The sequence below is a fragment of the Leptodactylus fuscus genome, chromosome 1, assembly GCF_031893055.1.
Source record: "Leptodactylus fuscus isolate aLepFus1 chromosome 1, aLepFus1.hap2, whole genome shotgun sequence".
Lineage (NCBI taxonomy): Eukaryota > Metazoa > Chordata > Amphibia > Anura > Leptodactylidae > Leptodactylus > Leptodactylus fuscus.
In genome coordinates, this window is record NC_134265.1 from 358,257,262 (window position 1) to 358,401,440 (window position 144,179).

General features: G+C 43.9%; 2 protein-coding genes across 2 annotated transcripts; both read right to left on the reverse strand.

Annotated features, from left to right (window-relative positions):
* Window positions 1-34,811: 34,811 nt before the first annotated feature.
* Window positions 34,812-87,985, reverse strand: LOC142185095 (vomeronasal type-2 receptor 26-like). Its single transcript, XM_075260384.1, has 6 exons — window positions 87,859-87,985; window positions 87,512-87,582; window positions 79,089-79,256; window positions 62,134-62,361; window positions 61,672-61,795; window positions 34,812-35,719 (listed from the first exon to the last, which is right to left on the reverse strand). The coding sequence occupies exons 1-6, from the start codon at window positions 87,983-87,985 to the stop codon at window positions 34,812-34,814; spliced, it is 1,626 nt and encodes a 541-aa protein (XP_075116485.1).
* Window positions 87,986-114,660: 26,675 nt separating this feature from the next.
* Window positions 114,661-116,083, reverse strand: LOC142185188 (vomeronasal type-2 receptor 26-like). Its single transcript, XM_075260503.1, has 2 exons — window positions 116,011-116,083; window positions 114,661-115,436 (listed from the first exon to the last, which is right to left on the reverse strand). The coding sequence occupies exons 1-2, from the start codon at window positions 116,081-116,083 to the stop codon at window positions 114,661-114,663; spliced, it is 849 nt and encodes a 282-aa protein (XP_075116604.1).
* Between the last annotated feature and the right edge of the window lie 28,096 nt (window positions 116,084-144,179).

Consider the following 144,179-nt stretch of genomic DNA (forward strand, 5'->3'; position numbering starts at 1 on the left):
CTGTCCCAGTTGCATTGCAGAGGTGTTGGCATCATTTGATGAGGTGTCATAGTGGACTTGGTGACCTTCCTGAGTCGAATGGTGGGATCCTCTAAAACAAAGCATTTTTCCCCATAGACTATAATGGGGTTTGATATTCGATCGAATAGTCGAATATTGAGCGGCTTCTCAAAATGAATAATGAATATCGAATATTTTACTGCTCACTCATCTCTAATAAGCACTCTTTTTACATGTATGTGGTACAATCTGGCCTCTTAGATTACCATATATACTCGAGTATAAGTACAGTTTTTGTGCTGAAAAAGTGCGCCTCGGCTTATACTCGAGTCAATATGGTAACTCTTGTAGCTAAGGAAAGCTATGGACCCAACCCACAGCTTGGCTCCACCCACAGCTTGCGCTCACCACACCTTCTTTTTGGAAAGCAGGGCGAAATTGGAATTGCTTAGTCACTGACTAGATACTGCAGAGTGTGAGAGCCATATACAGTCATGGGCAAAAATTTTGAGAATGATACAAATATTAATTTTTACAAAGTCTACTGCTTCAGTTTTTCTAATGGCAATTTGCACATACTCCAGAATGTTATAAAAAGTGATCAACTTAACAGCAATTACTTGCAAAGTCAATATTTGCCTAGAAAATGAACTTTATCCCCCAAAACACATTTCAACATCATTGCAGCCCTGCCTTAAAAGGACCAGCTAACATCGTTTCAGTGATTGCTCCATTAACACAGGTGTGAGTGTTGATGAGGACAGGACTGGAGATCAGTCTGTCATGATTAAGTAAGAATGACACCACTGGACACTTTAAAAGGAGGCTGGAGCTTGGCATCATTGTTTCTCTTCTGTTAACCATGGTTACAGTATCTCTAAAGAAACACGTGCAGTCATCATTGCACTGCACAAAAATCGCCTAACAGGGAAGAGTATCGCAGCTAGAAAGATTGCACCTCAGTCAACAATCTATCGTATCATCAAGAACTTCAAGGAGAGAGGTTCCATTGTTGGCAAAAAAAGGCTCCAGGGCGCCCAAGAAAGACCAGAAAGCACCAGGACCGTCTCTTAAAAGTGTTTCGGCTGTGGGATCGGGCTACCAGCAGTGCAGAGCTTGCTCAGGAATGGAAACAGGCATGAGTGCATCTGCACGCACTGTGAGGCGGAGACTCTTGGAGCAAGGCCTGGTCTCGAGGGCAGCAAAGAAGCCACTTCTCTCCAGAAAAAAACATCAGGGACAGACTGATATTCTGCAAAAGGTACAGGGAGTGGACTGCTGAGGACTGGGGTAAAGTTATTTTCTCTGATGAATCCCCTTTTCGATTGTTTGGGACATCTGGAAAACAGCTTATTCGGAGAAGACGAGGTGAGCGCTACCACCAGTCTTGTCTCATGCCAACTGTAAAGCACCCTGAAACCATTCATGTGTGGGGTTGTTTCTCAGCCAAGGGAATCGGCTCTCTCACAGTCTTGTCTAAAAACACAGCCATGAATAAAGAATGGTAACAGAATGTCCTCCAAGATCAACTTCTCCCAACCGTCCAAGAGCAGTTTGGCCATCAACAATGCCTTTTTCCAGCATGATGGAGGACCTTGCCATAAAGCAAAGGTGATAACTAAATGGCTCAGGGATCAAAACATAGAGATTTTGGGCCCATGGCCTGGAAACTCCCCAGATCTTAATCCCATTGAGAACTTGTGGTCAATCATCAAGAGGCGGGTGGACAAACAAAAACCTACAAATTCTGACAAAATGCAAGCATTGATTGTACAAGAATGGACTGCTATCAGTCAGGATTTGGTCCAGAAGTTGATTGAGAGCATGCCAGGGAGAATTGCAGAGGTCCTGAAGAAGAAGGGTCAACACTGCAAATATTGCAACGCTGCATTAACTCATTCTAACTGTCAATATAAGCTTTTGTTACTCATAATATGATTGAAATTATATTTCTGTATGTGATAAAAACATCTGACAAACACACATAACAACCAGAGGGCAGCAGATCATGTGAAAATAGAAGATTTGTGTCATTCTCAAAACTTTTGGCCATGACTGTAAGGGTTGCCTCTTTTGCTGACAGAGGGTGCACCTCATTTATGCCGAAAGACCCCTGTAAGTCTTTCGGCATCTGTGGGAGGCCGCTGGAGCAGCGCTGCTGCCAATTGGTGAGTGGTGAGTGAATGTGACATGTAAGACTATGGGAAAACGAATGGCAATCAGTGGGTACAAACTCGGGGTTTATCCATACACTGCACAGATACTCACATTTATACATTTAACATGCCACTGTCACGTCTAATTTTCCAAATAACAGACTGATGCCTTTTCATGTGAGTGTGTAGAGATATTCCTACATTTGTTCCTAAAAAGCAATTTTCTAAAGTTTCTGCTTGCAGATTTGGCATAAAAAACTTCCACACAGGAGATAACCAACTTCGCTGCTTATTCCAATTCCTTCCAGTCTTCGAGCATCACACACTAGCGCTGTCATATTTTTAGATGTGGATTAAAAGTGCCCCCTCCAGCACTGTGGCTGATGGTGTCCCACTCTAGAGGGAACTTAATTCTGGTGTCTCATCCTGGGAGGTCACTACTGCCGATGTCTCACTCTGGGTTGGAGATACTCCATCTTGCACTGAACTTGAACCTGTGTCCATCTTGTCAACTAGACCAATTGTGCGGTGATGTGTGCAGGGTAGGACACAAGGATGACAACTGCGGAGCTGGTTTAATGGACTTTACTAAAGACTTTAATATATTTGAACAATAAAACAGTAAATCAATAGTAAATCCTCCATCTTCAGCCACATGTCCTGGACCAGGGGAATATCCCTCAAATCTCATGCAATGTAATGCTGATACTGGCTCACAGGGTGTCTGTCGTCCCTCGTATACATACATGACCTTTTAATGAACCTGGCTCTGGTGCTGTTATCCATGGTGCTGTGTCCTTTTCTAATACCCCAGAAATACCTTGATCTTCTTGTCCCATCCTTGTTAACTTTCACTCATCCTAGTTCCAATCTCACTCCAATCTGTAACATGTCCTTTCTACCTGTTGTTGGAGTAAAAATGGACTGTGTATATCCTCAGGAATCAGATGGGACCATCCTCTGGCCTTATCTGCCTGGACCCCAGCATCTGCCTGACCATCAAACCTGCGAGACCGTTGCCCTCTCATGGGCCAGGTGTGAGCTCTCTGTCCTCGAAGTCTTCTAACAACCTAAAAAAAATCAAAATGTTTAAAAAATAATGGACATATGGTAAATGTTAACTGTTAAAGGAGATTTCAAGACTAAAAATATGGTTGCATCCATATCATACTCCAAATGTCATACTGTGCAGTTATGGGCACCTGTGAGAAGAGGATTGAGGACACCCAGTTGTCCAAGTATATGTTTGTATTATTGTATAGGACAAGATTTCCAAGAGGGAGTGCAAGAACTGTAGGATAGCCAGGATTGCCGAGCAGTGACTCCTCTTCTGATCCTCCATTATACAAAGGAGAATGTGCAGATCACCCTGAGTCTTGCATAATTCTTCTGGAGGTGGATTTCCTCATCCTTGGAAATTTGAATGTGCGAGGGGAACCCTCCTGGTCGGAGCCAATATTGACTATCCTACAATTCTTGCACTCTCTTTTTGACCATGTTCCTTTTGCTACTTTCCTTTACTTTTGGCAACTGCCTAAAGTTCTGGACTTGGTATCATCATCGTAGTTAGAGACGTTTCCACAACTACAGCTAAGTATCTCCTTAGAGTTAATAGCATCACTCTGTTCGAAACATTTTTGTTGTGTCCCTTCACGCACATACACATGAGGCCTCATAGTAACAGTGAATTATTATGTCTGCTCAACACGGTCTGACTTGAGACTGGTACATCAGAATCACCACACTATTTCGTACGACCTATGCTTGGCACAGATTATCGCATAAGGTTTTTAGATGGAGGGCATTGTTGAAGTGTTGCTTTACCGGCTTTCTCGTTTTTGTCTATTTCTACTATTTATATTTGGGGCAGCCCCCCCCTCCCCGCATGGGGCTCTGAGGCTTGACACATTGTTTGCTGTGCGGAGGGCCCCATGGCCACAGGTGGCGGTGGGACCCTAGCCAGTGCAGAAGTTTGCCCAGTTCCAATACTAGAGGCTATGGGGTTAAACTTTTTTTTTTTTAAATGTAGATTGTGAGCCCCACAGAGAGCTCACAATGTAAATTTTTCCCTATCAGTATGTCTTTTGGAATATGGGATGGAAATCCATGCAAACACAGGGAGAACATACAAACTCCTTGCAGATGGTTTTATGCCCTTGGTGGGATTTGAACACCAGGATTCCAGTGCTGCAAGGCTGCAGTGCTAACCACTGAGCCACCGTGTGGTCCCCCATGGGGTTAAACTTTGTACCATTCCATCCCTCCCCCCCACACACCTTTCTTACCCCCTTCGCCTACGCAGCAACTTACTTGAATATCAAGGGCAGTATGCAGGTAATAAGTTGAATACTGCAAATGTGCAATATGCATTAAACCAAAATTTGACTGGTGGAAAAGTCTGGGCACCTCAACAGAAAAGTGACATTAATATTTAGTAGCTCCTCCTTTTGCCTCTAGTCACTTCCTGTAGCTTTTTATCAGGTCCTGGATCCTGGATGAAGGGATTTTGGACCATTCCTCTTTACAAAACAATTCAAGTTCAGTTCAGTTTGATGGTGGCCGAGCATGGACAGCCCGCTTCAAATCATCCCACAGATGTTCAATGATATTCAGGTCTGGGGACTGTGATGGCCATTCCAGAACATTGTAATTGTTCCTCTGCATGAATGCCTGAGTCGATTTGGAGCGGTGTTTTGGATCATTGTCTTGCTGAAATATCCATCCCCGGCGTAACTTCAACTTCATCACTGATTCTTGAACATTATTCTCAAGAATCTGCTGATACTGAGTGGAATCCATGCGACCCTCAACTTTAACAAGATTCCCGGTGCCGGCATTGTCCACACAGCCCCAAAGCATGATGGAACCTCCACCAAATTTTACAGTGGGTAGCAAGTGTTTTTCTTGGAATGCTGTTTTTTTTGGACACCATGCATAATGCCTTTTTGTATGACCAAATAACTCAATCTTTGTTTCATCAGTCCACAGGACCTTCTTCCAAAATGAAGCTGGCTTGTCCAAATGTGCTTCTGCATACCTCAGGCGACTCTGTTTGTGGCGTGCTTGCAGAAACGGCTTCTTTCTCATCACTCTCCCATACAGCTTCTCCTTGTGCAAAGTGCGCTGTATTGATGACCGATGCACAGTGACACCATCTGCAGCAAGATGATGCTGCAGCTCTTTGGAGGTGGTCTGTGGATTGTCCTTGACTGTTCTCACCAATCTTCTTCTCTGCCTTTCTGATATTTTTCTTGGCCTGCCACTTCTGGGCTTAACAAGAACTGTCCCTGTGGTCTCCCATTTCCTTACTATGTTCCTCACAGTGGAAACTGAGGTTAAATCTCTGAGACAACTTTTTGTATCCTTCCCCTGAACAATCTTTATTTTCAGATTATTTGAGAGTTATTTTGAGTAGCCCATGATGCCACTCCTCAGAGGAGATTCAAATAGGAGAACAACTTGCAATTGGCCACCTTAAATAGCTTTTCTCATGATTGGATACACCTGGCTATGAAGTTCAAAGCTCACTGAGGTTACAAAACCAATTTTGTGCTTCATTAAGTCAGTAAAAAGTAGTTAGGAGTATTCAAATCAATAAAATGCTAAGGGTACCAAAATTTTTGCACCGGTCAAATCTTGATTTAATGCATATTGCACATTTTCTGTTAGTACAATAAACCTCATTTCAATCCTGAAATATTACTGTGTCCATCAGTTATTAGATAGATCAAACTGAAATGACTGCTGCAAACACCAAAATATTTAGAACTAAAAATTATTAAGATTAATAGGGGGGCCCAAACTTTTTCATAGGGCTGTATATATACATATATCTCCTTGGCAGCTGCTTCCATGTCACGTTTGTCCCTTTCCTGTTCTGCTGCACCATGTAGTTCTTAAGCACTCCTTTTATACACTGTATACAATAGCTGTCCTATGCAAACATGTGCAGGGCTTGGCTCAAATACATTTTATCCTCCCTATGCAAATTACCTAATTTTTCATCTCATTTATGTGCTATTATTTCACTTTCATTTTATTATTTTTTAACATTTATTTTCTTTTATTTTTAATCTCATTTACCTATTTATTTATCTTTAGCTATTTATTTTATATTATTTAATATCTTACTATATTTCATTTCCCTTTATCTTACTTTATCTTCCTCATCGTCTCTATATCTATTGCTAGATATATAAAATTACTACTGATCTCCACTGAAATTTCACACCAGAAATAAGTGTTATATACACTATGTGATCAAAAGTATCCAGACACCCGGCTGAAAATGACTTACAAGTTGGTGGCGTCCTCCATCGGTAATGCTGGAATTCAATATGGTGTTGGCCCACCCTTAGCCTTGATGACAGCTTCCACTCTCGCAGGCATAGGTTCAATCAGGTGCTGGAAGGTTTCTTGGGGAATGGCAGCCCATTCTTCACGGAGTGCTGCACTGAGGAGAGGTATCGATGTAGGTCGGTGAGGCCTGGCATGAAGTCGGCATTCCAAAACATCCCAAAGGTGTTCTATAGGATTCAAGTCAGGACTCTGTGCAGGCCAGTCCATTACAGAGATGTTATTGTCATGTAACCACTCCGCCACAGGCCGTGCAGTATGAACAGGTGCTCGATCGTGTTGAAAGATACAATCCCGAATTGCTCTTCAACAGTGGGAAGCAAGAAGCGTACACACGCTGGCAGATGACGTTCACCGGGCATTCACCATACCCACACCCTGCCATTGGATCGCCACATTGTGTACCGTGATTCGTCACTCCACACAACGTTTTTCCACTGTTCAATCGTCCAATGTTTATGCTCCTTACACCAAGTGAAGCGTCGTTTGGCATTGACCTGCATGATGTGTGGCACCCAATCACCTGACCATGTTCGAAGTCCATGAGTTCCGCGGAGCGCCCCATTCTGCTCTCTCACGATGTCTAATGTCTACTGAGGTTGCTGATATTGAGTACCTGGCAGTAGGTGGCAGCACAATGCACCTAATATGAAAAACGTATGTTTTTGGGGGTGTCTGGATACTTTTGATCACATAGTGTATGTTAGATTATGAACATTCAGGACTAGGATGTGTTTAAGAGCAAATATACTATCTGGATAGCCGGATTTGGTTTTTACCTCGTTTAATACACATGGTCTCAACTCACCCATTAAAATATCTCAGATCTTTACAATCCTTCGTAAACTTCGTACTCAGATAGCTTTCCTTCAAGAAACACATTTTAAGACAGGTAAAATACCACGCTTTCCCACAAAAAAAATTACCCCATAAGTTTTCATTCCACAAATCCACTAGCATTCTCTAAGGGTGTCTGCATTCTATTTCACCATTCAATACCCTTTCAATGTTTCTATAGCTCTGAAGACTCAGATGGAAGAATGCTGCTTCTTAAAGGCACTATTGCCTCCCACAAATACACCTTTGCAAACTTCTACTCACCCAATAAAGGTCAGGTGGCTTGGATAGTGGATGCCCTGAGGAAACTATAACTCTTGGCCGAAGGTTCAATTCTTTAAGCAAGGGATTTCTACCTTACACTATCCCACTCTAGATTCCTCTTCTGGCACATCATCCATGCCCCAAAAGGCTTTAGGTAGGCTCCTCCAAGATCTTAATGACCTCAAGCTAGTTGATCTATTGTGTTTGTATAATCCTTTAGTCAAAGACTATTCTTTCTATTCTAATCGAAGAAAGTCCTATCAGAGACTGGACTACATTTTCGTGTCTAAAGACCTAGTACCGTCCTCCCTGAGATCTAAGATATCTAAGCTATCTCTGTTTCAGACCAGGTTCTGGTTTGAGTTCTCCTAATTCTTCGTCAACTTCCTCCGAAAGACTGGAACTGGAGATTAAGTGAAGCTTTATTAGACCGATCAGAAGTTGTGGGGGCTGTTCGGCAGCATCTGGAGTCATGTTTTGCCATTAATGCTAATGCCAACACCTGCTGTACTATAACGAGGCCCATAAGTCAGTAATTAGGGGTATCTTCATATTTCTTGCCTCAAAGATTAAGAAGGAGTCACAGACTGTGCTTGACAAAGTTCTCTCCGACATAGTAGCGATTGAGTGTTTGAGAAAAGCGAGTCTCAGACTGGCACGGAGTGGCGAGCTGCGACACCTGCGGGAGAAACTGCGGGAGATAATAAATACCTGTACAGATAAACAGTTCCTTCATTATCAACATAGACTCTATGCACATGAGAACAAGGGGGGCAACCTCATGACCTCCATGATTAGGAAAAGAAAGGCCAAATGCTTTGTCTCTGTCATTAAAGATCAACAGGGAGTTACCCACAAGTCCACCCAAGATGTCACTGTGGCCTCTTTACATTTTTACTCAGTTATATAACTTGACTCCAAGAGATTCCTCCACCTCCTCTGCCAACCATGTAGGGAAAATTGAAAAGTTTTGGAATTCTCTCTCTCTCTCTCTCTCTCTCTCTCCTCACTCTCAGAGACGGGTGCCTCTGCTCTTAACTCCCCCTACTCTTTGGATGAGATTAAACGTGCCCTGAATAGCTTTCCGAAGGGAAAGAGCCCTGGCCCAGATGGTTTCCTACTACAGTATTACAAAGTATTCCAATCTGTACTACTGCCGCACTTCTCCCGGTCTGGAAAATCACTCCCCCGTCAAGCACAAGAAGCTCAAATCACACTTCTCCCTAAAGAAGGCAAGAACCCCCTTGCATGTGGTAGTTATAGCCCACATCACTTCTTAACATGGATCTCAAATTGTGGGCAACGATTTTGATCTCTAGAATAAAACATCTTATACCCTCATTACTACACCCGGACCAGACTGGGTTTGTTTTGGGAAGAGAGGGAAAGGACAATTCCCATCGATTGCGTCATGTCATTCATTACTCATGCTAGGAAAACCCGCTCTGATCTGGTGCTCTTAGGAGTAGATGCTGAAAAAGTGTTTGACATGGTGGATTGGTTGTTCATGAAAGCTACTTTGCAAAAAATTCAACATCCCACCTCAATTCATTGATGCGATTTTTAGCATTTACAATGACCCCCACTCTTTTTTGAGAATCCATGGCACTCTTTCACCTAGCTTTAATATTTGAAATGGCACCAGACAGGGACGTCCTCTCTCTTCTTCTCTTTTCATTCTCATGCTAGAGTCCCTGCCACAGGCATTCGGTCGCACCCGGACATAGCAGATGAGGCGTCACTTGTTGCATTCGGCTGCATTTGCCAATAATGTCCTTTTTCTGGTATCAAATCCGGAACAGGGACTCCCAGCGATAATGGATCTACTTCAAACATATGGAACTATGTCTGGTTATAAAGCTAATCTAGACAAGTCGGAGGTACTAAATGTTACTGTTTCGCCCTCGCTGGTGTTTCAGCTTACCACCTCTACTCCTTTTAAATGGACATCTACAACAATCAAATATTTGGGAATTCAACTGCCAGCTGACCCTTCTAGTCTCTACGCTGTAAACTTCCAACCATTGTAAATAGGGACAATGTTATGATCCTCTCAAGGAATGCATTTTTATGGTTCAGAAGGAGAAACCTTTTGCAGACTTATCCACTTCCTATGATTCAATACCAGCTCCATACGCTGCCTATTCTCCTTCCGCCACTCTTCTTCAAATCGGTAAGGAACATTTTATCTTCTTTTTTCTGGAGAGGCAAACGCCCAAGACTCTTCCTCAGTCTACTAATGAGGAAAAAGTTGGCTGAAGATATAGGTCTCCCTGATATTTTGGATTATTGAAAGGTGGTACAACTAAAACATTAGGTGGAACTCACCCCAATTAGTCTGTAAACATTGCTAGCTGATTTATCGTGGAGTACGTTTGGGTCGTCTTCCATAGCAGTTTTGTGACTTTATGGCTATGTGGGCCATCGTTCAAAATCTCTGAACCACATGCGTGAGAGAAGTGGCGAGACTTAAAAGTGAATCTAGCTCCTTCCCGCCCCCCCCCCCCCTTCCCTGACTGTTTAGGGAAATATGGGTAAGCTTGCTCTAACATATGGGACTGTTTACTCTCTAACAGGTTGGTGGAGGTGCTAGATAGGACCAGAGAAATAAATTCTACAGAACTTAATTAAATCATTTCTGACTCATCATCTTTCTTTTCTCCACAAACACTATCTGTCCGGAATTGTCAAAGAGTGGTCGAGGGCTAATAAGGTGCGTCCTGAACTTACTACTTTGAACAGACACTTTTGGCCCATCACCAAACTATTATCTAAAACTTGTTATGTCCTGGCTACCTTTGTCAATCCTCTACAGATACAAAAACCGGACTTTCTCTCTGCTTGGGAACACAAACTGGACTTAACTCTTTCGGATGAACAGGCTCAACAAATACTTAGACACTGCCATGGCTTTTCTCCTTGTGTGTGACTCCAGGAGACACATTATAAGGTGTTAACCAGATGCTAACACACCCCTCAATGGCTCCATAAAATGAACCTGACTGATACTGACTTGTGTTGGAGATGCAAAACTCAGAGTGGATCTCTCTCACATATCTGGTGGTCAAGCCCTGTGATTCACACATTTTGGGAAGATATCCAGGCGGTGATACGGCAACTGTTCTCCAAGACTTTTGAGATTACCCAGACAATGATTCTACTAGCACTTCCCTCCTTTCAGTACACTACTTCGAGGTCTAATGTTATTTCTCTCCTGCTTTCTGTGGCAAATTCCCTAATCCCACGGAAATGGTTGAATTCAGACCCCCGACAAAGCTTGAGTGGATAGAAAGTGTAAACCAAATTTCTCACTTTGAAGAACTATCAAGCTGGAAAAATAGATTCTACGCCAAGTTTGAGAAGATTTGGGCCCCATGGAAGAGTCTGAAGCTGTGACCCTACTTCCTCTTCCCTCTTTTGTTCTTTCTCCCTCACTGTTGTCTCCTTCATTCTGTCTCTATCTTTGCTGTTTTCCTTTAATTTCATTTTTTTTTCTTTGCTAGAGAGAACTAGAAAAGTGTCATCAAATGATAAAAACTTTACAAGCACTTGGCAGTCCCCTGGTCGCACTTGGCAGTCCCCTGGTCGCACTGGGCAGTCCCCTGGTCGCACTGGGCAGTCCCCTGGTCGCACTGGGCAGTCCCCTGGTCGCACTGGGCAGTCCCCTGGCCGCACTTGGCAGTCCCCTGGTTGCACTTGGCAGTCCCCTGGTTCTACTATTATGTGTATCATTTATTTGAAAAACCTTAATAAAAACATTAAAAAAAAGTCCAAAATGATTTCATATACAATACAAACATCAACAACACAAATATGTCAGGAGAGGTGATGGGTCCTCTGTAACACTGACCTGTGTATATCCATATACGCCAAGGATTTGTGCTGCTGGGACAGTGGTGGATGAGTGGTGGTCTCCAATAATACCAGCCAGCGGGCCACGTTCCTCACAGGAGTAGTTAGGTATCTCCTTATCTGGTCCAGACAGAAGATGTAAAATATATTTCACAGCAAATCGCGCATCTAAACATGAGTCATATATATGATATCCCAGTGTAATATTAGGTAAGACGTCCGGATTCTTGTTAATGTTATCAATAGCAAAAGCATAAACCATGGAATGTAGGACTCCCTGAAAGTATTGACTGAAAAGAGAAAAGGGATAGAATAAAATTCCTTGCTCTCATTCTCTGCATCTAGATATACTGGGATGGGAGTAGCAGTACTTGACTTCACTTGAGACACATCTCACGTTAGTGCTTGGATAACCCTCTTCATCTGCTGTGGAATAAACTGTATGGAGAGAAGTATATGGAGAGAAGTATTGATCTCAGCTCTAATTCAGGTGTATCATTGAGCCCAATGCCTCAGTTATATAAAATCCAGCCCCTAGTCATGCAGTTTTAGAAGTTGTCATAGCAAAGGGAAATCTTAATTGTTCTCCATAATCAAGACTTTTTGGACGTGTTACTTCCGACTGTGTGGTAACAGTTTGGAGAAGGAAATTTTCTGTTCCAGATGTTTTCTAGAAACTTGATACTAAATGTATTTTTGTTTTCAACAACCCTAATAATCGGCCACTGGTCACCCGAGTCAGGGGTCGGGGTTTCATAACCCAGCCATGGTTAAGCCCTGGAGAATTGTTGTGACAGACTGCACCAAATACTGTACATTGACCAAATAACCCCCGGCTGGAAGGAGCAATGATTTGTAGAAAGCTCTTACATGACTCCACCATTTACAAAGATTAAAATTAAAAGAATTGTGGGTTATCATCTATCTCTAAACATTGTCATCTAAAAGTGAGTCCGTACTCTGTCACTATCCATACCCTGTCACTACCCATACCCCGTCACTATCCATACCCTATCACTCCAGTCATTTCATTATCGTCATTATAGGGAATTTTCCTTCTACTAGATACACTTCATGATTATAAGTCAGTTGAAGGACCAGAGTTTTTTTCTAACCCATATATCAAGTAATCCTGACTTACCGTTCACAATATGTATTCTTGTAAAGATCCTCTAAAAACGGACAATCTTCAGCGCTTATAAATTCAGTCAACAATCCACCAATGATGAGGTCTCCATCCTGATAATATTTCTCAGTATTAGGATATCTCCCTCTAATCCTCAGATTACAAACTGGATGTGAGTCCTTAGATATGGTCAGAGTCAGCAACAAGACAGTGACATAAAACATGACATTACAGCAGTGACCTGGAGCTCCAGGACTGATCATTGTATCATATAGATGTGGGAAGGTGAAGAGCAGATAACAGAGGAGCACAGTGAGCGCAGCACACACCATCAGCTGCATTATGTACAGCACCAGCAAATCCTCTCCTTATATACAGTCTGATGGCATAGATGTTACATGGGGACAGATATAGCTTGTATCCTCGCACAGCACACTGAATCTACTCCCGAATGATTTTCACCTGATATAACTGAAGAATAAGATGTAGAAACATCCAGAAATAAGGATTATATATATACAGTGTTGGCTAAAAGTATTGGCCCCCCTGCAATTCTGTCAGATAATCCTCGGTGTCCCCCAGATAATGATTACAAGCACAAACTCTTTGGTAATATCTTCATTTATTTTGCTTGCAATGAAAAATCACATAAGAGAATGAAAAAAAAAAGTCAAATCATTGATCATTTTACACAAAAATGGGCCGGACAAAAGTATTGGCACCCTCAGCCTAATACTTGGTAGCACAACCTTTACACACAATAGCTGCGCACAACCGCTTCCGCTAACCAGCAATGAGTTTCTTACAAGGCTCTGCTGGAATCTTAGACCATTCTTCTTTGGCTCCTGCTCGCGGTCCCCCCTGAGATGTGAAGGGGGCCTTCTCCAAACTGCCACCAAGAGATCTCTCCCCCTCCCCCACAGGTGTTCTATGGGATTCAGGGCTGGACTCATTGCTGCCACTTTACAAGTCTCCAGTGTTTTCTCTCAAACCATTTTCTAGTGCTGACCTGAAGTGTGTTTTGGGTCATTGTCCTGCTGGAAGACCCATGACCTCTGAGGGAGACCCAGCTTTCTCACACTGGGCCCTACATTATGCTGCAAAATGTGTTGGTAGTCTTCAGACTTCATAATGCCCAGTTGCAGTATGTAGAGGTTTGAGTAGCCTTACGACGCCATACAGTGACCCAGTGGCAGAGTGGGGAGGAGGCAGTAGTGTGAGGAGGGCATACATTGACCAAGTGGCAGTGTGAAGAGATTTCAGCAGCGTGGGGGAGGCCACAGAGTTGCAAAGTGATATAATTTGGAGGTAGCAGCAGCCTTAGGAGGCCATACAGTAACCTGGTGGTAGAGAATGGTGAGGTTGCATGGATCATTTAATCTGCTACATCAGGCATTGGTGGGTGGAATTCCTGGCTGAGCCAAGCCTGAGTGTTACAATAGCAGATGAGCAGTCCCGAGCCAATAGTGAAAACAGTACTAGACACACTGATCAAGATGGCAAACATGGCACTGAGCGTCCAGCACTCCCCAGGCCACACCAACTCCAACACCACAGAGGTGTTCACCTGAGCCCCAGATGGTGGGGATGGACTTGGCGGCACTGCTTGGCAGAGAAGTATGGGTCAGGGAAAGCCGGACACACAGCGCACCACAAATCACAGCAGAACCAGAAACTAGGAACTCTTATAACACGTCTTCAGAGTTGAGATATAGGTCAAAGGAACCAGAAGGCAGCGGTGGGCAGTAGTCAATAGGTGTCAGCAGAGTACCAAAGCGTATTCATCCAAAACGGGCAGTGCAGTACAGAGGGAAATCCAGAGTGAAGATCAAACAGGCTGAGTTGGTAACAGGAGAGAAGAGCAGTACAATGTCAGGTTCAGGGAGCAAAGGTCTAAAGGCAAGCCGGGGTCATCAACAGGAGAAGGCATAGTACAAAAATCAGGAGGCAAGAGGCAGTGTCAGAAGGCAAAGCAATGGGGTCAGAGGCAAACTAGACAAAGGAGAAAGCTTACTATCAGGAAACAAGTTGTTAGGATTGTGCAGTAACTGCGGCCATGATCTGGGAGTCGCTGTCTGTTCCTCTGCACAGTCCAGGGTTGCAAGGGTTAATCTGCCTTGCAACAGCCGGGTGTGGTCGAGTCACATCTTGGAGGGCTTAACTGATGCAGTAATGCTAGGTCTCCCATGGTTACGCCGGCACTCACCAGTCATAGACTGGAGGCAAGGGGGGATTAATAAGTGGAGTCCTGAGTGCAAGGGAAGGTGTATGGAGGCTATACCAGCAGCTGTCCCTCCAGTGAGGCCTTCAAAGCAGGAGGTCTTGCCCTCTAGCCTGCAGAGGTCTTTACTATGGATGCTACTAGGACTCTGCCAGTACCTAGGTCTCAAAGTTACTCCACTGACCTGTTGCCAAGGGCAACGCCGCCTCAAGGCAGAAGCAGGAGGCGTAAATCTGCAAAAAAGTGTTTTGGTCCCCTGCCATCAGGTGCCAGGGAGGGGTTTTGCCCGCAAGGGAAAGCTAGGAAAAAACCTAACACTAAGCTGAATGTTGGCGCAGTTTCTGGGCAGAATAAAGGGACTAGACTTGTACACTCCCCTGACTTGCCAAGTCCTGTACTAAATGGCAAAGTTCCACGGCCTGTTTATTTTGCCATGAGTCAGGCCAAGGGCAGGAGCAGAGCAACATCTGATAGCAGACATAGGTCAGGGACGGAGCTGTCCCCAAAGGGATCGTGTCTGGCTCACTCCTCGCCATTCTCGTCTCCGATCTGGAGACGCATGTCGTCGTTGCGCCGTGGAGGGGGGGTAGTGTTAGGATTGTGCAGTAACTGCGGCCATGATCTGGGAGTCGCTGTCTGTTCCTCTGCACAGTCCAGGGTTGCAAGGGTTAATCTGCCTTGCAACAGCCGGGTGTGGTCGAGTCTTTGATGGACTGGTGTGTCGACCAATGGATGCTTGGATTGGGCAGCTGGTCTATCTGCTAGTGTCCGCCCCTTGCCTATATAAGGGGACTAGTCTGGATGCCCGGCGCTCTATGATCACATTCCAAAACCTCAAATAATGTGTGTGTATGTATGGGTTCCAGCCTGTAAACAAGAATTTCCCTAGCTAGTAAATTACCCCTGAGGTAGCAATGCCACTGTTAGTTAGGCAGCATGCTGCCTTGTATGTGTGTGGTAAAACTCTGTAGGGTCAGCTAGCGTTCCTTCTCAGACAGAGTGACTGGGAGTGGGCTTGGCAGTAGTTGCCTGGGTGGTTGGGTGGAACAAATACACACAGGGTTTACTTGGTCTCTGGCTTGTCCTAGAGTTCAGGCTAGCAGTTTGTTTATTTGTGCGGCTGCTCTGACTGCAGAGGACTCTGTGATTGGTAACAGAGCGAACCTGGTTGTTTAATTTAGCTGGCAGTGACATCAACTGTCAGTCACTGTTCACACCAGGTTTTTAGCAGTCAGTAGCCCAGAGGGCTCTGCAGGGTTTTTCAGTTGTTTAGTTTTTTTTTTATAAATCCTGCAGACCATAACACAAGTACACTGAAAAGATGGTGACAGTCTGGAATGAGAGTCCATTTAAATAGGGTCCAGCCTGCCACCTGGCCTAAAATAATGCAAATCTCTAGTCTGGCTCAGGAGGGGACCGGCAACTCCCGCACATCGCCTTGGAGGTTCCGGTCTGCCTCCCGAGACCCAGAATCAAGGAACAGGGAGAGCAGAGAGTAGAGGGCCGGCTTCCTCGGCACAGTGTTGTGAAGACTCCAGCCCTACTTATTAGTACTTTCGGCCAGAGTATTCCATTGTGCTGTATGCACATATCAGCACTTCCAGTCCTATGGAGGTGGTACAGAGCCTTCACAATAGTCTGCTGGTTATTCAGTTTTCTGAAGAAAACTCTCCCTGTGTTTTATCTCTCTCTTGACCCTGTGTTTCTGTGTTCTGACCTCGTCTTGCCTTCCAGACTACTTTTCTCTGACCTTCTCATCTCCTGTGGATGACCTCAGCTGGCTTCCTGACTACTCCTACTGGATCTCTATTTGGCTATTCCGTGACCTCTTGTGTATGAGCTGGATCTCCTGACTATGCATTGTTTCTCCCTCCTGTGCACCGACCCAGCTTTTTGACTCCATCAGGGCTTTTCTTGGAACCTACAAACCCTCCTGTGCTACAAACCCTCCTGTGTACCGACTTGGCCTGTACGACCTTCCTTCAGTGTTTCCACTATCTTATATTGACTGTCTTCTCATCTGCTGAGGTTAGTATTACTGTGTTTTCTTGGTCCTCTGCTACTTGGGATGTGCAGAAAGTGCAGAATTCTCTGGGCAGTTGTGGTTCTGGGTCCCAGAATTTACCACGTCCAACTCCACCGTCAGGAGCTCTGATGAAGACCTCTGGGTCCTGGTTCTGCTCTGGTTAGGAGAGTGTTTTGCCTCAGTGTTTCGGGATTCTGGTTGTATCAGGTTTCTAACACTGATTCATCTTCACAATGGTCAGTCTCTCCAAACTTTGGGTGGACAGGGAGTTCTCCTTCGGTAACTATGGCCCTGCCTCACTAAACATCCACTCTGATGACACATTACTGGCCAGGCAGGACAGCTTTTCCAGAGAAAATTCAACATTTGCAGCCACAAATCCAGTTTGGCTGCCCGGAAGTCCAGCGGATTTTCCACGACGGGTGGCAGGGGGTACGCTAAGTATGCCACGACCTGCTGGTTTAAGTTTTGCTCTGTGTGTAGCTACTGATGAGCAGCTTCTTCACTATGCAGGTCAAGATAGCAGCTCATCAGCAGCTTTAGGCTCAGGCTGCTGATGGTGCTGATACTGCTCCTGTCACCCCTCCCATAGTTGCCATTCTACGGCAAGTTGAGTGCTCAGGGCTTCTCCGGTCGGACATGCAAGAGGATGGACGATGACACAGATAGGCAGCGGCGAACTTGATACATAGTATGTCTCTATAGTAGTTCAGTTTGTCCTTCCTCTCAGTAAGTGTAAAAAAGGCCCCCATTTTTCCCTGGCAGCAAGGGACTAACATGTTGGAGAGCCAGTAGTCATCCCAATTGCAATCGGCTACATCGTCATCCAATAATTTCTGCAGGTCACTGATGTCCTCCTCAATGGTCTCTAAGCCAGGAGCCTGACCGATCACAAGACCAGCTGCCACACCACTATCCTCATCACAACTTCTCCGCCTAGTGGAGGAAACGGCGGGTGTCTCCTACAGACCTTGGCTGGGCACTAGCTGCTGACTGTCCAGTAGTAGCTCATCCTCACAGTATAGTGGATCTGAGCCCATAGCATAGAATAATTCTCTAGCTGAGGGAACATAAAAGGACAGAGGCAGGTTCAGGAAACCTGAGGGTACAAAGTCTGCTCCTGCGCCATGCCAACAAAAGGTTGTGTATAACAAACCCATCGACTCTTGGCTGTCTGATGTGACTTGGGATGAAGTGGATGAATCAATCAACCAGTCTACAACTGTTCAGTTGCTGGTCAAGACACGACTATGACTTGTGAGCTCAGACCTATGTAAGTGAGCCCTGCTGCCATGCTCCCTTACTCTGTTGCGAACTGTGCCTGTGACAAAAACATTTAGACTTATGGCCCTCCCCTGTGCATGGCCTGTCACTTCTCCGTCTGATATACTGAGAAATGGCCTATAATTTTATACTGGAAACAAAATGGCAAATAAGTCCCTAGTATGTCACCCCACTGAGAAACACCTTTAAACACCTTTAAGTGTTTTAAGAACCACAAACTGCAGAGATTAGTGGCTAAGAAAGATTGATTTTTGCCACTACTGTCTTGAGAAATGGCCTGTAATTTAATAGTGGGAACAAAAAAAAAAAAAAAAAAACGAATATGCCCCAAATATGTTTCTCCACTGATAAACACCTTTAAATAAGTGTTAGAACAGACGACTGCAGAGATAACTGGATAAGAATTCCGTTTTTATTGGCACAGTAGTACTGAAAAACGGCCTGTAATGTTATGCTTTGAGCAGAGAATAAGTCCCATGTAACAAACGCCTTGAAAAAGACATGAGAACAGATAAGTGCAGATATTAGTGGATGAGAATTCACAGTTTTTTTCTGTACTTCACTGTAAAAGGCTTGTTGTGTTCCATCTTAAACACAGAGGTATGAGTAATGAGCAGCAGTATAACGGCAGTGAGTTCTCCAATGTGTTTTCCTCCCTATACTTTCCCTACAGTTGGAATACTCTTTCCCTGAACTTGTATACATTTTCTAACAATTCCTGCTATGCGGCGCATACCCCGAAGGCGTGCCAGAGACTCCTCTGGCTATATTTAGTTTTTTAAGGGGTTAAGTTGTTTTCTTGATGCCTGTTTGACTGGCAGACTGTCTGGCCAGTCATTCCTATCTCTGAAGGGTGGAAGGTTCGTATCTCTGCTCCAATTTAGGTTTCCTCCCCCAAATTCATGTGCCTGCTATGGCATTCAGACTTGTTTGCAGCTTACAGGTTCTTTCTGTTATCTGTACTCCTGTTCCAGCCCTTAAGTTTTGTTTTACCTTACTCTTCCTTTTCCCTGCCTGTTTAGTTTCCCTGTTTATTTTTGTATTCTATTGTTCACCGATATACACTCACTGGCCACTTTATTAGGTACACCATGCTAGTAACGGGTTGGACCCCCTTTTGCCTTCAGAACTGCCTCAATTCTTCGTGGCATAGATTCAACAAGGTGCTGGAAGCATTCCTCAGAGATTTTGGTCCATATTGACATGATGGCATCACACAGTTGCCGCAGATTTGTCGGCTGCACATCCATGATGCGAATCTCCCGTTCCACCACATCCCAAAGATGCTCTATTGGATTGAGATCTGGTGACTGTGGAGGCCATTGGAGTACAGTGAACTCATTGTCATGTTCAAGAAACCAGTCTGAGATGATTCCAGCTTTATGACATGGCGCATTATCCTGCCTAAAGTAGCCATCAGATGTTGGGTACATTGTGGTCATAAAGGGATGGACATGGTCAGCAACAATACTCAGGTAGGCTTTGGCGTTGCAACGATGCTCAATTGGTACCAAGGGGCCCAAAGAGTGCCAAGAAAATATTCCCCACACCATGACACCACCACCACCAGCCTGAACCGTTGATACAAGGAAGGATGGATCCATGCTTTCATGTTGTTGACGCCAAATTCTGACCCTACCATCCGAATGTCGCAGCAGAAATCGAGACTCATCAGACCAGGCAACATTTTTCCAATCTTCAATTGTCCAATTTCGATGAGCTTGTGCAAATTGTAGCCTCAGTTTCCTGTTCTTAGCTGAAAGGAGTGGCACCCGGTGTGGTCTTCTGCTGCTGTAGCCCATCTGCCTCAAAGTTCGACGTACTGTGCGTTCAGAGATGCTCTTCTGGCTACCTTGGTTGTAACGGGTGGCTATTTGAGTCACTGTTGCCTTTCTATCAGCTCGAACCAGTCTGGCCATTCTCCTTTGACCTCTGGCATCAACATCGCATTTCCGCCCACAGAACTGCCGCTCACTGGATGTTTTTTCTTTTTCGGACCATTCTTTGTAAACCCTAGAGATGGTTGTGCATGAAAATCCCAGTAGATCAGCAGTTTCTGAAATACTCAGACCAGCCCTTCTGGCACCAACAACCATGCCACGTTCAAAGGCACTCAAATCACCTTTCTTCCCCATACTGATGCTCGGTTTGAACTGCAGGAGATTGTCTTGACCATGTCTACATGCCTAAATGCACTGAGTTGCCGCCATGTGATTGGCTGATTAGAAATTAAGTGTTAACGAGCAGTTGGACAGGTGTACCTAATAAAGTGGCCGGTGAGTGTATACCACTAGCCTTGCCTGACTGCTTAACTGCTATTGCTCTCTGTTATTTGTCAAAACTAGTAATGGTTGGTTTGCTTCTTTTTGCTCATCCCAGTCCGCTGTAAGGCTGAGTTCACACAGAGGTTTTTGGTCAGGATTTTGAGGCGGAGTCTGCCTCAAAATCCTGACCAAAAAAAACTGCTCCCATAGAAGTCAATAGGAGCCGGTCATTTCTTTTTTCCACAAGCAGTCTCTTCCAGCTCCCAGAAAAAAGAAGCAGCATGCTCATTATTCCGGCGGCCTCGGCCGTCTGCTTGAAGACACTCCCTCCTGACTAGGCACATTTATTTGGGCCTAATCCATAGTGGAGCGCTGCGGCTAGATGCCAGTTCACTGCACTAGCATCCAGTCGCAGCTACCAGTTTTTTGGTTCGGAATCTGTGGCGGCCCCCGCCTCACATTCCAGACCAAAAATTTCTGACTGAACTAAGCCTAATGGTAACTGTGGGGAATCTAAAATAGGTTCTGGTGTGGGGTGTCCTTGTAAGGACATTACTCAGAGGTTAGGCAGGTTCAGTCAGGGAGTGTGTTAGGGAAATTCTTCCAAGCCGTTTCTTCCCACGTTCCTGGATTTGAACCAAGCCATAACTAAACTTGGTCAGAGGTTGCAGGAGTGTCGGGGACTCTCCTTGGCTGTGGTTCTCTCGGAGCTCCAGGTCAGTACCTCACAGACTGTACCTAAAATGTCCGCTGGTTTTTATAGGGCTGTGACATTACCTGATTATCTGCATGCTTGGCATTGTGGGTGATCCCATGTTCCCAGAGTTCTCTGCCCCTTGTCCTGACATGTGCAGTGACCAGTTTATTAATAAATGTGATTTGATGCATCAAAGCATGAGGAAATCTGGATTCTTGTTGAATCAAAGATTTCCTGAAATTTGGATCGATTTCGACTTCTGCAGAATTGATTCGCTCATCTTTAGAATTAAACATGTCAATAAGACTACAGGATATAGAGCATTCCATAAATAGGTAAGTATCCACATAGTAAGTACCATCAAAAAGCAAACCCAACAGATGGAAGCACTCCAGGTAAACCGGCAGTTAACGAATGGCCAGCTCAATGTTTGACTTGACCAAAAGTGTGCCCCTACCTGCCCTATACAGCAAAGTGTCCTTCCAATTGAGAGAAAAGCATATGACCACTGCTTCCTCTCTGGAAATCCCATCTTTCACTGACACAGCTACATCACCAGAAAAATAACAAAAATATAGCTTGTACAACGTGAAGACCAAAACCCCCAAAATCACCAAATCATTAGAACACAACTGGCTGAGGCAGGAAGAAAATGTATAAACTTTGTGAGCGTATATCAGGGACACCCCAAATTTACAACTTACAAGGGAATAGACACCTGAAGTGATCCCAGATACCACCACCCCCCCCCCCCCCCCCCATTTTAGGAGCTACTGGGGACATAGCAGGGAATTTGGTGTCTCTAATGTTACATATTCCCTCTTCCCCATCCACTGTGCATTCACACCTGGGATACTAAGGCTCACTTCACCCCCTGATAAATTCTTTAATGGGTGCAATTTGCAAAATGAAAGGAGATTCCACTTTACTGGTACTTTAGTGGCTCTGCAAACATGACATGGTGTCCAGATACCAAACATTTAAATATACACTTTAAAAGTCATATAGAGCCCCTTCCCTTCTGCACATGGCTGTGTAACTAAACTGCAGTTTATGCCACATGTATGACACTGGTGTACCCAGGATAACGTACTTAAAAGGGTTGGCCACTTTATAGGTAAAAGTCTGCAATGTGTAGCACAAAGATAAATAAAAAAAACTTACTCATAGACATTCATTTGCATTTTTACTTCTGGCTCTGTATTTTTAAAGCCACGCCCCCCAGTAACATGGCTCTGCCGGCTCCATGACATGCCTCCCTTGACCACCGTGCGCGTGACATGGAGGGACATGTGACAGTCTGACCATGTCACATGACTTTGTGCGGGCCTGCACTGCTCTCCTGATTTGTGTTAACCCCCAGGGGGTTCCTTATATTCTGGGCTCTCGATCGGCCCCTGACGGTTTCGGGGGGTGCCAGTAATTCTAATAGGCAGCCCGGGTTCTAATCAGTTACCCTGGGTCTGCCTCATCTCTTCCCCTCCACTTACCTGGTTAATCTTGCCTGACACTGTGCTGCAACACCCGCGGTCGGAACTGGGTCCGATCGTGGGTGTTAACCCCTGAGATGCTTGTGGCTTCTCAGGAGGTTTCTTTATGTGCTGGGGTCCCGATCGCCCCCCCCCCCCGCGACGGTTTCGGGGGGTGCCAGTGTCCCTAATGGGCAACCTGGGGTCTGTTCAGTGACCCCAGTTCTGCCCTCCATGTGTTCCCTGCCAGGAATGGAGGCTGGCAGCCCATGTGTCTGCACGGACTGACAGCCTCCTATACACTGCAATACATGTGTATTGAAGCATATATGTATTGATGCAGTGATCAGAAGATCACTGCTTCAATCCCCCATGGGGACAGAAAAAAAAAAAAAAAACTTGTCAAAAATATGTTAAAAAAATAATAAATAAATAAAGTCCTCAAAATTCAATTTTCCCATATAAAATGTTTTATTATGAAAAATAAAGATTTTTTTTTAAAAAAAATACATATTTGGTATCACCACGTCCGTAAAAACTCGAACAATAAAAATAAAACATTATTTAACCTGCATGCTAAACGACATTAAAAAAACATAGAAAAAACACACAAAATAATGATTATTCACCACCTAATCAGGTCATAATTGTCAGATGAAAACCAAAATGCCCTTCAACAGCTCTTTCAACAGAAAAATAAAAATGTTATGCCTTTCAGAAGATGGCGATGCAAAAATAATAGATGGGGGAAATGGCGCCTGTGAAGGGGGTGCCGCGGGATGAGAGGTTGGGGGCCAGAGGCACGAGACACAGAAGGGGGGCCGGGGGCGCCAACGGAAGCAGGGTCATAGGCGGGTGGATGCGTGGGTGACAGGGGGGAAGGCAAGAGCAGGCGGTAGATAGAGAGGCCGTGGACCAGCGAGGGCCAAGGGAGGTGAGGGCACACGGCGGATTGTAACCAACATGACTTGGCTAAATAGAAGCGGCTCAGCGCCTACGCCAACCCACAGACGAATTTGCGGGCAGATGCATATATATATATATATATATATATATATATATATATATATATATATAATTCTGTATACATTACACAGTATATGTTTGAATGTATACCTATAGCTTCAGATGGGTGATAAATAGAGATGAGCAAACACAGTTCGGATCAGCCGATCCGAACAGCACGCTCCCATAGAAATGAATGGAAGCACCTGTGACGCTGACTTTGCCGGCGGCTGACCGCTTAACCCCCCGCGTGCCGGCCGCTTCCATTCATTCCTATGGGAGCGTGCTGTGAGCATGCTGTTCGGAAAGTCTGTTCCGAACAGTGTTCGCTCATCTCTAGTAATAAACATTATCTAGTGTTTAGATTGGAGGAATCTTACCATTTTCAGTGTTTATGTCACTGTCTGTGGAGGAGCTGAAGTGAATAAAGCTGTGTGATCACGTCCTATGTGTGGAAAGATGCAGAGCTGTCATGTGACCTCAGCTCCACCAATGGAATGCAGGCAGGAGTTTCACTTTCAGTTTGTTGATTGTCCCGCCCACACAAGCTGTCTGAGCTTACACTGTAAAATCTCATTTTAATGGGGAACAGGTAAGATAAAAATTATTTTTATAGCACATTTGTCCTATAACCATCTTTCTGAGTTGTCTGGGGCACTTTGATTTTTTCAGCTTAAGGGCGGCCAACCTCTTTAATGTCATATGTGGTATAAACTGCTGTTTGGGCATAGCCGGGCACAGAAGGGAATTTGCTAATTCACTAAAAGGGTTAAAGATACTTATTGACAGTCAGTCCTGCTAGTAAAAAAATGTTTTGTTAATATTTTTTTTGCAAGAGTTTACTTTTTTTCTTTTTTACATTTTTACAAACTGCTGTTCTATCAATAAAACGTTGGTTTTGCCTGCCTTAATCTGCAAAAAAAAAAAAATCTAAGTTATTGAATCTTTTTTTTTTTAGTTGTTTACAAAGGAATGTCAAAACTGCTTTTCCTTTAACCAGTTAACGACCGCCGGCCGTATATATACGGCCAGTGATCGTGGTACCTAAAGACCGGTCTATTGTATAAATACGGCCGGTCTTTAGACTCTATTTTAGAGGGGATCGCGCCCCCCCGTGACAGTCCCGCCCCCACTACTGGCGCGGGACTTAGTGAACATGCCGAGGGCTGATCTGATTGGTCCCAGGTCATGTGATCGCTGTGACAGCAAGTCACAGCGATCCCTTCTATTTACTGTATGACGGCTGCTTCTTAAGTCTCCTTCTCCTCTTCTCACAGTTAGTATCTTTGTGAGGAGAAGAGAAGAAGAGAGATCTTAGAGCAGCAGCTGCCAGAGAACACTAAAACATTGTTTCAACTGCCCAAAAACCCATCGATTACCCCATCCACTGCCCCAAAACCCCTAATTCCCACCCCATATATCATCTTATACATAGATATCAGATCTAGATAGGGAGATTATATATATATATATATATATATATATATATATATATATATATATATATATATACACCATATATATATATATATATATATATATATATATATATATATTATATGTATATATATCTGTCACTTGTTATAGCGCTAACATATTCTGCGGCGCTTTACAGCCACTGTACCAAAGAGGGCTCACAGTCTAGTGTTCTAGTGACATTTAGGGTTGAGCCTTCTTGACTTTTCAGGATCGATTTTAAAATCAGATTTCCGATCATTTTTCATTCGAACCCGTTCTCGATCCCAATTCCGATCCCAATGTAAGTCAATGGGATTTTTTTATTAATTGGAGATCGGATTTTAAAAGCAATCCTACCCCCTGGTGTCCACTTACCTCCAGAGATGGCTGGTCCTGTGCCCCGTGCCTTCATTCTTCGCCTCGCTGCTGGTCCACACTGCTTTTCTTCCTTCGCTGCCCCCTCCCTGCCAGGTTAGGAGAGTGTGGGCGGGTTAGGAGAGTATGGGCGGGTACTGGGAGGGGAGACGTCACATCTCCCCGCCCTGTACCCGCCCACACTAAGCCACAAGCCGAGGCAAGAAGAAGGAGGGCACCGGAGCAGCCATCTCTAGAGGTAAGTAGCTGCTAGAGATTTAGTTTAACCTTCCATCCGACTGAATGGAGGCAGCCGGCGCGCAGGGGGTTAAGGCTGTGTGTCGGCTGCTTCCATTCATTCCTATGGAGCCTGAATATACAGCGTATACTCAGTGTGAAGGCTAAGCAATGCATTGTGGGAAAAATCACCGATCTCGATCCCACATAAAAAGATTGTGTTCGGAATTCCAATGGCGATCGTGAAACTTTATCGATCGCCGATCAGAATCCGATCTTTTCCGAACACGATCGCTCAACCCTAGTGACATTATGGCGAGGAGGTTTTATACCAGTGAGAAGGCATACGCCATTCTTTGGTCAGATGCATCAGATGCGTCTGACATGGAAACATTTGTAGACAATGAAAATGACAATATAAGTGTCAATTCCGATTTGTCTTCGGGGGACGTTCTCCCTGATGAAATTGACCCTTCAGATGGTGAAGGTGCAGGAACTAGCAGTGCGGCAGCAGACAGTGACACTTTCCCACTAGTTGATGTGCGTTCCCTCCAATGGGCACCTGCTCCATCTTTTGCCCCTAGAGTGCCCCCATTTACTGCATCTCCTGGCATAACAGTGGATGATTCCCAGTTTACCCACATGAACTACTTTAGTTTATTTATAAGCGATGACCTCCTCAATGAAATTGTCCATCAAACTAATTTATATGCTACTCAGTATATAAGACAGAAACCTTAATCTGCCCATGGCAAAGATTGGACACCCACAGATCTGGTGGAAATGACAAAATTTTGGGGCCTCACCCTAAATATGGGTATTGTAAAAAAAAAAAAAGCCCTCAATCAGGTCATATTGGTCAAAAAGTCCCGCACAGTCAACCCCAATATATTTGGCAGTCATGTCCAGGCTTCGTTATGAGCGAATAATGAGGTTCCTTCACTTCAGTGACAATTCACAGGCCCCCCCAAGTGATGATCCAAACCGTGATCGGTTATTCAAACTAAGACCCCTCATAAATTATTTGAACCACTCCTTTTTGCAATATTACACCCCAGAGCAAAAAGTCAGTGTGGACGAATCCCTCCTTAGTTTTCAGGGTAGACTGAGCTTTCGCCAATATCTCCCTTCCAAACGGGCAAGATATGGCATTAAGCTATATAAGCTTCAGAAACTATGAAGGACGAGATAAAAGAATTAATTCCCCAGGATGCCCCCCTAATTTTCCCATCAGCAGTAAAATTGTGTTGGAGATAACGCAGCCCCTGGGTACCACTTGTATTGTGACAACTTTTATTCAGGTGTGGCCCTATTTAGACACTTGCATTGTGCAAGCACAGGAGTATGTGGAACCATGCGCAAAAAACGAGCTGGTTTTCCGCAGCAGCTAGTGGGGAAGGGCATAGAAAAGGGGAAGTCCTGTTCTTATGCTTGTGAGGAGTTGATGGCGGTGAAATACAGAGATCGGAGAGATGTCTATGTGTTGAGCACAATGAACCCCACAGGAACAGTGGCAGTGAGGGAAAGAGGGGCCACAGCAGACAAACATAAGCCAATAAGTGTGTCCGAGTACAACACACACATGGGGGGGGGGATTTAAGTGATAAAATCTTACAGCCCTATTTGATAAAAAGGAAAACAAAAACCTGGTAGAAAAAAAGTGGCCATTTACCTAATTAAAATTGGAATCCAAAATGCCTTGTTACTTTATAAAAAGAAGGGAGGCACCGACAAATACCGGGATTTCCAGGAGGAAATAATTCACAGCCTCCTTTTTGACCCTCAGGACCCCATAGAGAACCCCCAGTCTGAAGATGTCAAACGACTAATAAAGGCATTTTATTAGTCTACTTCCCTCAACAACAACACGAGCTAACGCACAAAAAAATGCCGTGTCTGCACCAAAAATGGGCGACGCAGAGATACCCGTTACCATTGTCCCTCATGCCCCTCACAACCAGGCCTGTGTATTGTTCCTTGTTATGAGAGATACCACACTGTTCTTCACTATTAGAGCTCTTCTTGTAGATTCCACTTCTAATTTTGTGATTGCCACCAAGCCCCATCTTTTGCATAAACCTGCAAATTCCTATTGTTATAAACTCTAAATTCCCTAAATTATATCCCTAGATGAATACATTGGGGAACAAAAATACTAATTACATTTTTTGCATCTTTTTCATCATTTCACAAAAAATCCGGATACTCTAAGAAGATGCTAAAGCACTTACTGAATGCCTGCAAACTATTCTAGCAAAATCTGGCCTACAAAATCCAATTAGCGCTCCATCCATTCGTACATTAGAAATTGGGTAACAAAATTTGGGGTGCATTTTCTCCTTTAACCCCTTGTGGAAATGCAAAATTTGGGGTTAAAGCAACATTTTATAGCAAAAAATGTCACTTTTCCTTTTGTTGGGCCAATTCTGTTACACTCCTGTAGGGTCAAAGGGCTCACTATACCCCTTGATAAATTCCTTAAGGGGTCTAGTTTCCAAAATGGGGTCACATTTTGGGGGGGTTTCACTGTTTTGGCACCTTGGGGGCTCTTCAAAAGGGACATGGTACCTGCAAACTATTTTATCAAAATCTGGACTACAAAATCCAATTAGCACTTCATCCATTCTGAGAGCGACCGCGTGCCCGTACTTAAGGGTACCAGCACCTATGGGATATTGTTGTGTTCAGGAGAAATTGTGTAACAAAATGTGGAGTGCATTTCCTCTTTTAACCCTTAATAAATGTCTAAATTCTAGGGCTATATGAATATATTAGTGATAGAAATTGAAAAATGTAAATTTGACCTCCATTTTGTTTTAATTGCTGTGAAATGCTGAAAGGGTTAAGAAACTTTCTAACTGCTGTTTTGGATTCTTTCAGGGGTGCAGTTTTTAGAATGGGGTGACTTATGGTTTTTTTTTTTTTATTAGAGAGGCCTTTCAAGTTCCCTTCAGAATTGAACTGGTCCCTTGAAAAATGTGTTTTGGAAATATTCTTGAAAATTTGGAAAATTACCGCTCGACTTGTAAGCCTTATAATATCTGAAAAAAATGAAAGGATGATTAAAACGTGATTGCTACATAAATCAGAGACACGGTTAATTATATTTATGAAAACATTTGGGTAGTATGGCTTTTTATTTGAAAGGCTTGCAATTTCAAAGTTTGAAAACTGCATTTTTTTCAAACTTTTCGCCAAATTTCATATTTTTTCATAATCAAAGACAAAACATATCGACCAAAATTTACTACTGACATGAAGTACAATGTGTTACGAAAAAACAGTCTCAGAATCACTTGTGTAAGTTAAAGCTCCTCAAAGTTATTGCCATTTAAAGTGACACATGTCAGTTTTGAAAAAAAAGGCCTGGTATTTAACATACTTTTGGGCCCAGTCCTTAACCGGTTGAGGTAACCGTATCAATCTGAGAAGCTTCTGCAGTATCAGAAGTTCTCTGGGTTTTTTGATAATTAGCAGCTGATATTTAGAGTCCCTCTCCTCCTGAACCAGGTGCCTGCTAATTTAGTGGTACTCTAGTTAGGCTCTAAACCTTGATCGTGTGTATTGGACAGTTTTAATACAACCCTTGGCTTATTTATGGTTATCCTTTGGTCTCCTGATTCTGCCTATGACGTTAGCTATCAGAACAGAACCATGACTTTATACTTCTTGTTTGTTTGTTTCCTGATTCTGCCTTTGGCACAACCTCCTTGTTCTGACTATTGGCCTGGACATTTATTCTTCTGATCCTTATCTGCAGTCTGATCTGTATATTAGTTGTGGGTTCTGGTTTTGATTTCAGTTAGTGGAGCATTTATTTCTTGTACTGTTTCTGGTGTTGGTAATTTGGACCCCGAAGTCACCAAAGTGCATCTGTCCTTGTGGCTAGCTTTGGTGAAGGTGTTTAGTTGCTTTTCCCTGTCTCTCAGCATTGTATAGAATTGAAATAGCTAGTTCTACTTCTCTCTGTTATCACCCAGATCCTGCTGTTTTTTTGATATTTGCTCCAGCAACTTAGTGCAAACCAGCACTAATCTAATAAAAATAAAAAATCTTATTTCGGCTAAAGTCCCTCATTGCAGAAACACAGCTTTTTTTGTTGCAGATTTTGTTGTGTTTTTTAAGCCAAAGCCAGGAGTGGATTGAGCAATAGGTAGAAGTGTAAGAACTTCCTATATATTTCCCATTGCTTTTGTAGACATTCTCAGGTTTAACTCAATAAACTGCAACAATGCAATGTAAGAATGGCTACAAACAAAATGGGAAATATCTAGGAAGCTTCTTATACTTCTCCCTTCTGCTCAATCCACTCTTTGCTCTGGCTCAAAAAACTGCAGCAAAATCTGCAAAAAAGCTGTGCTTCCGCAACGTGGGCCTCAGCCTAAGTCTAAGGTTCCGTGGGACGTTCTGCAGTAAAAAAAAAAACACTGTGGGAAAAACTGTGGCGGTAATGCCTTGCAGTTCTTCAGCACTTTAGACAAAAAGTTTGCAGAGAGGACTTTGTTACAATTATCACCGGCATTTCCGTAGGTATTATTGACATGTCCGCCCTGACTATAAAACGCCACAATTTTTCCTGCGGCGCTTCTGCCACAGGTAAATCACAGTGTTTATATCTAGAGATGAGCGAACACCATCCAATCGAATAGATATTCGATCGAATATCAGGCCATTCGATATATTCGATTACGATCAAATACCACGAGGCAAATGCAGTAAAAATTTGTATCCCCCTCCCACCTTCCCTGGCACATTTTTTCACCAATAACAGCGCAGGGGAGGTGGGACAGGAACTACAACAACAGAGGAATCGAAAAAAAAAATCGGAAAAAGGAATTGGCGGCCGAAATCAGGTGACTTGGTGACTCTCCTGAGTCGAATGGTGGGATCCCCTGAAACAAAGCATTTTTCCCCATAGACTATAATGGGGTTCGATATTCGATCGAATAGTCAAATATTGAGCAGCTATTCGAAACGAATATCGAATATTTTACTGTTCGCTCATCTTTATTTATATCCTGTAAGGTCCCAGCCTTTGATGGTGTTTTTTTTTGTTTGTTTGTTTCTGCTCACCCAATACAGTGTGACAGAGTTTTGGAAGAAATATTAATTTATTAAGTTTTTTTTTATTTTTTTATATTACTCATATATACAGTATTGAAGCCGGCACAAGGGCAAGGGGTCTCTCAACCAAGAAACATTGCCATGCAGCCTGCTCACCTCAAGAAAATTCCCTTTTTTTAAGGGATTTTTTTTTTGTTATCCAATTACTGCTATTTTTTTTTTTTTTTTAAATTTTTACCAACTTTATTTATTGAAAATTTTACAGGCAAAACAAGGCATCCATATGAATTATATTGGTATCATAAGGAAGTGCTGAAATGACTTATATGTTTTTATTTATTTATTTTATATGTGCTCTATGGGATGGAGAGGATTTAATTTTTATTTTTTTTTTACTTTTTCCATACTATTATTATTATTATTATTATTATTATTATTATTATTATTATTATTATTATTATTATTATTATTATTATTATTATTCTGTCAAAATCCCCCCAGAGTTTACCTTGGCAGGTCCCTGAATGAGAACTCTCTATAGACCTGAAACTAAAAGAACATCATTTGCCTTCTATTTCCCAAATGAAAACTCTTCTGACAAATACTTTTTCAGTCTCATCTAATCTTTACAGTTTTCAGAAAAAAATCTAACTATAAGCTGTTGCCTTGTATCATGTCATAGACATCGGTCACATTCTCTTAAAAAAAAAAAATCACTGGAAATATAAGAAATTAACCCTTTCCGGCTGCAGATATTTTTCTAGTTTCATGTTTTACTCCCCGTCTTCCAAAAGCCTTTACATATTCATGTTTTCTGTTCACAGATCTGCATGATATGGTTGTCCTTTAGCGACATTGCGTTCTATTAATGGCTTTAGGATTGTTGCGTTCCATCAATGGGCTTCACTATCTGCTGCTGCTAACTGCTGCTCAGCTTCACCCACTAACTGGACTGTGCATGTCTGATGATTTCACACGGCGCCCAGAAGTGAAGACATGCACAGTCCAGTTAGTGGACAGAGCTGAGCAGCAGTTAGCAGCAGCAGATAGTGAAGCCCATTGATGGAAACCAATGCCCCTAAAGTCTACTCATTTGTGTAGGGTTAAAAGGACAATTTTTAGAAGAATGCAGTCTTGAATAAGAAAAACATAATTGTACAAAAAGTGCTGGACTTTGTACAAACAAAGATACATATAAAGCTGCACTACGTTTACCATTGCGCTTAGATCCGTCACATTGAAGTATGATAATACTAGATCAGAAGTGATCAGCTTCTTTAATCAGATCAATCCAAAACAAGCACTGGCCGGCTCACTTTGAGCTGATCAGTGCCCATTCACAAATACTTTTGAGTCTAATAGGACCTTTAATCATGTACTTAAAGGGTATCTGAGGTTTTATCAGCAGTTGAAATATCTGCATGGTCTTGCTGGGAATTCTGTTCTGTATAAGCCTAGATGATATTGCTAGGACGGGCCGGAGCCTCCGCTGTACCGTGGAACCTATGCTTGAGTCTGCGGGGGTTCCAGTCTCCTCCTAACATCCGGACCGGCATTTCTGGGATCTGGGTGGTCAGTGGCAGGCCAGAGACTATTTAGGCCTCGTTTCTGGTAGCCTGCTGCTACTTATTCAGTGTATTCTGGTGACAGCTCCCCTGCACTATTGCTCCTGTACTATTCCCTGTGTGCCCTCCTGTTGTTCCTGTGCATGACCTCGGCTTGGTTTTAAGACTACCTCTTCTTGACCTCTTGATTTGGCATCTTCCTGACCTCCTGTGCATAACCTTTGGCTTCCCTAAGCACTTCTGTCTGGCTCCTATTTTGACTACTCTGCAACCTCCTGTGCATGACTCCACACTCCTGACTATGCATCTGCTTCTCCCTTCTGCTACCTTGAACCCTCCTGTGTACTGACTCGGCTTGATTGACTACATTTTTGTCTATCTCTGGAACCTGCATTGACCTCCTGTGTACCGACTTGGCCTGTATGACTTCCCTACGGTATTTCTGGCAAACAGACATCAGAAAGTAAAATTCCAGCAAAGCCATAGCTCCTTGAATAAAACTTAACTTTTATTGATTGAAGACAAAGTTCATAAAATCATGATGATCAGTGCAGTACGAACGTATCAGTTACATACAGATGGAAGAACAGCTGACGCGTTTCGAACACAAATTGTGTTCTTATTCATTCAGCTATGAATAAGAACACAATTTGTGTTCGAAACGCGTCAGCTGTTCTTCCATCATCTGTATGTAACTGATACGTTCGTACTGCACTGATCATCATGATTTTATGAACTTTGTCTTCAATCAATAAAAGTTAAGTTTTATTCAAGGAGCTATGGCTTTGCTGGAATTTTACTTTCTGATGTCTGGATTCAAGTCACCCTAGTCGAGAGGGCATTTTTTCCGGGCAAAAAAACATCTCCTGCAGAACCAACGTGAGTGCAATTTATATCATATTTGAACTTTATCATTTGTACACGAAGGGCTGTGCTTTATCCCTATCCCTTTCCTGCATCTCCTATTTCTGGCAAACCTCAGACTTCCACTCTCCGTGCTGACCAGCTCTCCTAATTATTCATCCACTGAGGATAGTGTTTCTGGGTTTTCTGGGTCCTCTATTGCTTGGGGTGCGCTGATTGTGCAGCGCTCTCTGGGTGGATTGTGGTTCTGGGTCCCATAATTTACCAAGCCTAACTCCACCATCAGAAGCTCTGGTGAAAAACTTTGGGGCCTGGTTCGGCTCTGGTTAGGAGAGCGTTGTACACTCAGGACTGTTTTTGCCTCAGTATTTGGGGATTCTGGTTGCCCAGGACTTACTGGCCATTGTTGTCGCATCAGGTTCCTAATAGATATCCTATCAGTTTTCTGCTGATAATAGTTTCATTATGGCTGCAGCAAATTTTACATTTCTCTCTGAGGCAGGGTCATATGCCATAAGTAGTAGTGTCTCCACTCCACTATCTATTACTGGTACTACTGGTTTATTTACATATATATTTTCATGAAGTAACTGTAAAATAGCAAACACGTAGCTGAGAAAAGCCAAAGTATTCATAATATAGGAGATCCAAGAACACTGGACTCCAAATGCAGGTTGATGGATGTCCATGAACCAGCTAAAAAGATCCTCAACCCAGAAAAAGAGAAATCTCAGCACAGTCAAGAAAGCTGCTTGTTGTCTATGATTAATACCCCATCAGCAATAACACAGGCAGCTAGTCAGGAGTAGATAGATTCTCCTTATATTTAGTTCTCACAATCTGCAGATTTCTGTGCAGGAAACAGGTGAAGAACACTGTTTGTAGGCACTAAAGGTGGTCAAAACTCTAAAGATGTGTTGGGCAGCTACAGCCAATGCCATTTATGCCTGCTGGAAGGGCAATATAACTATCCTCCACTCTATATTCTCTATGTAAGCAGACATGACAGACTGTTATGACTAGCAGGATATATTAAAAAAAAACAACTAAATAATAAATATCCTGCAGAGCCCACTGGGCTCTGAACCGCAGGGCACACTGGTGTGAACAAGGCCCGACAGTTAACTTCACCGCCGAGCTCTGTAGTTTGGTTATCTCATTCAATCCTGTTGAAATAACTAGTCATGTAACACATCAAAATATCCCTCTTCCCCCTCCCAGAACCAGCTACCTTACCTTCTCTTCAGCATCATTTTCCCTCCAGATCTGCAGCATACATAGTCCTGCTCACCATGCAGCTGTGTTCAGGGGCTCGTACCCCTGGCTCTCCAGGATCCTCTAACCTGTGATAGGAGGGAGCATTCCTCTCTGGGTACTTAGTAAATGACCCTGGAAAGAGCAGGAATATGTATGCTGCAAGTCTTGAGGAATTATGATGCTGACAAGTAGGTATACAGCTACCATCCATAGGGAAAAGGAGTCGAGAAGCAAAGGTCACAGCAAATATTGATCAAATCTAGATTTCTTTTTTGTCTGTTTAATTAATTTTGGTAATTAACAAAAATAAACTATTCAGACTTATTTTTGAGGATATATATATTCACATCTAAATATTTTCTAGGTATAAATTTCTATATATTTTTTCTAGGTATTTATCTGTTTGGCAACATTACATTAAAAATTAACAAACATACATTACATTTCTGAAGATTTTATTTCATATTCCTATTAAGCAGGGAAGTTTTTGTGTTCATCTCAGATCTGAACAGAATGATATAACATTTGGGGAAAAACACACAAGCTAAAAGTCCAGCACTGGAGGCCAGAACATCAAATATCTCCACGGCCACAGTGTATTTGCCTTTGGTGCTCAGAAAGGCCGGGATCATGGCGATCCAGACACTACAGAACAGCAGCATGCTGAAGGTGATGTACTTGGCCTCATTAAAACTGTCCGGTAATGTCCTCACCATGAAAGCCAGAAGAAAGCTGACAGCGGCCAGGAGCCCCAAATATCCCAATACAGAATAGAAGCCAATAACAGACCCTTCATTACAGCGAATGATGATCTTTCCCTGATAAGACTGAGTGTCCAGGTCCTGGAAGGGAGGAGAGATTGACAACCAGAGGACACAGATAACAGCTTGTAGAGATGAACTCAACAACACTATGGTATAGGGCAGTCTCACACCCAGATATTTCCTCCAGGAGCTTCCAGGTTTGGTGAATTTAAAAGCCACACAGACCATGATGGTCTTGGCGAGGAGCGAAGAGACAGCGACAGAGAAGAGGATTCCAAAAGTGGTCTCACGTAGTCTACAAGTTATATTGTCTGGACGGCCAAGAAACAAGAAGACAGAGAGGAAGCTGAGGATGATGGAGACCAGGAGGAGGTAACTGAGGTTCCGGTTATTGGCTTTAACAATGGGGGTGTCCCGATAAATAATAAATATTCCAAATATCAAAGTAGTGACAAGACAACCAAAAACTGAGAGGAACGAAAAAACAGAAGCAATTGTGTCATTCTGATAAGAGATGAATTCTATGATTTTGGGGTGACATCGGTCTCTCTTCTCATCCGGCCATTCATCACTTGGACATTTCATACAATTATCACTGTCTAGAAAATACAACATGATATTGTCAGTGTTGGTCTTTGGCTCCTGGACACTGCCCCCCCCCCCCCCCCGACACACACACACACAGATACACGTACCAGAGGAAATGAGACCTCAGCCTTCACTTCTTTTGGTGATATACAGAGTGTTATTTTTAAGTCATTTTTAGTTTTTCAAAAAATCACAGAGAACAAAGTGATTCTAAAATATTTTTTAAAAAGATTAGTTATTTTTGTGTTTTTTGTTTTTTTTTACATCAACACATACATTTGGGTTATTGGGGTTGTGGTTATAATTAGTGGTAGCAAACCAGCTTGTAATGGAGTGAGACTCATTATAAATTTTCCAAAATTCGGGTGGAGCCTGGTCACTGATCCTAATGGCCACCTGACCCTTCTGCTCCACAAGTAGGATCGTCTCTCAGTGGCTCAGTACTTACCTATCTGTGAATTCTCCACTCCACCTAATCTCCAGCCACCTGGGAAGCCTTCCTCTCCTGACTGGGCCTCCATCTGCTGCCCTTCTACTGCTGGATGGCACACCTACCGTCCTTCACCATTATTATACTATGGGATTTGAAGAATTGCCAGAATATAATAATATCAGTTCTGGTTCAGAGAAAACAAGTTTGATCCAAAATGAAACATGAAATGAATCTTGTAAGGATCGCCCAACACTATTCCTGAGTATTGTTATGGCATTTCTGCTTCTCTCTGCCAACCCTGAGTGAGAAACTGCTGATAACAGTCAGATCCCAGTCCTGAATATCTTGTGAGGGGTTGAAATATCTTTTGAAAATTATGTATGAACAAAGATGGGAGCCGAGATTACTCTATCTCTCTCTGTCTCTCAGAGATGAGCAGTCTGCTACACAAGGAGCCGGTTAAACTGGTCAGACGGAGACACTGTGTGTGTACGTGTTGAAGCTGTATACAAAGAACAATCGAAGAGATTCAATCTAGTAAAAACTTATTACAGTGGGTTTCAAAGCTGTAAGAAACTAAGAACATGATCAGATAAGGATAAATGCCTTGTATCTTGGCTGTGCCTGTGATGCTATATAAACGTGCCCTTCTGTGTTAATAAAATGAAACATTCTGGATAAGATATACTGCTGTCTGTCTGTTATGTTTCCTGAGTTCGTCACCCTATTGCGGATCAATTAGAACTACGACAACATAACTCAGGGGTCTTGTGCCCAAAACAGAAATTGGCGCCCAACGTGGGGCATCGATGATCGTTCAATGTGCAGCCGATAGTGTATTGAACCAATCACCAACCGATTTGGAGACAGGCCAGGAGGACCTCAGATCAATAAAACAGCACTGTAAAAGGTAAACCCTTTCCTTACCAAATAATTAATCTGAGTTCCTATGTGTCCTACATCCTGTGTGTCGGTGAATGAGGTTAGTGCTGCATATGTTATAACTAGAGATGAGCGAACACTAAAATGTTCGAGGTTCGAAATTCGATTCGAACAGCCGCTCAATGTTCGTGTGTTCGAACGGGTTTCGAACCCCATTATAGTCTATGGGGAACAGATACTCGTTAAGGGGGAAACCCAAATCCGTGTCTGGAGGGTCACCAAGTCCACTATGACACCCCAGGAAATGATGCCAACACCTCTGGAATGACACTGGGACAGCAGGGGAAGCATGTCTGGGGGCATCTAACACACCAAAGACCCTCTATTACCCCAACATCACAGCCTAACAACTACACACTTTCCACATTCAAAAAAACCTCTATCAAAGTGGGAAAATACCTGGAAACCTTCTTTACTCCCCAAATGGATGGACACAAACCCCAATTTAAGCTCAAACAGTAACAACCACCCCTTTAAATCACGTTCCCCATGACAACCACGGATGGAATAGACAATGGGAAATGATAGCCCTCACCCTTAACTGTCATTTTGAGTGTGTGTGTGTGTGTGTGTGTGTGTGTGTGTGTGTGTGTGTGTGTGTGTGTGTGTGTGTGTGTGTGTGTGTGTGTGTGTGTGTGTGTGTGTGTGTGTGTGTGTGTGTGTGTGTGTGTGTGTGTGATGTGGTAAGACCTTCCAAAATTCACTTTTCTAGCCCTTAACATGAGCCCTTCCAAACAAAGTTGCAGGACCTTAAGCTGAGCTACCAGCAGAGATTAAAGCCCTTGGCATGAGTAGAGCCTTGCACCAGCAGTGTTTTTGGCACTTAGGGTGAGTTGAGCCTTGTACCAGCGTGTGACCCTTAACATCAGGCGGGCCCTAAGTTCTGCGCTTTGCACAAAAGTTCCACATTAACTAGGCTGAATGGTACAAAGATTAGTAGGCCCAAGAACCAGGAACAGGTCTTGCAATGGCTGTCGGATAACGCTTAAAGCACATTGTCCACCAGCCAGTCAGCCTCTACCTCCTCTTACCCAACAGTCTTGTCCTCCTTCCACCCAAAATTCCCAATCTTCCCAGAACAATAACCCCAACTGTCCCTGCTCCCCAGAGCTGTTCTCCCTTCCTTTGACTGTACCGCAACCTGCCCCTCCATTTCGCGATTCCACGGACCTAACAGACGAGTATCTGTGTCCAGATGCTCAAACACTAGAGTCTCCTCCATTCCATCTCCGGTCGATTTGGTGGCGGATGACCAGCAACCCACCCTCATCGATGACGATGAGACGCAGTTGCTGTCAGGGCAGCCAGTTGACATGCGCATTGTGCAGGAGGAGGAGGCGAGACAGGAGTTGGAAGAGGAGGTGGTGGACGACGAGGACACCGACCCCACCTGGACAAGACGGATGTCAAGCTGGGAAAGTAGTGTGGATGTTGAGGCAGGTGCAGCACCAAAAAGGGTAGCTAGAGGCAGAGACATGTACAGAGGCAGACGTCAGCTGCTTTGCCGAAGCCAGGCCAGACCCGGAATGTCCGAAGATGTTCCCTTTTGTACCCAGCCCAGAAAAACTCCCCCATCGAGGGCACGTTTCTTGAAGGTGTAGAGTTTTTTCAAGGAATGCGCCGAGGACAGATATAGTGTCGTCTACACAATTTGCCTCTCAAAATCGAGTAGGGGCCCTGAGAAAAGCAACCTGTCCACCACTTCAATGCACCGTCATTTGGAATCCAAGCAATGGAATCAGTGGCAGGCAGCAACGGCAGGACAAACGTCGCCCGCCGTTCATGCCACTGCCTCTGCTCACAGTGCTGGCGATGCACTCCAGAGGACGAGCCAGGACATCACTTCATCTGCCTCCGCCACTTTGTTGACTTCTCCCTCATCCTCCCCTGTTTCTATCTTATCTCCTTCTCCTGCACCATCAAAGGCACCATCAGGCGCTTCTTTACAACAACCCACCATCTCTCAGACATTGGAGCGCCGGCAGAAATACACCGCTAACCATCCACCCATGCAAGCCTAGAACGCCAACATCGCTAAACTGCTGGCCCAGGAGAGGTTGGCGTTCCGGCTTGTTGAAACTCTCGCCTTCCCGGACCTGATGGCAACTGTGGCACCTCACTATGCCGTCCCTAGCCGTCACAACTTCTCCCGGTGTGGCGTCCCCGCCTTGCACCAGCACGTGTCACTCAACATCAGGTGGGCCCTTAGTTCCGCGCTTTGCTGCAAGGTCCACTTGACCACCGACACTTGGACAAGCGCCTGTGGTCAGGGATGCTGCTTATCTTTAAGGACAGGCAGGGTGAATGTGGTGGAGTCTGGTCCCGGGGTGCAAACTGAGGTACCCTATCTCCTCTCCCAGGCCAAAATTCATGGCAGGAGTAGACTGAAACCCTACGATGCTGCAACCTCCACCCCAGCTACTAGCGGCAAACTCTAAAACACTGGTGTGGGGAGACGTCAGCAGGCGGTGCTGAAGCTCATCAGCTTGGGGGACAGACAGCACAGTGCCTCCGAGGTCAGGGATGCCATCCTGGCTGAGATGGCTTTTTTTTTTCCCTGCTACACCTGGGGCCTGGCATTTTTACGCCTGTGATAATGGCTGGAACCTGGTAGCGGCTCTGGAGCTTGCCAGCCTCCAACACGTTCCATGTTTGGCCCACGTCTAACCTAGTGGTGCAAAGTTTTTTGAAAACATACCCAAATGTACCGAAGCTACTGTTGAAAATGTGGCGCTTGTGCGCCCACTTTTGCAAGTGTACAGGAGTCGCTGCTAGCCTGAAAACACTCTAGCAAGGCCTACATCTGTCCAAACACAGGCTGTTGTCCGTCATTCACACACGCTGAAACCCTGCAATACCATATCTTGAGCAGGGTGTGTGAGCTGCACAGACCTTTGATGGAGTTCCATCTACAAAACCCAAGGGTTCCTCAAAGTCAGCTCCCAAAGTTTCTGCACCATGAGTTTCCAGGGGTGGCAGAGTTATGGCTAGGGGCAGAGGCATGGATAGGGATGATGTCTATGGGCAAAAGCAGTGTGGATGTGGAGGCAAGCTAAGCAGAAAAAACTGGGGGTACAAGCAGAGGCATGGACTGGGGTGATATCTAGGGGCAAAAGCAGTGTGGATGTGGAGGCAAGCTAAGCAGCAAAAACTGGGGGTACAAGCTAAGGCATGGACTTGGGTGATGTGTAGGGGCAAAAGCAGTGTGGATGTGGAGGCAAGCTAAGCAGCAAAAAACTGGGGGTACAAGCAGAGGCATGGACTGGGGTGATATCTAGGGGCAAAAGCAGTGTGGATGTGGAGGCAAGCTAAGCAGCAAAAACTGGGGGTACAAGCTAAGGCATGGACTTGGGTGATGTGTAGGGGCAAAAGCAGTGTGGATGTGGAGGCAAGCTAAGCAGAAAAAACTGGGGGTACAAGCAGAGGCATGGACTGGGGTGATATCTAGGGGCAAAAGCAGTGTGGATGTGAAGGCAAGCTAAGCAGCAAAAACTGGGGGTACAAGCTAAGGCATGGACTGGGGTGATGTGTAGGGGCAAAAGCAGTGTGGATGTGGAGGCAAGCTAAGCAGCAAAAACTGGGGGTACAAGCTAAGGCATGGACTGGGGTGATGTCTAGGGGCAAAAGCAGTGTGGATGTGGAGGCAAGCTAAGCAGGGGAAAAGGTGGCTAGAGGCAAAGGGATGTCCAGAGGCAGAAGACAGCTGCATGACAGAAGCTAGACCTGAACCAGCAAGGCCCAAGATGCCCTCTTTTCTAGCTTCCTTAGAAAAATTCCCCCATCGAGGCCACGTTCCTCGCTGGGGGAGATAATTTCTAAATGTATAGGTCGAGGACAAACTGAGTGTGGTTTACACACTTTGCAATGCGACTCCCCATCTCCCAGGCCTTTCATTCCAGGCTAAAGTACAGCACAACCCACCCACATGCCCAAGGCTTCAACGGCCTCATCTCAAAAATTCTGGCCCAGGAGATGTTGGGGTCCCAGCTTGTGGACACTCTGCCCTTTTTGGGCCTGCTGGATACTGCGCCACCTCACTGTGCCGTCCACACAAGCACTTTTCCCCAAACATGAGGCGGTCCCTAAGTTCAGCGCTTTGCCCAAAAGATCCACGTGACCAGCTACGAATGGACAAGTGCATGCGGACAGGGATGCTACGTTTCAATCTTGGCACAGTGGTTGAATGTACTTGAGGCATGGACCGGGTCGCAAAATGTGGTGGACTGACTTGTCTCCCCACACAACATTCCTGGGAGGAGGGCTGAAACACCACCCTCCTCCTCCTCCGCTGTTATATTGACCCCAGCTACGAGCTGGAAATGCTGCAACACTGGTGTGGGGAGACGTCAGCAGGCTGGGCTGAAGCTCATCAGCTTGGGGGACGGACAGCACACTGCCACTGAGGTCAGGGATGCCATCCTGGATGAGATGGCAATTTGTTTATCCCCGCTGCCCCTGGGGCCAGGCTTTTTTGTCTTGTTGGAGGGCTCTGGAGCTTGCCAGCCTCCAACACGTTCCATGCCTGGCCCACGTGTTCAATGTAGTGGTGCAACGATTTTTAAAAACATACCCCAAATTAGCTGAGCTAAGGGTGAAAGTGCGGCACTTGGACACCCACTTTCCCAAGTCTACAGTACCTGGAGCTAGCCGCAATACACTCCAGCAAGGCCTACATCTGCCTGAAGCACCTACTGTTGTGCGAGGTCACCACACGCTCAAACCCTAGATACCGTATGTTGAGCAGGGTGTGTGAGCAGCAGAGACCTTTGATGGAGTACCAGCTACAAAACCCAAGGGTTCCTCAGAGTCAGCTCCCTCACTTTCTGCACCATGAGTTTCCATGGGTGGCAGACTTATAGCTAGAGGCACAGGCATGGATAGGGGTGATGTGTAGGGGCAAAAGCAGTGTGGATGTGGAGGCAAGCTAAGCAGCAAAAACTGGGGGTACAAGCAGCCGGTGGCATCATCACTGACAAGCACAGCTGTCTGTCAGCTGACAGGCTGACTTTCACCAAAATGAACAGACAATGGATAGACTCATCATATACATGTCAGTTACATGACAAATTTAGTGCAATTTGCAAGTCCAAGATGGGTTGGAGATCTGCAGAGAGGAATCTCACCACCTCTTGCGGGTGCCATCATTTGGAAGGCAAGTGTCACGTTCGTGTCAGAGTCCAGACACAGATTCTAGGCTGCAGATAGCACCACTAAGGAGACAGGGGAAGGAGACTATCCCTGGCACTACGGTGGCTAGCTAGGCCCTGCCTACGGGTGGTGGTCAGCTGTCTCCAAGCTAACCTTGGCCCCGACGACTCCTGGCTCTCTAGCACGAAGACCTGACAGACAGACAGACAGGGCAAGAGCTGCAAGAAAGCTAGGGACGGGATTCTAGGGTGGTGACCCCTACAGAAATAAAGGTGCAGCTGCAGACAAACAAACCGGACGGGAGGTGCTGGACAACTGACATGCAGCACAACAGAGTACAAAACAAGAGGAATGAGGAGAGGGATAGTGGAGAGGTGAGGAAAGGGCAAACACGAGACTGGGGAAAAATAAACTGGAACCCACCTCAAACAACCGGATAGTGCCAAGTAAACAGACATGAAGGGAAGGGCAGAATAGAAGTGTGGAGGGAAAAATCAACTCACACACAAACAACACTCAAACTCCTTTTTAGTCAGTAAGCACAAGCAAATCACTCCTCTTCCTCCTAAAGCCAAGAATTCTAGGTTGGGACCACAAAAACCGGCAACTGGTGGAGCCAGCCCTCTTCCTAATAAAGGCCCCCAGATCCTCCCATAGGATGATGGCGACCCATAACACCTGAGGTTAGACTCGTATAACCTCAAGTGTGTTCAGAAGTCCAGAACACTATGTGCACACTGATGGCTCCCTGGCAGGGAACCCAGCAGCCGATCACAGAAGCCTAGATCAAATTCCCGACAGAACAGTACACCAACAAACAATCAGGTCATGACAGCAAGCCCTGGGCTCAGTGGGTGAGAGCAAGCGCAGGATAATCGTCGTTTGGCCTGGCGGCCACTGCCTCTCCCACTGTTGACAGGGCTGGCGCTGCAGTCCAGACCAGCAGCCAGGACACCTCCACATCTGCCTCTGACACTTTGGGGAGTTCACCCTCATCCTCACCTTTTCCTGCCATTTCTCCTTTTGCCCGCGCCATCATGTGCCTCTTCCCAGCAACTCCCCATCTCCCAAGCCTTTCATTTCATGCTAAAGTACAGCGCAACCCACCCACATGCCCAAGGCTTCAACGGCCTCATCTCAAGAAATCTGGCCCAGGAGATGTTGGAATCCAGGCTGGGGGACACTCTGCCCTTTTTGGGCAGAGTGTCTACTGCGCCACCGCACTGTGCCGTCCACACCAGCACTTTCCCCCAAACATGAGGCGGTCCCTAAATTCAGCGCTTAGCCCTAAAGTTCCACGTGACCAGTTATGAATGGACAAGTGCATGCGGACAGGGACGCTACCTTTCAATTTTGGCACAGTGGTTGAATGTAGTTGAGGCGTGGACCGGGTCGCAAAATGTGGTGGCCTGACTTGTCTCCCCACACAACATTCCTGGGAGGAGGGCTGAAACACTACCCTCCTCCGCTGTTAAATTGACCCCAGCTACGAGCTGGAAACGCTGCAACACTGGTGTGGGGAGACGTCAGCGGGCCGTGCTGAAGCTCATCAGCTTGGGGGCCAGACAGCACACTGCCTACAAAGTGAGTCATGCCATCCTCGATGAGACGGCAATGTGGTTTTTGCCACTGCGCCTGGGCCCAGGCATGTTGTCATGTGTGATAATGGCCGTAACCTGGGATCGGCTCTGTAGCTTGGCAGCCTGCAACATATTCCATGCCTGGGCCACGTTTTTAACTCATTGCTGCTAATCATTTTAAAAAGGTACCCCAATGTTCCTGAGCTACTGGTGAAAGTGTGGCGCTTGTGCGGATAGTTTTTAAAGTCTATAGTTGCCGCTGCTAGCCTCTATGCACTCCTACAACGCCTGTACCTGCTGGAACAACGGCTGTTGTGCGACGTCTCCACACTGCTGGCACTAAACATATCATGTGTTGAGCAGAGTGTGTGAGCAGCACAGACCTTTGATGTAGTTCCAACTCCAAAACCCTCGGGTTCGTCAAAGTCAACTCCCTCAGTTGCTCAACCATGAGTGGCCATGGGTGGCAGACTTATGTGAAATCCCATCCCATCCATTGCACTGGACACGAAACATTAGCATGCGCTCAGCACAACTTCGGATATGGCAGCTGCGTTAAGCAGGGTGCAGGGTACAACACAGACCAGGCCCGAGCACCAGGAACAGGTGTTAGAAATACTGCAGCATCCGCCATTTCCTTCCAATTTTGGGGTTTTGCACCCGCCACCGACTTGTCTGGACCTAAGTGGGGATCATGAGACACAGTTGCCATCAGGGCAAGCTGTGGTCATGTGCGGTTTGCAGTAAGGGGCCAGTGCGCAATTGGAAGAGGAGTTGGTGGATGACGAGGCCACCGACCCCACATGGACAGGGGTGATGTCTAGGGGCTAAAGCAGTGTAGATGTGGAGGGAAGCTAATTCAACAAAAAAAACAGGGTAGAAGCAAAGGCATAAACTGGGGTGATGTTTAGGGGCGAAAGCAGTGTAGATGTGGAGGGTGTTAGGAGTATTTAGGTTCTTTACTTTCTATTTTTCTTACCTGGGGAGTTTTTGGCTGCGCAGTGTCTGGGGTGGCATCCTGGCGCTGCGGGGTTGTCCTGTCGTGAGTATTGGTGCACACCTTCTGACTTGCATGCGCGCACTGCTGGTAGGCAGCTTTATCTCCTGGTTGATTAGTCTGTCCTCCCATTTGCACCTGGGAGGAGTGGTCTCTACTCTGTATTTAAACCCATGCCTCCCATGGTTCTGTGCTGAGTGTCGCTTTTACAGAGCTAGGCCTTAGCAGGAGGAGTAGGTGGTGTTCTGGGATAGAGGAAGTTCCGTGGTTGATTTTTGGGAGGTTTGGGTGAACGAGTTGGTTTGTGTGTTTTCCCTTCTGTGTTCACCAATCCTCCCTCTGTGTAAAATTGACTGTGTGAGTGAATTGCCTTATCCTTTGATTTCTACTCAGTTTCCCTGTGTTTGTTTCCTAGTGTATGGTTCCTTCCCATATTGGTTTGGGGGAATCCTTTCCCACATTTTTCCTGTGTGCTGCTTGTGTTGTTAGTCAGCGCACACCCTTGTCAGTCCCTGTCAGTAGCAGCTTCACTTGTTCGTTAGGGGTGACCCCCTTTAGTCTCCAGTCCCTAGAGGTCTTATAGGGCATTCCTTCTCCCACTTCCCTCTAGGCCTACGGAATCAGTGAGAGAGGAGCTGTCGGGGTCAGGCTTAGCCTGAGTACAGCCGACCCACACCCGTGAGGCAGGGACCGGGATAGCTAGTGGGAGTAGTGCAGGGCGAGATTCCCTACTGCTATCCCTTAGCCCCGTTGCAGCTACCTGGACTGACATAACAGAGGGAAGCTAAGCAGAAAAAACAGTGGGTAGAAGCAAAGGCATGCAAAACTCTACCCTGTTGGAAGACTTATTCCTAGGTCTGGAACACGTTAATGGCCCCCCTGGACAAATTACTGCCACTCAGGGGCCTAGTGTCACCAGGAGGGACAAGTATAGGCGCATGTTGTGGGAATACCTGGCCGACACCAGCTCTGTCCTCTCCGATCCCTCTGTGCTCTACAGCCTACACTTATTTTCTCATCTTTTTTTCTGCACTGCACATCTCTTGCCTGCTTCCTTTGGGATCTTAGAATGCTTCTGGATACCCAGGCCTTCCGTCAGCAGATGGCAGCTGGGGCACCTCCCTATGCTGGGCCTAGCCGTTACTACTTCTCTTGGTGTGCTGTCCCTGCCTTGCGCCTGCATGTGTCCCATGACATCAGTCGGGCCCAGAGCTCTGCGCTTTGCTGCAAGGTCCACTTGACCACCGACACATGGACAAGCGCCTGTGGTCAGGGATGCTGCAGTGCTTATCTTTAATGACAGGCAGGGTGAATGTGGTGGAGTCTGGTCCCCGGGTGCAAACTGGGGTGGCCTATCTCCTCTCCCAGGCCAAAATTCATGGCAGGAGTAGACTGAAACCCTACGATGCTGCAACCTCCACCCCAGCTACTAGCGGCAAACACTGTAACACTGGCATGGGGAGATGTCAGCAGGCCGTGCTGAAACTGATCAGCTTGGGGGACAGACAGCACAGTGCCTCCGAGGTCAGGGATGCCATCCTGGCTGAGATGGCATTTTTTTTTCCCTTCTACACCTGGGGCCTGGCATTTTTGCGCCTGTGATAATGGCTGGAACCTGGTAGCAGATCTGGAGCTTGCCAGACTCAAACACGGTCCACGCATGGCCCACGTTTTTCAACTTGTTGGTGCCATGTTTCTTTGAAACCTACACCATTGTGCCTGATATACAGGTCAAAGTGGGGCCATTTTCGTAAGTGAGAACTAGCCTCTGCTAGGCAGAAAACATTCAGAGCACACTCCTCTCATCTTCGCACCGTTGGCTGGCGGAGGAAGACGAGGGGGTTGGAGTGGCATCTGATGTCCCTGTCCCACACGAGGCTAGAGGGTGCACTTCAGTGCATCCCATTGCTTCACCACAAATGGTGTGAAGGGGAGTGGAAAATGGAGGAAATGGAGAGTGACCCTTACAGTTGGGGCCAGCAAAGGCATGCCAAGTAACACACTGGCACACATGGCTGACTTCATCTTGGGTTGCTTTTCAACACATATTTCACATCATGAAGAACAAATAATACTGGATTTTTACAAGCCTCAAACCCCGGTCTAGGTCTAATGTCTGTTCCTTTCTTATATTAGGGGAGAGGGAAAAAAAATTACTTCAGTGATACGTTTAGCACACATAGACTGACTATTAATGTGTATCCCACTTAGTGTTGTTAGGGTTACACACCGTCACAACCTGGCTAAAGCTTCTATAGCTGGTAATAAAGTCAACATAACTTTACGGTATCCAAAAAGACAGCTGGTACCGACAGAGAGCAAGACAAATGTCAACCAAAGCTGTGAGCTCTGAACACCCACAGTGACTTTGGCGTCATCATTATAAGGGAGTGGGTGGTAATAAATAACTTGGCAGTGCCTAAAACCCAAAAAGCTTATACAACTATATTTACATTAAGATACACAAATGACACTTTTTAGTAGCATGTCATGAGACAAGCTGATGAGACCTTCCTTTGTGCGTAACCCCAATATATTCTTTGAATTCCCAGTGAGACAATGGCACTATATACCAGTAGCAAAAATTGTGGGTGCACATAACCCCAATATATTCTTTGAATTCCCAGTGAGACAATGGCACTATATAGCAGTAGCAAAAATTGTGGGTGCACGTAACCCCAATATATTCTTTGAATTACCAGTCAGAAACTGGCACTATATGGCAGTAGCAAGAAATGAGGGTATTTGTAACCCCAATATATTCCTTGAATTCCCAGTGAGACAATGGCATTATATACCAGTAGCAAAAATTGTGGGTGCACGTAACCCCAATATATTCTTTGAATTCCCAGTGAGACAATGGCACTATATACCAGTAGCAAAAATTGTGTGTGCACGTAACCCCAATATATTCTTTGAATTCCCAGTGAGACAATTGCACTATATAGCAGTAGCAAAAATTGTGGGTGCACGTAACCCCAATATATTCTTTGAATTCCCAGTGAGACAATGGCACTCTATACCAGTAGCAAAAATTGTGGGTGCACGTAACCCCAATATATTCTTTGAATTCCCAGTGAGACAATGGCACTATATAGCAGTAGCAAAAATTGTGGGTGCACATAACCCCAATATATTCTTTGAATTCCCAGTCAGAAACTGGCACTATATAGCAGTAGCAAAAATTGTGGGTGCACATAACCCCAATATATTCTTTGAATTCCCAGTGAGACAATGGCACTATATAGCAGTAGCAAAAATTGTGGGTGCACGTAACCCCAATATATTCTTTGAATTCCCAGTCAGACAATGGCACTATATACCAGTAGCAAAAATTGTAGGTGCACATAACCCCAATATATTCTTTGAATTCCCAGTGAGACAATGGCACTATATAGCAGTAGCAAAAATTGTGGGTGCACATAACCCCAATATATTCTTTGAATTCCCAGTCAGAAACTGGCACTATATAGCAGTAGCAAAAATTGTGGGTGCACATAACCCCAATATATTCTTTGAATTCCCAGTGAGACAATGGCACTATATACCAGTAGCAAAAATTGTGGGTGCACGTAACCCCAATATATTCTTTGAATTCCCAGTCAGACAATGGCACTATATACCAGTAGCAAAAATTGTAGGTGCACATAACCCCAATATATTCTTTGAATTCCCAGTGAGACAATGGCACTATATAGCAGTAGCAAAAATTGTGGGTGCACATAACCCCAATATATTCTTTGAATTCCCAGTCAGAAACTGGCACTATATACCAGTAGCAAAAATTGTGGGTGCACGTAACCCCAATATATTCTTTGAATTCCCAGTCAGACAATGGCACTATATACTAGTAGCAAAAATTGTGGGTGCACATAACCCCAATATATTCTTTGAATTCCCAGTCAGACAATGGCACTATATGGCAGTAGCAAGAAATGAGGCTATTTGTAAACCAAATATATTCTTTGAATTCCCAGTGAGACAATGGCACTATATAGCAGTAGCAAAAATTGTGGGTGCACGTAACCCCAAAATATTCTTTGAATTCCCAGTGAGACAATGGCACTATATACCAGTAGCAAAAATTGTGGGTGCACGTAACCCCAAAATATTCTTTGAATTCCCAGTGAGACAATGGCACTATATACCAGTAGCAAAAATTGTGGGTGCACGTAGCAAAAATTGTGGGTGTACCTAACCCCAATATATTCTTTGAATTACCAGTCAGAAACTGGCACTATATACCAGTAGCAAGAAATGAGGGTATTTGTAACCCCAATATATTCTTTGAATTCCCAGTGAGACAATGGCACTATATAGCAGTAGCAAAAATTGTGGGTGCACGTAACCCCAATATATTCTTTGAATTCCCAATGAGACAATGGCACTATATACCAGTAGTAAAAATTGTGGGTGCACGTAACCCCAATATATTCTTTGAATTCCCAGTGAGACAATGGCACTATATACCAGTAGCAAAAATTGTGGGTGCACATAACCCCAATATATTCTTTGAATTCCCAGTCAGAAACTGGCACTATATAGCAGTAGCAAAAATTGTGGGTGCACGTAACCCCAATATATTCTTTGAATTCCCAGTCAGAAACTGGCACTATATGGCAGTAGCAAGAAATGAGGGTATTTGTAACCCCAATATATTCTTTGAATTCCCAGTGAGACAATGGCACTATATAGCAGTAGCAAAAATTGTGGGTGCACGTAACCCCCATATATTCTTTGAATTCCCAGTGAGACAATGGCACTATATACCAGTAGCAAAAATTGTGGGTGTATATAGCCCCAATTCTATTGCTAGGGGACTTGCAGGGTATTTCTGAGGTGAAGGTGGGGGGGGCACACCGTTGGAACGGGGATTTGGGGTGTATATATGGGGTATACGGGAATACACTGTCAGTGTGTTCCATTCAGGATCCTGGGAAAGCTGGGTTGCGGTGATTGAGCCCGTCAGTGCCACGTTACACTGACAAGCTTCTCCCTGGAATTGAAGTGATATGTAACCCCAATATATTCTTTGAATTCCCAGTCAGACAATGGCACTATATGGCAGTAGCAAAAATAGTGGGTGTATATAGCCCCAATTCTATTGCTAGGGGACTTGCAGTGTATTTCTGGGGTGAAGGTGGGGGGGCACACCGTTGGAACGGGTATCGGGGGTATATATAGGGTATACGGGAATACACTGTCAGTATATTCCATTCAGGATCCTGGGAAAGCTGGGTTGCGGTGATTGAGCCCGTCAGTGCCACGTTACACTGACAAGCTTCTCCCTGGAATTTAGCTCTTATAAGAGCTGTTGGTTGTCTTCTCCTTCCTATCCTAGCCTGTCCCTGCCTACCCAGAATCTAAGCCCTAGCTAACTGGACGGAAACCTCCGTCCCCGGTGAATTGCAAGCTCAGAATGACGCGAAGCTGGGCGTCGCTGTTCTTTTAAATTAGAGGTCACATGTTTTCGGCAGCCAATGGGTTTTGCCTACTTTTTTCAACGTCACCGGTGTCGTAGTTCCTGTCCCACCTACCCTGCGCTGTTATTGGAGCAAAAAAGGCGCCAGGGAAGGTGGGAGGGGAATCGAGTAATGGCGCACTTTACCACGCGGTGTTCGATTCGATTCGAACATGCCGAACAGTCTAATATCCGATCGAACATGAGTTCGATAGAACACTGTTCGCTCATCTCTAGTTATAACAATCGATGACATTTTTATATAGTACGGAAGAACCTAAAGAGTAAGTTGTCTGTAGAGGGGTGGGAAATGTTATACCTCATTCTTTGTTTACTGTCTATGCTGTCATTTGGTTGCTACATCTGTTACGAAGTGTATAAGGCGGCACAGAAGGGAGAGTTATTCTCCATTCTTAATCCCTAGAGTTGCGAGAGTAGAAGTACTGAGATATTGAAAAGTCCTTGTTTCACTAAGGACTGAGTAGAATTCGAGTAAGTACATGCAAAGTTTCAGGGGTGTTTGATAAAGGGACACTAGGCCAGAACATGCACATTAGAGATTAGTTCAATGAAAACAGAGTGACTGTTTGGGAGTTCCCACTAAGAGAAGTCAAAGAGACCCTCGAGAAGTCAAAGTGACTCTCTATTGTCTTAATTGTCCTAGAGGAGTGGGAAGCTCACGGCTGACTGGCCATCAGCCAGTATGGGGAAGGGATCCTCTCGGGTAGGGTACACTCTATATGAACTAATAGGGATGGGAGAGAGAGAAGAAAATGCCGCCCAAGGAAAAAAAATAATAATAATTTTAAAAGAGCAGGGGTTCCTAAGAGAGGATTATTTGATAGTAAATTTTGGACCAATGTAGATTAAACTATGCAGGACAGATACAGGAATAGAGGGAAACATTTTTTAATTGTGGAAAATAGGGACACTTGGCCAGAGATTGCTGGGTCCTAAGTGAAGGGTCAATTGTGGAATACCTGCCCCTAATCAAGGTTAGGACAACTCACAATGAAGGTCAGGCTCCCCAGCCCAGTGTCCCTCTTATCTACAGCAGAGGTATAAATGCTTTGGTAGAACCTAGCAAGAAGGGGGAGGGGGGAGAGGATGAGACAAGGCAGGTAACTAAGATGTCAGCTATAAGTGATAGATTGTAACACCACTGGTATAATGTATGGAAAATTATGAATATATGGTTTAATAATTTGTAATTGTAGAGTGTAAGCTGTTTTTAGCAATGCCAGTATTTGACTTTTAAGCCTTGTGTAAGAATATTGTGATGTTGTACAGTGGTAAAAACTTTGAGTGAAATCTCATAAAGAAAATGTTAAAGGTCTGGCAGTTGGCCCTTAAGGCAACATCAAATATAGTTTAAGAAGTTATGAACATCTGTGGTAATTAGAAGAGTGGGGTTTGCCATGGAAATATTCAAAAATTGCACAAAAATATTAATATGTAATATGCTTTTTTTGTAAGACTAAGTATAATATCTATTGTCTCCAAAGGAAAATGATTTGGATGAAAAGGGTTAACCCATGGTTAAATGAAAAATAAGGTATGATGCTAATGTATAGATAAGGATATTCATGGTTATGATGTTGTGATTATGTTTTAGCTCACTATCCTCAGTAGGTTTTGTATGTACTTCTATAGAATATATGGGTGGTATAGGCAGGGTGTTTATATATCAGGGCCAGATTACTATGTCAGGAGTGATTTAGATACTAAGTAGACATAAGATGAGCTCATGACGACTATACATATCACACAGGAAAGTTTCATGCAGTAAATTAACTCCAAGTCTGCACCAGTGAGGGGGATGAGCCTTGCAGAGCTGTAATTAGATGTATCAGAAGCCCTATTGTGTAACTGCTAATTTGGATACAGTGTCCTAAGGGCAGTTGAAGTATTGTACTGCCCTTAATATCTTAAGTGAGGCACTGTTATCTATCTAGAAGCAGCTGCATTGTGAGGAATCACTTTTGGAGATAGTTTGTGTCATTTGTGATTATATTTTATACGATATTATGTGAATCTATTGTTTTGTCTGTTATTGTCACCTTAACTATTGTATATACTAAAAGAGTAAAGAGGGGACAGTGGAAGTGACAGTGTGGGTATGACTGGAAATGAGAGAAGGAGACGGCCCACTCATATCCACTGCCAGAAACAGCCAGAATATGAAAAGATTAGACAAATGTTTTATGGGAAATTAAGTGAAGTTTTTGAATCATGAATACCTGGGACCCTCCCTCTGATGATTGTTAAGATATGTGATAATGCTTCTTTGTGCCAGATAGACAGACATGTGAAGCTGCTACCATAAACCTGCTGTGTTTCCTCTACCAGAATGGTTGTAAGGCCAGTAAAGACAAGCTGCAATTTTGTAAGCAAAAGGTAGTGTTTTTAGGTAATTGTCTGAGCCAAAGTGCCAAACATCTTTCAGATGAACAGACCAAAGTGGTAAGAGAAATGCAGGTGCCAACCCCCCATGCTCAGTTACATACCTTTTTGGATCAGGTGTTGTATTGTAAGCCATGGATCAGATAAACTGTGAATGTGCTTGTAAAACCTGTTTGACAAGGAGAGATTGGAACAGGAGCCAGTGCACCTGCCTTAGGCTTGCCTGACTATTAGAAGCCCTTTTCAAATCTATGTCACTGAGGTGATGGGACATGCTACTGCAGTCCTGAGGCATATTCTAGTGCACGTTTGGATGCTGTTGCAAGGGGAACGCCCTCTTATGTAAGGGTTGTACTCTTCGTACAGGCCCTGCTTGAGAAAAGCTCAGACATTGTCCTAGACCAACCCCTGGTGGTATACAAACCACATGACATCTATGCAATCCTCACACAGATAGACAGACGTCATATTTTTCCTTGGCAACACAGAACAAGATGGAATTTGCTCTACAATCCTCCTCCAACATCTCATTTTCATTTTCATTTTCGTTTGACTTTTGAATCCTGCAACTCTTTTACCAGTAGGAGTTCATGATTCAAAGGGGGGGATAAATGATGAGATATTTTTGAACTCCCTCTCAGAAGAGTCGGCTTTAGTCATGTTACTGATGCCCCATTGGAGAATCCTGACTATGAGATGTTTGTGGATGGTTCTAGGTATCTAACAGAAAAAGGCAAATTTGTTACAGGGTATGCTGTAGTCACTATACATGACACCATAGTACAAGAAGCCCATCCACCACACATGTCAGCGCAAGAGGCTGAATTGAAAGCCCTTACAGGAGCCTGCAAAGTAGCTAAGGATAGCACAGCAAACATTTACACTGACTCCATGGTCTAATATGGAGATCTAAGAACTTCCTGATGGCACAGGGTAAGCCAATTAAGAATGGAAACTTAGTAAGTCAGTTGATGGAGGCCATATTGCTCCCTAAGCAGTTGGCAATTGTGAAGGTCAGAGCTCACACAAGGGGAAGAGACCCTGATTGAGCAGCCAAAGCAGCGGCACTGCTGCCATGGAAGGATCTCAACCAGATGAGCAAAATGGATATTGACCTAGAAGACCACAAGGGGCTGTATTCTAAAGGTGACTGGTGAGGAAACTGGGAAAGGGACAAAGGCTGGTGCCAGAGAATGTGAAGGAATGTGGAAAATGGGGGATAGATTGTGTCCGCCCACAGCAGCATACCCCCAAATGGCTGGTTTGGCCCCCAATAGGGTGCATGCCTCTTGAAATGCCATGGAGTCACTAGTAGGTAAATTCTGGTTTGCCTCAGGTTTTGGAAGGGCTGCAAGTAATCACGTAAAAGCATGTCACATATGTGCTCTACGCAATCCAGGACAGGTAGTTAAACCACCTACCAAATGCACACCAAAACCCCTGTATCCATTTCAGAGAATACAAATAGATTACATACAATTGCCTAAGTCTGGAATGTACGAGTACGTATCGGTTTGTGTGGTTGGGCCGAGGCCTATTCTGTGGGCCAGACAACCGCACAGGTAACTGCCAAGAAATTGATGTCTGAGCTTGTGTGTACATTCGGGATACCTGAGGTGATAGAATCTGATAGAGGTACGCATTTCACAGGTAAAATAATGAAGGAAATAATGTCTGTATTGGGGATTGAGCAGAGTTCAGGCAAAATGGAAAGGTTGAATGGCACACTCAAGTTAAAAATCCAGAAAGCCATGGCAGAGACAGGAAGGCCCTGGCCAGAGTGCCTGTCTCTAGCATTATACTCAGTGAGGACCACTCCTAATAGATAGACAGGTCTGTTACTATTCGAGGTGCTTTTTGGAAGTGTGCCTAGACTAAGGTTGTATTTTCCCAGACTTTACAACTCAATTATGATAGTACTGCTAGCTGTGTCCAGAGATTCTGTCAAAGATTGAAAGTAACCCATGAACAGGTGTTTTCTTCTATTCCAGACCCTTTTTGAGTTTTCAGGAACACATAGCTTGCAGGTGGTGATTGGGTGGTCGTGAAAAGACATATCAGAAAACCCCTTGAACCTCGATTTGACGGTCCCTCCCAAGTGCTGCTGACAACTGTCACTTCAGTCAAATTGGAGGGAAAATCTATGTGGATACACGCCTCCCCTTATAAAAAGGTTCCTAAACCATGGCAGGAATGAAGAGATGGACATTATTTGTCTTATGCTTTCTTAACGGACTCACTTCTGTCACCTTTGAAGTTGATAAGACTAAATGAAAAAACCATATCTAAACACACTTTATACAAGAGAGCAGCTGATAATGCCCCGAGGGAATGTGGTAGACCTCATTTGGTACAAATAGGTGCTGGAAACAAGATGAGTACTGTACTCGTATATTCTATGATTATGCAGATATGGGATCAATTGGTAGAAGCCACCGATTACGTAGATGATCAAATATGGGGTATCTTAGGCATACTTAATACCACCATAGCAGTACAAAATCAGCTAATCATAGTCACCAACCAATACACCCTGTTACTAGATGTCACGCTACTAGTGGTACGGGATCAGGAGTCCAGTCGTCGGGTAACACAGAGGAGGCTGGAGACAGCAGGTGGATAGCCCACAGGGGGCTGAGGTAGTAGTCCAAGGGCAGATGGGTAAAGACCAGGTAGAAGTCTGTAGTCTTACAAGAGCTGTAGTAAAGCTACGGCGAGCTTTCAGCTAGCAGGTGAAGTTCCAAAGAACTGAAGAGGATCTCCAGCAAGGAGGTCTCCTGGGTGTTCAGGCTGTATCCGGAATAAACAGAACACAATACCAACACAAACAGGAAGTGTCAGAGTCACCTATATATAGCCAGTCCAATCAAGGTTAATACAGGGCGGGTTTCAATCACTAGCAGCAGCTGATGAGCCTCAGCAGTAGGCTTCACACAAAAGTCCAACAGGCCATTATTCCACAAGCCTGATAGCTCAGGCAGCAAGGAGACACCGGGCCAAACAGCAGGTCACAGGTTCAAATCCTGACATCACTCCCCTCCTAACGGCGACCTCTGGGTGCCACAGGACCTGGTTTTGTCGGATACTGCTGATGGAAATGTCTAATCAAACGAGGAGCATTGATGTTAGATACCGGTTCCCATGAGTTTTCTTCCACACCATACCCTTGCCATTTGATAAGGTATTGTAGTCGATTTCTGTACATACGGGAGTCCAGAATTTTTTCCACGACAAATTCTTCTTGTCCATCCACTTCCACTGAATCTGGAGGTTGAGAGGACCGTTCAGGAAATGGATTGGCCGTAGCAACTTTCAGTAGAGACACATGGAAAACAGGATGAATTCTCATTGTTTCTGGAAGTTGTAGACATACCGCCAGAGGACTAATTATTTTAGAGATCTTATAGGGTCCAATAAATTTCTGTCCCAGTTTGGGTGAAGGGACCTTCAGCTTAATATTTCGGGTAGAAAGCCATACTCGATCCCCTACTTTGTATTCAGGCGCCGGTCTCCGACGTTTATCTGCTGCTTTCTTATATCGCTCCTGAGCAGCTCCCAATGTTTCTTTTAACATTTTCAGATTTTGTTGCAGTGACGCGATTCTTTCTGTAACTGCTGGGATTAGTGGAGCCACTGGATTTTTAGGGAGAATACTTGGATGATATCCCAGATTTGCAAAAAATGGTGTTTGCTTTGTTGAAGAATTTTGAGAGTTGTTGTATGAAAATTCAGCAAAAGGTAATAGGTCTACCCAGTCATCCTGTAAATGGCAGATGTAACAGCGCAGGTATTGTTCTAGCGTCTGGTTTGTACGTTCTGTTTGACCGTTAGTCTGGGGATGATAGGCCGTTGACAAATGAAGCTTGATATCAAGTGATGTACAGAAACTTCTCCAGAATTTAGACGTGAACTGCACCCCACGATCCGAGACCACCTCGTCTGGCACACCATGAAGGCGAAAGATATTTTGGACTATCAAATCAGCAGTCTCTTTGGCCGAAGGCAGACCAGTACAAGGGATGAAATGAGCTGCTTTGGTAAGTCGATCTACCACTACCAATATTGACGTTTTTCCTTTGGAGTTAGGCAGATCCACTATGAAGTCCATTGAGATCGAACTCCACGGTCGTACTGGAATGGACAATGGTTGCAGCAATCCCATTGGTGAAGAACGTGGAGGTTTATACCTGGTACAGGTATCGCAAGAGAGAACGTATTTCTTTGCATCTTCCAGACAGCCGGGCCACCAGAAGAAACGAGATAACAGCTCATATGTCTTTTGTACTCCCTTGTGTCCAGCTAATCTGGAATCATGTACGAACTGCAGAATCCTCAGACGCATTGCTTCTGGTATGTATAGACGCTGTCCATCAGTCCATACTTGATTTCTAAAGAATAGATGTACATCTCCTGATGGGTGTGATAAGAATGGATCAGTGTCATAGGCCGCTTTAAGGTCCTCCAACAGATCACCTTCATGGATAATACCTACAATTCTTGCCTCGGAGACAATGGGAGTAGGTGGAGCTGAGGGATTAATATCACAAGAAAACATGCGTGACAGAGCGTCTGCCTTTCCATTACGAGATCCTGGTCGGAATGATATTGTAAAATTGAAGTGGTTCAAAAATAGGCTCCATCGGGTCTGACGAGGGGAGAGGCACTTGGCTGTTCTGATAAACTCTAAGTTGCGGTGATCAGTTAGAACTAGTATCTGTTGTGAAGCTCCTTGTAGATGGTGTCTCCACTCTTTAAATGCTGAGACGATGGCAAGTAATTCTTTATTTCCCACATCATAGTTTCTCTCTGCAGAAGACATCCGCTGAGAGAAGAATGCACATGGATGTAACAGCTTCTTTTCACCTGACCTCTGGGAGAGGATGGCCCCAACTGCACAGTCTGATGCATCTACTTCGACCACAAACGCGAGTTCTGGATCGGGATGACGTAGTACTGGAGCTGTGGTGAATTTACCTTTCAAACGAGAGAAAGCTTCCTCTGCTTGTGGAGTCCAGGCAAAGTGGGTTTTCTTCTTTGTCAGCTCTGTGATGGGAGCTACAATTTCTGAGAAGTTTTTAATAAAGCGTCTGTAGAAGTTAGAAAAGCCTATGAATCTTTGTACTTCTTTTACCGTCCTGGGAGTCGGCCAGTCGATTACCGCTTGAATCTTTCTGGGATCCATACGCAATCCCTGAGAAGAGATGATGTACCCTAGGAATTGAATCTCTTCACGATGGAACTCACATTTTTCCAATTTAATGTAAAGTCGGTTTTCCCGCAATCGTTCCAATACACGTCTTACATGTTCCTGATGTTCTTCTAGAGATTCAGAGAAAATTAGTATATCATCTAGATAAACCACCATGAATTGATCCAGTAAGTCTCTGAAGATATCATTTGCTAGGTGTTGAAAGGTAGCCGGAGCATTGCAGAGTCCGAATGGCATTACCAGACTTTCAAAGTGTCCATATCGTGTACGAAAAGCAGTCTTCCATTCGTCACCTGGCCTTATCCGGATTAAATTGTAAGCACCCCTTAGGTCCAATTTGGTAAAGATCTTTGCTCGTTGAACTTTCTCCAACAGTTCGGGAATCAGAGGCAATGGGTAACGGTTTTTCACTGTAATTTTATTAAGTTCTCTGTAATCCACCACTGGCCATAATGAACCATCCGATTTCTTAACAAAGAATATAGGAGCCCCTGCAGGAGAAGATGATGGCCGGATAAACCCTTTTTTCAAGTTCTCATCAATGAAGTCCTTAAGGGCATTTAATTCAGGTCCTGATAATGGGTATATAGTCCCAAAAGGTATGGGTGCTCCAGGAAGCAATTCTATTGGGCAGTCGTAAGGACGGTGAGGTGGTAGTTTGTCAGATTCCTGTTTATCACAAACATCCTTCAAATCCTCATATACTGTTGGTAACTGATGCGGTTCCTGTTCTTGAGTAGAGACTGGATTTGTTGGTTCGGGTTGGTCTTTTATCTCATTGTCCTTTGGGGGAAAACTCAGCATCTTAGTTCCCCAATTGATGGAAGGATTTTGTGCCTGTAACCAAGGTAGGCCTAAGATGACTGGAAAGTGTGGAGAAGAAATTAGTAAAAATGAGAGAGTTTCACGATGCTGAGGTTCTATGTGTATGTCCAAAGGTACAGTTTCCTGGTCTACCGGTCCCGAGCTCAGGGGAGACCCATCCACAGTCTCCATCACAATAGGTGAACGTCTCTTAGTCGAACGTATTCCATGTTTCTGAGCGAAACCAAAGTCCATGAAATTTCCGCTAGCCCCGGAATCCACCATAGCTGATGTAGAGATCCACACTGAGTTGATTAGTAGTTTAAGAGGGACGAAGTAATGTGAATCCTTGTTCTCCTTTTTAACCTGAGAGGTCACTGATGAGATATAATGGACACTTTCTCCAGCTGACTGTTCCCCCTCTGAAGCTGAAGATTCCTCATTGGATGCATCGGGATCCATTACAGCGGCCACCGTTCTCCGGGGGCGATTCACAGAGCGGCTTGGGCAATTTATAAGGAAATGTCCCGACTTTCCACAGTATAAACACAGATTTTCTTTGAACCTATGTTCTCTTCGCTCTGCACTCTCCCGTTTCTGAATTGCATCAATCTGCATCAATTCTGGTTGGGATTCTCGGGACTGCTGATCAGATGACTTTTTATAACCCAGCGGTGATGTGGTAGTGTATTGACTGGTCGTGCGGTTTGCATAGCCCCATTTCTCTTGTCGACGTTCGGTCAGACGAGTATCAATCTGAATGCAGTGATCAATAAATTCAGAGAAGACCGAAGGAGTTTTTGCTCGTGCTAGTTCATCTTTAATATTGCTGGAAAGTCCACTCTTGAAAAGTGCTAGTCTTGCGGAGTCATTCCAGCTAGTGTCCACAATCCATCTCCGGAATTCCATGGCATAATCCGCAACAGAACGTCTGCCTTGCCGCAACGTTAATATGGTGGTCTCTGCTGTAACCATTCGGTTGGGGTCATCAAACATCCCTTTCATGGTGTCCATGAAGTCTTTGTAGTTATTTAGGCAGACGTCATCGGTTTCGATTAGCGGATTTGCCCAGGCAATAGCTTTGTGTGTTAACAGCATAATGACGCACAGCACTCTTGATCTCTCAGTTGGATACTGGTTAGAATGTGCATCAAAATACAAATTGCACTGGTTTACGAATCCTCTGAATTTATCCCGGTCACCATTGAATCTAAATGGCGGCAATCTCAGAGATGGAGCAGAGGTGGGAATCAGGCCTTGTTCATCCAGCTGTGCAATACGTGCTGTGACCGTATTCATGGATGTCTGCAATTCCTGCAGAGCTTGGCCATGCATGTTGATTTTACCAGTGGTCATTTGATCAAAAGTTTCCCATTGGTGCTTCATATCTTGGACCTCCGTATACATTGCGCCCAAGGCAGCTTGTACCTTTTTGAAGCGAGCCTCCCAAGCTTCTTTCCCAACGGACTCCATTGTAGGTGTTGGTATCCTGTCACGCTACTAGTGGTATGGGATCAGGAGTCCAGTTGTCGGGTAACACAGAGGAGGCTGGAGACAGCAGGTGGATAGCCCACAGGGGGCTGAGGTAGTAGTCCAAGGGCAGATGGGTAAAGACCAGGTAGAAGTCTGTAGTCTTACAAGAGCTGTAGTAAAGCTACGGCGAGCTTTCAGCTAGCAGGTGAAGTTCCAAAGAACTGAAGAGGATCTCCAGCAAGGAGGTCTCCTGGGTGTTCAGGCTGTATCCGGAATAAACAGAACACAATACCAACACAAACAGGAAGTGTCAGAGTCACCTATATATAGCCAGTCCAATCAAGGTTAATACAGGGCGGGTTTCAATCACTAGCAGCAGCTGATGAGCCTCAGCAGTAGGCTTCACACAAAAGTCCAACAGGCCATTATTCCACAAGCCTGATAGCTCAGGCAGCAAGGAGACACCGGGCCAAACAGCAGGTCACAGGTTCAAATCCTGACACTAGATTATATTACTGCGGCCCAGGGTGGAATGTGTAAGATGGTGGGACCTACCTGTTGCCATTATATTGACTCAAAAGGTAATATCAAAGGAAAACAAGAATTAGAGAATATATACAAAGTAAGGAAAGAATATGAGAAAGAGGTTGTGCAAAATGAAGATAGCTAGTGGTCAGACACTTTTTCCTTTTTGAATCCTGCTAATTGCTTCAAAGGAATAGGTGGATGGATAACTGGGATATTACAAACCATTGTACAAGTTGGCATGGTTATATTGCTTATATACTGTTTTGTTTGTTTTTTTCAAGTTAATTTTGATATGTTCTAATCGATGTTATGATAAAGATAGATATAAGTGGTAGACATTATAGGAATATCAGATGGGGAATCCAGCAGGTCTGGCATCTAGGGAGCTAGATGAATGTACTCATCTGATACGAAGATAATGTCTAAAAATGGGGGAGATGTGAGGGGTTGAAATATCTTTTGAAAATTATGTATGAACAAAGGTCGGAGCCAAGACTGCTCTATCTCTCTCTGTCTCTCAGAGATGAGCAGTCTGCTACACAAGGAGCCGGTTAAACTGGTTAGACGGAGACACTATGTGCTGTGTACGTGTTGAAGCTGTATACAAAGAACAGTCAAAGAGATTCAAGCTAGTCAAAACTGGTTACAGTGGGTTTCAAAGCTCTAAGAAACTAAGAACATGAACAGATAAGGATAAATGCCTTGTAGCTTGGCTGTGACTTTGATGCTATATAAACGTGCCTGTCTGTGTTAATAAGCTGAAACATTCTGGAAAAGATACACTGCTGTCTGTCTGTTATGTTTCCTGAGCTCGTCACCCTATTGCGGATCAATTAGAACTACGACAACATAACTCAGGGGTCTTGTGCCTCTAACAATCTACATGGGCGCTCCACAGCACCCCACCCCATTACCAGATTAGATCCATGTTACCAGTTATTATAGGAAATTATATCATCATCATCATGACATAAGTATCATGTACCAGTTATATTGGAGATCTCTCCTTCTGAACATGGGACACAGTCATAGCAGCAGGTGTGGATTGTTTCTCTAGGTTTTTTCCTGCTTCCGGGTAAGCATCTTTCTGAGCAGCGAGACACCGGGACCTAAAGAAGAGAGAACAACTTGTAATGAGACGTTGCTGCTGTAACAATCACAGTGAATTGAATTTATTTCTTATCAATGTTCTCTTTAAAAGTGGAACGTCTACTATGATGCCACAATGGAATTGCAACCCTAGCAATAATAATTACTATAAGCTGGTGATGATAAAATAATAATAATAATAATAATAATAATAATAATAATAATAATAATATATATATATATATATATATATATATATATATATATATATATATATATATATATATATATATATATACTTACTTTTAAACTTCTTAATCAGCTCATATTAAAAGTAAATGTAATTGCCACTTCCTACCTCTCCTGTGAGTTTCCATTTTATCGCTTGGTCATCCACGTGAAGCTGCTCTCCATCTACAACCCATGGTGTAAAGTTCCCAACATGAATATTAAGTGGGGTTTCCTTATCTTTATAGAACCAGTTTATTATCTTATATGAGTGAACAGTCTCTCCATATTCATCAAAGTAAGGAGCAGAGTTCAGGGAGTCCTGTGACTGCTTCATCAAGGTAAGGTAGTGATGTAACTGGAAGGAAGAAGAAAGATCTCATTACATATCTGTATGGATCCTACTGACCTGGATAAGAAATGTGTACACATGTGCTAATATACAGGAAAGAGTCCTACAAATGTCTGCCAAGATAAAAAAGGAACAAAGCTCTACTAAAAACACAGATATACTTAACAAAAGAAATAGTGGAAAGAAGTTTTGCCCCTTAAATTAGAAATAAATGGTAAAAAGTAAAAAAATCCAAAAAAGTCAAAATTCATTTCTATCCTGTGTTGCAGCATCCCAGAGTGCTACTGCTTTAAGTATTTGTATATTGTGCCTCTTTATTGTGTTGGTGATTCCCATCCTCTATGTTGTGTGCTATATATCATTATTATACAGCTTTCCTGTTATCCTCTAGTGTTTCAAACCCTTATCCTTGCTTCAGTTCTGACCAATCACAGGCCACTGGTTGTAGAAGACCTTCGGCCTCAGAGTGACCATTGAGCTTCAGTCTAGTGTGCTAGTTGAGAGTAGTAATAGTGTACAGAAGATTCCTGCAACCAGCATCTGGACTGAGGCCAAACTTCTACCCATTCAACCTCTGGAGGATTATTCTAGATTATTCTAGAGACAGAAAATCCAATGGAAATAAAAGATTCCAGCTGACATCCACGGTCCTTATAAAACGTAGCGTTTATTCCAAAATTAAAAAACACACATGTTCACAAGCAGTATCGTCTCGTAGGTATATCCATCCCTTACATAGACTCGCTGACGCGTTTCGAAGACATAAAGTCTTCTTAGTCGTAGCCTGTTTTGTTTTTACCTTACGTGGCTATAAATACCTTCCGGTATAATCATCGCCATCTGTGATGCCTGAAAACTATCGTTAAAACCAACGTTAACCCTTTATGGGTATAAAACCACATACGTGTCGAAATGATAATACCTCAGAAAATTTGCCATACATAGCTGTATACTCATGATAGTACAGACTTAAACCTCGTTGTTAATTTTTATATGAAAAAGTTTGGATAATTACGGGTTTGTTTGTTAGTACCATTGCATGCACAAAATACATAAATTTTCTTACATTTTATAGTAAACGGCAGAATAATACATCCAATCGGGATATTTCGATTTTGCTATGTGTCACCCATGTTCCAAACCTGAGTGACAATTTTTTGCCGGATATCCATACCCGATTGAACCTACTATTTTTGAAGTGCACTGTGCTGGAGGAAAATAAAAAGTAAATCCTACATTGTGACAATGTTATAGAATGCTATTATCATATAAAGACTCTGATAACGAAGAGTAAACACTCACCGAATGATGGAACTGGAGTGACACGCAGATCTGAAGTAACGCGCCCTTACTATGTGTGGATGCTATTCAATTCCCTATGCACTATGTTCAGAATTTTTAGACACTGCGCATGCGCATTAGAACCCATTTAGGCGCATGTGTCTAAAATTGACCAGCCCAACCATTCTCCGTGCTACCCTGAATGTCAATTATGCGCATGCGTGAGGGCACTATATCGGACGCATACACTCCGAAAAGGATGCCCGGATCTAACACTTATTAGTACATGCGTGTTGTGGACTCAAATGGTTAGCTGATACGCGATGTTATGTAGAAGAGAAGAAGAACAGAGTCTGCACTCATCCAAAGCTACTAACGACCTGTCCCACATCTATATTGGTGAGTATTAATATATATATAGTCAAGATCGTTTCTGCGATTGAGTCCATGTGGAAATCTAACATTTAATTTCAAGATCCAGAAGGCCTCGCGGATTTTCAATTTGTGGCCCCAATTACCCCCTCTCAGGGGTCTCATGACTTTTTCTATGACTTTGAAAGAAAAGGAGGATAAGTTCCTAGAATGTTCTGATATGAAGTGTTTAGACACTCCTGTTTTTTTGTTAGAATTTGGATTACGTATACTCTGTAAGTGTTCCGAAATTCTAATTTTCGTGGACCTAGATGTGCATCCCACATAACTAAGATTGCATGCATCACATGTGATCATGTAGATAGCATACTCTGTTGTACAATTACAGAAGCTTTTTATGTCATATTTTTTCATTCCTGATGCATCCATAAATGTAGTACCCTTCCTAGCATATTGGCAGATTTGACACCTGCTGAGTCCACATCTATGGAAGCCTTTGAGTGACAACCATGTGTCCTTAGTGTTACTCTTTTCCATATACATGCTAGGGGACAAATAACTGCCTAGGGATTGCCCTCGCTTGGCCACAAAATTGCAGCCCTCCGATAAGATAGATCTCAATGTGTCATCTTGATTTAAAATGGAGAGATTATTTTTGATGATATTTACAATGTCTCCATATTCATTACTGAATTTGGTTGTAAAATATACTCCCTTTCCTGTTTTTTTCACTTTATTTTGATGTAAGAGGGTCATCCTCTCTTTCTTGGAGACAATGTTTTTACCCCTATCTGTCATCCATTTGGTGTAACCCCGATCTCTTAATCATTTGGTAATCTCCTGGGCTTGTGTCTCATATGTTTTATTCTCTGTGCAAGCTCTCTTTACCCTAGTGTATTCTCCTACAGGCAAAGAACGTATTGTATGTTTGGGGTGGGAGCTGCTTGCATGCAGTAAAGTATTTCCCGACATTTTCTTGCGATAGGTACTGGTGATAAGAGGTTCTGAGGGTTTTTGATTCGTTTGAGTGGAGGAGGGGGCACACTTGGCTTTCTTGCGACATTGTCGCGTTATACTCGTCTATTCCCCACGATGTTGCCATTCGTGCAGTAATCCATCACCTGAAGGAATACTCGAGTTTGCCCCCTATTCAATGTCAATACATAGTAGATGTGATAGAATACCTATTGAGTCACAACTATTTTCTCTTCAATGGCCAATATTATATTCAAACCTGTGGGGCACCCATGGGGGCCAAGTTCTCCCCATCCCTAGCAAATTTGGTGGTCTCCTGGTGGGAGGAAGAATTCATTCTGTGCAGCAATAATCCATACAGAAGGTATATTGAATGGTATGGGAGATTCATTGACGATACGCTCATAGTATGGACAGGTGATAATGAAATCATTTCTGATTTCATTAGGTACATAAATGACAATCCATATGGTCTCAAATTCACACATGAAACTAAACCAGAAAGTATTAACTTTCTGGACATCACACTTACAGGAGTGGTATCAGAGAGTAGAGTTATCACCAGTACCTATCGCAAGAAAATGTTGGGAAATACTTTACTGCATGCAAGCAGCTCCCACCCCAAACATACAATACGTTCTTTGCCTGTAGGAGAATACACTAGGGTAAAGAGAGCTTGCACAGAGAATAAAACATATGAGACACAAGCCCAGGAGATTACCAAACGATTAAGAGATCGGGGTTACACCAAATGGATGACAGATAGGGGTAAAAACATTGTCTCCAAGAAAGAGAGGATGACCCTCTTACATCAAAATAAAGTGAAAAAAACAGGAAAGGGAGTATATTTTACAACCAAATTCAGTAATGAATATGGAGACATTGTAAATATCATCAAAAATAATCTCTCCATTTTAAATCAAGATGACACATTGAGATCTATCTTATCGGAGGGCTGCAATTTTGTGGCCAAGCGAGGGCAATCCCTAGGCAGTTATTTGTCCCCTAGCATGTATATGGAAAAGAGTAACACTAAGGACACATGGTTGTCACTCAAAGGCTTCCATAGATGTGGACTCAGCAGGTGTCAAATCTGCCAATATGCTAGGAAGGGTACTACATTTATGGATGCATCAGGAATGAAAAAATATGACATAAAAAGCTTCTGTAATTGTACAACAGAGTATGCTATCTACATGATCACATGTGATGCATGCAATCTTAGTTATGTGGGATGCACATCTAGGTCCACGAAAATTAGAATTTCGGAACACTTACAGAGTATACGTAATCCAAATTCTAACAAAAAAACAGGAGTGTCTAAACACTTCATATCAGAACATTCTAGGAACTTATCCTCCTTTTCTTTCAAAGTCATAGAAAAAGTCATGAGACCCCTGAGAGGGGGTAATTGGGGCCACAAATTGAAAATCCGCGAGGCCTTCTGGATCTTGAAATTAAATGTTAGATTTCCACATGGACTCAATCGCAGAAACGATCTTGACTATATATATTAATACTCACCAATATAGATGTGGGACAGGTCGTTAGTAGCTTTGGATGAGTGCAGACTCTGTTCTTCTTCTCTTCTACATAACATCGCGTATCAGCTAACCATTTGAGTCCACAACACGCATGTGCACTAATAAGTGTTAGATCCGGGCATCCTTTTCGGAGTGTATGCGTCCGATATAGTGCCCTCACGCATGCGCATAATTGACATTCAGGGTAGCACGGAGAATGGTTGGGCTGGTCAATTTTAGACGCATGCGCCTAAATGGGTTCTAATGCGCATGCGCAGTGTCTAAAAATTCTGAACATAGTGCATAGGGAATTGAATAGCATCCACACATAGTAAGGGCGCGTTACTTCAGATCTGCGTGTCACTCCAGTTCCATCATTCGGTGAGTGTTTACTCTCCGTTATCAGAGTCTTTATATGATAATAGCATTCTATAACATTGTCATAATGTAGGATTTACTTTTTTATTTTCCTCCAGCACAGTGCACTTCAAAAATAGTAGGTTCAATCGGGTATGGATATCCGGCAAAAAATTGTCACTCAGGTTTGGAACATGGGTGACACATAGCAAAATCGAAATATCCCGATTGGATGTATTATTCTGCTGTTTACTATAAAATGTAAGAAAATTTATGTATTTTGTGCATGCAATGGTACTAACAAACAAACCCGTAATTATCCAAACTTTTTCATATAAAAATTAACAACGAGGTTTAAGTCTGTACTATCATGAGTATACAGCTATGTATGGCAAATTTTCTGAGGTATTATCATTTCGACACGTATGTGGTTTTATACCCATAAAGGGTTAACGTTGGTTTTAACGATAGTTTTCAGGCATCACAGATGGCGATGATTATACCGGAAGGTATTTATAGCCACGTAAGGTAAAAACAAAACAGGCTACGACTAAGAAGACTTTATGTCTTCGAAACGCGTTAGCGAGTCTATGTAAGGGATGGATATACCTACGAGACGATACTGCTTGTGAACATGTGTGTTTTTTAATTTTGGAATAAACGCTACGTTTTATAAGGACCGTGGATGTAAGCTGGAATCTTTTATTTCCATTGGATTTTCTTGCTACGTGACCCATAGCCGGTGGGGTTGATTTCCGGGCTTCCTCCGTCCTCAAGTCTACAAGACTACATAGAACTCCCAGTAAGAATGTTGGATGAAGATTCATAAGTAAGTGGGCTGCATTTTTTCTCTGTTTGATTCTAGAGACAGCCCTGTAAAGGGGGGATTGCTCTCTGGATTATTAGACATTTTATGTTTAGTGCCAAGAGGAGCATGAGAGGACCTTGATAGAAGGAACATTTTCAGAACTAGTCTAAAGGTAACCAAATCCCTGTCAGAACTCCCTGTAATACCATCCCCAGTATCAATAGCTGGGGGAGGCACAAGAGGAGGAGTTGGAGAAGTCTGTCTAGAGCCTTTTATATTCCTAGGTACCCTCATATAACCAAGGCTGGGTGATTGGACAGGGAGGTACTACTACCCCTATTTGGAAGTTGCAGTTTACTTCTGTCCAGTTGCTGAATAAACTGTTACCTGGTTCAACTGCATCTCTGGACTCTGAGTCGTGCCAGCCTTACCATCAGGGCCCTTTCGATCAACATCATACCAGCTCAGAGAAGAGAGGCCCCCTCTCCAACTAGAAGCGCCCTGGGAAAACTACTACCACGACCGTCAGATAGTGCTGCAGGACTCCTCTAAGCGGTGCCTGGATCAAGAACGGAGCTGGAGTGTTTGGTGGAGTGTACTCAGCCTAGCAGGTGGCACATCATCTGCCACTACAACTCCCATCCTCCCGTCTCCTCCATCTGAGTTGCGGCAGCGTCTTTAACTATCTTTTCCTTACTCTGCATGTTCACTATTAGCAGAACAAAGAGGATTACATGACTTTCTCTGTCTCACCAAGTAGTACTTCAAGCCAGTGACTTAAAGGGAGTCTATCAGCAGAGAAATGATGATGCACCAGTCCCAGAATCTAATAGTGGACTGTCACACATTTACCCTTATACTTCTATGTTAATCTTGCCTTTATTTTAACAATAATAATGTTTTCCGTGATATGCAAATTATCATGTAGTGGTTTAGAGCCATGGCAGGACAGGTATTCGATTTGTTTCCATTCCTGACTCCAGAAGGGAGTCATGCCAGAGCCCAGGAGAGGTAAGTAGCTTTTTGTAATGTATGTTATCTCCTCTGGGCTTCCGATTATTAAACTCCTGCATCTGAGAAGACCTGAGAGTATAATAAAAGTTTGTAGATGGTGAACCCCAAAAATCCAGATTCTGCCACTGCTGAAATTTTTGCAATATTTACAACAAACAACGTAGGGACCACTATGAGACATTATACTGTGTGCAGGGGCAAATATGGGACATTATACTGTGTGCAGGGGCAAATATGGGACATTATACAGTGTGAAGGGACCACTACGGGACATACAAATTTGTGGATGGGCCACTATGGGACATTATACTGTTTGTACGGACTGCTATGTAACATTATACTGTGTGCAGGGGCCACATTGTAACATTATACTGTACGGAGAGGTGGCTGTGAGAAATTATACTGCATAGAGGGACCACTATGGAACATTGTATTGTGTGAAGTGGCCACTATGGGTTATTATAGTGTGTGCAGGAACCACAATGGGAAATTATACTGTGTGCAGGGGCCACTATTGGACATTAAAGTATGTGGAGGGGCCACTATGAGACATTATACTATGTGCAGGGGCCACTATGGGACACTATACTGCATGAAGGGGTTTCTATGTGACATTATATTGTGTAAAGGGGCCCAAGTCAAAAGTTTGCTGTGAGTTCCAGTCTTTGCTAGTTATACCCCTGGTTTTTGGGAATGAGCTGATGAAACTAGGTGTTCTTGCATATAGAATTTGAACTGACTCATCCGTCACTTTTATAGATGACTGGTGATAGCAGAGATAGTAGCCCATGGCTCTGAGATTGTGTTGAAGATGAAACCAGTTTCTCACCTTTGTCGCATGATGTCTCAGTCTACGTATTATTTGGTGATTGTTATATTTATCACTGAGAGATAAGAACATATGATGAAGAGCTTGTGCCATGACCTCCACACTGTAATACAATCTAGGAGTCACCCCCGAAGACAGGAAGAATCTCAGACTTGGAAAAACATAGGGATGAGTATCATTGTTTTGCGCAAATGTGAAATTGAAGTAAATAAAAGGATTGTCCTGATCATGTCCTGATATGGCTTCTAATACTTGCAAGTAATGGTGAACATGAGATATAATAGAGAGATTCTTGTAATTTTTCACAAATTCTTTGACTCCAGGAATCGGTGGTGATAAATAGTCTACAGCTAAACTTCCATTAAAGATAATGTAAAGCTGTTCTGTAATGATGGAACTGGAAGCCCAAGAAGGGGGAAGAATTAATGTTGTCTCATTAAATGCTTCGTTATATTGTAAAATAAATTCAGTTGTATAATCATCATATGCCCCACATAGTATAATAATACTGACTCCAGAATGGTGTATTATGTTGGAAATATTTGTAAAATAATCAACACTTTTGTCCATAACTTTTATAGTGAAGGCCTCACAGATCCCATATTCTTCCATGTACTTTGTTAGTATTTGCAGTTCATTCTCTCCAGCGTCATCGTTTGATACTAAAATCCCCACCCAGGTCCAGCCAAAGTGCTTCAACAGTTTGGCTATTGCCATATTGTGGATGTGGTTGTTATGTACTGCTCGGAAAACATGTGGATAGAGGCGTCTATTGGTCAGTGAGTAGTCTGTAGCTCCGAAGCTGATCTGTAAGACAAAGTCATCAATCCCAAATTTGATAGCAAAAGTGAAAATGACAAATAAATTTCAGTGGCTCAGATGTTGTCAAGATGAAATGGAATTGACAATTTAATAATGGAATTGTCCAGAATAAACAAAATATTCTGGAAAAAAAAGAAATAATTCTGGAATAAACAAGATATAAAACATAACTTTAACTAATAAATGCCTATAAAATTACCAAGTCATATCCATTAAAAAATTAATTTATCCAACCATATCCTATAAATTTACATATATGATGCTCTAAACAACAAATCTCTAAATGGGATCAGAAATAATATTAACCTTATACCCAGAAAAAATACCATAAACCAATGATGTAAGGCAGGGTCTCACCAATGCCTCGGGTCAATGCAACAACGGGGTTGCTTCAGATATCATCTCAAGGTAAAAATTCGCCATAGATGACGTTGTTGCCCTTTTATGTCCTGGGCTGTGCCCTAGTAAGTCCCAAAGAGCTACACTATGGTTGTATTTTTCTGGGAATAAGGTTAATATTTCTTCTGATCCCTTTTAGAGATTTGGCCTGGTATTTTGCTATGCATTAATTTGTAAAAATTATATTTTATATATTGTGTAATCATCCTTTTTCATTCTCGGTAGGTTATTATTAGCATGGAGGTGTATATTATATGACAAACTATCTTTTTCATTTTATTATTTCTTGAAGAAAGAATTTTTTAAGAAATGTGAAACTTGTTTGCACTGGATTGAGGTTTTTTTTATTTTATTTTGGACAACTGCCAACATAGTGAGCTGATATTTTTGTTTCACGTTCCCATTGATGGGCGGTATTAAATATCACTAGAAATCCAATGGTGCACTGAATTCAGCACTCTGTTGGCTTTCCAGTACGAACCCCAGTGGTGGAGATATCAGTGCCGTTAATTTTGGCACTGATATTTCCCCAACTGTCAGAGAGGCGGGCCTTACAGCTCAGCAACAGTACTCTTCCATAGACTTGTAATGTCTGTCGGGGGGTTGTTTGGATTGCATGATCTCATGGATCATCCTAGCTTTTCCATAATGTCTTGCAAGTAGCCTTTGTGACAGAGGACAGCCAGGTATGAAGGTCTATAAATGATAAGTCATTGATTACCCATAGTCAGCATAAAAAGTCCAGACAGAAAAAGAAGGTGGGGAAAAATTAGAGACATAGGGAACATCTCATAGTCAGGCTAACAGAGAAAGCAATAATCACTAGAGATGAGTGAACACCGTTCGATCGAGTAGATATTCGATTGAATATCAGGCCGTTCGAGGTATTTGATTCCAATCGAATACCACGAGGCAAACGCACTAAAAATTTGTATCCCCTCCCACCTTCCCTGGTGCTTTTTTTGTACCAATAATTGCGCAGGGGAGGTGGGACAGGAACTAAGACAACGGAGGCAGTGAAAAAAATTGGAAAAAACCATTCGCTGCTGAAAACATGTGACTTCCAATTTATAAGAATAGTCCAGACCAGTATTCGTCATTTCGCGATGAGAGATAGGGAGAGAAAGACATCTGCTGAGGGCTAGATCGCGATTAGCTTCAGATAGGCAGGGAACAACGGAACAACAACATTTCTTCACAGAGAAATACACTGTAGTGACAGGAGTCCAGCTTTGTATGGACGGTGAAAACAGGGATACAGAACAGTTACAAGTTGATATATAGCAGAAAAAAAGCCTTTCATTTTGGGGGGTCCAGGAATCTATACCAGTTACAAGTTGATATATAGCTCAAAAACAGCTTTCCTTTGTGGTGTATAGACTATAAAAAGGGCATTAGTATACATACAAAAATAGTTAAGGCTAGCGCAAGGGGACGAGGACAGGGAAGAGGACGGGGGCGTGGAAATGCAGATGTGGAGCAAGGTTTCGCTCAACCAACAGCGTCTACTGCACCTACTGCTCTGCAGCAGCAAGCATTGCACTTCCCCACAGTCCCCGGTTTGATGGCCAATTAAGTAGGCTGCAGGGTACAACCGTAACCAGGCCGAGCACCAGGAAGAGGTGTTACAATGGCTGGCGGACAATACTTCCAGCACATTCTCCATCAGCCAGTCAGCCTCTACCTCAGCTCCTCCTCCTACCCAACAGTCTGGTCCTCCTTCTTCACAACATGCCCAATCTTCCCAGCAACCTAATCCCACCTTTACCACCTCCCAGGAGCAGTTTTCGGCTCCATTCACTGTCCCTCTCTCTGTCCCACCACGTCCTCAATCACCAGAGGTAACAGATGAGTTGCCTGATGCACAAACACTGGAGCATCCATTATCTCCTGTTGTTATTGACCAGCAATCGGCCCTCAGTGATGACGATGACGACACACAGTTGCCATCAGGGCAGACTGTTGCCGTCGTCTGTGTGCAAAAGGAGGAGGAGCCGTTAGAGGATTTGGAAGAGGAGGTGGTGGACGATGAGGACACTGACCCGACCTGGACAGGGCGGATGTCAAGCGGGGAGAGCAGTGGAGATGAGGAGGGAAATGCAGCACCAAACAGGGTGGCTACAGGTAGAGGGATGTCCAGAGGCAGAGGACAGCTGCTTCACCGAAGCCAGGCCACAGCTAGCAGGGCCCAACATGTTATCTCTTGTAGCAAGGCTAGAAAAAGTCCCTCATCGAGGCCACGGTCTTGAGTGGTGTGGAATTTTTTTAATGTATGTGCTGCGGACAAATATAGTGCGGTTTGCACACTCTGCAACTCCATACTGAGTAGGGGCTCTGAAAAGAGCAACCTTACAAACATTGCATGCGCCGTCATTTGGAAGGCAAGTACTGGACTCAGTGGCAGAGAGCAAACGAAGGACAATCATCATCTGGCGTTGCCACCACTGCCTCTCCCACTGTTGCCAGTGCTGGCGCTGCAGTCCAAACCAGCAGCCAGGAAACCACCACTTCTCCCTCATCCTCCCCTTTTCCTGCCTTACCTCCTTCTCCTGCCTTAGCTCCTTCTCCTGTACCATCATGCGCCTCCTCAAAATAACCCACCATCTCCCAGACTTTTGAGCGCAGGCAAAAATACAGCGCTACCCACTTCCATGCACAAGCCGTAAACGCACACATCTCCAAACTGCTGGCCCAGGAAATGTTGCCATTCCGGCTTGTTGAAACTCAGGCCTTCCGATACCTGATGGCAAGTGCGGCACCTCGCTATGCCGTCCCTAGCCGTCACTACTCCCGGTGTGCCGTCACGGCGGGCTCTAAGTTCCGCGATTTGCACAAAGGTCCACTTGACCACCGATGCGTGGGCAAGTGAATGCAGACAGGAACGCTACATTTCACTGACGGCACACTGGGTGAATGTAGTTGAGGCTGGGAGCGGGTCACAATCTGGGGTGGTCTACTTCATTTCCCCACTCAACATTCCTGGCAGGGGCTCTGAACCACATCCTCCTCCTCCTTGACCACCTCCACCATCACATCGACCCCAGCTACCAGCTGGAAACGCTGCAGCACTGGCATGGGGAGACGTCAGCAGGCCGTGCTGAAGCTCATAAACTTGGGGGACAGACAGCACACTGCCTCAGAGGTGAGGGATGCCTTCCTCGATGAGACGGCAACATGGTTTTCGCCACTGCACCTGGGCCCAGGGATGGTCGTGTGTGATAACGGCTGCAACCTGGTAGAGGCTCTGGAGCTTGCCAACCTCCAACATGTTCCATGCCTGGCCCACATGTTCAATTTAGTGGTGCAACGGTTTTTGAAAACATACCCCAATTTAGCTGAGCTACTAGTGAAAGTGCGGCACTTGTGCGCCCACTTTCGCAAGTCCACAGTAGCCAGAACACCGGCTGATGTGCGACGCCCACATGCTGGAACTCGATGTACCACATGTTGAGTAGAATGTGTGAGCAGCAGAGACCCTTGATGTACCATCTCCAAAACCAAAGGGTTCCTCAGAGTCAGCTCCCGCAGTTTCTGCACCATGAGTGGCCATGGATGGCAGACTTATGCGAGATCTTGTGTGTCTTTGAGGAGTCAACCATGAGGGTCAGCTGTGACAATGCACTCGTGAGTGTCACAATCCCGCTCCTGTGTGTGATGCGAGAATCCCTCCTCGCCCTCAGGGATAACGCATTGTACGCTGAGGAGTTGGGCATAGGAGCAGAACCATCCCAGCAGGATAGTCAGGGCACACTCCTGTCTGCTTCACAGCGTATATGGAGGAAGGAGGAGGACGAAGTGGCAGATCTCATTGTCACACAGGAGGCTAGCGGGGAAGATCATTGCGTCCTATTGCTGCAGCGCGGTTGGAGCGAAATGGAGGAGTAGGAGGAAGACAAGGAAATGGACAGTGACCATTCCAGTGGGCGCAGCCAAGTGACGCCAAGTAACACTCTGGCACACATGGCTGAATACATGTTGGAATGCTTTGCAACTGACAAACGCATTGCCAAAATCCTGGAGAGCAATGACTACCAGATTTTTTCATTCCTCGACCCCCAGTATAAAAATTATGTTTGTAATTTTATTCTGGTAGAGGGGAGGGCCAGTTGCATGAGTCAGTGCCACAAGGAACTGGTGCAGAATATGATGGAGAAGTTTCCATCGATCAACTGTTGTTGGCGGCACACAGGAGAGTTCCTCCAACAGGCCACAAACTACCATCCGGTCCACACCCGGCAGGGGCACACTCTCTAAGGTTTGGGACATGTTAATGGCACCCACTCGCCAAAGTACCGCCACTGAGGGGCCTAGTGTCACTAGGAGGGACAAGTATAGGCGCATGTTGCGGGAGTACCTGGCCGACCCCAGCCCTGTCCTCTCCGATCCCTCTGCGGCCTATACTTATTGAGTCTCCAAGTTAGATTTGTGGCTGGAACTTGCGCTGTATGCATTGGAGGTCCTTTCCTGCCCTGCCCCCAGCGTGCTTTCAGAAAGGGTCTTCAGCGCAGCCTTTGGCATAATTATGGATAAGCGCAGCCGGTTGTCAGCTGACAGTGCTGACCGGCTGACGCTCATAAAAATGAACAGCCACTGGATAGACCCGTCAGTTTCATGTGTCTGCTCACCCTCTACAATTCCTCCTCCTCCTCATACTCCTCCACCATCAGCATTGCACAATTTTACTCCAACTAGGATCAATCCACCCTGATTCCCCCCAACTCTGCTGGTTAGAGTCTCAATCCACCCTGATTCTCCCCAACTCTGCTGGTTAGAGTCTCAATCCACCCTGATTCTCCCCAACTCTGCTGGTTAGAGTCTCAATCCACTCTGATTCCCCCAACTCTGCTGGTTAGAGTCTCAATCCACCCTGATTCTCCCCAACTCTGCTGGTTAGAGTCTCAATCCACTCTGATTCTCCCCAACTCTGCTGGTTAGAGTCTCAATCCATCCTGATTCCCCCCAACTCTGCTGGTTAGAGTCTCAATACACCCTGATTCCCCCCAACTCTGCTGGTTAGAGTCTCAATCCAATCTTACCACATCTCACACATCCACAATGACAGTTAAGGGTGGGTACTGTTGGATTTCCCATTGCCTATTCCATCTGTGGTTGTCATGGGCAACGTGATTTATAGGGGTGCTTGTTAATGTTTCTTTAGCTTAAATTTGGATTTCTGTCCATCCAATTGGGGAGTAAAGAAGGTTTCCAGGTATTTTCCCACTTTGATAGAGGTTTTTTGGAGTGTGGAAAGTGTGTAGTTGATAGGCATGTTAGATGCCCCCAGACATGCTTCCCCTGCTGTCCCAGTTGCATTGCAGAGGTGTTGGCATCATTTGATGAGGTGTCATAGTGGACTTGGTGACCTTCCTGAGTCAAATGGTGGGATCCTCTAAAACAAAGCATTTTTCCCCATAGACTATAATGGGGTTTGATATTCGATCGAATAGTCGAATATTGAGCGGCTTCTCAAAATGAATAATGAATATCGAATATTTTACTGCTCACTCATCTCTAATAAGCACTCTTTTTACATGTATGTGGTACAATCTGGCCTCTTAGATTACCATATATACTCGAGTATAAGTACAGTTTTTGTGCTGAAAAAGTGCGCCTCGGCTTATACTCGAGTCAATATGGTAACTCTTGTAGCTAAGGAAAGCTATGGACCCAACCCACAGCTTGGCTCCACCCACAGCTTGCGCTCACCACACCTTTTTGGAAAGCAGGGCGAAATTGGAATTGCTTAGTCACTGACTAGATACTGCAGAGTGTGAGAGCCATATACAGTCATGGCCAAAAATTTTGAGAATGATACAAATATTAATTTTTACAAAGTCTACTGCTTCAGTTTTTCTAATAGCAATTTGCACATACTCCAGAATGTTATAAAAAGTGATCAACTTAACAGCAATTACTTGCAAAGTCAATATTTGCCTAGAAAATGAACTTTATCCCCCAAAACACATTTCAACATCATTGCAGCCCTGCCTTAAAAGGACCAGCTAACATCGTTTCAGTGATTGCTCCATTAACACAGGTGTGGGTGTTGATGAGGACAGGGCTGGAGATCAGTCTGTCATGATTAAGTAAGAATGACACCACTGGACACTTTAAAAGGAGGCTGGAGCTTGGCATCATTGTTTCTCTTCTGTTAACCATGGTTACAGTATCTCTAAAGAAACACCTGCAGTCATCATTGCACTGCACAAAAATCGCCTAAACAGGGAAGAGTATCGCAGCTAGAAAGATTGCACCTCAGTCAACAATCTATCGTATCATCAAGAACTTCAAGGAGAGAGGTTCCATTGTTGGCAAAAAAAAGGCTCCAGGGCGCCCAAGAAAGACCAGAAAGCACCAGGACCGTCTCTTAAAAGTATTTCGGCTGTGGGATCGGGCTACCAGCAGTGCAGAGCTTGCTCAGGAATGGCAGCAGGCATGAGTGCATCTGCACGCACTGTGAGGTGGAGACTCTTGGAGCAAGGCCTGGTCTCGAGGGCAGCAAAGAAGCCACTTCTCTCCAGAAAAAAACATCAGGGACAGACTGATATTCTGCAAAAGGTACAGGGAGTGGACTGCTGAGGACTGGGGTAAAGTTATTTTCTCTGATGAATCCCCTTTTCGATTGTTTGGGACATCTGGAAAACAGCTTATTCGGAGAAGACGAGGTGAGCGCTACCACCAGTCTTGTCTCATGCCAACTGTAAAGCATCCTGAAACCATTCATGTGTGGGGTTGTTTCTCAGCCAAGGGAATCGGCTCTCTCACAGTCTTGTCTAAAAACACAGCCATGAATAAAGAATGGTACCAGAATGTCCTCCAAGATCAACTTCTCCCAACCGTCCAAGAGCAGTTTGGCCATCAACAATGCCTTTTTCCAGCATGATGGAGGACCTTGCCATAAAGCAAAGGTGATAACTAAATGGCTCAGGGATCAAAACATAGAGATTTTGGGCCCATGGCCTGGAAACTCCCCAGATCTTAATCCCATTGAGAACTTGTGGTCAATCATCAAGAGGCGGGTGGACAAACAAAAACCTACAAATTCTGACAAAATGCAAGCATTGATTGTGCAAGAATGGACTGCTATCAGTCAGGATTTGGTCCAGAAGTTGATTGAGAGCATGCCAGGGAGAATTGCAGAGGTCCTGAAGAAGAAGGGTCAACACTGCAAATATTGCAACGCTGCATTAACTCATTCTAACTGTCAATATAAGCTTTTGTTACTCATAATATGATTGAAATTATATTTCTGTATGTGATAAAAACATCTGACAAACACACATAACAACCAGAGGGCAGCAGATCATGTGAAAATAGAAGATTTGTCATTCTCAAAACTTTTGGCCATGACTGTAAGGGTTGCCTCTTTTGCTGACAGAGGGTGCACCTCATTTATGCCGAAAGACCCCTGTAAGTCTTTCGACATCTGTGGGAGGCCGCTGGAGCAGCGCTGCTGCCAATTGGTGAGTGGTGAGTGAATGTGACATGTAAGACTATGGGAAAACGAATGGCAATCAGTGGGTACAAACTCGGGGTTTATCCATACACTGCACAGATACTCACATTTATACATTTAACATGCCACTGTCACGTCTAATTTTCCAAATAACAGACTGATGCCTTTTCATGTGAGTGTGTAGAGATATTCCTACATTTGTTCCTAAAAAGCAATTTTCTAAAGTTTCTGCTTGCAGATTTGGCATAAAAAACTTCCACACAGGAGATGACCAACTTCGCTGCTTATTCCAATTCCTTCCAGTCTTTGAGCATCACACACTAGCGCTGTCATATTTTTAGATGTGGATCAACAGTGCCCCCTCCAGCACTGTGGCTGATATTGTCCCACTCTAGAGGGAACTTAATTCTGGTGTCTCATCCTGGGAGGTCACTACTGCCGATGTCTCACTCTGGGTTGGAGATACTCCATCTTGCACTGAACTTGAACCTGTGTCCATCTTGTCAACTAGACCAATTGTGCGGTGATGTGTGCAGGGTAGGACACAAGGATGACAACTGCGGAGCTGGTTTAATGGACTTTACTAAAGACTTTAATATATTTGAACAATAAAACAGTAAATCAATAGTAAATCCTCCATCTTCAGCCACATGTCCTGGACCAGGGGAATATCCCTCAAATCTCATGCAATGTAATGCTGATACTGGCTCACAGGGTGTCTGTCGTCCCTCGTATACATACATGACCTTTTAATGAACCTGGCTCTGGTGCTGTTATCCATGGTGCTGTGTCCTTTTCTAATACCCCAGAAATACCTTGATCTTCTTGTCCCATCCTTGTTAGCTTTCACTCATCCTAGTTCCAATCTCACTCCAATCTGTAACATGTCCTTTCTACCTGTTGTTGGAGTAAAAATGGACTGTGTATATCCTCGGGAATCAGATGGGACCATCCTCTGGCCTTATCTGCCTGGACCCCAGCATCTGCCTGACCATCAAACCTGCGAGACCGTTGCCCTCTCATGGACCAGGTGTGAGCTCTCTGTCCTCGAAGTCTTCTAACAACCTAAAAAAAATCAAAATGTTTAAAAAATAATGGACATATGGTAAATGTTAACTGTTAAAGGAGATTTCAAGACTAAAAATATGGTTGCATCCATATCATACTCCAAATGTCATACTGTGCAGTTATGGGCACCTGTGAGAAGAGGATTGAGGACACCCAGTTGTCCAAGTATATGTTTGTATTATTGTATAGGACAAGATTTCCAAGAGGGAGTGCAAGAACTGTAGGATAGCCAGGATTGCCGAGCAGTGACTCCTCTTCTGATCCTCCATTATACAAAGGAGAATGTGCAGATCACCCTGAGTCTTGCATAATTCTTCTGGAGGTGGATTTCCTCATCCTTGGAAATTTGAATGTGCGAGGGGAACCCTCCTGGTCGGAGCCAATATTGACTATCCTACAATTCTTGCACTCTCTCTTTGACCATGTTCCTTTTGCTACTTTCCTTTACTTTTGGCAACTGCCTAAAGTTCTGGACTTGGTATCATCATCGTAGTTAGAGACGTTTCCACAACTACAGCTAAGTATCTCCTTAGAGTTAATAGCATCACTCTGTTCGAAACATTTTTGTTGTGTCCCTTCACGCACATACACATGAGGCCTCATAGTAACAGTGAATTATTATGTCTGCTCAACACGGTCTGACTTGAGACTGGTACATCAGAATCACCACACTATTTCGTACGACCTACAGTCCTATGAAAAAGTTTGGGCACCCCTATTAATCTTAATCATTTTTAGTTCTAAATATATTGGAATTTGCAACAGCCATTTCAGTTTGATATATCTAATAACTGATGGACACCGTAATATTTCAGGATTAAAATGAGGTTTATTGTACTAACAGAAAATGTGCAATATGCATTAAACCAAAATTTGACCGGTGCAAAAGTATGGGCACCTCAACAGAAAAGTGACATTAATATTTAGTAGATCCTCCTTTTGCAAAGATAACAGCCTCTAGTCGCTTCCTGTAGCTTTTAATCAGTTCCTGGATCCTGGATAAAGGTATTTTGGACAAACAATTCAAGTTCAGTTAAGTTAGATGGTCGCCGAGCATGGACAGCCCGCTTCAAATCATCCCACAGATGTTCAATGATATTCAGGTCTGGGGACTGGGATGGCCATTCCAGAACATTGTAATTGTTCCTCTGCATGAATGCCTGAGGATTTGGAGCGGTGTTTTGGATCATTGTCTTGCTGAAATATCCATCCCCGGCGTAACTTCAACTTCGTCACTGATTCTTCAACATTATTCTCAAGAATCTGCTGATACTGAGTGGAATCCATGCGACCCTCAACTTTAACAAGATTCCCGATGCCGGCATTGGCCACACAGCCCCAAAGCATGATGGAACCTCCACCAAATTTTACAGTGGGTAGCATGTGTTTTTCTTGGAATGCTGTTTCTTTTTGGACGCCATGCATAACGCCTTTTTTTATAACCAAACAACTCAATTTTTGTTTCCAAAATGAAGCTGCCTTGTCCAAATGTGCTTTATCATACCTCAGGCAACTCTATTTGTGGCGTACGTGCAGAAACGGCTTCTTTCTCATCACTCTCCCATACAGCTTCTCCTTGTGCAAAGTGCGCTGTATAGTTGACTGATGCACAGTGACACCATCTGCAGCAAGATGATGCTGCAGCTCTTTGGAGGTGGTCTGTGGATTGTCCTTGACTGTTCTCACCATTCTTCTTCTCTGCCTTTCTGATATTTTTCTTGGCCTGCCACTTCTGGGCTTAACAAGAACTGTCCCTGTGGTCTTCCATTTCCTTACTATGTTCCTCACAGTGGAAACTGACAGGTTAAATCTCTGAGACAACGTTTTGTATCCTTCCCCTGAACAACTATGTTGAACAATCTTTGTTTTCAGATCATTTGAGAGTTGTTTTGAGTAGCCCATGATGCCACTCTTCAGAGGAGATTCAAATAGGAGATCAACTTGCAATTGGCCACCTTAAATACCTTTTCTTATGATTGGATACATCTGGCTATGAAGTTCAAAGCTCACTGAGGTTACAAAACCAATTTTGTGCTTCAGTAAGTCAGTAAAAAGTAGTTAGGGGAATTCAAATCAATAAAATGATAAGGGTGCCCATACTTTTGCACCGGTCAAATTTTGGTTTAATGCATATTGCACATTTTCTGTTAGTACAATAAACCTCATTTCAATCCTGAAATATTACTGTGTCCATCAGTTATTAGATATATCAAACTGAAATGGCTGTTGCAAACACCAAAATATTTAGAACAAAAAATGATTAAGATTAATAGGGGTGCCCAAACTTTTTCATAGGACTGTATGCTTGGCACAGATTATCGCATAAGGTTTTTAGATTGAGGGCATTGTTGAAGTGTTGCTTTACCGGCTTTCTCGTTTTTGTCTATTTCTACTATTTATATTTGGGGCAGCCCCCCCTCCCCGCATGGGGCTCTGAGGCTTGACACATTGTTTGCTGTGCGGAGGGCCCCATGGCCACAGGTGGCGGTGGGACCCTAGCCAGTGCAGAAGTTTGCCCAGTTCCAATACTAGAGGCTATGGGGTTAAACTTTTTTTTTTTTAAATGTAGATTGTGAGCCCCACAGAGAGCTCACAATGTAAATTTTTCCCTATCAGTATGTCTTTTGGAATATGGGATGGAAATCCATGCAAACACAGGGAGAACATACACACTCCTTGCAGATGGTTTTATGCCCTTGGTGGGATTAGAACACCAGGATTCCAGTGCTGCAAGGCTGCAGTGCTAACCACTGAGCCACCGTGTGGTCCCCCATGGGGTTAAACTTTGTACCATTCCATCCCTCCCCCCCACACACCTTTCTTACCCCCTTCGCCTACGCAGCAACTTACTTGAATATCAAGGGCAGTATGCAGGTAATAAGTTGAATACTGCAAATGTGCAATATGCATTAAACCAAAATTTGACTGGTGGAAAAGTCTGGGCACCTCAACAGAAAAGTGACATTAATATTTAGTAGCTCCTCCTTTTGCCTCTAGTCACTTCCTGTAGCTTTTTATCAGTTCCTGGATCCTGGATGAAGGGATTTTGGACCATTCCTCTTTACAAAACAATTCAAGTTCAGTTCAGTTTGATGGTGGCCGAGCATGGACAGCCCGCTTCAAATCATCCCACAGATGTTCAATGATATTCAGGTCTGGGGACTGTGATGGCCATTCCAGAACATTGTAATTGTTCCTCTGCATGAATGCCTGAGGATTTGGAGCGGTGTTTTGGATCATTGTCTTGCTGAAATATCCATCCCCGGCGTAACTTCAACTTCATCACTGATTCTTGAACATTATTCTCAAGAATCTGCTGATACTGAGTGGAATCCATGCGACCCTCAACTTTAACAAGATTCCCGGTGCCGGCATTGTCCACACAGCCCCAAAGCATGATGGAACCTCCACCAAATTTTACAGTGGGTAGCAAGTGTTTTTCTTGGAATGCTGTTTTTTTTGGACACCATGCATAATGCCTTTTTGTATGACCAAACAACTCAATCTTTGTTTCATCAGTCCACAGGACCTTCTTCCAAAATGAAGCTGGCTTGTCCAAATGTGCTTCTGCATACCTCAGGCGACTCTGTTTGTGGCGTGCTTGCAGAAACGGCTTCTTTCTCATCACTCTCCCATACAGCTTCTCCTTGTGCAAAGTGCGCTGTATTGATGACCGATGCACAGTGACACCATCTGCAGCAAGATGATGCTGCAGCTCTTTGGAGATGGTCTGTGGATTGTCCTTGACTGTTCTCACCAATCTTCTTCTCTGCCTTTCTGATATTTTTCTTGGCCTGCCACTTCTGGGCTTAACAAGAACTGTCCCTGTGGTCTCCCATTTCCTTACTATTAGAGATGAGCGAACACTAAAATGTTCGAGGTTCGAAATTCGATTCGAACAGCCGCTCACTGTTCATGTGTTCGAATGGGTTTCGAACCCCATTATAGTCTATGGGGAACATAAACTCGTTAAGGGGGAAACCCAAATTCGTGTCTGGAGGGTCACCAAGTCCACTATGACACCCCAGGAAATGATACCAACACCCTGGAATGACACTGGGACAGCAGGGGAAGCATGTCTGGGGGCATAAAAGTCACTTTATTTAATGGAAATCCCTGTCAGTTTGCGATTTTCGCAAGCTAACTTTTCCCCATAGAAATGCATTGGCCAGTGCTGATTGGCCAGAGTACGGAACTCGACCAATCAGCGCTGGCTCTGCTGGAGGAGGCGGAGTCTAAGATCGCTCCACACCAGTCTCCATTCAGGTCCGACCTTAGACTCCGCCTCCTCCGGCAGAGCCAGCGCTGATTGGCCGAAGGCTGGCCAATGCATTCCTATGCGAATGCAGAGACTTAGCAGTGCTGAGTCAGTTTTGCTCAACTACACATCTGATGCACACTCGGCACTGCTACATCAGATATAGCAATCTGATGTAGCAGAGCCGAGGGTGCACTAGAACCCCTGTGCAAACTCAGTTCACGCTAATAGAATGCATTGGCCAGCGCTGATTGGCCAATGCATTCTATTAGCCCAATGAAGTAGAGCTGAATGTGTGTGCTAAGCACACACATTCAGCACTGCTTCATCACGCCAATACAATGCATTAGCCAGTGCTGATTGGCCAGAGTACGGAATTCGGCCAATCAGCGCTGGCTCTGCTGGAGGAGGCGGAGTCTAAGATCGCTCCACACCAGTCTCCATTCAGGTCCGACCTTAGACTCCGCCTCCTCCAGCAGAGCCAGCGCTGATTGGCCGAATTCCGTACTCTGGCCAATCAGCACTGGCTAATGCATTGTATTGGCGTGATGAAGCAGTGCTGAATGTGTGTGCTTAGCACACACATTCAGCTCTACTTCATCGGGCTAATAGAATGCATTGGGCAATCAGCGCTGGCCAATGCATTCTATTAGCCCGATGAAGTAGAGCTGAATGTGTGTGCTAAGCACACACATTCAGCACTGCTTCATCACGCCAATACAATGCATTAGCCAGTGCTGATTGGCCAGAGTACGGAATTCGGCCAATCAGCGCTGGCCAATGCATTCTATTAGCCCGATGAAGTAGAGCTGAATGTGTGTGCTAAGCACACACATTCAGCACTGCTTCATCACGCCAATACAATGCATTAGCCAGTGCTGATTGGCCAGAGTACGGAATTCGGCCAATCAGCGCTGGCTCTGCTGGAGGAGGCGGAGTCTAAGGTCGGACCTGAATGGAGACTGGTGTGGAGCGATCTTAGACTCCGCCTCCTCCAGCAGAGCCAGCGCTGATTGGCCGAATTCCGTACTCTGGCCAATCAGCACTGGCTAATGCATTGTATTGGCGTGATGAAGCAGTGCTGAATGTGTGTGCTTAGCACACACATTCAGCTCTACTTCATCGGGCTAATAGAATGCATTGGCCAATCAGCGCTGGCCAATGCATTCTATTAGCTTGATGAAGCAGAGTGTGCACAAGGGTTCAAGCGCACCCTCGGCTCTGATGTAGCAGAGCCGAGGGTGCGCTTGAACCCTTGTGCAGCCTCGGCTCTGCTACATCAGAGCCGAGGGTGCGCTTGAACCCTTGTGCACACTCTGCTTCATCAAGCTAATAGAATGCATTGGCCAGCACTGATTGGCCAGAGTACGGAATTCGGCCAATCAGCGCTGGCCAATGCATCCCTATGGGAAAAAGTTTATCTCACAAAAATCACAATTACACACCCGATAGAGCCCCAAAAAGTTATTTTTAATAACATTCCCCCCTAAATAAAGGTTATCCCTAGCTATCCCTGCCTGTACAGCTATCCCTGTCTCATAGTCACAAAGTTCACATTCTCATATGACCCGGATTTGAAATCCACTATTCGTCTAAAATGGAGGTCACCTGATTTCGGCAGCCAATGACTTTTTCCAATTTTTTTCAATGCCCCCGGTGTCGTAGTTCCTGTCCCACCTCCCCTGCGCTGTTATTGGTGCAAAAAAGGCGCCAGGGAAGGTGGGAGGGGAATCGAATTTTGGCGCACTTTACCACGCGGTGTTCGATTCGATTCGAACATGGCGAACACCCTGATATCCGATCGAACATGTGTTCGATAGAACACTGTTCGCTCATCTCTACTTACTATGTTCCTCACAGTGGAAACTGAGATTAAATCTCTGAGACAACTTTTTGTATCCTTCCCCTGAACAGTCTTTATTTTCAGATTATTTGAGAGTTATTTTGAGTAGCCCATGATGCCACTCCTCAGAGGAGATTCAAATAGGAGAACAACTTGCAATTGGCCACCTTAAATAGCTTTTCTCATGATTGGATACACCTGGCTATGAAGTTCAAAGCTCACTGAGGTTACAAAACCAATTTTGTGCTTCATTAAGTCAGTAAAAAGTAGTTAGGAGTATTCAAATCAATAAAATGATAAGGGTACCAAAATTTTTGCACCGGTCAAATCTTGATTTAATGCATATTGCACATTTTCTGTTAGTACAATAAACCTCATTTCAATCCTGAAATATTACTGTGTCCATCAGTTATTAGATAGATCAAACTGAAATGACTGCTGCAAACACCAAAATATTTAGAACTAAAAATTATTAAGATTAATAGGGGGGCCCAAACTTTTTCATAGGGCTGTATATATACATATATCTCCTTGGCAGCTGCTTCCATGTCACGTTTGTCCCTTTCCTGTTCTGCTGCACCATGTAGTTCTTAAGCACTCCTTTTATACACTGTATACAATAGCTGTCCTATGCAAACATGTGCAGGGCTTGGCTCAAATACATTTTATCCTCCCTATGCAAATTACCTAATTTTTCATCTCATTTATGTGCTATTATTTCACTTTCATTTTATTATTTTTTAACATTTATTTTCTTTTATTTTTAATCTCATTTACCTATTTATTTATCTTTAGCTATTTATTTTATATTATTTAATATCTTACTATATTTCATTTCCCTTTATCTTACTTTATCTTCCTCATCGTCTCTATATCTATTGCTAGATATATAAAATTACTACTGATCTCCACTGAAATTTCACACCAGAAATAAGTGTTATATACACTATGTGATCAAAAGTATCCAGACACCCGGCTGAAAATGACTTACAAGTTGGTGGCGTCCTCCATCGGTAATGCTGGAATTCAATATGGTGTTGGCCCACCCTTAGCCTTGATGACAGCTTCCACTCTCGCAGGCATAGGTTCAATCAGGTACTGGAAGGTTTCTTGGGGAATGGCAGCCCATTCTTCACGGAGTGCTGCACTGAGGAGAGGTATCGATGTAGGTCGGTGAGGCCTGGCATGAAGTCGGCATTCCAAAACATCCCAAAGGTGTTCTATAGGATTCAAGTCAGGACTCTGTGCAGGCCAGTCCATTACAGAGATGTTATTGTCATGTAACCACTCCGCCACAGGCCGTGCAGTATGAACAGGTGCTCGATCGTGTTGAAAGATACAATCCCGAATTGCTCTTCAACAGTGGGAAGCAAGAAGCGTACACACGCTGGCAGATGACGTTCACCGGGCATTCACCATACCCACACCCTGCCATTGGATCGCCACATTGTGTACCGTGATTCGTCACTCCACACAACGTTTTTCCACTGTTCAATCGTCCAATGTTTATGCTCCTTACACCAAGTGAAGCATGGTTTGGCATTGACCTGCATGATGTGTGGCACCCAATCACCTGACCATGTTCGAAGTCCATGAGTTCCGCGGAGCGCCCCATTCTGCTCTCTCACGATGTCTAATGTCTACTGAGGTTGCTGATATTGAGTACCTGGCAGTAGGTGGCAGCACAATGCACCTAATATGAAAAACGTATGTTTTTGGGGGTGTCTGGATACTTTTGATCACATAGTGTATGTTAGATTATGAACATTCAGGACTAGGATGTGTTTAAGAGCAAATATACTATCTGGATAGCCGGATTTGGTTTTTACCTCGTTTAATACACATGGTCTCAACTCACCCATTAAAATATCTCAGATCTTTACAATCCTTCGTAAACTTCGTACTCAGATAGCTTTCCTTCAAGAAACACATTTTAAGACAGGTAAAATACCACGCTTTCCCACAAAAAAAATTACCCCATAAGTTTTCATTCCACAAATCCACTAGCATTCTCTAAGGGTGTCTGCATTCTATTTCACCATTCAATACCCTTTCAATGTTTCTATAGCTCTGAAGACTCAGATGGAAGAATGCTGCTTCTTAAAGGCACTATTGCCTCCCACAAATACACCTTTGCAAACTTCTACTCACCCAATAAAGGTCAGGTGGCTTGGATAGTGGATGCCCTGAGGAAACTATAACTCTTGGCCGAAGGTTCAATTCTTTAAGCAAGGGATTTCTACCTTACACTATCCCACTCTAGATTCCTCTTCTGGCACATCATCCATGCCCCAAAAGGCTTTAGGTAGGCTCCTCCAAGATCTTAATGACCTCAAGCTAGTTGATCTATTGTGTTTGTATAATCCTTTAGTCAAAGACTATTCTTTCTATTCTAATCGAAGAAAGTCCTATCAGAGACTGGACTACATTTTCGTGTCTAAAGACCTAGTACCGTCCTCCCTGAGATCTAAGATATCTAAGCTATCTCTGTTTCAGACCAGGTTCTGGTTTGAGTTCTCCTAATTCTTCGTCAACTTCCTCCGAAAGACTGGAACTGGAGATTAAGTGAAGCTTTATTAGACCGATCAGAAGTTGTGGGGGCTGTTCGGCAGCATCTGGAGTCATGTTTTGCCATTAATGCTAATGCCAACACCTGCTGTACTATAACGAGGCCCATAAGTCAGTAATTAGGGGTATCTTCATATTTCTTGCCTCAAAGATTAAGAAGGAGTCACAGACTGTGCTTGACAAAGTTCTCTCCGACATAGTAGCGATTGAGTGTTTGAGAAAAGCGAGTCTCAGACTGGCACGGAGTGGCGAGCTGCGACACCTGCGGGAGAAACTGCGGGAGATAATAAATACCTGTACAGATAAACAGTTCCTTCATTATCAACATAGACTCTATGCACATGAGAACAAGGGGGGCAACCTCATGACCTCCATGATTAGGAAAAGAAAGGCCAAATGCTTTGTCTCTGTCATTAAAGATCAACAGGGAGTTACCCACAAGTCCACCCAAGATGTCACTGTGGCCTCTTTACATTTTTACTCAGTTATATAACTTGACTCCAAGAGATTCCTCCACCTCCTCTGCCAACCATGTAGGGAAAATTGAAAAGTTTTGGAATTCTCTCTCTCTCTCTCTCTCTCTCTCCTCACTCTCAGAGACGGGTGCCTCTGCTCTTAACTCCCCCTACTCTTTGGATGAGATTAAACGTGCCCTGAATAGCTTTCCGAAGGGAAAGAGCCCTGGCCCAGATGGTTTCCTACTACAGTATTACAAAGTATTCCAATCTGTACTACTGCCGCACTTCTCCCGGTCTGGAAAATCACTCCCCCGTCAAGCACAAGAAGCTCAAATCACACTTCTCCCTAAAGAAGGCAAGAACCCCCTTGCATGTGGTAGTTATAGCCCACATCACTTCTTAACATGGATCTCAAATTGTGGGCAACGATTTTGATCTCTAGAATAAAACATCTTATACCCTCATTACTACACCCGGACCAGACTGGGTTTGTTTTGGGAAGAGAGGGAAAGGACAATTCCCATCGATTGCGTCATGTCATTCATTACTCATGCTAGGAAAACCCGCTCTGATCTGGTGCTCTTAGGAGTAGATGCTGAAAAAGTGTTTGACATGGTGGATTGGTTGTTCATGAAAGCTACTTTGCAAAAAATTCAACATCCCACCTCAATTCATTGATGCGATTTTTAGCATTTACAATGACCCCCACTCTTTTTTGAGAATCCATGGCACTCTTTCACCTAGCTTTAATATTTGAAATGGCACCAGACAGGGACGTCCTCTCTCTTCTTCTCTTTTCATTCTCATGCTAGAGTCCCTGCCACAGGCATTCGGTCGCACCCGGACATAGCAGATGAGGCGTCACTTGTTGCATTCGGCTGCATTTGCCAATAATGTCCTTTTTCTGGTATCAAATCCGGAACAGGGACTCCCAGCGATAATGGATCTACTTCAAACATATGGAACTATGTCTGGTTATAAAGCTAATCTAGACAAGTCGGAGGTACTAAATGTTACTGTTTCGCCCTCGCTGGTGTTTCAGCTTACCACCTCTACTCCTTTTAAATGGACATCTACAACAATCAAATATTTGGGAATTCAACTGCCAGCTGACCCTTCTAGTCTCTACGCTGTAAACTTCCAACCATTGTAAATAGGGACAATGTTATGATCCTCTCAAGGAATGCATTTTTATGGTTCAGAAGGAGAAACCTTTTGCAGACTTATCCACTTCCTATGATTCAATACCAGCTCCATACGCTGCCTATTCTCCTTCCGCCACTCTTCTTCAAATCGGTAAGGAACATTTTATCTTCTTTTTTCTGGAGAGGCAAACGCCCAAGACTCTTCCTCAGTCTACTAATGAGGAAAAAGTTGGCTGAAGATATAGGTCTCCCTGATATTTTGGATTATTGAAAGGTGGTACAACTAAAACATTAGGTGGAACTCACCCCAATTAGTCTGTAAACATTGCTAGCTGATTTATCGTGGAGTACGTTTGGGTCGTCTTCCATAGCAGTTTTGTGACTTTATGGCTATGTGGGCCATCGTTCAAAATCTCTGAACCACATGCGTGAGAGAAGTGGCGAGACTTAAAAGTGAATCTAGCTCCTTCCCGCCCCCCCCCCCTTCCCTGACTGTTTAGGGAAATATGGGTAAGCTTGCTCTAACATATGGGACTGTTTACTCTCTAACAGGTTGGTGGAGGTGCTAGATAGGACCAGAGAAATAAATTCTACAGAACTTAATTAAATCATTTCTGACTCATCATCTTTCTTTTCTCCACAAACACTATCTGTCCGGAATTGTCAAAGAGTGGTCGAGGGCTAATAAGGTGCGTCCTGAACTTACTACTTTGAACAGACACTTTTGGCCCATCACCAAACTATTATCTAAAACTTGTTATGTCCTGGCTACCTTTGTCAATCCTCTACAGATACAAAAACCGGACTTTCTCTCTGCTTGGGAACACAAACTGGACTTAACTCTTTCGGATGAACAGGCTCAACAAATACTTAGACACTGCCATGGCTTTTCTCCTTGTGTGTGACTCCAGGAGACACATTATAAGGTGTTAACCAGATGCTAACACACCCCTCAATGGCTCCATAAAATGAACCTGACTGATACTGACTTGTGTTGGAGATGCAAAACTCAGAGTGGATCTCTCTCACATATCTGGTGGTCAAGCCCTGTGATTCACACATTTTGGGAAGATATCCAGGCGGTGATACGGCAACTGTTCTCCAAGACTTTTGAGATTACCCAGACAATGATTCTACTAGCACTTCCCTCCTTTCAGTACACTACTTCGAGGTCTAATGTTATTTCTCTCCTGCTTTCTGTGGCAAATTCCCTAATCCCACGGAAATGGTTGAATTCAGACCCCCGACAAAGCTTGAGTGGATAGAAAGTGTAAACCAAATTTCTCACTTTGAAGAACTATCAAACTGGAAAAATAGATTCTACGCCAAGTTTGAGAAGATTTGGGCCCCATGGAAGAGTCTGAAGCTGTGACCCTACTTCCTCTTCCCTCTTTTGTTCTTTCTCCCTCACTGTTGTCTCCTTCATTCTGTCTCTATCTTTGCTGTTTTCCTTTAATTTCATTTTTTTTTCTTTGCTAGAGAGAACTAGAAAAGTGTCATCAAATGATAAAAACTTTACAAGCACTTGGCAGTCCCCTGGTCGCACTTGGCAGTCCCCTGGTCGCACTGGGCAGTCCCCTGGTCGCACTGGGCAGTCCCCTGGTCGCACTGGGCAGTCCCCTGGTCGCACTGGGCAGTCCCCTGGCCGCACTTGGCAGTCCCCTGGTTGCACTTGGCAGTCCCCTGGTTCTACTATTATGTGTATCATTTATTTGAAAAACCTTAATAAAAACATTAAAAAAAAGTCCAAAATGATTTCATATACAATACAAACATCAACAACACAAATATGTCAGGAGAGGTGATGGGTCCTCTGTAACACTGACCTGTGTATATCCATATACGCCAAGGATTTGTGCTGCTGGGACAGTGGTGGATGAGTGGTGGTCTCCAATAATACCAGCCAGCGGGCCACGTTCCTCACAGGAGTAGTTAGGTATCTCCTTATCTGGTCCAGACAGAAGATGTAAAATATATTTCACAGCAAATCGCGCATCTAAACATGAGTCATATATATGATATCCCAGTGTAATATTAGGTAAGACGTCCGGATTCTTGTTAATGTTATCAATAGCAAAAGCATAAACCATGGAATGTAGGACTCCCTGAAAGTATTGACTGAAAAGAGAAAAGGGATAGAATAAAATTCCTTGCTCTCATTCTCTGCATCTAGATATACTGGGATGGGAGTAGCAGTACTTGACTTCACTTGAGACACATCTCACGTTAGTGCTTGGATAACCCTCTTCATCTGCTGTGGAATAAACTGTATGGAGAGAAGTATATGGAGAGAAGTATTGATCTCAGCTCTAATTCAGGTGTATCATTGAGCCCAATGCCTCAGTTATATAAAATCCAGCCCCTAGTCATGCAGTTTTAGAAGTTGTCATAGCAAAGGGAAATCTTAATTGTTCTCCATAATCAAGACTTTTTGGACGTGTTACTTCCGACTGTGTGGTAACAGTTTGGAGAAGGAAATTTTCTGTTCCAGATGTTTTCTAGAAACTTGATACTAAATGTATTTTTGTTTTCAACAACCCTAATAATCGGCCACTGGTCACCCGAGTCAGGGGTCGGGGTTTCATAACCCAGCCATGGTTAAGCCCTGGAGAATTGTTGTGACAGACTGCACCAAATACTGTACATTGACCAAATAACCCCCGGCTGGAAGGAGCAATGATTTGTAGAAAGCTCTTACATGACTCCACCATTTACAAAGATTAAAATTAAAAGAATTGTGGGTTATCATCTATCTCTAAACATTGTCATCTAAAAGTGAGTCCGTACTCTGTCACTATCCATACCCTGTCACTACCCATACCCCGTCACTATCCATACCCTATCACTCCAGTCATTTCATTATCGTCATTATAGGGAATTTTCCTTCTACTAGATACACTTCATGATTATAAGTCAGTTGAAGGACCAGAGTTTTTTTCTAACCCATATATCAAGTAATCCTGACTTACCGTTCACAATATGTATTCTTGTAAAGATCCTCTAAAAACGGACAATCTTCAGCGCTTATAAATTCAGTCAACAATCCACCAATGATGAGGTCTCCATCCTGATAATATTTCTCAGTATTAGGATATCTCCCTCTAATCCTCAGATTACAAACTGGATGTGAGTCCTTAGATATGGTCAGAGTCAGCAACAAGACAGTGACATAAAACATGACATTACAGCAGTGACCTGGAGCTCCAGGACTGATCATTGTATCATATAGATGTGGGAAGGTGAAGAGCAGATAACAGAGGAGCACAGTGAGCGCAGCACACACCATCAGCTGCATTATGTACAGCACCAGCAAATCCTCTCCTTATATACAGTCTGATGGCATAGATGTTACATGGGGACAGATATAGCTTGTATCCTCGCACAGCACACTGAATCTACTCCCGAATGATTTTCACCTGATATAACTGAAGAATAAGATGTAGAAACATCCAGAAATAAGGATTATATATATACAGTGTTGGCTAAAAGTATTGGCCCCCCTGCAATTCTGTCAGATAATCCTCGGTGTCCCCCAGATAATGATTACAAGCACAAACTCTTTGGTAATATCTTCATTTATTTTGCTTGCAATGAAAAATCACATAAGAGAATGAAAAAAAAAAGTCAAATCATTGATCATTTTACACAAAAATGGGCCGGACAAAAGTATTGGCACCCTCAGCCTAATACTTGGTAGCACAACCTTTACACACAATAGCTGCGCACAACCGCTTCCGCTAACCAGCAATGAGTTTCTTACAAGGCTCTGCTGGAATCTTAGACCATTCTTCTTTGGCTCCTGCTCGCGGTCCCCCCTGAGATGTGAAGGGGGCCTTCTCCAAACTGCCACCAAGAGATCTCTCCCCCTCCCCCACAGGTGTTCTATGGGATTCAGGTCTGGACTCATTGCTGCCACTTTACAAGTCTCCAGTGTTTTCTCTCAAACCATTTTCTAGTGCTGACCTGAAGTGTGTTTTGGGTCATTGTCCTGCTGGAAGACCCATGACCTCTGAGGGAGACCCAGCTTTCTCACACTGGGCCCTACATTATGCTGCAAAATGTGTTGGTAGTCTTCAGACTTCATAATGCCCAGTTGCAGTATGTAGAGGTTTGAGTAGCCTTACGACGCCATACAGTGACCCAGTGGCAGAGTGGGGAGGAGGCAGTAGTGTGAGGAGGGCATACATTGACCCAGTGGCAGTATGTAGAGATTTCAGCAGCGTGGGGGAGGCCACAGAGTTGCAAAGTGATATAATTTGGAGGTAGCAGCAGCCTTAGGAGGCCATACAGTAACCTGGTGGTAGAGTATGGTGAGGTTGCATGGATCATTTAATCTGCTACATCAGGCTTTGGTGGGTGGAATTCCTGGCTGAGCCAAGCCTGAGTGTTACGATAGCAGATGAGCAGTCCCGAGCCAATAGTGAAAACAGTACTAGACACACTGATCAAGATGGCAAACATGGCACTGAGCGTCCAGCACTCCCCAGGCCACACCAACTCCAACACCACAGAGGTGTTCACCTGAGCCCCAGATGGTGGGGATGGACTTGGCGGCACTGCTTGGCAGAGAAGTATGGGTCAGGGAAAGCCGGACACACAGCGCACCACAAATCACAGCAGAACCAGAAACTAGGAACTCTTATAACACGTCTTCAGAGTTGAGATATAGGTCAAAGGAACCAGAAGGCAGCGGTGGGCAGTAGTCAATAGGTGTCAGCAGAGTACCAAAGCGTATTCATCCAAAACGGGCAGTGCAGTACAGAGGGAAATCCAGAGTGAAGATCAAACAGGCTGAGTTGGTAACAGGAGAGAAGAGCAGTACAATGTCAGGTTCAGGGAGCAAAGGTCTAAAGGCAAGCCGGGGTCATCAACAGGAGAAGGCATAGTACAAAAATCAGGAGGCAAGAGGCAGTGTCAGAAGGCAAAGCAATGGGGTCAGAGGCAAACTAGACAAAGGAGAAAGCTTACTATCAGGAAACAAGTTGTTAGGATTGTGCAGTAACTGCGGCCATGATCTGGGAGTCGCTGTCTGTTCCTCTGCACAGTCCAGGGTTGCAAGGGTTAATCTGCCTTGCAACAGCCGGGTGTGGTCGAGTCACATCTTGGAGGGCTTAACTGATGCAGTAATGCTAGGTCTCCCATGGTTACGCCGGCACTCACCAGTCATAGACTGGAGGCAAGGGGGGATTAATAAGTGGAGTCCTGAGTGCAAGGGAAGGTGTATGGAGGCTATACCAGCAGCTGTCCCTCCAGTGAGGCCTTCAAAGCAGGAGGTCTTGCCCTCTAGCCTGCAGAGGTCTTTACTATGGATGCTACTAGGACTCTGCCAGTACCTAGGTCTCAAAGTTACTCCACTGACCTGTTGCCAAGGGCAACGCCGCCTCAAGGCAGAAGCAGGAGGCGTAAATCTGCAAAAAAGTGTTTTGGTCCCCTGCCATCAGGTGCCAGGGAGGGGTTTTGCCCGCAAGGGAAAGCTAGGAAAAAACCTAACACTAAGCTGAATGTTGGCGCAGTTTCTGGGCAGAATAAAGGGACTAGACTTGTACACTCCCCTGACTTGCCAAGTCCTGTACTAAATGGCAAAGTTCCACGGCCTGTTTATTTTGCCATGAGTCAGGCCAAGGGCAGGAGCAGAGCAACATCTGATAGCAGACATAGGTCAGGGACGGAGCTGTCCCCAAAGGGATCGTGTCTGGCTCACTCCTCGCCATTCTCGTCTCCGATCTGGAGACGCATGTCGTCGTTGCGCCGTGGAGGGGGGGTAGTGTTAGGATTGTGCAGTAACTGCGGCCATGATCTGGGCGTCGCTGTCTGTTCCTCTGCACAGTCCAGGGTTGCAAGGGTTAATCTGCCTTGCAACAGCCGGGTGTGGTCGAGTCTTTGATGGACTGGTGTGTCGACCAATGGATGCTTGGATTGGGCAGCTGGTCTATCTGCTAGTGTCCGCCCCTTGCCTATATAAGGGGACTAGTCTGGATGCCCGGCGCTCTATGATCACATTCCAAAACCTCAAATAATGTGTGTGTATGTATGGGTTCCAGCCTGTAAACAAGAATTTCCCTAGCTAGTAAATTACCCCTGAGGTAGCAATGCCACTGTTAGTTAGGCAGCATGCTGCCTTGTATGTGTGTGGTAAAACTCTGTAGAGTCAGCTAGCGTTCCTTCTCAGACAGAGTGACTGGGAGTGGGCTTGGCAGTAGTTGCCTGGGTGGTTGGGTGGAACAAATACACACAGGGTTTACTTGGTCTCTGGCTTGTCCTAGAGTTCAGGCTAGCAGTTTGTTTATTTGTGCGGCTGCTCTGACTGCAGAGGACTCTGTGATTGGTAACAGAGCGAACCTGGTTGTTTAATTTAGCTGGCAGTGACATCAACTGTCAGTCACTGTTCACACCAGGTTTTTAGCAGTCAGTAGCCCAGAGGGCTCTGCAGGGTTTTTCAGTTGTTTAGTTTTTTTTTTATAAATCCTGCAGACCATAACACAAGTACACTGAAAAGATGGTGACAGTCTGGAATGAGAGTCCATTTAAATAGGGTCCAGCCTGCCACCTGGCCTAAAATAATGCAAATCTCTAGTCTGGCTCAGGAGGGGACCGGCAACTCCCGCACATCGCCTTGGAGGTTCCGGTCTGCCTCCCGAGACCCAGAATCAAGGAACAGGGAGAGCAGAGAGTAGAGGGCCGGCTTCCTCGGCACAGTGTTGTGAAGACTCCAGCCCTACTTATTAGTACTTTCGGCCAGAGTATTCCATTGTGCTGTATGCACATATCAGCACTTCCAGTCCTATGGAGGTGGTACAGAGCCTTCACAATAGTCTGCTGGTTATTCAGTTTTCTGAAGAAAACTCTCCCTGTGTTTTATCTCTCTCTTGACCCTGTGTTTCTGTGTTCTGACCTCGTCTTGCCTTCCAGACTACTTTTCTCTGACCTTCTCATCTCCTGTGGATGACCTCAGCTGGCTTCCTGACTACTCCTACTGGATCTCTATTTGGCTATTCCGTGACCTCTTGTGTATGAGCTGGATCTCCTGACTATGCATTGTTTCTCCCTCCTGTGCACCGACCCAGCTTTTTGACTCCATCAGGGCTTTTCTTGGAACCTACAAACCCTCCTGTGCTACAAACCCTCCTGTGTACCGACTTGGCCTGTACGACCTTCCTTCAGTGTTTCCACTATCTTATATTGACTGTCTTCTCATCTGCTGAGGTTAGTATTACTGTGTTTTCTTGGTCCTCTGCTACTTGGGATGTGCAGAAAGTGCAGAATTCTCTGGGCAGTTGTGGTTCTGGGTCCCAGAATTTACCACGTCCAACTCCACCGTCAGGAGCTCTGATGAAGACCTCTGGGTCCTGGTTCTGCTCTGGTTAGGAGAGTGTTTTGCCTCAGTGTTTCGGGATTCTGGTTGTATCAGGTTTCTAACACTGATTCATCTTCACAATGGTCAGTCTCTCCAAACTTTGGGTGGACAGGGAGTTCTCCTTCGGTAACTATGGCCCTGCCTCACTAAACATCCACTCTGATGACACATTACTGGCCAGGCAGGACAGCTTTTCCAGAGAAAATTCAACATTTGCAGCCACAAATCCAGTTTGGCTGCCCGGAAGTCCAGCGGATTTTCCACGACGGGTGGCAGGGGGTACGCTAAGTATGCCACGACCTGCTGGTTTAAGTTTTGCTCTGTGTGTAGCTACTGATGAGCAGCTTCTTCACTATGCAGGTCAAGATAGCAGCTCATCAGCAGCTTTAGGCTCAGGCTGCTGATGGTGCTGATACTGCTCCTGTCACCCCTCCCATAGTTGCCATTCTACGGCAAGTTGAGTGCTCAGGGCTTCTCCGGTCGGACATGCAAGAGGATGGACGATGACACAGATAGGCAGCGGCGAACTTGATACATAGTATGTCTCTATAGTAGTTCAGTTTGTCCTTCCTCTCAGTAAGTGTAAAAAAGGCCCCCATTTTTCCCTGGCAGCAAGGGACTAACATGTTGGAGAGCCAGTAGTCATCCCAATTGCAATCGGCTACATCGTCATCCAATAATTTCTGCAGGTCACTGATGTCCTCCTCAATGGTCTCTAAGCCAGGAGCCTGACCGATCACAAGACCAGCTGCCACACCACTATCCTCATCACAACTTCTCCGCCTAGTGGAGGAAACGGCGGGTGTCTCCTACAGACCTTGGCTGGGCACTAGCTGCTGACTGTCCAGTAGTAGCTCATCCTCACAGTATAGTGGATCTGAGCCCATAGCATAGAATAATTCTCTAGCTGAGGGAACATAAAAGGACAGAGGCAGGTTCAGGAAACCTGAGGGTACAAAGTCTGCTCCTGCGCCATGCCAACAAAAGGTTGTGTATAACAAACCCATCGACTCTTGGCTGTCTGATGTGACTTGGGATGAAGTGGATGAATCAATCAACCAGTCTACAACTGTTCAGTTGCTGGTCAAGACACGACTATGACTTGTGAGCTCAGACCTATGTAAGTGAGCCCTGCTGCCATGCTCCCTTACTCTGTTGCGAACTGTGCCTGTGACAAAAACATTTAGACTTATGGCCCTCCCCTGTGCATGGCCTGTCACTTCTCCGTCTGATATACTGAGAAATGGCCTATAATTTTATACTGGAAACAAAATGGCAAATAAGTCCCTAGTATGTCACCCCACTGAGAAACACCTTTAAACACCTTTAAGTGTTTTAAGAACCACAAACTGCAGAGATTAGTGGCTAAGAAAGATTGATTTTTGCCACTACTGTCTTGAGAAATGGCCTGTAATTTAATAGTGGGAACAAAAAAAAAAAAAAAAAAACGAATATGCCCCAAATATGTTTCTCCACTGATAAACACCTTTAAATAAGTGTTAGAACAGACGACTGCAGAGATAACTGGATAAGAATTCCGTTTTTATTGGCACAGTAGTACTGAAAAACGGCCTGTAATGTTATGCTTTGAGCAGAGAATAAGTCCCATGTAACAAACGCCTTGAAAAAGACATGAGAACAGATAAGTGCAGATATTAGTGGATGAGAATTCACAGTTTTTTTCTGTACTTCACTGTAAAAGGCTTGTTGTGTTCCATCTTAAACACAGAGGTATGAGTAATGAGCAGCAGTATAACGGCAGTGAGTTCTCCAATGTGTTTTCCTCCCTATACTTTCCCTACAGTTGGAATACTCTTTCCCTGAACTTGTATACATTTTCTAACAATTCCTGCTATGCGGCGCATACCCCGAAGGCGTGCCAGAGACTCCTCTGGCTATATTTAGTTTTTTAAGGGGTTAAGTTGTTTTCTTGATGCCTGTTTGACTGGCAGACTGTCTGGCCAGTCATTCCTATCTCTGAAGGGTGGAAGGTTCGTATCTCTGCTCCAATTTAGGTTTCCTCCCCCAAATTCATGTGCCTGCTATGGCATTCAGACTTGTTTGCAGCTTACAGGTTCTTTCTGTTATCTGTACTCCTGTTCCAGCCCTTAAGTTTTGTTTTACCTTACTCTTGCTTTTCCCTGCCTGTTTAGTTTCCCTGTTTATTTTTGTATTCTATTGTTCACCGATATACACTCACTGGCCACTTTATTAGGTACACCATGCTAGTAACGGGTTGGACCCCCTTTTGCCTTCAGAACTGCCTCAATTCTTCGTGGCATAGATTCAACAAGGTGCTGGAAGCATTCCTCAGAGATTTTGGTCCATATTGACATGATGGCATCACACAGTTGCCGCAGATTTGTCGGCTGCACATCCATGATGCGAATCTCCCGTTCCACCACATCCCAAAGATGCTCTATTGGATTGAGATCTGGTGACTGTGGAGGCCATTGGAGTACAGTGAACTCATTGTCATGTTCAAGAAACCAGTCTGAGATGATTCCAGCTTTATGACATGGCGCATTATCCTGCCTAAAGTAGCCATCAGATGTTGGGTACATTGTGGTCATAAAGGGATGGACATGGTCAGCAACAATACTCAGGTAGGCTTTGGCGTTGCAACGATGCTCAATTGGTACCAAGGGGCCCAAAGAGTGCCAAGAAAATATTCCCCACACCATGACACCACCACCACCAGCCTGAACCGTTGATACAAGGAAGGATGGATCCATGCTTTCATGTTGTTGACGCCAAATTCTGACCCTACCATCCGAATGTCGCAGCAGAAATCGAGACTCATCAGACCAGGCAACATTTTTCCAATCTTCAATTGTCCAATTTCGATGAGCTTGTGCAAATTGTAGCCTCAGTTTCCTGTTCTTAGCTGAAAGGAGTGGCACCCGGTGTGGTCTTCTGCTGCTGTAGCCCATCTGCCTCAAAGTTCGACGTACTGTGCGTTCAGAGATGCTCTTCTGGCTACCTTGGTTGTAACGGGTGGCTATTTGAGTCACTGTTGCCTTTCTATCAGCTCGAACCAGTCTGGCCATTCTCCTTTGACCTCTGGCATCAACATCGCATTTCCGCCCACAGAACTGCCGCTCACTGGATGTTTTTTCTTTTTCGGACCATTCTTTGTAAACCCTAGAGATGGTTGTGCATGAAAATCCCAGTAGATCAGCAGTTTCTGAAATACTCAGACCAGCCCTTCTGGCACCAACAACCATGCCACGTTCAAAGGCACTCAAATCACCTTTCTTCCCCATACTGATGCTCGGTTTGAACTGCAGGAGATTGTCTTGACCATGTCTACATGCCTAAATGCACTGAGTTGCCGCCATGTGATTGGCTGATTAGAAATTAAGTGTTAACGAGCAGTTGGACAGGTGTACCTAATAAAGTGGCCGGTGAGTGTATACCACTAGCCTTGCCTGACTGCTTAACTGCTATTGCTCTCTGTTATTTGTCAAAACTAGTAATGGTTGGTTTGCTTCTTTTTGCTCATCCCAGTCCGCTGTAAGGCTGAGTTCACACAGAGGTTTTTGGTCAGGATTTTGAGGCGGAGTCTGCCTCAAAATCCTGACCAAAAAAAACTGCTCCCATAGAAGTCAATAGGAGCCGGTCATTTCTTTTTTCCACAAGCAGTCTCTTCCAGCTCCCAGAAAAAAGAAGCAGCATGCTCATTATTCCGGCGGCCTCGGCCGTCTGCTTGAAGACACTCCCTCCTGACTAGGCACATTTATTTGGGCCTAATCCATAGTGGAGCGCTGCGGCTAGATGCCAGTTCACTGCACTAGCATCCAGTCGCAGCTACCAGTTTTTTGGTTCGGAATCTGTGGCGGCCCCCGCCTCACATTCCAGACCAAAAATTTCTGACTGAACTAAGCCTAATGGTAACTGTGGGGAATCTAAAATAGGTTCTGGTGTGGGGTGTCCTTGTAAGGACATTACTCAGAGGTTAGGCAGGTTCAGTCAGGGAGTGTGTTAGGGAAATTCTTCCAAGCCGTTTCTTCCCACGTTCCTGGATTTGAACCAAGCCATAACTAAACTTGGTCAGAGGTTGCAGGAGTGTCGGGGACTCTCCTTGGCTGTGGTTCTCTCGGAGCTCCAGGTCAGTACCTCACAGACTGTACCTAAAATGTCCGCTGGTTTTTATAGGGCTGTGACATTACCTGATTATCTGCATGCTTGGCATTGTGGGTGATCCCATGTTCCCAGAGTTCTCTGCCCCTTGTCCTGACATGTGCAGTGACCAGTTTATTAATAAATGTGATTTGATGCATCAAAGCATGAGGAAATCTGGATTCTTGTTGAATCAAAGATTTCCTGAAATTTGGATCGATTTCGACTTCTGCAGAATTGATTCGCTCATCTTTAGAATTAAACATGTCAATAAGACTACAGGATATAGAGCATTCCATAAATAGGTAAGTATCCACATAGTAAGTACCATCAAAAAGCAAACCCAACAGATGGAAGCACTCCAGGTAAACCGGCAGTTAACGAATGGCCAGCTCAATGTTTGACTTGACCAAAAGTGTGCCCCTACCTGCCCTATACAGCAAAGTGTCCTTCCAATTGAGAGAAAAGCATATGACCACTGCTTCCTCTCTGGAAATCCCATCTTTCACTGACACAGCTACATCACCAGAAAAATAACAAAAATATAGCTTGTACAACGTGAAGACCAAAACCCCCAAAATCACCAAATCATTAGAACACAACTGGCTGAGGCAGGAAGAAAATGTATAAACTTTGTGAGCGTATATCAGGGACACCCCAAATTTACAACTTACAAGGGAATAGACACCTGAAGTGATCCCAGATACCACCACCCCCCCCCCATTTTAGGAGCTACTGGGGACATAGCAGGGAATTTGGTGTCTCTAATGTTACATATTCCCTCTTCCCCATCCACTGTGCATTCACACCTGGGATACTAAGGCTCACTTCACCCCCTGATAAATTCTTTAATGGGTGCAATTTGCAAAATGAAAGGAGATTCCACTTTACTGGTACTTTAGTGGCTCTGCAAACATGACATGGTGTCCAGATACCAAACATTTAAATATACACTTTAAAAGTCATATAGAGCCCCTTCCCTTCTGCACATGGCTGTGTAACTAAACTGCAGTTTATGCCACATGTATGACACTGGTGTACCCAGGATAACGTACTTAAAAGGGTTGGCCACTTTATAGGTAAAAGTCTGCAATGTGTAGCACAAAGATAAATAAAAAAAACTTACTCATAGACATTCATTTGCATTTTTACTTCTGGCTCTGTATTTTTAAAGCCACGCCCCCCAGTAACATGGCTCTGCCGGCTCCATGACATGCCTCCCTTGACCACCGTGCGCGTGACATGGAGGGACATGTGACAGTCTGACCATGTCACATGACTTTGTGCGGGCCTGCACTGCTCTCCTGATTTGTGTTAACCCCCAGGGGGTTCCTTATATTCTGGGCTCTCGATCGGCCCCTGACGGTTTCGGGGGGTGCCAGTAATTCTAATAGGCAGCCCGGGTTCTAATCAGTTACCCTGGGTCTGCCTCATCTCTTCCCCTCCACTTACCTGGTTAATCTTGCCTGACACTGTGCTGCAACACCCGCGGTCGGAACTGGGTCCGATCGTGGGTGTTAACCCCTGAGATGCTTGTGGCTTCTCAGGAGGTTTCTTTATGTGCTGGGGTCCCGATCGCCCCCCCCCCCCGCGACGGTTTCGGGGGGTGCCAGTGTCCCTAATGGGCAACCTGGGGTCTGTTCAGTGACCCCAGTTCTGCCCTCCATGTGTTCCCTGCCAGGAATGGAGGCTGGCAGCCCATGTGTCTGCACGGACTGACAGCCTCCTATACACTGCAATACATGTGTATTGAAGCATATATGTATTGATGCAGTGATCAGAAGATCACTGCTTCAATCCCCCATGGGGACAGAAAAAAAAAAAAAAAACTTGTCAAAAATATGTTAAAAAAATAATAAATAAATAAAGTCCTCAAAATTCAATTTTCCCATATAAAATGTTTTATTATGAAAAATAAAGATTTTTTTTTAAAAAAAATACATATTTGGTATCACCACGTCCGTAAAAACTCGAACAATAAAAATAAAACATTATTTAACCTGCATGCTAAACGACATTAAAAAAACATAGAAAAAACACACAAAATAATGATTATTCACCACCTAATCAGGTCATAATTGTCAGATGAAAACCAAAATGCCCTTCAACAGCTCTTTCAACAGAAAAATAAAAATGTTATGCCTTTCAGAAGATGGCGATGCAAAAATAATAGATGGGGGAAATGGCGCCTGTGAAGGGGGTGCCGCGGGATGAGAGGTTGGGGGCCAGAGGCACGAGACACAGAAGGGGGGCCGGGGGCGCCAACGGAAGCAGGGTCATAGGCGGGTGGATGCGTGGGTGACAGGGGGGAAGGCAAGAGCAGGCGGTAGATAGAGAGGCCGTGGACCAGCGAGGGCCAAGGGAGGTGAGGGCACACGGCGGATTGTAACCAACATGACTTGGCTAAATAGAAGCGGCTCAGCGCCTACGCCAACCCACAGACGAATTTGCGGGCAGATGCATATATATATATATATATATATATATATATATATATATATATATTATTCTGTATACATTACACAGTATATGTTTGAATGTATACCTATAGCTTCAGATGGGTGATAAATAGAGATGAGCAAACACAGTTCGGATCAGCCGATCCGAACAGCACGCTCCCATAGAAATGAATGGAAGCACCTGTGACGCTGACTTTGCCGGCGGCTGACCGCTTAACCCCCCGCGTGCCGGCCGCTTCCATTCATTCCTATGGGAGCGTGCTGTGAGCATGCTGTTCGGAAAGTCTGTTCCGAACAGTGTTCGCTCATCTCTAGTAATAAACATTATCTAGTGTTTAGATTGGAGGAATCTTACCATTTTCAGTGTTTATGTCACTGTCTGTGGAGGAGCTGAAGTGAATAAAGCTGTGTGATCACGTCCTATGTGTGGAAAGATGCAGAGCTGTCATGTGACCTCAGCTCCACCAATGGAATGCAGGCAGGAGTTTCACTTTCAGTTTGTTGATTGTCCCGCCCACACAAGCTGTCTGAGCTTACACTGTAAAATCTCATTTTAATGGGGAACAGGTAAGATAAAAATTATTTTTATAGCACATTTGTCCTATAACCATCTTTCTGAGTTGTCTGGGGCACTTTGATTTTTTCAGCTTAAGGGCGGCCAACCTCTTTAATGTCATATGTGGTATAAACTGCTGTTTGGGCATAGCCGGGCACAGAAGGGAATTTGCTAATTCACTAAAAGGGTTAAAGATACTTATTGACAGTCAGTCCTGCTAGTAAAAAAATGTTTTGTTAATATTTTTTTTGCAAGAGTTTACTTTTTTTCTTTTTTACATTTTTACAAACTGCTGTTCTATCAATAAAACGTTGGTTTTGCCTGCCTTAATCTGCAAAAAAAAAAAAATCTAAGTTATTGAATCTTTTTTTTTTTAGTTGTTTACAAAGGAATGTCAAAACTGCTTTTCCTTTAACCAGTTAACGACCGCCGGCCGTATATATACGGCCAGTGATCGTGGTACCTAAAGACCGGTCTATTGTATAAATACGGCCGGTCTTTAGACTCTATTTTAGAGGGGATCGCGCCCCCCCGTGACAGTCCCGCCCCCACTACTGGCGCGGGACTTAGTGAACATGCCGAGGGCTGATCTGATTGGTCCCAGGTCATGTGATCGCTGTGACAGCAAGTCACAGCGATCCCTTCTATTTACTGTATGACGGCTGCTTCTTAAGTCTCCTTCTCCTCTTCTCACAGTTAGTATCTTTGTGAGGAGAAGAGAAGAAGAGAGATCTTAGAGCAGCAGCTGCCAGAGAACACTAAAACATTGTTTCAACTGCCCAAAAACCCATCGATTACCCCATCCACTGCCCCAAAACCCCTAATTCCCACCCCATATATCATCTTATACATAGATATCAGATCTAGATAGGGAGATTATATATATATATATATATATATATATATATATATATATGTATATATATATACACACCATATATATATATATATATATATATATATATATATATATATTATATGTATATATATCTGTCACTTGTTATAGCGCTAACATATTCTGCGGCGCTTTACAGCCACTGTACCAAAGAGGGCTCACAGTCTAGTGTTCTAGTGACATTTAGGGTTGAGCCTTCTTGACTTTTCAGGATCGATTTTAAAATCAGATTTCCGATCATTTTTCATTCGAACCCGTTCTCGATCCCAATTCCGATCCCAATGTAAGTCAATGGGATTTTTTTATTAATTGGAGATCGGATTTTAAAAGCAATCCTACCCCCTGGTGTCCACTTACCTCCAGAGATGGCTGGTCCTGTGCCCCGTGCCTTCATTCTTCGCCTCGCTGCTGGTCCACACTGCTTTTCTTCCTTCGCTGCCCCCTCCCTGCCAGGTTAGGAGAGTGTGGGCGGGTTAGGAGAGTATGGGCGGGTACTGGGAGGGGAGACGTCACATCTCCCCGCCCTGTACCCGCCCACACTAAGCCACAAGCCGAGGCAAGAAGAAGGAGGGCACCGGAGCAGCCATCTCTAGAGGTAAGTAGCTGCTAGAGATTTAGTTTAACCTTCCATCCGACTGAATGGAGGCAGCCGGCGCGCAGGGGGTTAAGGCTGTGTGTCGGCTGCTTCCATTCATTCCTATGGAGCCTGAATATACAGCGTATACTCAGTGTGAAGGCTAAGCAATGCATTGTGGGAAAAATCACCGATCTCGATCCCACATAAAAAGATTGTGTTCGGAATTCCAATGGCGATCGTGAAACTTTATCGATCGCCGATCAGAATCCGATCTTTTCCGAACACGATCGCTCAACCCTAGTGACATTATGGCGAGGAGGTTTTATACCAGTGAGAAGGCATACGCCATTCTTTGGTCAGATGCATCAGATGCGTCTGACATGGAAACATTTGTAGACAATGAAAATGACAATATAAGTGTCAATTCCGATTTGTCTTCGGGGGACGTTCTCCCTGATGAAATTGACCCTTCAGATGGTGAAGGTGCAGGAACTAGCAGTGCGGCAGCAGACAGTGACACTTTCCCACTAGTTGATGTGCGTTCCCTCCAATGGGCACCTGCTCCATCTTTTGCCCCTAGGGTGCCCCCATTTACTGCATCTCCTGGCATAACAGTGGATGATTCCCAGTTTACCCACATGAACTACTTTAGTTTATTTATAAGCGATGACCTCCTCAATGAAATTGTCCATCAAACTAATTTATATGCTACTCAGTATATAAGACAGAAACCTTAATCTGCCCATGGCAAAGATTGGACACCCACAGATCTGGTGGAAATGACAAAATTTTGGGGCCTCACCCTAAATATGGGTATTGTAAAAAAAAAAAAAGCCCTCAATCAGGTCATATTGGTCAAAAAGTCCCGCACAGTCAACCCCAATATATTTGGCAGTCATGTCCAGGCTTCGTTATGAGCGAATAATGAGGTTCCTTCACTTCAGTGACAATTCACAGGCCCCCCCAAGTGATGATCCAAACCGTGATCGGTTATTCAAACTAAGACCCCTCATAAATTATTTGAACCACTCCTTTTTGCAATATTACACCCCAGAGCAAAAAGTCAGTGTGGACGAATCCCTCCTTAGTTTTCAGGGTAGACTGAGCTTTCGCCAATATCTCCCTTCCAAACGGGCAAGATATGGCATTAAGCTATATAAGCTTCAGAAACTATGAAGGACGAGATAAAAGAATTAATTCCCCAGGATGCCCCCCTAATTTTCCCATCAGCAGTAAAATTGTGTTGGAGATAACGCAGCCCCTGGGTACCACTTGTATTGTGACAACTTTTATTCAGGTGTGGCCCTATTTAGACACTTGCATTGTGCAAGCACAGGAGTATGTGGAACCATGCGCAAAAAACGAGCTGGTTTTCCGCAGCAGCTAGTGGGGAAGGGCATAGAAAAGGGGAAGTCCTGTTCTTATGCTTGTGAGGAGTTGATGGCGGTGAAATACAGAGATCGGAGAGATGTCTATGTGTTGAGCACAATGAACCCCACAGGAACAGTGGCAGTGAGGGAAAGAGGGGCCACAGCAGACAAACATAAGCCAATAAGTGTGTCCGAGTACAACACACACATGGGGGGGGGATTTAAGTGATAAAATCTTACAGCCCTATTTGATAAAAAGGAAAACAAAAACCTGGTAGAAAAGAAAGTGGCCATTTACCTAATTAAAATTGGAATCCAAAATGCCTTGTTACTTTATAAAAAGAAGGGAGGCACCGACAAATACCGGGATTTCCAGGAGGAAATAATTCACAGCCTCCTTTTTGACCCTCAGGACCCCATAGAGAACCCCCAGTCTGAAGATGTCAAACGACTAATAAAGGCATTTTATTAGTCTACTTCCCTCAACAACAACACGAGCTAACGCACAAAAAAATGCCGTGTCTGCACCAAAAATGGGCGACGCAGAGATACCCGTTACCATTGTCCCTCATGCCCCTCACAACCAGGCCTGTGTATTGTTCCTTGTTATGAGAGATACCACACTGTTCTTCACTATTAGAGCTCTTCTTGTAGATTCCACTTCTAATTTTGTGATTGCCACCAAGCCCCATCTTTTGCATAAACCTGCAAATTCCTATTGTTATAAACTCTAAATTCCCTAAATTATATCCCTAGATGAATACATTGGGGAACAAAAATACTAATTACATTTTTTGCATCTTTTTCATCATTTCACAAAAAATCCGGATACTCTAAGAAGATGCTAAAGCACTTACTGAATGCCTGCAAACTATTCTAGCAAAATCTGGCCTACAAAATCCAATTAGCGCTCCATCCATTCGTACATTAGAAATTGGGTAACAAAATTTGGGGTGCATTTTCTCCTTTAACCCCTTGTGGAAATGCAAAATTTGGGGTTAAAGCAACATTTTATAGCAAAAAATGTCACTTTTCCTTTTGTTGGGCCAATTCTGTTACACTCCTGTAGGGTCAAAGGGCTCACTATACCCCTTGATAAATTCCTTAAGGGGTCTAGTTTCCAAAATGGGGTCACATTTTGGGGGGGTTTCACTGTTTTGGCACCTTGGGGGCTCTTCAAAAGGGACATGGTACCTGCAAACTATTTTATCAAAATCTGGACTACAAAATCCAATTAGCACTTCATCCATTCTGAGAGCGACCGCGTGCCCGTACTTTAGGGTACCAGCACCTATGGGATATTGTTGTGTTCAGGAGAAATTGTGTAACAAAATGTGGAGTGCATTTCCTCTTTTAACCCTTAATAAATGTCTAAATTCTAGGGCTATATGAATATATTAGTGATAGAAATTGAAAAATGTAAATTTGACCTCCATTTTGTTTTAATTGCTGTGAAATGCTGAAAGGGTTAAGAAACTTTCTAACTGCTGTTTTGGATTCTTTCAGGGGTGCAGTTTTTAGAATGGGGTGACTTATGGTTTTTTTTTTTTTATTAGAGAGGCCTTTCAAGTTCCCTTCAGAATTGAACTGGTCCCTTGAAAAATGTGTTTTGGAAATATTCTTGAAAATTTGGAAAATTACCGCTCGACTTGTAAGCCTTATAATATCTGAAAAAAATGAAAGGATGATTAAAACGTGATTGCTACATAAATCAGAGACACGGTTAATTATATTTATGAAAACATTTGGGTAGTATGGCTTTTTATTTGAAAGGCTTGCAATTTCAAAGTTTGAAAACTGCATTTTTTTCAAACTTTTCGCCAAATTTCATATTTTTTCATAATCAAAGACAAAACATATCGACCAAAATTTACTACTGACATGAAGTACAATGTGTTACGAAAAAACAGTCTCAGAATCACTTGTGTAAGTTAAAGCTCCTCAAAGTTATTGCCATTTAAAGTGACACATGTCAGTTTTGAAAAAAAAGGCCTGGTATTTAACATACTTTTGGGCCCAGTCCTTAACCGGTTGAGGTAACCGTATCAATCTGAGAAGCTTCTGCAGTATCAGAAGTTCTCTGGGTTTTTTGATAATTAGCAGCTGATATTTAGAGTCCCTCTCCTCCTGAACCAGGTGCCTGCTAATTTAGTGGTACTCTAGTTAGGCTCTAAACCTTGATCGTGTGTATTGGACAGTTTTAATACAACCCTTGGCTTATTTATGGTTATCCTTTGGTCTCCTGATTCTGCCTATGACGTTAGCTATCAGAACAGAACCATGACTTTATACTTCTTGTTTGTTTGTTTCCTGATTCTGCCTTTGGCACAACCTCCTTGTTCTGACTATTGGCCTGGACATTTATTCTTCTGATCCTTATCTGCAGTCTGATCTGTATATTAGTTGTGGGTTCTGGTTTTGATTTCAGTTAGTGGAGCATTTATTTCTTGTACTGTTTCTGGTGTTGGTAATTTGGACCCCGAAGTCACCAAAGTGCATCTGTCCTTGTGGCTAGCTTTGGTGAAGGTGTTTAGTTGCTTTTCCCTGTCTCTCAGCATTGTATAGAATTGAAATAGCTAGTTCTACTTCTCTCTGTTATCACCCAGATCCTGCTGTTTTTTTGATATTTGCTCCAGCAACTTAGTGCAAACCAGCACTAATCTAATAAAAATAAAAAATCTTATTTCGGCTAAAGTCCCTCATTGCAGAAACACAGCTTTTTTTGTTGCAGATTTTGTTGTGTTTTTTAAGCCAAAGCCAGGAGTGGATTGAGCAATAGGTAGAAGTGTAAGAACTTCCTATATATTTCCCATTGCTTTTGTAGACATTCTCAGGTTTAACTCAATAAACTGCAACAATGCAATGTAAGAATGGCTACAAACAAAATGGGAAATATCTAGGAAGCTTCTTATACTTCTCCCTTCTGCTCAATCCACTCTTTGCTCTGGCTCAAAAAACTGCAGCAAAATCTGCAAAAAAGCTGTGCTTCCGCAACGTGGGCCTCAGCCTAAGTCTAAGGTTCCGTGGGACGTTCTGCAGTAAAAAAAAAAACACTGTGGGAAAAACTGTGGCGGTAATGCCTTGCAGTTCTTCAGCACTTTAGACAAAAAGTTTGCAGAGAGGACTTTGTTACAATTATCGCCGGCATTTCCATAGGTATTATTGACATGTCCGCCCTGACTATAAAACGCCACAATTTTTCCTGCGGCGCTTCTGCCACAGGTAAATCACAGTGTTTATATCTAGAGATGAGCGAACACCATCCAATCGAATAGATATTCGATCGAATATCAGGCCATTCGATATATTCGATTACGATCAAATACCACGAGGCAAATGCAGTAAAAATTTGTATCCCCCTCCCACCTTCCCTGGCACATTTTTTCACCAATAACAGCGCAGGGGAGGTGGGACAGGAACTACAACAACAGAGGAATCGAAAAAAAAAATCGGAAAAAGGAATTGGCGGCCGAAATCAGGTGACTTGGTGACTCTCCTGAGTCGAATGGTGGGATCCCCTGAAACAAAGCATTTTTCCCCATAGACTATAATGGGGTTCGATATTCGATCGAATAGTCAAATATTGAGCAGCTATTCGAAACGAATATCGAATATTTTACTGTTCGCTCATCTTTATTTATATCCTGTAAGGTCCCAGCCTTTGATGGTGTTTTTTTTTGTTTGTTTGTTTCTGCTCACCCAATACAGTGTGACAGAGTTTTGGAAGAAATATTAATTTATTAAGTTTTTTTTTATTTTTTTATATTACTCATATATACAGTATTGAAGCCGGCACAAGGGCAAGGGGTCTCTCAACCAAGAAACATTGCCATGCAGCCTGCTCACCTCAAGAAAATTCCCTTTTTTTAAGGGATTTTTTTTTTGTTATCCAATTACTGCTATTTTTTTTTTTTTTTAAATTTTTACCAACTTTATTTATTGAAAATTTTACAGGCAAAACAAGGCATCCATATGAATTATATTGGTATCATAAGGAAGTGCTGAAATGACTTATATGTTTTTATTTATTTATTTTATATGTGCTCTATGGGATGGAGAGGATTTAATTTTTATTTTTTTTTACTTTTTCCATACTATTATTATTATTATTATTATTATTATTATTATTATTATTATTCTGTCAAAATCCCCCCAGAGTTTACCTTGGCAGGTCCCTGAATGAGAACTCTCTATAGACCTGAAACTAAAAGAACATCATTTGCCTTCTATTTCCCAAATGAAAACTCTTCTGACAAATACTTTTTCAGTCTCATCTAATCTTTACAGTTTTCAGAAAAAAATCTAACTATAAGCTGTTGCCTTGTATCATGTCATAGACATCGGTCACATTCTCTTAAAAAAAAAAAATCACTGGAAATATAAGAAATTAACCCTTTCCGGCTGCAGATATTTTTCTAGTTTCATGTTTTACTCCCCGTCTTCCAAAAGCCTTTACATATTCATGTTTTCTGTTCACAGATCTGCATGATATGGTTGTCCTTTAGCGACATTGCGTTCTATTAATGGCTTTAGGATTGTTGCGTTCCATCAATGGGCTTCACTATCTGCTGCTGCTAACTGCTGCTCAGCTTCACCCACTAACTGGACTGTGCATGTCTGATGATTTCACACGGCGCCCAGAAGTGAAGACATGCACAGTCCAGTTAGTGGACAGAGCTGAGCAGCAGTTAGCAGCAGCAGATAGTGAAGCCCATTGATGGAAACCAATGCCCCTAAAGTCTACTCATTTGTGTAGGGTTAAAAGGACAATTTTTAGAAGAATGCAGTCTTGAATAAGAAAAACATAATTGTACAAAAAGTGCTGGACTTTGTACAAACAAAGATACATATAAAGCTGCACTACGTTTACCATTGCGCTTAGATCCGTCACATTGAAGTATGATAATACTAGATCAGAAGTGATCAGCTTCTTTAATCAGATCAATCCAAAACAAGCACTGGCCGGCTCACTTTGAGCTGATCAGTGCCCATTCACAAATACTTTTGAGTCTAATAGGACCTTTAATCATGTACTTAAAGGGTATCTGAGGTTTTATCAGCAGTTGAAATATCTGCATGGTCTTGCTGGGAATTCTGTTCTGTATAAGCCTAGATGATATTGCTAGGACGGGCCGGAGCCTCCGCTGTACCGTGGAACCTATGCTTGAGTCTGCGGGGGTTCCAGTCTCCTCCTAACATCCGGACCGGCATTTCTGGGATCTGGGTGGTCAGTGGCAGGCCAGAGACTATTTAGGCCTCGTTTCTGGTAGCCTGCTGCTACTTATTCAGTGTATTCTGGTGACAGCTCCCCTGCACTATTGCTCCTGTACTATTCCCTGTGTGCCCTCCTGTTGTTCCTGTGCATGACCTCGGCTTGGTTTTAAGACTACCTCTTCTTGACCTCTTGATTTGGCATCTTCCTGACCTCCTGTGCATAACCTTTGGCTTCCCTAAGCACTTCTGTCTGGCTCCTATTTTGACTACTCTGCAACCTCCTGTGCATGACTCCACACTCCTGACTATGCATCTGCTTCTCCCTTCTGCTACCTTGAACCCTCCTGTGTACTGACTCGGCTTGATTGACTACATTTTTGTCTATCTCTGGAACCTGCATTGACCTCCTGTGTACCGACTTGGCCTGTATGACTTCCCTACGGTATTTCTGGCAAACAGACATCAGAAAGTAAAATTCCAGCAAAGCCATAGCTCCTTGAATAAAACTTAACTTTTATTGATTGAAGACAAAGTTCATAAAATCATGATGATCAGTGCAGTACGAACGTATCAGTTACATACAGATGGAAGAACAGCTGACGCGTTTCGAACACAAATTGTGTTCTTATTCATTCAGCTATGAATAAGAACACAATTTGTGTTCGAAACGCGTCAGCTGTTCTTCCATCATCTGTATGTAACTGATACGTTCGTACTGCACTGATCATCATGATTTTATGAACTTTGTCTTCAATCAATAAAAGTTAAGTTTTATTCAAGGAGCTATGGCTTTGCTGGAATTTTACTTTCTGATGTCTGGATTCAAGTCACCCTAGTCGAGAGGGCATTTTTTCCGGGCAAAAAAACATCTCCTGCAGAACCAACGTGAGTGCAATTTATATCATATTTGAACTTTATCATTTGTACACGAAGGGCTGTGCTTTATCCCTATCCCTTTCCTGCATCTCCTATTTCTGGCAAACCTCAGACTTCCACTCTCCGTGCTGACCAGCTCTCCTAATTATTCATCCACTGAGGATAGTGTTTCTGGGTTTTCTGGGTCCTCTATTGCTTGGGGTGCGCTGATTGTGCAGCGCTCTCTGGGTGGATTGTGGTTCTGGGTCCCATAATTTACCAAGCCTAACTCCACCATCAGAAGCTCTGGTGAAAAACTTTGGGGCCTGGTTCGGCTCTGGTTAGGAGAGCGTTGTACACTCAGGACTGTTTTTGCCTCAGTATTTGGGGATTCTGGTTGCCCAGGACTTACTGGCCATTGTTGTCGCATCAGGTTCCTAATAGATATCCTATCAGTTTTCTGCTGATAATAGTTTCATTATGGCTGCAGCAAATTTTACATTTCTCTCTGAGGCAGGGTCATATGCCATAAGTAGTAGTGTCTCCACTCCACTATCTATTACTGGTACTACTGGTTTATTTACATATATATTTTCATGAAGTAACTGTAAAATAGCAAACACGTAGCTGAGAAAAGCCAAAGTATTCATAATATAGGAGATCCAAGAACACTGGACTCCAAATGCAGGTTGATGGATGTCCATGAACCAGCTAAAAAGATCCTCAACCCAGAAAAAGAGAAATCTCAGCACAGTCAAGAAAGCTGCTTGTTGTCTATGATTAATACCCCATCAGCAATAACACAGGCAGCTAGTCAGGAGTAGATAGATTCTCCTTATATTTAGTTCTCACAATCTGCAGATTTCTGTGCAGGAAACAGGTGAAGAACACTGTTTGTAGGCACTAAAGGTGGTCAAAACTCTAAAGATGTGTTGGGCAGCTACAGCCAATGCCATTTATGCCTGCTGGAAGGGCAATATAACTATCCTCCACTCTATATTCTCTATGTAAGCAGACATGACAGACTGTTATGACTAGCAGGATATATTAAAAAAAAACAACTAAATAATAAATATCCTGCAGAGCCCACTGGGCTCTGAACCGCAGGGCACACTGGTGTGAACAAGGCCCGACAGTTAACTTCACCGCCGAGCTCTGTAGTTTGGTTATCTCATTCAATCCTGTTGAAATAACTAGTCATGTAACACATCAAAATATCCCTCTTCCCCCTCCCAGAACCAGCTACCTTACCTTCTCTTCAGCATCATTTTCCCTCCAGATCTGCAGCATACATAGTCCTGCTCACCATGCAGCTGTGTTCAGGGGCTCGTACCCCTGGCTCTCCAGGATCCTCTAACCTGTGATAGGAGGGAGCATTCCTCTCTGGGTACTTAGTAAATGACCCTGGAAAGAGCAGGAATATGTATGCTGCAAGTCTTGAGGAATTATGATGCTGACAAGTAGGTATACAGCTACCATCCATAGGGAAAAGGAGTCGAGAAGCAAAGGTCACAGCAAATATTGATCAAATCTAGATTTCTTTTTTGTCTGTTTAATTAATTTTGGTAATTAACAAAAATAAACTATTCAGACTTATTTTTGAGGATATATATATTCACATCTAAATATTTTCTAGGTATAAATTTCTATATATTTTTTCTAGGTATTTATCTGTTTGGCAACATTACATTAAAAATTAACAAACATACATTACATTTCTGAAGATTTTATTTCATATTCCTATTAAGCAGGGAAGTTTTTGTGTTCATCTCAGATCTGAACAGAATGATATAACATTTGGGGAAAAACACACAAGCTAAAAGTCCAGCACTGGAGGCCAGAACATCAAATATCTCCACGGCCACAGTGTATTTGCCTTTGGTGCTCAGAAAGGCCGGGATCATGGCGATCCAGACACTACAGAACAGCAGCATGCTGAAGGTGATGTACTTGGCCTCATTAAAACTGTCCGGTAATGTCCTCACCATGAAAGCCAGAAGAAAGCTGACAGCGGCCAGGAGCCCCAAATATCCCAATACAGAATAGAAGCCAATAACAGACCCTTCATTACAGCGAATGATGATCTTTCCCTGATAAGACTGAGTGTCCAGGTCCTGGAAGGGAGGAGAGATTGACAACCAGAGGACACAGATAACAGCTTGTAGAGATGAACTCAACAACACTATGGTATAGGGCAGTCTCACACCCAGATATTTCCTCCAGGAGCTTCCAGGTTTGGTGAATTTAAAAGCCACACAGACCATGATGGTCTTGGCGAGGAGCGAAGAGACAGCGACAGAGAAGAGGATTCCAAAAGTGGTCTCACGTAGTCTACAAGTTATATTGTCTGGACGGCCAAGAAACAAGAAGACAGAGAGGAAGCTGAGGATGATGGAGACCAGGAGGAGGTAACTGAGGTTCCGGTTATTGGCTTTAACAATGGGGGTGTCCCGATAAATAATAAATATTCCAAATATCAAAGTAGTGACAAGACAACCAAAAACTGAGAGGAACGAAAAAACAGAAGCAATTGTGTCATTCTGATAAGAGATGAATTCTATGATTTTGGGGTGACATCGGTCTCTCTTCTCATCCGGCCATTCATCACTTGGACATTTCATACAATTATCACTGTCTAGAAAATACAACATGATATTGTCAGTGTTGGTCTTTGGCTCCTGGACACTGCCCCCCCCCCCCCCCCCGACACACACACACACACACAGATACACGTACCAGAGGAAATGAGACCTCAGCCTTCACTTCTTTTGGTGATATACAGAGTGTTATTTTTAAGTCATTTTTAGTTTTTCAAAAAATCACAGAGAACAAAGTGATTCTAAAATATTTTTTAAAAAGATTAGTTATTTTTGTGTTTTTTGTTTTTTTTTACATCAACACATACATTTGGGTTATTGGGGTTGTGGTTATAATTAGTGGTAGCAAACCAGCTTGTAATGGAGTGAGACTCATTATAAATTTTCCAAAATTCGGGTGGAGCCTGGTCACTGATCCTAATGGCCACCTGACCCTTCTGCTCCACAAGTAGGATCGTCTCTCAGTGGCTCAGTACTTACCTATCTGTGAATTCTCCACTCCACCTAATCTCCAGCCACCTGGGAAGCCTTCCTCTCCTGACTGGGCCTCCATCTGCTGCCCTTCTACTGCTGGATGGCACACCTACCGTCCTTCACCATTATTATACTATGGGATTTGAAGAATTGCCAGAATATAATAATATCAGTTCTGGTTCAGAGAAAACAAGTTTGATCCAAAATGAAACATGAAATGAATCTTGTAAGGATCGCCCAACACTATTCCTGAGTATTGTTATGGCATTTCTGCTTCTCTCTGCCAACCCTGAGTGAGAAACTGCTGATAACAGTCAGATCCCAGTCCTGAATATCTTGTGAGGGGTTGAAATATCTTTTGAAAATTATGTATGAACAAAGATGGGAGCCGAGATTACTCTATCTCTCTCTGTCTCTCAGAGATGAGCAGTCTGCTACACAAGGAGCCGGTTAAACTGGTCAGACGGAGACACTGTGTGTGTACGTGTTGAAGCTGTATACAAAGAACAATCGAAGAGATTCAATCTAGTAAAAACTTATTACAGTGGGTTTCAAAGCTGTAAGAAACTAAGAACATGATCAGATAAGGATAAATGCCTTGTATCTTGGCTGTACCTGTGATGCTATATAAACGTGCCCTTCTGTGTTAATAAAATGAAACATTCTGGATAAGATATACTGCTGTCTGTCTGTTATGTTTCCTGAGTTCGTCACCCTATTGCGGATCAATTAGAACTACGACAACATAACTCAGGGGTCTTGTGCCCAAAACAGAAATTGGCGCCCAACGTGGGGCATCGATGATCGTTCAATGTGCAGCCGATAGTGTATTGAACCAATCACCAACCGATTTGGAGACAGGCCAGGAGGACCTCAGATCAATAAAACAGCACTGTAAAAGGTAAACCCTTTCCTTACCAAATAATTAATCTGAGTTCCTATGTGTCCTACATCCTGTGTGTCGGTGAATGAGGTTAGTGCTGCATATGTTATAACTAGAGATGAGTGAACACTAAAATGTTCGAGGTTCGAAATTCGATTCGAACAGCCGCTCAATGTTCGTGTGTTCGAACGGGTTTCGAACCCCATTATAGTCTATGGGGAACAGATACTCGTTAAGGGGGAAACCCAAATCCGTGTCTGGAGGGTCACCAAGTCCACTATGACACCCCAGGAAATGATGCCAACACCTCTGGAATGACACTGGGACAGCAGGGGAAGCATGTCTGGGGGCATCTAACACACCAAAGACCCTCTATTACCCCAACATCACAGCCTAACAACTACACACTTTCCACATTCAAAAAAACCTCTATCAAAGTGGGAAAATACCTGGAAACCTTCTTTACTCCCCAAATGGATGGACACAAACCCCAATTTAAGCTCAAACAGTAACAACCACCCCTTTAAATCACGTTCCCCATGACAACCACGGATGGAATAGACAATGGGAAATGATAGCCCTCACCCTTAACTGTCATTTTGAGTGTGTGTGTGTGTGTGTGTGTGTGTGTGTGTGTGTGTGTGTGTGTGTGTGTGTGTGTGTGTGTGTGTGTGTGTGTGTGTGTGTGTGTGTGTGTGATGTGGTAAGACCTTCCAAAATTCACTTTTCTAGCCCTTAACATGAGCCCTTCCAAACAAAGTTGCAGGACCTTAAGCTGAGCTACCAGCAGAGATTAAAGCCCTTGGCATGAGTAGAGCCTTGCACCAGCAGTGTTTTTGGCACTTAGGGTGAGTTGAGCCTTGTACCAGCGTGTGACCCTTAACATCAGGCGGGCCCTAAGTTCTGCGCTTTGCACAAAAGTTCCACATTAACTAGGCTGAATGGTACAAAGATTAGTAGGCCCAAGAACCAGGAACAGGTCTTGCAATGGCTGTCGGATAACGCTTAAAGCACATTGTCCACCAGCCAGTCAGCCTCTACCTCCTCTTACCCAACAGTCTTGTCCTCCTTCCACCCAAAATTCCCAATCTTCCCAGAACAATAACCCCAACTGTCCCTGCTCCCCAGAGCTGTTCTCCCTTCCTTTGACTGTACCGCAACCTGCCCCTCCATTTCGCGATTCCACGGACCTAACAGACGAGTATCTGTGTCCAGATGCTCAAACACTAGAGTCTCCTCCATTCCATCTCCGGTCGATTTGGTGGCGGATGACCAGCAACCCACCCTCATCGATGACGATGAGACGCAGTTGCTGTCAGGGCAGCCAGTTGACATGCGCATTGTGCAGGAGGAGGAGGCGAGACAGGAGTTGGAAGAGGAGGTGGTGGACGACGAGGACACCGACCCCACCTGGACAAGACGGATGTCAAGCTGGGAAAGTAGTGTGGATGTTGAGGCAGGTGCAGCACCAAAAAGGGTAGCTAGAGGCAGAGACATGTACAGAGGCAGACGTCAGCTGCTTTGCCGAAGCCAGGCCAGACCCGGAATGTCCGAAGATGTTCCCTTTTGTACCCAGCCCAGAAAAACTCCCCCATCGAGGGCACGTTTCTTGAAGGTGTAGAGTTTTTTCAAGGAATGCGCCGAGGACAGATATAGTGTCGTCTACACAATTTGCCTCTCAAAATCGAGTAGGGGCCCTGAGAAAAGCAACCTGTCCACCACTTCAATGCACCGTCATTTGGAATCCAAGCAATGGAATCAGTGGCAGGCAGCAACGGCAGGACAAACGTCGCCCGCCGTTCATGCCACTGCCTCTGCTCACAGTGCTGGCGATGCACTCCAGAGGACGAGCCAGGACATCACTTCATCTGCCTCCGCCACTTTGTTAACTTCTCCCTCATCCTCCCCTGTTTCTATCTTATCTCCTTCTCCTGCACCATCAAAGGCACCATCAGGCGCTTCTTTACAACAACCCACCATCTCTCAGACATTGGAGCGCCGGCAGAAATACACCGCTAACCATCCACCCATGCAAGCCTAGAACGCCAACATCGCTAAACTGCTGGCCCAGGAGAGGTTGGCGTTCCGGCTTGTTGAAACTCTCGCCTTCCCGGACCTGATGGCAACTGTGGCACCTCACTATGCCGTCCCTAGCCGTCACAACTTCTCCCGGTGTGGCGTCCCCGCCTTGCACCAGCACGTGTCACTCAACATCAGGTGGGCCCTTAGTTCCGCGCTTTGCTGCAAGGTCCACTTGACCACCGACACTTGGACAAGCGCCTGTGGTCAGGGATGCTGCTTATCTTTAAGGACAGGCAGGGTGAATGTGGTGGAGTCTGGTCCCGGGGTGCAAACTGAGGTACCCTATCTCCTCTCCCAGGCCAAAATTCATGGCAGGAGTAGACTGAAACCCTACGATGCTGCAACCTCCACCCCAGCTACTAGCGGCAAACTCTAAAACACTGGTGTGGGGAGACGTCAGCAGGCGGTGCTGAAGCTCATCAGCTTGGGGGACAGACAGCACAGTGCCTCCGAGGTCAGGGATGCCATCCTGGCTGAGATGGCTTTTTTTTTTCCCTGCTACACCTGGGGCCTGGCATTTTTACGCCTGTGATAATGGCTGGAACCTGGTAGCGGCTCTGGAGCTTGCCAGCCTCCAACACGTTCCATGTTTGGCCCACGTCTAACCTAGTGGTGCAAAGTTTTTTGAAAACATACCCAAATGTACCGAAGCTACTGTTGAAAATGTGGCGCTTGTGCGCCCACTTTTGCAAGTGTACAGGAGTCGCTGCTAGCCTGAAAACACTCTAGCAAGGCCTACATCTGTCCAAACACAGGCTGTTGTCCGTCATTCACACACGCTGAAACCCTGCAATACCATATCTTGAGCAGGGTGTGTGAGCTGCACAGACCTTTGATGGAGTTCCATCTACAAAACCCAAGGGTTCCTCAAAGTCAGCTCCCAAAGTTTCTGCACCATGAGTTTCCAGGGGTGGCAGAGTTATGGCTAGGGGCAGAGGCATGGATAGGGATGATGTCTATGGGCAAAAGCAGTGTGGATGTGGAGGCAAGCTAAGCAGAAAAAACTGGGGGTACAAGCAGAGGCATGGACTGGGGTGATATCTAGGGGCAAAAGCAGTGTGGATGTGGAGGCAAGCTAAGCAGCAAAAACTGGGGGTACAAGCTAAGGCATGGACTTGGGTGATGTGTAGGGGCAAAAGCAGTGTGGATGTGGAGGCAAGCTAAGCAGCAAAAAACTGGGGGTACAAGCAGAGGCATGGACTGGGGTGATATCTAGGGGCAAAAGCAGTGTGGATGTGGAGGCAAGCTAAGCAGCAAAAACTGGGGGTACAAGCTAAGGCATGGACTTGGGTGATGTGTAGGGGCAAAAGCAGTGTGGATGTGGAGGCAAGCTAAGCAGAAAAAACTGGGGGTACAAGCAGAGGCATGGACTGGGGTGATATCTAGGGGCAAAAGCAGTGTGGATGTGAAGGCAAGCTAAGCAGCAAAAACTGGGGGTACAAGCTAAGGCATGGACTGGGGTGATGTGTAGGGGCAAAAGCAGTGTGGATGTGGAGGCAAGCTAAGCAGCAAAAACTGGGGGTACAAGCTAAGGCATGGACTGGGGTGATGTCTAGGGGCAAAAGCAGTGTGGATGTGGAGGCAAGCTAAGCAGGGGAAAAGGTGGCTAGAGGCAAAGGGATGTCCAGAGGCAGAAGACAGCTGCATGACAGAAGCTAGACCTGAACCAGCAAGGCCCAAGATGCCCTCTTTTCTAGCTTCCTTAGAAAAATTCCCCCATCGAGGCCACGTTCCTCGCTGGGGGAGATAATTTCTAAATGTATAGGTCGAGGACAAACTGAGTGTGGTTTACACACTTTGCAATGCGACTCCCCATCTCCCAGGCCTTTCATTCCAGGCTAAAGTACAGCACAACCCACCCACATGCCCAAGGCTTCAACGGCCTCATCTCAAAAATTCTGGCCCAGGAGATGTTGGGGTCCCAGCTTGTGGACACTCTGCCCTTTTTGGGCCTGCTGGATACTGCGCCACCTCACTGTGCCGTCCACACAAGCACTTTTCCCCAAACATGAGGCGGTCCCTAAGTTCAGCGCTTTGCCCAAAAGATCCACGTGACCAGCTACGAATGGACAAGTGCATGCGGACAGGGATGCTACGTTTCAATCTTGGCACAGTGGTTGAATGTACTTGAGGCATGGACCGGGTCGCAAAATGTGGTGGACTGACTTGTCTCCCCACACAACATTCCTGGGAGGAGGGCTGAAACACCACCCTCCTCCTCCTCCGCTGTTATATTGACCCCAGCTACGAGCTGGAAATGCTGCAACACTGGTGTGGGGAGACGTCAGCAGGCTGGGCTGAAGCTCATCAGCTTGGGGGACGGACAGCACACTGCCACTGAGGTCAGGGATGCCATCCTGGATGAGATGGCAATTTGTTTATCCCCGCTGTCCCTGGGGCCAGGCTTTTTTGTCTTGTTGGAGGGCTCTGGAGCTTGCCAGCCTCCAACACGTTCCATGCCTGGCCCACGTGTTCAATGTAGTGGTGCAACGATTTTTAAAAACATACCCCAAATTAGCTGAGCTAAGGGTGAAAGTGCGGCACTTGGACACCCACTTTCCCAAGTCTACAGTACCTGGAGCTAGCCGCAATACACTCCAGCAAGGCCTACATCTGCCTGAAGCACCTACTGTTGTGCGAGGTCACCACACGCTCAAACCCTAGATACCGTATGTTGAGCAGGGTGTGTGAGCAGCAGAGACCTTTGATGGAGTACCAGCTACAAAACCCAAGGGTTCCTCAGAGTCAGCTCCCTCACTTTCTGCACCATGAGTTTCCATGGGTGGCAGACTTATAGCTAGAGGCACAGGCATGGATAGGGGTGATGTGTAGGGGCAAAAGCAGTGTGGATGTGGAGGCAAGCTAAGCAGCAAAAACTGGGGGTACAAGCAGCCGGTGGCATCATCACTGACAAGCACAGCTGTCTGTCAGCTGACAGGCTGACTTTCACCAAAATGAACAGACAATGGATAGACTCATCATATACATGTCAGTTACATGACAAATTTAGTGCAATTTGCAAGTCCAAGATGGGTTGGAGATCTGCAGAGAGGAATCTCACCACCTCTTGCGGGTGCCATCATTTGGAAGGCAAGTGTCACGTTCGTGTCAGAGTCCAGACACAGATTCTAGGCTGCAGATAGCACCACTAAGGAGACAGGGGAAGGAGACTATCCCTGGCACTACGGTGGCTAGCTAGGCCCTGCCTACGGGTGGTGGTCAGCTGTCTCCAAGCTAACCTTGGCCCCGACGACTCCTGGCTCTCTAGCACGAAGACCTGACAGACAGACAGACAGGGCAAGAGCTGCAAGAAAGCTAGGGACGGGATTCTAGGGTGGTGACCCCTACAGAAATAAAGGTGCAGCTGCAGACAAACAAACCGGACGGGAGGTGCTGGACAACTGACATGCAGCACAACAGAGTACAAAACAAGAGGAATGAGGAGAGGGATAGTGGAGAGGTGAGGAAAGGGCAAACACGAGACTGGGGAAAAATAAACTGGAACCCACCTCAAACAACCGGATAGTGCCAAGTAAACAGACATGAAGGGAAGGGCAGAATAGAAGTGTGGAGGGAAAAATCAACTCACACACAAACAACACTCAAACTCCTTTTTAGTCAGTAAGCACAAGCAAATCACTCCTCTTCCTCCTAAAGCCAAGAATTCTAGGTTGGGACCACAAAAACCGGCAACTGGTGGAGCCAGCCCTCTTCCTAATAAAGGCCTCCAGATCCTCCCATAGGATGATGGCGACCCATAACACCTGAGGTTAGACTCGTATAACCTCAAGTGTGTTCAGAAGTCCAGAACACTATGTGCACACTGATGGCTCCCTGGCAGGGAACCCAGCAGCCGATCACAGAAGCCTAGATCAAATTCCCGACAGAACAGTACACCAACAAACAATCAGGTCATGACAGCAAGCCCTGGGCTCAGTGGGTGAGAGCAAGCGCAGGATAATCGTCGTTTGGCCTGGCGGCCACTGCCTCTCCCACTGTTGACAGGGCTGGCGCTGCAGTCCAGACCAGCAGCCAGGACACCTCCACATCTGCCTCTGACACTTTGGGGAGTTCACCCTCATCCTCACCTTTTCCTGCCATTTCTCCTTTTGCCCGCGCCATCATGTGCCTCTTCCCAGCAACTCCCCATCTCCCAAGCCTTTCATTTCATGCTAAAGTACAGCGCAACCCACCCACATGCCCAAGGCTTCAACGGCCTCATCTCAAGAAATCTGGCCCAGGAGATGTTGGAATCCAGGCTGGGGGACACTCTGCCCTTTTTGGGCAGAGTGTCTACTGCGCCACCGCACTGTGCCGTCCACACCAGCACTTTCCCCCAAACATGAGGCGGTCCCTAAATTCAGCGCTTAGCCCTAAAGTTCCACGTGACCAGTTATGAATGGACAAGTGCATGCGGACAGGGACGCTACCTTTCAATTTTGGCACAGTGGTTGAATGTAGTTGAGGCGTGGACCGGGTCGCAAAATGTGGTGGCCTGACTTGTCTCCCCACACAACATTCCTGGGAGGAGGGCTGAAACACTACCCTCCTCCGCTGTTAAATTGACCCCAGCTACGAGCTGGAAACGCTGCAACACTGGTGTGGGGAGACGTCAGCGGGCCGTGCTGAAGCTCATCAGCTTGGGGGCCAGACAGCACACTGCCTACAAAGTGAGTCATGCCATCCTCGATGAGACGGCAATGTGGTTTTTGCCACTGCGCCTGGGCCCAGGCATGTTGTCATGTGTGATAATGGCCGTAACCTGGGATCGGCTCTGTAGCTTGGCAGCCTGCAACATATTCCATGCCTGGGCCACGTTTTTAACTCATTGCTGCTAATCATTTTAAAAAGGTACCCCAATGTTCCTGAGCTACTGGTGAAAGTGTGGCGCTTGTGCGGATAGTTTTTAAAGTCTATAGTTGCCGCTGCTAGCCTCTATGCACTCCTACAACGCCTGTACCTGCTGGAACAACGGCTGTTGTGCGACGTCTCCACACTGCTGGCACTAAACATATCATGTGTTGAGCAGAGTGTGTGAGCAGCACAGACCTTTGATGTAGTTCCAACTCCAAAACCCTCGGGTTCGTCAAAGTCAACTCCCTCAGTTGCTCAACCATGAGTGGCCATGGGTGGCAGACTTATGTGAAATCCCATCCCATCCATTGCACTGGACACGAAACATTAGCATGCGCTCAGCACAACTTCGGATATGGCAGCTGCGTTAAGCAGGGTGCAGGGTACAACACAGACCAGGCCCGAGCACCAGGAACAGGTGTTAGAAATACTGCAGCATCCGCCATTTCCTTCCAATTTTGGGGTTTTGCACCCGCCACCGACTTGTCTGGACCTAAGTGGGGATCATGAGACACAGTTGCCATCAGGGCAAGCTGTGGTCATGTGCGGTTTGCAGTAAGGGGCCAGTGCGCAATTGGAAGAGGAGTTGGTGGATGACGAGGCCACCGACCCCACATGGACAGGGGTGATGTCTAGGGGCTAAAGCAGTGTAGATGTGGAGGGAAGCTAATTCAACAAAAAAAACAGGGTAGAAGCAAAGGCATAAACTGGGGTGATGTTTAGGGGCGAAAGCAGTGTAGATGTGGAGGGTGTTAGGAGTATTTAGGTTCTTTACTTTCTATTTTTCTTACCTGGGGAGTTTTTGGCTGCGCAGTGTCTGGGGTGGCATCCTGGCGCTGCGGGGTTGTCCTGTCGTGAGTATTGGTGCACACCTTCTGACTTGCATGCGCGCACTGCTGGTAGGCAGCTTTATCTCCTGGTTGATTAGTCTGTCCTCCCATTTGCACCTGGGAGGAGTGGTCTCTACTCTGTATTTAAACCCATGCCTCCCATGGTTCTGTGCTGAGTGTCGCTTTTACAGAGCTAGGCCTTAGCAGGAGGAGTAGGTGGTGTTCTGGGATAGAGGAAGTTCCGTGGTTGATTTTTGGGAGGTTTGGGTGAACGAGTTGGTTTGTGTGTTTTCCCTTCTGTGTTCACCAATCCTCCCTCTGTGTAAAATTGACTGTGTGAGTGAATTGCCTTATCCTTTGATTTCTACTCAGTTTCCCTGTGTTTGTTTCCTAGTGTATGGTTCCTTCCCATATTGGTTTGGGGGAATCCTTTCCCACATTTTTCCTGTGTGCTGCTTGTGTTGTTAGTCAGCGCACACCCTTGTCAGTCCCTGTCAGTAGCAGCTTCACTTGTTCGTTAGGGGTGACCCCCTTTAGTCTCCAGTCCCTAGAGGTCTTATAGGGCATTCCTTCTCCCACTTCCCTCTAGGCCTACGGAATCAGTGAGAGAGGAGCTGTCGGGGTCAGGCTTAGCCTGAGTACAGCCGACCCACACCCGTGAGGCAGGGACCGGGATAGCTAGTGGGAGTAGTGCAGGGCGAGATTCCCTACTGCTATCCCTTAGCCCCGTTGCAGCTACCTGGACTGACATAACAGAGGGAAGCTAAGCAGAAAAAACAGTGGGTAGAAGCAAAGGCATGCAAAACTCTACCCTGTTGGAAGACTTATTCCTAGGTCTGGAACACGTTAATGGCCCCCCTGGACAAATTACTGCCACTCAGGGGCCTAGTGTCACCAGGAGGGACAAGTATAGGCGCATGTTGTGGGAATACCTGGCCGACACCAGCTCTGTCCTCTCCGATCCCTCTGTGCTCTACAGCCTACACTTATTTTCTCATCTTTTTTTCTGCACTGCACATCTCTTGCCTGCTTCCTTTGGGATCTTAGAATGCTTCTGGATACCCAGGCCTTCCGTCAGCAGATGGCAGCTGGGGCACCTCCCTATGCTGGGCCTAGCCGTTACTACTTCTCTTGGTGTGCTGTCCCTGCCTTGCGCCTGCATGTGTCCCATGACATCAGTCGGGCCCAGAGCTCTGCGCTTTGCTGCAAGGTCCACTTGACCACCGACACATGGACAAGCGCCTGTGGTCAGGGATGCTGCAGTGCTTATCTTTAATGACAGGCAGGGTGAATGTGGTGGAGTCTGGTCCCCGGGTGCAAACTGGGGTGGCCTATCTCCTCTCCCAGGCCAAAATTCATGGCAGGAGTAGACTGAAACCCTACGATGCTGCAACCTCCACCCCAGCTACTAGCGGCAAACACTGTAACACTGGCATGGGGAGATGTCAGCAGGCCGTGCTGAAACTGATCAGCTTGGGGGACAGACAGCACAGTGCCTCCGAGGTCAGGGATGCCATCCTGGCTGAGATGGCATTTTTTTTTCCCTTCTACACCTGGGGCCTGGCATTTTTGCGCCTGTGATAATGGCTGGAACCTGGTAGCAGATCTGGAGCTTGCCAGACTCAAACATGGTCCACGCATGGCCCACGTTTTTCAACTTGTTGGTGCCATGTTTCTTTGAAACCTACACCATTGTGCCTGATATACAGGTCAAAGTGGGGCCATTTTCGTAAGTGAGAACTAGCCTCTGCTAGGCAGAAAACATTCAGAGCACACTCCTCTCATCTTCGCACCGTTGGCTGGCGGAGGAAGACGAGGGGGTTGGAGTGGCATCTGATGTCCCTGTCCCACACGAGGCTAGAGGGTGCACTTCAGTGCATCCCATTGCTTCACCACAAATGGTGTGAAGGGGAGTGGAAAATGGAGGAAATGGAGAGTGACCCTTACAGTTGGGGCCAGCAAAGGCATGCCAAGTAACACACTGGCACACATGGCTGACTTCATCTTGGGTTGCTTTTCAACACATATTTCACATCATGAAGAACAAATAATACTGGATTTTTACAAGCCTCAAACCCCGGTCTAGGTCTAATGTCTGTTCCTTTCTTATATTAGGGGAGAGGGAAAAAAAATTACTTCAGTGATACGTTTAGCACACATAGACTGACTATTAATGTGTATCCCACTTAGTGTTGTTAGGGTTACACACCGTCACAACCTGGCTAAAGCTTCTATAGCTGGTAATAAAGTCAACATAACTTTACGGTATCCAAAAAGACAGCTGGTACCGACAGAGAGCAAGACAAATGTCAACCAAAGCTGTGAGCTCTGAACACCCACAGTGACTTTGGCGTCATCATTATAAGGGAGTGGGTGGTAATAAATAACTTGGCAGTGCCTAAAACCCAAAAAGCTTATACAACTATATTTACATTAAGATACACAAATGACACTTTTTAGTAGCATGTCATGAGACAAGCTGATGAGACCTTCCTTTGTGCGTAACCCCAATATATTCTTTGAATTCCCAGTGAGACAATGGCACTATATACCAGTAGCAAAAATTGTGGGTGCACGTAACCCCAATATATTCGTTGAATTCCCAGTCAGACAATGGCACTATATACCAGTAGCAAAAATTGTGGGTGCACATAACCCCAATATATTCTTTGAATTCCCAGTGAGACAATGGCACTATATAGCAGTAGCAAAAATTGTGGGTGCACGTAACCCCAATATATTCTTTGAATTACCAGTCAGAAACTGGCACTATATGGCAGTAGCAAGAAATGAGGGTATTTGTAACCCCAATATATTCCTTGAATTCCCAGTGAGACAATGGCATTATATACCAGTAGCAAAAATTGTGGGTGCACGTAACCCCAATATATTCTTTGAATTCCCAGTGAGACAATGGCACTATATACCAGTAGCAAAAATTGTGTGTGCACGTAACCCCAATATATTCTTTGAATTCCCAGTGAGACAATTGCACTATATAGCAGTAGCAAAAATTGTGGGTGCACGTAACCCCAATATATTCTTTGAATTCCCAGTGAGACAATGGCACTCTATACCAGTAGCAAAAATTGTGGGTGCACGTAACCCCAATATATTCTTTGAATTCCCAGTGAGACAATGGCACTATATAGCAGTAGCAAAAATTGTGGGTGCACATAACCCCAATATATTCTTTGAATTCCCAGTCAGAAACTGGCACTATATAGCAGTAGCAAAAATTGTGGGTGCACATAACCCCAATATATTCTTTGAATTCCCAGTGAGACAATGGCACTATATAGCAGTAGCAAAAATTGTGGGTGCACGTAACCCCAATATATTCTTTGAATTCCCAGTCAGACAATGGCACTATATACCAGTAGCAAAAATTGTAGGTGCACATAACCCCAATATATTCTTTGAATTCCCAGTGAGACAATGGCACTATATAGCAGTAGCAAAAATTGTGGGTGCACATAACCCCAATATATTCTTTGAATTCCCAGTCAGAAACTGGCACTATATAGCAGTAGCAAAAATTGTGGGTGCACATAACCCCAATATATTCTTTGAATTCCCAGTGAGACAATGGCACTATATACCAGTAGCAAAAATTGTGGGTGCACGTAACCCCAATATATTCTTTGAATTCCCAGTCAGACAATGGCACTATATACCAGTAGCAAAAATTGTGGGTGCACATAACCCCAATATATTCTTTGAATTCCCAGTCAGACAATGGCACTATATGGCAGTAGCAAGAAATGAGGGTATTTGTAAACCAAATATATTCTTTGAATTCCCAGTGAGACAATGGCACTATATAGCAGTAGCAAAAATTGTGGGTGCACGTAACCCCACAATATTCTTTGAATTCCCAGTGAGACAATGGCACTATATACCAGTAGCAAAAATTGTGGGTGCACGTAGCAAAAATTGTGGGTGTACGTAACCCCAATATATTCTTTGAATTACCAGTCAGAAACTGGCACTATATACCAGTAGCAAGAAATGAGGGTATTTGTAACCCCAATATATTCTTTGAATTCCCAGTGAGACAATGGCACTATATAGCAGTAGCAAAAATTGTGGGTGCACGTAACCCCAATATATTCTTTGAATTCCCAGTCAGACAATGGCACTATATACCAGTAGTAAAAATTGTGGGTGCACGTAACCCCAATATATTCTTTGAATTCCCAGTGAGACAATGGCACTATATACCAGTAGCAAAAATTGTGGGTGCACGTAACCCCAAAATATTCTTTGAATTCCCAGTGAGACAATGGCACTATATACCAGTAGCAAAAATTGTGGGTGCACGTAGCAAAAATTGTGGGTGTACGTAACCCCAATATATTCTTTGAATTACCAGTCAGAAACTGGCACTATATACCAGTAGCAAGAAATGAGGGTATTTGTAACCCCAATATATTCTTTGAATTCCCAGTGAGACAATGGCACTTTATAGCAGTAGCAAAAATTGTGGGTGCACGTAACCCCAATATATTCTTTGAATTCCCAGTCAGACAATGGCACTATATACCAGTAGTAAAAATTGTGGGTGCACGTAACCCCAATATATTCTTTGAATTCCCAGTGAGACAATGGCACTATATAGCAGTAGCAAAAATTGTGGGTGCACGTAACCCCAATATATTCTTTGAATTCCCAGTCAGACAATGGCACTATATACCAGTAGCAAAAATTGTGGGTGCACATAACCCCAATATATTCTTTGAATTCCCAGTCAGAAACTGGCACTATATAGCAGTAGCAAAAATTGTGGGTGCACATAACCCCAATATATTCTTTGAATTCCCAGTGAGACAATGGCACTATATACCAGTAGCAAAAATTGTGGGTGCACGTAACCCCACAATATTCTTTGAATTCCCAGTGAGACAATGGCACTATATACCAGTAGCAAAAATTGTGGGTGCACGTAGCAAAAATTGTGGGTGTACGTAACCCCAATATATTCTTTGAATTACCAGTCAGAAACTGGCACTATATACCAGTAGCAAGAAATGAGGGTATTTGTAACCCCAATATATTCTTTGAATTCCCAGTGAGACAATGGCACTATATAGCAGTAGCAAAAATTGTGGGTGCACGTAACCCCAATATATTCTTTGAATTCCCAGTCAGACAATGGCACTATATACCAGTAGTAAAAATTGTGGGTGCACGTAACCCCAATATATTCTTTGAATTCCCAGTGAGACAATGGCACTATATACCAGTAGCAAAAATTGTGGGTGCACGTAACCCCAAAATATTCTTTGAATTCCCAGTGAGACAATGGCACTATATACCAGTAGCAAAAATTGTGGGTGCACGTAGCAAAAATTGTGGGTGTACGTAACCCCAATATATTCTTTGAATTACCAGTCAGAAACTGGCACTATATACCAGTAGCAAGAAATGAGGGTATTTGTAACCCCAATATATTCTTTGAATTCCCAGTGAGACAATGGCACTTTATAGCAGTAGCAAAAATTGTGGGTGCACGTAACCCCAATATATTCTTTGAATTCCCAGTCAGACAATGGCACTATATACCAGTAGTAAAAATTGTGGGTGCACGTAACCCCAATATATTCTTTGAATTCCCAGTGAGACAATGGCACTATATAGCAGTAGCAAAAATTGTGGGTGCACGTAACCCCAATATACTCTTTGAATTCCCAGTCAGACAATGGCACTGTATACCAGTAGCAAAAATTGTGGGTGCACATAACCCCAATATATTCTTTGAATTCCCAGTGAGACAATGGCACTATATAGCAGTAGCAAAAATTGTGGGTGCACATAACCCCAATATATTCTTTGAATTCCCAGTCAGAAACTGGCACTATATAGCAGTAGCAAAAATTGTGGGTGCACATAACCCCAATATATTCTTTGAATTCCCAGTGAGACAATGGCACTATATACCAGTAGCAAAAATTGTGGGTGCACGTAACCCCAATATATTCTTTGAATTCCCAGTCAGACAATGGCACTATATACCAGTAGCAAAAATTGTGGGTGCACATAACCCCAATATATTCTTTGAATTCCCAGTCAGACAATGGCACTATATGGCAGTAGCAAGAAATGAGGGTATTTGTAAACCAAATATATTCTTTGAATTCCCAGTGAGACAATGGCACTATATAGCAGTAGCAAAAATTGTGGGTGCACGTAACCCCAAAATATTCTTTGAATTCCCAGTGAGACAATGGCACTATATACCAGTAGCAAAAATTGTGGGTGCACGTAGCAAAAATTGTGGGTGTACGTAACCCCAATATATTCTTTGAATTACCAGTCAGAAACTGGTACTATATACCAGAAGCAAGAAATGAGGGTATTTGTAACCCCAATATATTCTTTGAATTCCCAGTGAGACAATGGCACTATATAGCAGTAGCAAAAATTGTGGGTGCACGTAACCCCAATATATTCTTTGAATTCCCAGTTAGACAATGGCACTATATACCAGTAGTAAAAATTGTGGGTGCACGTAACCCCAATATATTCTTTGAATTCCCAGTGAGACAATGGCACTATATACCAGTAGCAAAAATTGTGGGTGCACGTAGCAAAAATTGTGGGTGTACGTAACCCCAATATATTCTTTGAATTACCAGTCAGAAACTGGCACTATATACCAGTAGCAAGAAATGAGGGTATTTGTAACCCCAATATATTCTTTGAATTCCCAGTGAGACAATGGCACTTTATAGCAGTAGCAAAAATTGTGGGTGCACGTAACCCCAATATATTCTTTGAATTCCCAGTCAGACAATGGCACTATATACCAGTAGTAAAAATTGTGGGTGCACGTAACCCCAATATATTCTTTGAATTCCCAGTGAGACAATGGCACTATATAGCAGTAGCAAAAATTGTGGGTGCACGTAACCCCAATATTTTCTTTGAATTCCCACACAGACAATGGCACTATATACCAGTAGCAAAAATTGTGGGTGCACATAACCCCAATATATTCTTTGAATTCCCAGTGAGACAATGGCACTATATACCAGTAGCAAAAATTGTGGGTGCACATAACCCCAATATATTCTTTGAATTCCCAGTGAGACAATGGCACTATATACCAGTAGCAAAAATTGTGGGTGCACGTAACCCCAATATATTCTTTGAATTCCCAGTGAGACAATGGCACTATATAGCAGTAGCAAAAATTGTGGGTGCACATAACCCCAATATATTCTTTGAATTCCCAGTCAGAAACTGGCACTATATAGCAGTAGCAAAAATTGTGGGTGCACATAACCCCAATATATTCTTTGAATTCCCAGTGAGACAATGGCACTATATACCAGTAGCAAAAATTGTGGGTGCACGTAACCCCAATATATTCTTTGAATTCCCAGTCAGACAATGGCACTATATACCAGTAGCAAAAATTGTGGGTGCACATAACCCCAATATATTCTTTGAATTCCCAGTCAGACAATGGCACTATATGGCAGTAGCAAGAAATGAGGGTATTTGTAAACCAAATATATTCTTTGAATTCCCAGTGAGACAATGGCACTATATAGCAGTAGCAAAAATTGTGGGTGCACGTAACCCCAAAATATTCTTTGAATTCCCAGTGAGACAATGGCACTATATACCAGTAGCAAAAATTGTGGGTGCACGTAGCAAAAATTGTGGGTGTACGTAACCCCAATATATTCTTTGAATTACCAGTCAGAAACTGGCACTATATACCAGAAGCAAGAAATGAGGGTATTTGTAACCCCAATATATTCTTTGAATTCCCAGTGAGACAATGGCACTATATACCAGTAGTAAAAATTGTGGGTGCACGTAACCCCAATATATTCTTTGAATTCCCAGTGAGACAATGGCACTATATAGCAGTAGCAAAAATTGTGGGTGCACGTAACCCCAATATATTCTTTGAATTCCCAGTCAGACAATGGCACTATATACCAGTAGTAAAAATTGTGGGTGCACGTAACCCCAATATATTCTTTGAATTCCCAGTGAGACAATGGCACTATATAGCAGTAGCAAAAATTGTGGGTGCACGTAACCCCAATATATTCTTTGAATTCACAGTCAGACAATGGCACTATATACCAGTAGCAAAAATTGTGGGTGCACATAACCCCAATATATTCTTTGAATTCCCAGTCAGAAACTGGCACTATATAGCAGTAGCAAAAATTGTGGGTGCACATAACCCCAATATATTCTTTGAATTCCCAGTGAGACAATGGCACTATATACCAGTAGCAAAAATTGTGGGTGCACATAACCCCAATATATTCTTTGAATTCCCAGTGAGACAATGGCACTATATACCAGTAGCAAAAATTGTGGGTGCACATAACCCCAATATATTCTTTGAATTCCCAGTGAGACAATGGCACTATATACCAGTAGCAAAAATTGTGGGTGCACGTAACCCCAATATATTCTTTGAATTCCCAGTGAGACAATGGCACTATATAGCAGTAGCAAAAATTGTGGGTGCACATAACCCCAATATATTCTTTGAATTCCCAGTCAGAAACTGGCACTATATAGCAGTAGCAAAAATTGTGGGTGCACATAACCCCAATATATTCTTTGAATTCCCAGTGAGACAATGGTACTATATACCAGTAGCAAAAATTGTGGGTGCACATAACCCCAATATATTCTTTGAATTCCCAGTGAGACAATGGCACTATATACCAGTAGCAAAAATTGTGGGTGCACATAACCCCAATATATTCTTTGAATTCCCAGTGAGACAATGGCACTGTATACCAGTAGCAAAAATTGTGGGTGCACGTAACCCCAATATATTCTTTGAATTCCCAGTGAGACAATGGCACTATATACCAGTAGCAAAAATTGTGGGTGCACGTAACCCCAATATATTCTTTGAATTCCCAGTCAGAAACTGGCACTATATAGCAGTAGCAAAAATTGTGGGTGCACATAACCCCAATATATTCTTTGAATTCCCAGTGAGACAATGGCACTATATACCAGTAGCAAAAATTGTGGGTGCACGTAACCCCAATATATTCTTTGAATTCCCAGTCAGAAACTGGCACTATATAGCAGTAGCAAAAATTGTGGGTGCACATAACCCCAATATATTCTTTGAATTCCCAGTGAGACAATGGCACTATATACCAGTAGCAAAAATTGTGGGTGCACGTAACCCCAATATATTCTTTGAATTACCAGTCAGAAACTGGCACTATATACCAGTAGCAAGAAATGAGGGTATTTGTAACCCCAATATATTCTTTGAATTCCCAGTGAGACAATGGCACTTTATAGCAGTAGCAAAAATTGTGGGTGCACGTAACCCCAATATATTCTTTGAATTCCCAGTCAGACAATGGCACTATATACCAGTAGTAAAAATTGTGGGTGCACGTAACCCCAATATATTCTTTGAATTCCCAGTGAGACAATGGCACTATATAGCAGTAGCAAAAATTGTGGGTGCACGTAACCCCAATATATTCTTTGAATTCCCAGTCAGACAATGGCACTATATACCAGTAGCAAAAATTGTGGGTGCACATAACCCCAATATATTCTTTGAATTCCCAGTCAGAAACTGGCACTATATAGCAGTAGCAAAAATTGTGGGTGCACATAACCCCAATATATTCTTTGAATTCCCAGTGAGACAATGGCACTATATACCAGTAGCAAAAATTGTGGGTGCACGTAACCCCACAATATTCTTTGAATTCCCAGTGAGACAATGGCACTATATACCAGTAGCAAAAATTGTGGGTGCACGTAGCAAAAATTGTGGGTGTACGTAACCCCAATATATTCTTTGAATTACCAGTCAGAAACTGGCACTATATACCAGTAGCAAGAAATGAGGGTATTTGTAACCCCAATATATTCTTTGAATTCCCAGTGAGACAATGGCACTATATAGCAGTAGCAAAAATTGTGGGTGCACGTAACCCCAATATATTCTTTGAATTCCCAGTCAGACAATGGCACTATATACCAGTAGTAAAAATTGTGGGTGCACGTAACCCCAATATATTCTTTGAATTCCCAGTGAGACAATGGCACTATATACCAGTAGCAAAAATTGTGGGTGCACGTAACCCCAAAATATTCTTTGAATTCCCAGTGAGACAATGGCACTATATACCAGTAGCAAAAATTGTGGGTGCACGTAGCAAAAATTGTGGGTGTACGTAACCCCAATATATTCTTTGAATTACCAGTCAGAAACTGGCACTATATACCAGTAGCAAGAAATGAGGGTATTTGTAACCCCAATATATTCTTTGAATTCCCAGTGAGACAATGGCACTTTATAGCAGTAGCAAAAATTGTGGGTGCACGTAACCCCAATATATTCTTTGAATTCCCAGTCAGACAATGGCACTATATACCAGTAGTAAAAATTGTGGGTGCACGTAACCCCAATATATTCTTTGAATTCCCAGTGAGACAATGGCACTATATAGCAGTAGCAAAAATTGTGGGTGCACGTAACCCCAATATACTCTTTGAATTCCCAGTCAGACAATGGCACTGTATACCAGTAGCAAAAATTGTGGGTGCACATAACCCCAATATATTCTTTGAATTCCCAGTGAGACAATGGCACTATATAGCAGTAGCAAAAATTGTGGGTGCACATAACCCCAATATATTCTTTGAATTCCCAGTCAGAAACTGGCACTATATAGCAGTAGCAAAAATTGTGGGTGCACATAACCCCAATATATTCTTTGAATTCCCAGTGAGACAATGGCACTATATACCAGTAGCAAAAATTGTGGGTGCACGTAACCCCAATATATTCTTTGAATTCCCAGTCAGACAATGGCACTATATACCAGTAGCAAAAATTGTGGGTGCACATAACCCCAATATATTCTTTGAATTCCCAGTCAGACAATGGCACTATATGGCAGTAGCAAGAAATGAGGGTATTTGTAAACCAAATATATTCTTTGAATTCCCAGTGAGACAATGGCACTATATAGCAGTAGCAAAAATTGTGGGTGCACGTAACCCCAAAATATTCTTTGAATTCCCAGTGAGACAATGGCACTATATACCAGTAGCAAAAATTGTGGGTGCACGTAGCAAAAATTGTGGGTGTACGTAACCCCAATATATTCTTTGAATTACCAGTCAGAAACTGGTACTATATACCAGAAGCAAGAAATGAGGGTATTTGTAACCCCAATATATTCTTTGAATTCCCAGTGAGACAATGGCACTATATAGCAGTAGCAAAAATTGTGGGTGCACGTAACCCCAATATATTCTTTGAATTCCCAGTTAGACAATGGCACTATATACCAGTAGTAAAAATTGTGGGTGCACGTAACCCCAATATATTCTTTGAATTCCCAGTGAGACAATGGCACTATATACCAGTAGCAAAAATTGTGGGTGCACGTAGCAAAAATTGTGGGTGTACGTAACCCCAATATATTCTTTGAATTACCAGTCAGAAACTGGCACTATATACCAGTAGCAAGAAATGAGGGTATTTGTAACCCCAATATATTCTTTGAATTCCCAGTGAGACAATGGCACTTTATAGCAGTAGCAAAAATTGTGGGTGCACGTAACCCCAATATATTCTTTGAATTCCCAGTCAGACAATGGCACTATATACCAGTAGTAAAAATTGTGGGTGCACGTAACCCCAATATATTCTTTGAATTCCCAGTGAGACAATGGCACTATATAGCAGTAGCAAAAATTGTGGGTGCACGTAACCCCAATATTTTCTTTGAATTCCCACACAGACAATGGCACTATATACCAGTAGCAAAAATTGTGGGTGCACATAACCCCAATATATTCTTTGAATTCCCAGTGAGACAATGGCACTATATACCAGTAGCAAAAATTGTGGGTGCACATAACCCCAATATATTCTTTGAATTCCCAGTGAGACAATGGCACTATATACCAGTAGCAAAAATTGTGGGTGCACGTAACCCCAATATATTCTTTGAATTCCCAGTGAGACAATGGCACTATATAGCAGTAGCAAAAATTGTGGGTGCACATAACCCCAATATATTCTTTGAATTCCCAGTCAGAAACTGGCACTATATAGCAGTAGCAAAAATTGTGGGTGCACATAACCCCAATATATTCTTTGAATTCCCAGTGAGACAATGGCACTATATACCAGTAGCAAAAATTGTGGGTGCACGTAACCCCAATATATTCTTTGAATTCCCAGTCAGACAATGGCACTATATACCAGTAGCAAAAATTGTGGGTGCACATAACCCCAATATATTCTTTGAATTCCCAGTCAGACAATGGCACTATATGGCAGTAGCAAGAAATGAGGGTATTTGTAAACCAAATATATTCTTTGAATTCCCAGTGAGACAATGGCACTATATAGCAGTAGCAAAAATTGTGGGTGCACGTAACCCCAAAATATTCTTTGAATTCCCAGTGAGACAATGGCACTATATACCAGTAGCAAAAATTGTGGGTGCACGTAGCAAAAATTGTGGGTGTACGTAACCCCAATATATTCTTTGAATTACCAGTCAGAAACTGGCACTATATACCAGAAGCAAGAAATGAGGGTATTTGTAACCCCAATATATTCTTTGAATTCCCAGTGAGACAATGGCACTATATACCAGTAGTAAAAATTGTGGGTGCACGTAACCCCAATATATTCTTTGAATTCCCAGTGAGACAATGGCACTATATAGCAGTAGCAAAAATTGTGGGTGCACGTAACCCCAATATATTCTTTGAATTCCCAGTCAGACAATGGCACTATATACCAGTAGTAAAAATTGTGGGTGCACGTAACCCCAATATATTCTTTGAATTCCCAGTGAGACAATGGCACTATATAGCAGTAGCAAAAATTGTGGGTGCACGTAACCCCAATATATTCTTTGAATTCACAGTCAGACAATGGCACTATATACCAGTAGCAAAAATTGTGGGTGCACATAACCCCAATATATTCTTTGAATTCCCAGTCAGAAACTGGCACTATATAGCAGTAGCAAAAATTGTGGGTGCACATAACCCCAATATATTCTTTGAATTCCCAGTGAGACAATGGCACTATATACCAGTAGCAAAAATTGTGGGTGCACATAACCCCAATATATTCTTTGAATTCCCAGTGAGACAATGGCACTATATACCAGTAGCAAAAATTGTGGGTGCACATAACCCCAATATATTCTTTGAATTCCCAGTGAGACAATGGCACTATATACCAGTAGCAAAAATTGTGGGTGCACGTAACCCCAATATATTCTTTGAATTCCCAGTGAGACAATGGCACTATATAGCAGTAGCAAAAATTGTGGGTGCACATAACCCCAATATATTCTTTGAATTCCCAGTCAGAAACTGGCACTATATAGCAGTAGCAAAAATTGTGGGTGCACATAACCCCAATATATTCTTTGAATTCCCAGTGAGACAATGGTACTATATACCAGTAGCAAAAATTGTGGGTGCACATAACCCCAATATATTCTTTGAATTCCCAGTGAGACAATGGCACTATATACCAGTAGCAAAAATTGTGGGTGCACATAACCCCAATATATTCTTTGAATTCCCAGTGAGACAATGGCACTGTATACCAGTAGCAAAAATTGTGGGTGCACGTAACCCCAATATATTCTTTGAATTCCCAGTGAGACAATGGCACTATATACCAGTAGCAAAAATTGTGGGTGCACGTAACCCCAATATATTCTTTGAATTCCCAGTCAGAAACTGGCACTATATAGCAGTAGCAAAAATTGTGGGTGCACATAACCCCAATATATTCTTTGAATTCCCAGTGAGACAATGGCACTATATACCAGTAGCAAAAATTGTGGGTGCACGTAACCCCAATATATTCTTTGAATTCCCAGTCAGAAACTGGCACTATATAGCAGTAGCAAAAATTGTGGGTGCACATAACCCCAATATATTCTTTGAATTCCCAGTGAGACAATGGCACTATATACCAGTAGCAAAAATTGTGGGTGCACGTAACCCCAATATATTCTTTGAATTACCAGTCAGAAACTGGCACTATATACCAGTAGCAAGAAATGAGGGTATTTGTAACCCCAATATATTCTTTGAATTCCCAGTGAGACAATGGCACTTTATAGCAGTAGCAAAAATTGTGGGTGCACGTAACCCCAATATATTCTTTGAATTCCCAGTCAGACAATGGCACTATATACCAGTAGTAAAAATTGTGGGTGCACGTAACCCCAATATATTCTTTGAATTCCCAGTGAGACAATGGCACTATATAGCAGTAGCAAAAATTGTGGGTGCACGTAACCCCAATATATTCTTTGAATTCCCAGTCAGACAATGGCACTATATACCAGTAGCAAAAATTGTGGGTGCACATAACCCCAATATATTCTTTGAATTCCCAGTCAGAAACTGGCACTATATAGCAGTAGCAAAAATTGTGGGTGCACATAACCCCAATATATTCTTTGAATTCCCAGTGAGACAATGGCACTATATACCAGTAGCAAAAATTGTGGGTGCACGTAACCCCACAATATTCTTTGAATTCCCAGTGAGACAATGGCACTATATACCAGTAGCAAAAATTGTGGGTGCACGTAGCAAAAATTGTGGGTGTACGTAACCCCAATATATTCTTTGAATTACCAGTCAGAAACTGGCACTATATACCAGTAGCAAGAAATGAGGGTATTTGTAACCCCAATATATTCTTTGAATTCCCAGTGAGACAATGGCACTATATAGCAGTAGCAAAAATTGTGGGTGCACGTAACCCCAATATATTCTTTGAATTCCCAGTCAGACAATGGCACTATATACCAGTAGTAAAAATTGTGGGTGCACGTAACCCCAATATATTCTTTGAATTCCCAGTGAGACAATGGCACTATATACCAGTAGCAAAAATTGTGGGTGCACGTAACCCCAAAATATTCTTTGAATTCCCAGTGAGACAATGGCACTATATACCAGTAGCAAAAATTGTGGGTGCACGTAGCAAAAATTGTGGGTGTACGTAACCCCAATATATTCTTTGAATTACCAGTCAGAAACTGGCACTATATACCAGTAGCAAGAAATGAGGGTATTTGTAACCCCAATATATTCTTTGAATTCCCAGTGAGACAATGGCACTTTATAGCAGTAGCAAAAATTGTGGGTGCACGTAACCCCAATATATTCTTTGAATTCCCAGTCAGACAATGGCACTATATACCAGTAGTAAAAATTGTGGGTGCACGTAACCCCAATATATTCTTTGAATTCCCAGTGAGACAATGGCACTATATAGCAGTAGCAAAAATTGTGGGTGCACGTAACCCCAATATATTCTTTGAATTCCCAGTCAGACAATGGCACTATATACCAGTAGCAAAAATTGTGGGTGCACATAACCCCAATATATTCTTTGAATTCCCAGTCAGACAATGGCACTATATACCAGTAGTAAAAATTGTGGGTGCACGTAACCCCAATATATTCTTTGAATTCCCAGTGAGACAATGGCACTATATAGCAGTAGCAAAAATTGTGGGTGCACGTAACCCCAATATACTCTTTGAATTCCCAGTCAGACAATGGCACTGTATACCAGTAGCAAAAATTGTGGGTGCACATAACCCCAATATATTCTTTGAATTCCCAGTGAGACAATGGCACTATATAGCAGTAGCAAAAATTGTGGGTGCACATAACCCCAATATATTCTTTGAATTCCCAGTCAGAAACTGGCACTATATAGCAGTAGCAAAAATTGTGGGTGCACATAACCCCAATATATTCTTTGAATTCCCAGTGAGACAATGGCACTATATACCAGTAGCAAAAATTGTGGGTGCACGTAACCCCAATATATTCTTTGAATTCCCAGTCAGACAATGGCACTATATACCAGTAGCAAAAATTGTGGGTGCACATAACCCCAATATATTCTTTGAATTCCCAGTCAGACAATGGCACTATATGGCAGTAGCAAGAAATGAGGGTATTTGTAAACCAAATATATTCTTTGAATTCCCAGTGAGACAATGGCACTATATAGCAGTAGCAAAAATTGTGGGTGCACGTAACCCCAAAATATTCTTTGAATTCCCAGTGAGACAATGGCACTATATACCAGTAGCAAAAATTGTGGGTGCACGTAGCAAAAATTGTGGGTGTACGTAACCCCAATATATTCTTTGAATTACCAGTCAGAAACTGGTACTATATACCAGAAGCAAGAAATGAGGGTATTTGTAACCCCAATATATTCTTTGAATTCCCAGTGAGACAATGGCACTATATAGCAGTAGCAAAAATTGTGGGTGCACGTAACCCCAATATATTCTTTGAATTCCCAGTTAGACAATGGCACTATATACCAGTAGTAAAAATTGTGGGTGCACGTAACCCCAATATATTCTTTGAATTCCCAGTGAGACAATGGCACTATATACCAGTAGCAAAAATTGTGGGTGCACGTAGCAAAAATTGTGGGTGTACGTAACCCCAATATATTCTTTGAATTACCAGTCAGAAACTGGCACTATATACCAGTAGCAAGAAATGAGGGTATTTGTAACCCCAATATATTCTTTGAATTCCCAGTGAGACAATGGCACTTTATAGCAGTAGCAAAAATTGTGGGTGCACGTAACCCCAATATATTCTTTGAATTCCCAGTCAGACAATGGCACTATATACCAGTAGTAAAAATTGTGGGTGCACGTAACCCCAATATATTCTTTGAATTCCCAGTGAGACAATGGCACTATATAGCAGTAGCAAAAATTGTGGGTGCACGTAACCCCAATATTTTCTTTGAATTCCCACACAGACAATGGCACTATATACCAGTAGCAAAAATTGTGGGTGCACATAACCCCAATATATTCTTTGAATTCCCAGTGAGACAATGGCACTATATACCAGTAGCAAAAATTGTGGGTGCACATAACCCCAATATATTCTTTGAATTCCCAGTGAGACAATGGCACTATATACCAGTAGCAAAAATTGTGGGTGCACGTAACCCCAATATATTCTTTGAATTCCCAGTGAGACAATGGCACTATATAGCAGTAGCAAAAATTGTGGGTGCACATAACCCCAATATATTCTTTGAATTCCCAGTCAGAAACTGGCACTATATAGCAGTAGCAAAAATTGTGGGTGCACATAACCCCAATATATTCTTTGAATTCCCAGTGAGACAATGGCACTATATACCAGTAGCAAAAATTGTGGGTGCACGTAACCCCAATATATTCTTTGAATTCCCAGTCAGACAATGGCACTATATACCAGTAGCAAAAATTGTGGGTGCACATAACCCCAATATATTCTTTGAATTCCCAGTCAGACAATGGCACTATATGGCAGTAGCAAGAAATGAGGGTATTTGTAAACCAAATATATTCTTTGAATTCCCAGTGAGACAATGGCACTATATAGCAGTAGCAAAAATTGTGGGTGCACGTAACCCCAAAATATTCTTTGAATTCCCAGTGAGACAATGGCACTATATACCAGTAGCAAAAATTGTGGGTGCACGTAGCAAAAATTGTGGGTGTACGTAACCCCAATATATTCTTTGAATTACCAGTCAGAAACTGGCACTATATACCAGAAGCAAGAAATGAGGGTATTTGTAACCCCAATATATTCTTTGAATTCCCAGTGAGACAATGGCACTATATACCAGTAGTAAAAATTGTGGGTGCACGTAACCCCAATATATTCTTTGAATTCCCAGTGAGACAATGGCACTATATAGCAGTAGCAAAAATTGTGGGTGCACGTAACCCCAATATATTCTTTGAATTCCCAGTCAGACAATGGCACTATATACCAGTAGTAAAAATTGTGGGTGCACGTAACCCCAATATATTCTTTGAATTCCCAGTGAGACAATGGCACTATATAGCAGTAGCAAAAATTGTGGGTGCACGTAACCCCAATATATTCTTTGAATTCACAGTCAGACAATGGCACTATATACCAGTAGCAAAAATTGTGGGTGCACATAACCCCAATATATTCTTTGAATTCCCAGTCAGAAACTGGCACTATATAGCAGTAGCAAAAATTGTGGGTGCACATAACCCCAATATATTCTTTGAATTCCCAGTGAGACAATGGCACTATATACCAGTAGCAAAAATTGTGGGTGCACATAACCCCAATATATTCTTTGAATTCCCAGTGAGACAATGGCACTATATACCAGTAGCAAAAATTGTGGGTGCACATAACCCCAATATATTCTTTGAATTCCCAGTGAGACAATGGCACTATATACCAGTAGCAAAAATTGTGGGTGCACGTAACCCCAATATATTCTTTGAATTCCCAGTGAGACAATGGCACTATATAGCAGTAGCAAAAATTGTGGGTGCACATAACCCCAATATATTCTTTGAATTCCCAGTCAGAAACTGGCACTATATAGCAGTAGCAAAAATTGTGGGTGCACATAACCCCAATATATTCTTTGAATTCCCAGTGAGACAATGGTACTATATACCAGTAGCAAAAATTGTGGGTGCACATAACCCCAATATATTCTTTGAATTCCCAGTGAGACAATGGCACTATATACCAGTAGCAAAAATTGTGGGTGCACATAACCCCAATATATTCTTTGAATTCCCAGTGAGACAATGGCACTGTATACCAGTAGCAAAAATTGTGGGTGCACGTAACCCCAATATATTCTTTGAATTCCCAGTGAGACAATGGCACTATATACCAGTAGCAAAAATTGTGGGTGCACGTAACCCCAATATATTCTTTGAATTCCCAGTCAGAAACTGGCACTATATAGCAGTAGCAAAAATTGTGGGTGCACATAACCCCAATATATTCTTTGAATTCCCAGTGAGACAATGGCACTATATACCAGTAGCAAAAATTGTGGGTGCACGTAACCCCAATATATTCTTTGAATTCCCAGTCAGAAACTGGCACTATATAGCAGTAGCAAAAATTGTGGGTGCACATAACCCCAATATATTCTTTGAATTCCCAGTGAGACAATGGCACTATATACCAGTAGCAAAAATTGTGGGTGCACGTAACCCCAATATATTCTTTGAATTCCCAGTCAGAAACTGGCACTATATAGCAGTAGCAAAAATTGTGGGTGCACGTAGCAAAAATTGTGGGTGTACGTAACCCCAATATATTCTTTGAATTACCAGTCAGAAACTGGCACTATATACCAGTAGCAAGAAATGAGGGTATTTGTAACCCCAATATATTCTTTGAATTCCCAGTGAGACAATGGCACTTTATAGCAGTAGCAAAAATTGTGGGTGCACGTAACCCCAATATATTCTTTGAATTCCCAGTCAGACAATGGCACTATATACCAGTAGTAAAAATTGTGGGTGCACGTAACCCCAATATATTCTTTGAATTCCCAGTGAGACAATGGCACTATATAGCAGTAGCAAAAATTGTGGGTGCACGTAACCCCAATATTTTCTTTGAATTCCCACACAGACAATGGCACTATATACCAG

Excerpts from the sequence above, each read along its gene's own strand:
- LOC142185095 (XM_075260384.1), bottom strand. The coding sequence starts at position 87,985 with ATGACTCCAGATGCTGCCGAACAGCCCCCACAACTTCTGATCGGTCTA. Across the intron at positions 62,362-79,088 it reads CATTTTTACTCCAACAACAG|TTACATCACTACCTTACCTT; the intron begins GTAGAAAGGACA and ends TCTTCCTTCCAG. Across the intron at positions 61,796-62,133 it reads AATGGAAACTCACAGGAGAG|GTCCCGGTGTCTCGCTGCTC; the intron begins GTAGGAAGTGGC and ends TCTCTTCTTTAG.
- LOC142185188 (XM_075260503.1), bottom strand. The coding sequence starts at position 116,083 with ATGGAGGCCCAGTCAGGAGAGGAAGGCTTCCCAGGTGGCTGGAGATTA. Across the intron at positions 115,437-116,010 it reads AGTGGAGAATTCACAGATAG|TTTTTGGTTGTCTTGTCACT; the intron begins GTAAGTACTGAG and ends CGTTCCTCTCAG.